General features: G+C 53.1%; 6 protein-coding genes across 16 annotated transcripts; 5 read left to right on the top strand and 1 right to left on the bottom strand.

Moving 5' to 3' along the window:
* Positions 1-743: 743 nt before the first annotated feature.
* Positions 744-62,972, bottom strand: RBM6 (RNA binding motif protein 6). 4 transcript variants are annotated; one of them, XM_062585574.1, is made up of 24 exons: positions 62,895-62,910; positions 56,963-57,092; positions 56,283-56,392; positions 53,099-54,428; positions 52,207-52,296; positions 51,097-51,166; positions 38,115-38,188; positions 18,501-18,575; positions 16,759-16,819; positions 15,560-15,628; positions 14,113-14,361; positions 12,767-12,927; positions 11,921-12,018; positions 11,382-11,424; positions 10,771-10,831; positions 9,707-9,798; positions 8,869-9,021; positions 8,134-8,223; positions 7,318-7,407; positions 6,413-6,682; positions 5,499-5,573; positions 4,788-4,885; positions 3,438-3,549; positions 744-1,049 (listed from the first exon to the last, which is right to left on the bottom strand). In XM_062585574.1, the coding sequence occupies exons 3-24, from the start codon at positions 56,324-56,326 to the stop codon at positions 924-926; spliced, it is 3,531 nt and encodes a 1,176-aa protein (XP_062441558.1). In that variant the 5' UTR covers positions 56,327-56,392; positions 56,963-57,092; positions 62,895-62,910; the 3' UTR covers positions 744-923. The 4 variants fall into 4 exon arrangements, with proteins under 4 accessions (XP_062441558.1, XP_062441554.1, XP_062441556.1 ...); XM_062585570.1 differs by having other exon boundaries at positions 14,113-14,364; positions 62,895-62,909; XM_062585572.1 differs by lacking the exon at positions 56,963-57,092 and having other exon boundaries at positions 14,113-14,364; positions 62,895-62,972.
* An 893-nt stretch (positions 62,973-63,865) lies between these two features.
* On the top strand, positions 63,866-70,211 carry MON1A (MON1 homolog A, secretory trafficking associated). Of its 7 annotated transcripts, none has more exons than XM_062585850.1 (7): positions 63,866-64,103; positions 64,692-65,770; positions 66,028-66,169; positions 66,510-66,977; positions 67,305-68,073; positions 68,224-68,371; positions 68,941-70,211. In XM_062585850.1, the coding sequence occupies exons 3-7, from the start codon at positions 66,043-66,045 to the stop codon at positions 69,079-69,081; spliced, it is 1,653 nt and encodes a 550-aa protein (XP_062441834.1). In that variant the 5' UTR covers positions 63,866-64,103; positions 64,692-65,770; positions 66,028-66,042; the 3' UTR covers positions 69,082-70,211. The 7 variants fall into 7 exon arrangements, with proteins under 7 accessions (XP_062441834.1, XP_062441835.1, XP_062441838.1 ...); XM_062585851.1 differs by having other exon boundaries at positions 64,692-64,931; XM_062585854.1 differs by having other exon boundaries at positions 64,692-64,860.
* A 1,888-nt stretch (positions 70,212-72,099) lies between these two features.
* MST1R (macrophage stimulating 1 receptor) lies at positions 72,100-82,572 on the top strand. Of its 2 annotated transcripts, XM_062585383.1 has the most exons (21): positions 72,100-72,405; positions 72,805-74,122; positions 75,868-76,056; positions 76,193-76,318; positions 76,409-76,579; positions 77,047-77,216; positions 77,419-77,593; positions 77,697-77,842; positions 77,951-78,112; positions 78,280-78,373; positions 78,501-78,728; positions 78,881-79,027; positions 79,113-79,269; positions 79,372-79,464; positions 79,574-79,783; positions 79,896-79,976; positions 80,079-80,260; positions 80,471-80,580; positions 80,721-80,886; positions 80,994-81,130; positions 81,239-82,572. In XM_062585383.1, exons 2-21 carry the CDS (start codon positions 72,896-72,898, stop codon positions 81,498-81,500), a joined length of 4,233 nt encoding a protein of 1,410 aa, XP_062441367.1. In that variant the 5' UTR covers positions 72,100-72,405; positions 72,805-72,895; the 3' UTR covers positions 81,501-82,572. The 2 variants fall into 2 exon arrangements, with proteins under 2 accessions (XP_062441367.1, XP_062441368.1); XM_062585384.1 differs by lacking the exons at positions 80,471-80,580; positions 80,721-80,886; positions 80,994-81,130; positions 81,239-82,572 and having other exon boundaries at positions 79,883-79,976; positions 80,079-80,173.
* A 5,142-nt stretch (positions 82,573-87,714) lies between these two features.
* LOC134145909 (actin-3-like) lies at positions 87,715-88,827 on the top strand. The gene has a single exon (XM_062585920.1). It carries the CDS (start codon positions 87,715-87,717, stop codon positions 88,825-88,827), a length of 1,113 nt encoding a protein of 370 aa, XP_062441904.1.
* A 2,412-nt stretch (positions 88,828-91,239) lies between these two features.
* On the top strand, positions 91,240-96,359 carry CAMKV (CaM kinase like vesicle associated). Its single transcript, XM_062585921.1, has 11 exons — positions 91,240-91,311; positions 93,052-93,160; positions 94,421-94,552; positions 94,637-94,711; positions 94,832-94,970; positions 95,074-95,194; positions 95,412-95,487; positions 95,586-95,722; positions 95,810-95,888; positions 95,957-96,044; positions 96,138-96,359. Exons 2-11 carry the CDS (start codon positions 93,066-93,068, stop codon positions 96,357-96,359), a joined length of 1,164 nt encoding a protein of 387 aa, XP_062441905.1. The 5' UTR covers positions 91,240-91,311; positions 93,052-93,065.
* Positions 96,360-97,745: 1,386 nt separating this feature from the next.
* TRAIP (TRAF interacting protein) lies at positions 97,746-118,903 on the top strand. The gene is made up of 16 exons (XM_062585647.1): positions 97,746-97,843; positions 99,707-99,764; positions 101,036-101,119; positions 105,174-105,213; positions 107,884-108,011; positions 110,628-110,722; positions 111,347-111,460; positions 112,453-112,540; positions 113,601-113,690; positions 113,914-114,002; positions 114,710-114,865; positions 115,066-115,114; positions 115,660-115,785; positions 116,294-116,344; positions 117,402-117,506; positions 117,811-118,903. The coding sequence occupies exons 1-16, from the start codon at positions 97,746-97,748 to the stop codon at positions 117,940-117,942; spliced, it is 1,503 nt and encodes a 500-aa protein (XP_062441631.1). The 3' UTR covers positions 117,943-118,903.
* The last annotated feature ends 359 nt before the right edge of the window (positions 118,904-119,262 follow it).

Below are 119,262 nucleotides of genomic sequence, written 5' to 3' on the forward strand. Positions count from 1 at the left end.
GCTCTGGGTCCAGAGGGTTCTCCTGAAATAAAACCCCGCAGCAGTCTGCCTGCCGCAGTACATCACGCTCACCTTCGCCGTTTGGCCCCGCACACTGCCCATGGCCTGGGCCAGCTGCGGCTAGGAGCTGACGTGAGTGTGTCCTGCCCACTAAGGTGAGGGATGCTCAGGCAGCTGCCCACTGACTGCTGCAGACAGCGCTGCCCCATGCCGATGCTCGGCCTCCCTCGGGAGCCGCGGGAACCCAAGGACAAGAGCCAGAGAAGCCGGGGCAGGCAGGGCCCAGGCTGTGGCATGGCCAGCTCTGGGCTGGCAGATGAGGGCAAGCCTAGCCAAGGAGGTCTGAGAAGGACATGTGGCCAAATGCTGGGAGCTGCCGGCGAGGCGAAGCAGCTGCCACAAAGCTGGCATCTAACGACACATTTTGGGAAAACATCGTTATCGTGGAGAGTAGCACAGAGCGTGGAGAGCACATCCTAAACGACAGGCCTCAGGCAGAGGCGGCCGGCAGTGCCTGAAGTGGCAGGGAACTTGCTGCAGGACGGTGGCATTGCTGGCAGAGCCACCAAGTGACCCCTGAGTGCAGCTGGGACAGATCTGCTACGGCAGCAAAGGAAAAACCTGTCCCAGCCCCACGAGTCCCAGGGACCTCATCACCAGAGAGGAAAAGATGATGGGAATTTTCTGAAACAAAACACGCTTTTAAAACATGCTATTTCAGAGAAGAGATGGTGAAACATCACTGACAAATTTTCAGTTTTATTAAAAAAAAAATTCTAGCAGCAAAACCTTTAACAATTCAAAAAACAAAAAACAAACAAAAAAAAAACCCCCAAACAACCCCCCCCAAACCCCAAGAGAACATGACACAGAGAGAAAGAGACAGAGCTGGAGAGAGACAGGCTTAGGGTATTCCCCATCATTCACTCAAGTTCCTTATAGCGGGCGAACATGACCCTCCTGACCGCGTCGCGGTACGTTTCATTGGACTGCCTCTTGCCGGGCTTCCCTTGGGCTCCAAAGCCAGGTCCCTTCTTCCGATTTTCTGCCTGAAAGCAGACGCAGCTGGTATTAGTGATTTCTCCTCCTTGCCTGCTGCCCACAAAGCAAAGGCTTCCCCTTGGCAGCTCCAGGATGGATTCAGCTGACTACTCCCTCGCGGAAGGGGTGAGGGTAGCACGCTCCGTTCCCCCAAAAGCTGCTCGGGAGAAACTACCGGAGCTTTGCAAGCAACAAAGCCACAAGCAGCAAATGCCAGGAGAGAACTGAACCACGGGGACTGGCTCGGGGGAGCAATGTCAGCGCACAGCGGCGCAGGAGCAGGCAGCCAAAACATGCCAAAGCAGCCGACGAGCGGCGGCCACGTGTGCGTGAGGACTGGAGAGAGAAGGAAAGCGTCAGCAAGAGCGCCAGGCTCCTGGGGAGCTGCTCTGCAGTTAGCTTGCGTTTGCCCAAGCTCAGCTGTTTTCTCCCTAATGGAGAACTCCTAATGGAGTTCTCATGGGCTCTCGTGGCTCATTCTGAATTCTGGTTGTTTTTTAAACGACTGGCTTGTGCAGCCAGTGTCTAAATTATTCAGCTATACCTGTCCAGAGTGAGCCCAGGAGAGCAGGTCCAAGGCTGAAAGTTTTATTTCCTTTTAAGCATGACATAGCTGGATACAAGAGATGTGACCAATTAGGCAGAGAGATCAAAGTTACCTAGGGCTGAACTGGACGCATGGCTTTGCCCAGCACGGCTTGGGAAGCGGGCAGAAAGCACCCCTCTAGGGCTCTTCTGGGAGGTCTTTATAGGAATTGTGCCAGGGTTGTGTCTTGCGATCAGCTCCCCCATCCAGGGCAGGGAGCCTGATTATAGGTCAGACCTCCCAGAGCGCCTCGCTGGCGCTGGCTGCTTGACAAAGCCCATGTTACGGCTGCAGAAAACTCAGTGAGGACTGAACAGCAGCTGGGGCCAGTTCTTGCTATCTGAACTGAAGAGGGAATCTTGCATTTTTTGGTGTGTGGGCTCAAACAAACATGTCGCAAAGCCTCAAATATTTGCCTTCAATGATATACTTGATTGCAAACTTAATGTTGCAATACGAGCAGTGCTGGCACATTGCCCCGTCCTTTGGAGAAGTGCTAACAGCACAGCGTGAAGCAGTCGGGCAACTAACCCACCAGAGCGAGCGATCACAGCCACCAGGGGCTGGTGCTGCCCACGTGCCCCTGGCCTCCAGGGCAAGGGGCAGAGCAGTTCCCTCCAGGCCTGGACATCCTGGGCTGCTCACTCAATGCATTTCTGCAGAACGATGGCCTAAGCAGCCATTAGTGCCTCGCACACCTCGCTGCCCCTCTACAGCGCTGCGGTAACTGTCTGCATGGTACACAGTGAAGGAGATCAGGAACTAATCCACTGGAAAAGATCCTGTCTTACTTGCCTGACCAACCATAGCACCACGCAGCTGCCCAGATGCTTTCCCTGCCACTGCTGAAGTGGCGCTCAGACCTGAGCTCAAACTGTGCCTTCAGCGCTGCCTGTGCGGGCTGCAGAGCGAGGCAAATGGAGCTGGAAACAACCCACAAAAAACCAACCCTTTCTTTTGCCCTTGATCAGCTCCTCATAACCATCACACAACTACTGCTGCAGTGTGCCCGGGTGGCAGGCACAAACAGCGGTGAACGTGAACAACCTGGTAGTGGAGTCACCAACACGGGCAGAAGATTTCTAGTTATTTCAAACTGCAGGTTGCAGTCTTAAGATTGATCAAAAACACTGTCAACAGATAAACTGTCCCAGGTAAATTCCCTCTAGTAAATTAAGGCTCATGTGAGCATCAGAGAGGGCAGAACTGGCAGGTGCATAAAAGGCCACTGCCCCAAAAGGCAGGATCTGCTCAACCCTGCCTGTCCCTGAAGCTCTTTGGTGATAAGGGATCGCTCCTCATCCGATGAGGATGTACCCTGGTCCCCTTCTCAAAGTCCAGTGTCCAGAACTGCAGCTGGGGTCTCACAAACACCAAGCAGAGCACAAAAACAACAGCAGGTGCCCTGTGGGCTTCGGCTACGCTCATGTCTCCCGGGAGGTGGTTCACCTTTTCTCCCCAGCCAGACATTGCTGCAGAGCATCGAGCTAGCGACCTGTTCAAACACCTGCCCTTCTCCTGCCCAGTGCTGGTAATATTGTACAGGTATTAATCAGATGCTTACACCCTCCCTACTCACCATCACCGTTTCCAGCCCTCCCGATCCATTCACAAGCTAACCCTTCCTTACTGACATGCCTGCAGCCCCTCCTAGATTTAACCAGTGCACTCAGACCAGACTTAGTCCATCAAGTGGGTGCTGATTCTTGCAGATTGACTCTTGCTCCGGTTGAGAATTCTCTCCAGCTGCCTGGGGAGACATCACCAGTTGACAGATGGTGATTTGTTTTGAAGAAAAGAGAAGATTTACCTCCATTGGTGATGTTGTGCCCTGCTGGTTGTGGCCCAGCCCCTTCTTCCACCCTGGGGACTGCAACATTCGGTTTCCTTTGTTGTTACTATCAATCCTCGGGTCATAGTCACTGCAAAAGAGACAGTATCAATTATGCAGCTTTGTGGTGCTTCAGACACGTCAGGGATTTTTAACACTACTAATGGCATCTCCATTGACATCCCAACCTCTCCTGAGAGGTACCCAGATTGCTTAAGAAGCATGCTGCCAACAAATTCACCACAGTGCACTCTGCATGCAGGGCTCAGACACCTCTGACGACATAACTCCTTGCCCAACCTAAGTGGAGAAAAAAAAACAGGGCACAGGAAATGAGCTCAGGCTCCAAAATATTTATGGTATGAGAAGACCAGGAACATTTTGTGCAAATGCTTTGTATTTCTTAATCTGAGTTTTAGCAACAGCAAGGAAGTGAAGTCCAATCTCTGCTGTTCTGTTAGATCTTTTGTTTCTTCCAGTGCTGCAAGAGCTGTGGTCACTGAGCAAAACTGATGCAGTGTTGACCACGGCATACTTTTTCCCTCCTGGTCATTATTAATCCAAGACCCTTTACCAGAACCCAGTTTTGAAAACAGTCCAGCATAACAATAGCTTCTCACACTCAGCAAAGTGCACTACAGCACTTCCTGGTAACACTGCATGCAAACTGCTTCAGGTTATCCACAGCTCTTCCACAGAAAGAGAGGGAAGACAAGATACAGATTTCTGAATGGCGAGACATGAAGGAAAGGTTTCCTTCCTGAGGTAGTTGATCAGAAGCAAACAGGCACATAACCAGTTTTGCCTTCAGCAGCAGCTCAGCCCGCTGGAACACGTGCGCTCACAGCAGGCGGGCCTTTCGAGAGAGCTCTGCACAGCACGTGCTTTCCTCCTCCTCCCGCTCTGACTGAGATGGAAATGGCTCCTAGTGTTTTCTGAGTCAGTGGAACAGACAAAACACAGCTCTGCTCTTTCTCCTGATGGCTTCATGCCTAGGCAGGAGGACAGCAAATGCCTTAAGGATGAGGTGGCTGCAAACAGACCACACTCTGCTTCCTGCACCTAGCCAGACACCCTCACAACTCCCACCCCATCCACCCAGCACCTGACAGCTTGTCTCTCCTCTCCACCCCTAGCCTTCTCAGGGATGTCCTACTTCACGACAGGCTCGCACTTTGGGGACCTCTATGTGCAAGAGTCACAGCCTGCCAGGCTGCTATCCTTGCAGATCTTCCCCACCAGCTAGTTCCTGGCCTTGGCATATCAGCTGCTCACATGCCATCCTGCCATCAGCAGCCTCAGAAAGATCTAACCAACAGCAGTCATTACCTCTCTGAGTCTCGATCATATCTGAATCGTTTCCTCTCCGGTGAATCCATCTGCTGGTATTTCTCTCTCCGGTCGTTTCCCTTGTCTTTGTATCTTCCCTTCACATCAGAAGGAACAAAGTCAGTACAGAAGCTATGAAGAATTCAACACTCCACAGGAGACTGCTCCGCAGCAAGGTCTCATCTCAGTCACTAATCCTCAGGTGAACAGAAATGTGCCCTGGAGACCCACAAACCCTGCATGTTTGCAGAACCCACAGTCCATTTATCCTGAGGGCATCTGTCAGGCTGACCTGGACCTGTGGTTGAAGCCTTCCAGCTATAGAGCTAGGAGCAGCTCTACTAGCTTCTGAACAAGGGGCAGCTACAACTCTCCCCACTCCTGGCTGGGCAGCAGCAGCCCACACCCTGCATCAGTCTTGGATGGAAATCTGGGACCCACTTAGAATGCCCAACATTGCTTTGCTGGGCAACAGAACCACACTCAGACCCTTTTGGGAGAACCTGCTCTTAGAAGTCACAGCATTATCTACAGGTCCAAATGCAGGGTGTGGCCTGCAGCTCAACGTAAAACCCTTTGGGGGACATTTGATGCCCCGGCTGCAACCTGATATCTCTCGGAACAATTGTACGTGTGGTTGGTCTGTCTGGGACCAATGCTCCCCTAGCGCAGGGCCACAAGCAGGAGTCTGCCCAGCACCACAAAACCTACCTCACGCTCTCTTTTCTCCAAATATGCCAGTTCCTGCTCAGACCGTTTGATCTTCATATGTATCTCCAGGTTTTGCTGGAAGGAAGAAAGCAGAAGCCAGTGTCATCAGATAAGAGCTGTTAGGGTCATTTGTTGTGCCCACAAGGAGCACAGATAAAAACAGTATCCTGCACTATGCCAGATGCAAAGGCTTCTCATGCAGCCCCAAATGCCTGCTGCTCCACAGTGGCCAGGAACCTTTTTTCTCCCACAGCAGAGCAGGCTACCCAGCAGGAAGAGCTCAAAGGTAGCACAGAATGTAGGGAGGCAAATGCTAAGTACGTTCTCACTACTATCTCTCACTACTATCACATTTGAGCCTGCAAACACCTCACTCTCCTCAAGCCTGAGCCATCTCAGTACCGCTCGAAAAGTCACAGCCTGATGTTACAAGCGTATTTCCACAGAGTACCATTGGCAATCACATGGCAGCAGCAAGCAGCTCAGGCGATGCCTAGGGAACCTGCTCGTAGCCCCACGCAAGATGGGCTGGATCCCTGCTCCTTAGCTTAGGTCCCCTTCCCACAGCTCCAGCATGCTCAGGTGGGGCTACTGCTCACCTGCATGGTATGATATGCTCCACTGTGTCACAGAGCTTCCTGCAAGCCTACAGACTATGAAGCTGTTAACATACATTCCTCTTGAGCGTGTCTACCAGGGTGGTGTTACTTGTGCCCACTGGTCAGAAGTCTGCTCCAATTTAGTTAGTAACAGTGCTGGTTATAAGCCTGTGATGGGAGGCTTTGAACACAGCTTTGATAGGAACTTCGCTTGCTCGTGTCCAGCTCTGCACCCTTCCCACCCAGCTGCTTCCTTTCTCCCCGCAGAGCACAAAGCTGCACACACACAGCCCCTGAGCCACCAGCTCCCCGTACCTTGTGTAGGTTGGAGAGCTGCTGGTGCTTGATGAGCACTTCCTTGTTGGGAAACTGCCTCCTGCACAGCAAGCAGGCCAGCTTGTTCCAGTCGGTCAGCTTGTCGTCACTGGCCTTGGCCTTCCTTGGCTGTTCCTCGCGCTGTGCTGATGGGTGGGGAGGTGGCATCCACTGCGCCTGTGACTGTTCCTCTTCTTCCTCCTCCTCTTCATTGTCACTATCTCCTCCATACTCTCCCAAAAGTCCTATCAGAGGGTTCACTGCCTTCGGCTGAGGGAGAGGCAGAACAGCATGACAATTTACAGCATCAAGCCTACTCTGCCCTGTTTGACTCTGCTTCCCCAACCTATCTCCCCACCTCTTCTGTCTCTGTTCCAGCCCAAGAGCTAGAGAGCAGCATCCCAGCAGCATGGGCAGGGATGGAAAGAAACTGGCTGATGGGCATTCAAACATTACAGGGTAGAAGCTCTTCTGTTCTCAACACAGGCCACGCTTAGGTGTGTAGAGGATTGGGAAAACCTGGCACCAAAGTACAAGGTGCTGACAAAAGAAGCAGCTATTTAGCACAGAGTGGCTGTCAGTCACTTCTTCCAGCAATAAGGGTCGGTGAGGTGTGGCCTTGCTCGGTCCAGAGGCAGGCTGGCAGAGCATTCTGCGCAACAGTTGCTCAAATGAGGAGACCTTGCTCAGATGCTAGTCTCAAATTTTCCCTGTGTTAGAACTCCATAAAAAAGCTCAGCATTATAAAGCAAACCATCTCTGCTGTTCTCTCTCCAGTGCTCCCTTCTCTGGCAGGAGAAGCTGGCATGTCTGCCACCCAAGTCACAGCCAGGCTTTGGAGAGTCCCCCTAGTCATCTACCCAGGCTAAATCAAGGGAAAAAAACAGTTCCAGGGAGTGTCTTACCGGGGCTGCACTCTCATCCTTTTTCACAGAGGGAGGTAATGGCTTTTTAAAGACATCTTCTGCAGAGAATTTCTCCTCTCCAGACTCATTCTGAAACAGTCAAAATAGGGTGTTAAGATTGCCACAGACTGTTCCTAGTCCGTGCACAGAGTTATGCGCCCATTTAACCGGCTTCCAAGCAGAAAGGAGGTGGTGTTTTTGGTGAGAGAATTTTCCATTCTGGGGTGGCCGAGTCTCTCTCCCTTGGGGTGACGCCCTTGTTTTCAGAGAGGGCTGAAGCAGATCTCAGTGCGGTCCCAGCCTGCTTCACTCCCGTCTTGTGCTGGGAGCCCCAGCTGTGCCACAGACCAGTGGGGGAGCTGGGGCAGGGATAGGTCACATTTATAGACTTCCACTTGCACAAAGGACACGGAAAGCACCCAGACACAGACTGCATTCCAGGCTACCCCCATAGCCTGTCACGTGTTGGAGCAGAGAAACCTGCTGCTGCTGCAAGAGTCACAATCCTGTTTCCCATTGAGGGATGGGCCACAGGACAAGTACTAAAGGCAAGGAGGAGAAAGGATAACAACAGGGCCACTGTCAACACAGCTCTGTGGGGTTTTCAAGGTGTTCATTCTTCTGAATACAGAGACTATAATGACCCAGAACCACAACAGGACAAGCCTGTGATACTCACTTGTATGTTGAGTAGCACAAATAAACGCTGTGGTAAAGTTTCATATCTACCTGCTGTGCAGAGTACTACGCTGGTAATGCTCTAGTTTAACTATTCATGCTTGAGCAGGGCAAAACAAATGCTATGCACCACCTTACCAGGCTTGCACTCTCATCCTTCTTCACAGACGGAGGTAATGGCTTTTTGAAGACATCTTCTGCAAAGAACCTCTCCTCTCCAGGCTCGTTCTGGATAAAAAAAAACCAAAAAGACCCCCAAACCACCAATAGGCATTAGGCCATCAGCAGCACAGGGGTCAGAGTACATGCAGCACCAGGGAAGCCACTTCTGAGCAGCCATGGAAACCAGGCAGGCAGAAACGCGAGGCGGGGGGAAAATTATCCACATTATATCTCAGTTCACCTTCGCAGTCCAGCCACACTGCCTGCCTCACCTTCCAGTTTGTGATGTCTGGTGGGAGCAGAAACTGTGGTTCGGGCAGGGCTGAATCTCTGTTATTATCTGACCTGGTATGTTCAAACATCTCTGCTATTTTTGCTGGCTCTGTTACAACAGCTGGGTGTTTTAAGCAGTGTGAGTGTGTCTCCGGTTACAAGTATGTTTCTGAATCCTCTACCGCAAGGAAAGGGATGAGAAGCCCTGACTTCATGTCACAAGAGAGAAAAATTTCAGGATCTTGCTCCCATCTGACCGGAGAACAAACCGTGTTCCTGGCCTGCTGGTGATTACATGTATTCCATCACTTTCTCTCACTGTTCCTTCCTTTTTGAATCCTCTGTAAACTTCCCTGCCTCTTTTTTTCCTAATCTTATTTCTTACCTCAGCCTCCTGGCCTCAGATCTCTAACCATGGTGACTGTAGAAGGGATTTACCTTCGCAGAAGTGTTTTTCCCTTTCTCCTTTCTGTCCCTGTTGTCCCTGCTGTGTGGCTCCTTTCTTTCATTCGTCCTTTCTTGGCTCCCATGCCGCCGCCTTCTGCTCTCTGTAGGTGATGAGCAAGCTTCTCGGTCTATTGTGACTTCTCTCTGAAAGCAGCATTTGGAACAGACTTAGCCAAAACCCTGCCAACCTTCTCAATATATGACTGAGTCCTTATTAGGCTGGAGAGACCAGCACAGTAAGAAGGGACTGTACAGCAGAGCCTCAGACAGCAGAGAGCCAAGGCTTTAAGACTTTGCTGAGGCAGAAGACTGTCTACTCTAGCCAGGTCAGCGGAGCAGTGCCCTGCTCTCCCAATCTCAGCAGCAGCATGGACGGTCTCATGGAAACAAAATGACAGTCCCAGGGAACCTTTGCAGGTGGCTCCTTTTTGGTATCCCTGTAACTATCATTGTCTGGGCTGGGGGAGCAAAGAAACTCTAGATGAAAACAGAGTTCTGCTGCCCATCTTTTAGCAGACACAGTGTTAAGTCTCATATCTCCAATAAAATCTAGCGAGGATGCTCTGCCTGCAAGTCTGTTTAACAAAGAGGAGTCTAAAAGCCCTCCAAAGGTAGGGCTGCATGGGCCAAGGTAAATGGTTCAAGACACATCTAATTGGTTCCTAGCCTTGCCTCCCATCAAGTGGGATCCCTTCTATACAGTCAGAGGAAGAGCCACCTCTATGCTGTCCCATCCCAGCTCTTCTCAGACTCTAGCTGCAAAAGCTATTCTCAGAAAGGTACTTTGAAGAAACGTGCTATGTGCAAAGCTTCCTTCCTGTGCACTTACCTGAGTCCTGGGGTCATAGTACGTCCCAGCTATGGGATCATAGTAATTCCCAGTTTCAGGATCATAAATGTATGTGGACACATCTGATGGAGCTGAATGGAGAGGTAAGAGTTAACATCAGCATTTCTCAAAGAGAGAACTTGCCTCTTACAAAGACAAAAGCATCAGCAAATACTGCACTGGTGAAAGATCAGGAGAGGGACAGAACAAATTCTCTCTCCTGGCAAGGGAGGCATGAGTATCTTCACACCACTCTACCTACATCTTTCATCCTTTAGCTAGTAAGAAGGGAGATGGGTTCTCACAATCCTTCTGTTTTAGAACTCTGGAAGAACTTCCCCATCAGAATACACTAACAGTGTTTGTGCTGAGATCACCAGATGACAACACCTGACTGGACAAAGATATGCTGAAATGCAGTAATTTCCCAAAGAATGGGGGGATGAGTTTCAGCTCTGCTTCCACCTACCCTCGTGACAAGGAAGATCTGTGCTCTTACAAACAAGATCTCCTTGCTTAAGCAATGACTCTCCCCTGCTCCCCTCTGCCCCGTAAGTGCACAAAAGCCCCTGACAAGAAAGGAGAGCCAACTGCTTCTACGGGAACAGCTGAAATCCAGGGCTATGCCTACGGTAGACCCCCCATAATATGAGGAATGTTTCTCATTTCCAAGCTCTTATTAAACTCTGTTCAGCAGCACTGCATATACACTCGTAAAATAATCAGCAGAGTTTTTCAGCTACAGGCACTGCTGCATAGAGTGTATTTTCTTCCATCTCATCTGGTAATTGCCAGGCTGATTTTGTCCCATCAGTTTGACACAACAAGGAAAGCAAGTAGCAATTTTCCTTTATCTGCTTGTAGCTTTTGCACAGTAAGAGGAGAAACACATTACTGAATAGGAAAATATGACTAAACAAAATTGGCAAAGGAACTCAGAAGTGGGTGTAGCAAGTAAACCTACTTTTAGCCTTTAAAAATATTTTCTGGATGATTTCTACATGTCAGTGCCCTTTTAAGGAAGAAAAGGCTCCATGGTAGGAGTGAGGCAGGACTTAGCTTACACTGTGCTCTGGTGCGTCTCTGTGATTCGCCGCCCCTCCTGTCCCTCATGCCCCTTCTGCCCTGGAATAAGTGAACAACACAAACAGATCAGAGACTTTGACAAACATCAGATTGTTTCTCTTTCCTCCCACAGGCTCACAGTTCAGGAAAACAATCATTTAACTACTCTAAATAGAGATCAAGCAGACATGGCTTTTCATCTAACAGAATGACCAGCAGTGATGCAAGGCACAAGACCAGCTTCACAGAAGCTTTACATCAGGTGCTCAGGGTAATCCAGATCAAAATCTCCAGCTCATCCTGTACAGAAAGAGCCCTGCAGCCCAGTAGCACTAGCAGTATGGAAGTGTAAGTCACTCTGTAAGGGTGCAGCGTACAATAATCCAGCCCAGCAGCATCTGCACTCTGCATTGCACTTCTGTGCACATTATAATCCCAGCATTATTGGCACAGTGGCAGTGAAAAGCACACTTCAAGGTTAGGTGAACATTCCACCTTCAGCATGTTAACATTTCAGCAGTCCAAAGGCAGAAGCGAAACAAAGTCAGGCCTATTCCCCCTGGTGCTCCCTCCCCTCTCTGCTAGCTGCTGGGAAGCTGTGCAGACCTACCGGGCCGTAGTAGGAATTGTCACCATGCTCCCCATAGTCATTCCTGTGGAGATAAAGGCTGTAGATTAATGCCTGTCTGACCTCACATTAACCTCAGTGTATTCAAAACGATCAGCTGGACCACAAAGACAGGAAGAGCATCTTCTATGGTCACGTGTTGGATTGTGCACACCCCAGGACACAGAAAGGCTGTGTAGATCACTGTTGCCATAAAAATCATGCCAACTGAATCAGCAAAGGCAATTCTCTCCAACTGCTTTCTAAAAAGCCAAACCCATTAACCTCCTGAGAATGGGATTTGATGGCTGGATAACAAGAGGAGGCCACCTGATAAAATGATTCATCCCATACTGCTCAGTCACTGAAGTTTCTGCTCTGATTCCTTCAAATTCACCTCTCCAAACTATTTTTAAGTTTGCAGAAACTTCTGTTGTAGAAGCTTCTATGCTAATCCATGTGCCAACCTTTAGGCATTCAGGCTGACAATGCAATTCCAGTCTTACAACAAGGGGCAGCTCTACTGCCTTATTTGTCCGCACCTTCTCCTCCCTGTAGCAAGATTCACTTCCACGGTACGTCCATCAATGCAGATTGGGGGATCCAGATTCTGCAATATCTTTAGCAACCTCAGTGCCTCCTGTGAAAGAAGAGAATTTCGCATTCATGACAAGGAAACATCAGACAGATGGGATTTGGGAAATGGCTTAAGGGAGGCATTTATGCCTAAGAGCAGCACCTGGATGACTATGCTAAAACATGAACTACAATGTGTTTGTCTAAGCATTAGAGGAAGGTATTTAGGATGTCACAAAAAGGATATACGCATTGGCAGGTTCTCTGCTTGTCCTGTGCCCATCTTCTTGACAGTTAAGAACCACGTTCTCCTAGGGCCTTGACCATGCAGCACAGTGGTTGCTGCTGCCCCAAAGACTTTTGGTCAATACTCTCTGGATCAATGTTAAACACAGATATGGAGTCTGTGTATCACCCTGACCAAGGAGAAAAATGTGAACCTTCCAGTGTGGCACTGCCTGTTAGTTAAGATTTGCCCCTTTATCAAAGAGAGAGCTTTAAATTTGAGGACCCTGCAAACAAAGAAAAAAAATCTATGCAAAAGATGCTTAAGTTTGAGGAGGTCTACAATAAGACGTACCAAGGCAAGAAACTCATTCAGCATCACAGCTGTAATGACGGACTTAATCTTTGGCTCCTGACACGAGAGCGCAAAGAGATACTCCCTACGCCTAGCCAGGCAAGCAGGAGAGCCACAGCTTCAGGACAGCTAGCTCACAAAAACAGCTATTTCCTACATTCCTAAGATTCCTCTTCTTCTACTGGCTATAGCTGCCAAGAGAGGACAAGTGTGAAGGCAGAAAGCTACTTACAGCATGTGACTCCAGCTCTATGAAGCCATAGGTCTGCCCCATCCGGCCAGCCTTGTTCTTCATGATGCGCACACTGGATGTGGAAAGATGCACATATGGGGCCAGGAGCCCCACAATCACTTCCGGGGGGGTGAATCGAGTAATACGCTTCAGTATAATTGCTGAGAAGCAGAAAGAGAAAGGTGGTGGGGAGACTAAAAGTATTAAACAAAGATCAATTCCAACATGGGTTTATTGTGACAGCAGAGGTAAAACTAAAACCACGCGCGCCAACAGCACGACGTCTTGCAGCAAAATGCTGCACAAACCTTACTCCCTGGGTGCAGGGTCTAATCTGCCTGTCTCCTTTCAGTGCGGTGCTGCCTCCCCACTTCTGGCACCAAACGTAAACACCGTCGCTGCTGAATTACGTAGAAGGAGCCCCTGTGCAAGGGCCAAGGCTGCGTCATCCACAGACCCCAGTGGCAGCAAAGCACAGCTCTCCTCCCAGCATCCTACAGCGGCAATGAATGCCGGGAGCTAGGATATGCCACAGCGCAGGGCAGTGTCAAGGGAGCCTGCATCACAGCACTGCCGCCTACGAAAACCTCTCGACAAAGGGAGCAGCGATAGTTCAAGGGCTGAGTGATGGGAAGCAAAGGTTTCTATCTCCACTCCACTCTGCAGCTGCTCAGACTTCACTGGAGAGCCAAGGGCTCTCTGGGACACTTCACACCCCAACAGAGGCCTGCAGTGCAGCAAGATCATGTGGGACCCACCCCTTCTCCCTTCTCCCTCTGGGATAAAGTGACCCCACTTGAGTAAGACTTGCTAACCACACACAAGAGCTCTGCTCTGGTCCAGGATGGTTCCCCTGCAAAGGGGAAGGGGGAGTGATATGGCTGAGTGTCTGCACCGACATGGACTGAAAGAGAAAGAGTAGGCTGGGGAGCAGGCCCTGAGCGGCTGGCCCCTTTGGAGTCTGAAAGCCAGCACTTCTTTTCTCTCCTGTCTGCAAGGTGTTCAGACTACCCTCTCCAATTGCTGACCTTCCCTTTCCAGAAAACAGAGCAGAAAGGACGCCCCTCCTCCAAGGAGTTCAGCCCAGGGCAACCTCTGCCCAAAGAGATCCTTGCTTCTGTGCTAAGCTAACTGTACCATCCAGGAGACAGCTTGCCCTGATTTCGTTTTCCTAAAGACAACCTGCCAACACCTTTGCAACTGGAGGGCCTGTCATCACCCAATGCCATGGATTTTTACCATATGGAAACAACATCCAGAAGTTTCAGTGAAATGCTACCCTTTCTGCTGATGGCCTCATGCAACACAATCATCAGGAGCCCAAATTTGGCCCCTCTGCCACTCACTTCTGCTTCCTCCACTGTCCTGTGGTGTGGTTTCCTCTGCTTCTCTCTGGGAAGGCAGTTCCTGGTGCCGGTCTGTGTCCCTTCTTTTCTCTTGTGAGGGTCGCCGCTCTCTCCCTTCATCTCTCTTCCTTGGCTCCTGTTCTTGAGGCTGGCACTCCTGCTGTGGAGCAGGAGCTGATGGCTGGAGAGACTGCTTTGGAGATCCTGGTTGTCCTGATAACTCTTGCTCAGGTTTTTCAAGTTTTGTCTCTGCTATTAGAGAAGAGATAGGGACTGGCTCCATATTCAGTGTTTCAGCAAATGTCTTCTTCCACTGTCTTCTGGCCACTGGAGCAAATGGCCTTAAAAAGGACTATTTAACCTATTATGCCTTTTGCATACCCCACATCTTAAGACCTGATCGACAGAAAGTGTGGAAAGGCAGATACACAGCTCATCCTTCCACAGCCTTGTTTCACGTTGAGGTCCTTTACCTGACCTCTCCTGTCAGAGCCAAGAGGCTTTTCTGCGTCCTTTAGGTATTGGTTTTTGCCTGACCAAACATGAATCAAAGATGAATTTAGATTTTGCCCATCCAGGTCCACGACAACCCACTTTGCAGAGATATTGTTACTATGCCTGATGTATTTTTAAACACTCATAGCTGAGCAGTATCACAGACTAGTATTTGTCACATTATCTCTAGGTTAAAAGAAAACTAGGTACAGATAGCTATGATTACTAAGTGAAATGTGGCATATTTCAGTCACTGATTTTACCAGGTACCTACTCACCACAGACGACGCAGACACTACATGGAAACCCTCCCTCGCTACAAGCTAGCTATGCAATATAGAGAAAAATCAAAGCCCTTTAAGGTTTTGTACTTGCGGGCCTCTGAAATATCTGGCCTCACTTCAAGAAAGATCCTTGCCTAAGTTTCTAAAGCTGTTAGAAAGGGAAGCCTAAGCTGTGGGGCTGCAAAAGTCAGATGTCACCAGCCTTTAACTGCTGAGAGCCTTGAGATCTCTTCCCACTAAGAGGAAGAAATGAGAGCTCAAGACTTGGTATAGTGAAACTGCACCATTTAAATTCCCTCACAGAGCAACTTCCAGCTCTTACTCTGTTTGGGCAGTGGGAAGCAAGAGACACAGTAGAATGTGCATTCATTTAGCAGATAAATGTTGAGACAGCTGCACACAGACCTGCTTGGTTGTCAGTACAGCTCATGTCAGATAGTCCTGTACTAATTTGTCTCAAGCTTGGAGCCTGCAGACTTTTGGCTATGCTCCATGAGTAGCAGCTCATGTAAAATTTGCATATGAAACCAGTCTGCATGTGCAGCTGTGAGAACTGCTCATGCAAATTACATGTTTTCATCAATACTCATAAAACCATGGTCCTTAAACAACTTCAATCCCAAAGAACATAAGCACAACCCCAGAGTTAGAGAGAGCAGTTCTCTTACTGAATTCTTGCTCAGTTGGTGTATCTTCTCCCTCAGAACCACCTCTGGACTCTGGGCCTGCTCTGCTGCCTGTAAGAGAGGCATATTAAATCCATTTCAAGACCATCAGTCACACAGCAGGCAAAAACTCATGCAGATCTGCGGTAATGACAGCACACACCTAGAGACTTCACTTATTTTACCTAACAAGGGACAGACATACAGGGGTTATCTTATCACAAGCATTCTCACAATTAAAAAAAACAAAACCAAAAAAAACAAAACAAGCAAAACCCCACCCAGGTCAGTAAGGGGAATGTAACACAATCAGTCTTCACAGCATCTTAAAGGCTCTGTTTAATTTGCTCCTCAGCAGTTTTGATTACAATCTGCAGTGGTGTTGACCAAGCAAGGCAGTTATATGAACTCTGCCTCCCTAATGCTGCTGGAGGAGCCATAGTGAAAGGAAAGCACAATATCCACAGGAACAGTGCTTCAGTAAATGGAGCTCTGCACCAGCAGGTATTTTAACGACCTTCTGTCTAGGGCATGTGGCAATAAAATATCAGAAATCAGCTTGAAAAAAAGCAGCAGAGTCCAAGCTTATACAGCACCTGCTTTATCCGCTCATCCAAAAGAAAGTAGTTCCTGAAGAGAGTGTGTTTTGGCACTAGCTCCACCCCAGCCTAAAAGAGCAGAGGTGCTGCTGGGGTTGGGAGAAGCTCCTGCACGAGGCCCAACACTGTTGCACGCAACAGCCTTCCAGTCACCAAAGTGAGTTTAGCAGTTCAAGTCCGGAATTCACCTCTTATCTGGGGAGCCTCAAATCAGTAACATTAAAAACATGCAGCTGCCAAGAGAGATGGGTTGGAGGGAAGACATCTCACTCATGGCCAACAGACCCAGCTCACAGTCCTGGAGGAGACACAACCTCTAACACCATGTGTGAGGAATGATGCCAAAACAACAGGAAGGAAAGGTAAGGTATCTCTCCACCAAGACTCACAAGAGCAGAGAGAGCCTGGCAGCAGCACATCCACATGCAACAACTTTACAACAGACAGGGAAAAGGGTCTACATGAAGCAAGATTAATAACGCCCCTATATAGCTGCTCAACTAATCCACCACAAGCACAGAGAAACCAGAAGACAGAAACTTACTTGTTAGGGCAAATGAAGCTTTTAATGCATAAAATGCAAGGGGGGCCAGATATACTCACCATCTCTTGGGAGCTTGCAATAGGAGCAGGAAGATCTGTAGCCCACAGTACACACCTTACACTGCAATGGAAGATGGACAGCATGAGGCAGTCGCATTTTGAAGGTGGTGGGAGCAACATACTCCAGAGGGTCAAACACTGCAATGCTTTTGAATAGCAAGTTATAGCCATGGAAAAGTTACGGAGACAGTCTGAGATAGGGGACAGGCAATGTCAGCAGGAAGGAAGCAAAACCTAGGCTGAAATGCAAGGAAAAAGCTCACATGGCTCACAGCTGGGACTGGCTTGGGAACAGAAGGATTTTCACACAGCTTCTGAGCACAGATTTGTTCACACCACTGAGGCATTTCACTAGTAACCCAGACAGAACCTTTCCCCTCCCACAGGATGCTGGCTAAAAAAGCTCCACGTTGGACATCATACTGCCAACTACCATATTGCTTTGTAGAATCCTGTTACTTTTGTTTTTTCATGTCTCAGCTGACTCCTGAAGTAGTGACACAGTCGTTTGAGCTATAAGGCACTTCTACATGCTGATGCAATTCTCTGCACAGGGACAGTCAACAAACATGCACCTGCCAACTGAGAGGTGAAGCTGAATGGGCTGGAAAAGTCATCCCAGAAATACCATGAAAAGAGTCAAGCGCTGCACCATCACCGTTCTCTCTGAATATGGCATCCCTAACTCCCTGCTCAAGCTCTTCATAAATGCATTGATTCATATTAGTTTTTCTTCTGAGGCCCTGCAAAAGCTCTGAGGCATAAAATAGCTCTTTAAGGTCATGCTTGTGCCCAGAAACTGTAGGGATATATATTCCAGATACTTCTTGTTGCACTGAGAGCTACTGTGAAACCGCTGCATGGTTCTGTCTCTACCGGATCCCTGGAGCACTGCAAGCACAGACAAGGACAGTAGCAGTCCCTAACAGTGGCTTTGCTGGTGATTGGAGTGTGTCCTGTTAGTCTCAACGAGGGTCTTGGTACACTAATGTGATCCAGCGGACAAGGCAGGAATATAAGAGCCCCTTCCCACCCTGCTGCAACCACTTGGCTTGCAGTCAGTGGAAATGGGGGTAACAACCCCAGCTCTTCACTCTAGCACTTCAGCACCAAGCTACTGCAGGTGAAATCATCTGTTCTGGAAGACTCATAGGAAGAGCATGGGAGAGCACTCGTGACCGACTGTGCCACTTGAGCAATCGTGCCTCTCTAGAAAGGGGCAAGTCCCAGCCTATATTAACTGCTGCCTGGATGCCGCACTTATTGCATTTATATCTAGATCACAAGCTCCTGTGTGATGACAGAGGGGAGATTTGCACTATTACAGCGGTAAAAGCCCTAGTTATCTGGGCAGCAGAAACACTCACGGTTACACAGGCAAACTACAGCAAAACTAGCTCATTTTTGGTTGGCAGGATCAGTACCTCATTTTGGCTTTTAAGGAGAATGGATCCACATACACATCCCCAGTCTCACATGTTAAAAGGGAGCTGCTGCATAGGAAGGAAATTGCTCTGTGTACAGGCACTTGCTACTTGTAACAAAGAAACAGGCACTCATAGGCAGTAACGAAGAAAGCTAAGGGAAACACAGAAGCTTAGAAGATGCAAGAGCTTCAGGACAGGTTTTACCCTTAAGGCTCTTCAGCCACTAAGAAAAATGTCTAATGCTCTTCTCTGCTACTACTGCCCAAAAAGCCAGCAGAGGAAACAGAACACAGCTTTCTTTGACCATGTACTTACACGTTTGCAGCGCCAAAACTCTGGGCATGGAGTGTACTCAAGGGTCACTTCTTTGCCGCCAATCGAAAGGGTTCCCTGTTGAGACAACGAGATAAATGACGCATGTGCCCAGCACAATGAGACGACTCAAAGGCAAAGAAAAGGGTTAAAACTCTGATTTCTAAAGGCCTTGTTTCACAAGTGAAACAGAGAAGGGGAAGAAGTCACCTGGCTCAGTTGGCTGGAGCTTTGTCATGGAAGTGTCAGGGAAAATGCCTGTGCCCTGCTCTAGCACTGAGCTACAAAGCTGCATATTCGCTCCAAAGCAACTGGGCAAAAGAGGCTTTGCCACTTCCCAGGAAGAGCATGGATGGAGTAACCTAAGCACAAGATGGACACTGCTTTAACTTGCTTTTGTCCACATGCTGGAAACGGGCAGCTTGACAGCCTCCTTCACACTAGCTACCATCAGACTGGGATCAAGGCAGCTACTTGAGGAGGAATACAAGGGAAAATACCATCAAAATGAGAGAAATGTGGTACTTGGGTTAGTCTTCATGTTATTCATGAGACCCTGACTTTCCTGCAAGAAAATATGCCAGCACACAGCAAGGTCACTGGCTGTGAAAGGGGTGAGCCATGAAGTTCCCAGTGGTGCTCATCAGATGCAGACATGGCCTGTGCCCAGGCACACAGGACACAGGCCGAGCAGCAAACACACAGAGCAGACGTGGCTCCTGATGGAGCTCAGCTCTCAAACACCTGACACGTAGCATGTTTGACGCTGAACCTGCTCCAAGCCAGGGAAGGCACTCGGCACAGCCAATGTTTGCCTGCACGCAGGTGCTACAGGGAGTCTGAGAGGAAATTTCAGATGCTGATGTTTTAGTTTTGAAAAAGGGCCACAGCCCCTAAAGAGAGAAGCTCTCTAACAACGCTATGATTCAGTTCCAGTATGTGCCAGTGCACAGACAGGAGCACTTCTATACTCCTCTCCAGTTGGCACATGGAAGGGGGATGTGCCCAGCACATCCCATGCACAGCCAATACATCTCTCCACAAACAAGTCTTTGCTCACAGTCAGCCATACCCATCTCATGGCAGCTGGCCTGGACGCAGCTCCATGAGAGGCTCCCTACTGATTCCCAGGAGCTGATTATTCTCAGTCATGTAGGATCTTTCAAGGCTGGGGATCATCTCAAGCTTCTCTGTACATTATACCTGCTGCTCTTGTATGAGCTACTATTGGGGAGAAAAAATAAAAGACCAGCCAAGCCATGTTGTCTGCCTTTACCACAAGCATCACAAGACAATAATGAGACTTAGACCCACTTCTCCCAGGTTCCAAGGGAGCAGTCACTCTTCTGGCCCATTTCTCAATGGTGCAGAGCGGTGTCAGGGAGTTGCAAATAGCTTCCTCAGTACTCTGACCCAGGAATCTAGTCACTCAAGGGTCCACAGAGCAAACCACGAATGTAAGAAAACAAGTTCCCAGAGTTAATATTCAAAACTTATGATAGAGCCATGCATTTATTGTTGTGGTGAATGTGACCGAGATGCTACGAAACAAGGAAGGAAGGAGGGAAGAGTTTACAGGAAGGCATCACTCAGCAATGGCACAACAATAATCCTTTAGCCCCTATGAAAAAACACAGCAGAGAAAGTTGCAGACCACAGAAAGAGGTGCCCACCTGGCACTGCCCACTCCCTAGAGCAGGGTTTCATCACCTCCCCTCCTCTGTAGCCTGATTTTTATGGACCAAGGCCATACTGTTCCCCCTAGGCCTATATACATTTAACACATAAAAGGTTTCCTTTCTGCTATCCAGCTGTTTAAACCCTGCTTTCCAGCCTGGATTTGCCTTTCCCTTCTACAAAGCTGAGCTACTGCTAGACCTGGCTGAGAGCTGCCCAGAGCACAGTTGTGTCTGCAACCCCAGACACAAGCAACCTACTCAGGAGCTACTCACAGCATAAAGTATTGGGTTTTTTTTAACACGTCTAGGCAAAGGTTTGTACCTGGGGCTTTAAGGCACACGAGCAAACGCTAAGTGAGAAAGACAGGGAAGTGGGAATCAAGGCTCTCCCACCGGGATTGTGTCAGCCCCTTCAAGATGGACGTGCTCCCTCTCCCAGGCAGGGCACCCGTCACATCACACACTCAAAGACAGGCAGCGGCAGGAGAGAGATGGCTAGAAATGCCAGCGCCAGCCGCAGAAGATTGACCACGCACAGGCAGGGAGAGAAGGCAGGGTGCACATCCTTGCAAGCAGAGCTGCGCCTGCTCTCTGCGAGCCTGGGCAAGTCCTTGGAAACCTCAGCCAGCCATCGGCAAGAGAGCCAGAGTCCATCTGACGAGCTTCGGGAACAAGCACAAGACATTTGAGGACCCTTCTGCTGTTAGGACAAGTGCATCACATAGCTTCGTTCTTCCACCAGCTGTTGAGGACAACTTGCCAAAAAGCTCTTATTTTTCTCTTTACAGAAGTTTATTTTTTTTAAGTGTATGTGGTGCTGGTCCCTGCTGTAAATTCAGTTCTCAGAGACTGCAAAAGGTGTCACTTGCATAATTACTAATTTCCTTAACACCCTGCTGATTGCCTGCTCATTTTTTCAAGCTCTGATTTCCTGTTAATAAAGTCATTTTCAAGGTTGCAATCATCATTTAATCACACCAAAATGTGTCTTTCATTTAGGACATGCATTGTCACGATCCAGCATCTCAAATGACTTTAAATCCCTCATTCCCCCATTTTGTTACGAGATTCTAGCCCGGATATTTTCAAAACCTTTATTTCCTCTAAACCTTGTCACTGCTTATTCTTATTTAGTCATATCTTGTTCCTTTTCCCCACAAAATGTTTTGGATTAAACTCATTAACTTTCTGTTCACCAGTTCCAACTGAGCAGATCTTTGTGAAGCTACAAAGAGTATCAGAATGTTTCAAGAACAGCGCTGGCAAAAATAAATAAATAAAGCAAGCCAAGGATATGCCACATCACGATGTTACCCAGATAGCAATGAGCTCTTCTCTATTCACTTGTTTTATCACGGACCTCTAAGCAACTCACCTGTGTTGTACTTGTTAATTCTTCTTCTGTAGGATTTTCAACATGCTGTACTTATGAGCAACTCAGCCTTTTCTTTTTAAATCACTTTGCTAAAGAAATATCTCTCTAGTCCTCCCAGTAAGGAGCTTCTCCTTCAAAATTAACAGTAAGCATGCAGTTGACTCAGTAGGGAAGGGTTTAAAAGGCACTACAGCTCTGCAGTACTAGAACACAGAGCTCCTCAGCGATGGAAACGCCAAGCTTTTGAAGGGTACCAGCAGCTTTTGCTTTTGGCTCTGAATTTTCAGATTAATCAAAACAGAGCATCAACACTTTTACTGCTGGAAATCAATGTTTTATGTTATTGTTAGTTGTCTTTCAAATACAATTATACATCTTTTATCACTTAGAGGTATGCTGAAGATACAATACTGGCTTTCACTCTAGGCGATATAATGGAAAATAAAAGTCATTTCAACCAAAGTTCCTAAAAAAAATGTGTATCACTTGGAATAAAAACTGCCAATAACCTACTATGTAAATATTACTGACAGTAGTTGCCAATCAACTGAGCAATCCCATCACAGGGCTGTTCAAGAGCCATGCCATGAAACTGCAAAGCCTGTTTGGGGAAAGCACATGCAACAATGTCTTGGTGCCCCTCAGTGAACAGGGATCCATTAGTGAGAGAGATCCCTCGAAACACAAGAGCCAGTTGGAAATGAAAAGAAGTTACTTCAACAGAGGGAAAAGAAAAAGGGAACATGCCTTAGCCATGATCACCGCAGATGATGAAATTTGGAGACAGCTTATCATCTGGTCATGCAGCTTCAGAAACGGGACATCAGTTTTACTACAGCAGCTTCTTCGTCATTAAAGGCAGTTAGATAAAAGCATTAAATGAGTATCAGTATTATCTAAATGGTAAAGATAATCCTAACTGTAAGACAAAAACAGACCATAGTCCTAGCAAATGTAATGACCACTCAGGAGACTTGATTCTAAATCATCTCTCATTTAACCTTTTTGCAGTCATATGACTATAGCAATGAAAAAAGCTTGCCTCCTGCTCCGGATAGAGCATAGCTAACTCAAATGAGCAGGGGAAATGGTGTGTGTTACTAAGTGCTGCAAATAAATGAGCAAAGATCACTGACTTGGAAGGCTTTGGATACCTTCTTCCCACACTGGAAGAGACCATGACTCCTACAGACGCAATGAGGCTACTGACAGGACCATGAGGTAGACTTTACAGCAGATCAGGCACGACTAATAGTCTTAGCAATTACCCCTTCAACTGCTCATCTCCCAGCTAGCATTTATGTTTGCCATGCTGATATTTTTTCATGCTTGTCAACCTCGTAACAACGATAGTTGGGGTCTGAGAAACAAGAGAACTCACCAACGTAGAGTCTCCACGCTCTCAAAGACTGAGGTTACAGAAAGATACAAATCACCTATGTCAAAGTCTTCCCAAACTCTTTCTCTGAAGAAATTACAGAGCTTCCAAGTGCGGCCTGAAGAACTTGGAAATGTCGAGAGCTTTTGGATTACAGCACAGTCCCTCAAATCAAACCTGTCTTGCTTTAACCAAATTTGTCCACTTAAAATTTTTTTAAAATCTCACTTTGGAGCCTGTTAACCATGAGCTGACTTCTATCCAAGTATTCTTGGATAGAATACTCCATGGGTCATGCTGCAACAGCTACCAAAGGGGCTGTCAAACCACATGGAAATGCAGATGCAGCAAACACTGCTACTGTGGTTGGCTGTGGAAGAAGGCAGATGAGCTCCAGTTCGTCCACTAGGATGGTAACTGCCCGTTACAGTCCCTCATCCCAAGAAGGGCCACAAGTACCTAACTCAATGCACAGACAACTCTCATTCCCAGCTTCATGGACCACATGCCAGGAGCTGTATTGGTCATTCCTAGGAACCAAATCCAAATTTCAGCTGTGGAGCTCCCAGATTGATGAGTGAATAAGCCCAAGTTTTCCTCCCTGGCTATAAGCAATGAGCAGCAATCACGAGAATGCAGGAAGCAATATCCCCACATTCCTCTAAGAAGATGCGTGCAGCACAAGTGAGCTGTATTCAGACCTCAAGTTGTTGGCTCACACGCAAAACTGAACACCGTTCTGGTGATTATTCCTTTATACTGTTCACACACTTGAATTAAACGGAAAATATCTGTTCCACAAACTGAAAGGCTCTAGCATCCATCTTGCTAAGTAATGACCAAGGTAGAGGACTGACACATTTCCAGTGTTAAAAATGAACTGAAAATATCATTTGCAAACAGAAAATTGCATACAAAGATTACAAAAGAACACATACAGGCAGCACAGCAAAGCAACCAAATTAAAATACCAGAATTAACCTCACTTATATGATGTTAATTCAGCCTTCTGATGTGTATTTATTATAATTAGGATGGTTTGCCACTAATCATTATAAAACAATCATTTTTAAAATGATTAAAATTGATTAACAGCTTCTTTTCTGTCGCCTTGGGGAGCCTAGATAGTATCCTTAGAGGCAGAGGAGAAGGAAAGCTGGCTGAGAGTGTGGAGGGAGCCTATAGTCACAGCAGCACTTCCTAGAACAGCAAGCTCCTACCAGCCTCAGGATATTTTCCAATCCTGGCCTGGGACAGGGAGACAAGTGGCTGGATCAGGCTGACAGCTGAAGTTGCGCTATCTATTTACAGTTGCACATCAGACCGCTTTCAGATTTTTCTCCTCCTCGGTTAGGAGTATGGATTACAAAAACAAATTTAACAACCACAACCACAGCACAATCTAAATTACATAGTCTCACCCCGTTTTATTGGTCTGGTTGCTGTCTCAGTACAAAAGATGTAGGGAATCTGGCAAGACTGCTGGAAGCTGGCAAGAGCAGCACAGTGCTCTCTCCCTTAAGGTATTCAACTGTACACAAAAACAATCAGACAGGATCAAACAGCAAAGGCCCCTCTACCCTGCACATCTCCAGCTGCTAGTGAAACTCATGAGGCAATAGCTTCTGCAGATAGGGTTAGAGGCCAGCAGCAAGACACCAGGCAAGGTAAGAGACCAGCTGGATGGCTTTCAAAAAAGAGAACATTTCAGCCACAGAAACTGGCTTTTCACCCTGGTTTTTCCATATGCTGAAGTTTTTATCTCCAGGCTTCTTGGCAGCTGCTGTACAAGAGACCCAACTCTACAGAGCAACAGGCAATGCATCCGCTCACCTTTGACAAAAAGCAGCTGAGAACAGCTGTGAACTCACAAACCACAATCCATCTGTAACTGAACATTTAGAAAAACAGAGCATGACAGGGAGAGCTGAAGAAATAAATGAGAACAATCCAGCCTGATGATATTACAATTGATCTGGTGTTTCCTCCAGGAACAGTATCTATAAGCAAATTCCTACAGGACAGAAAAAGGAGCAGGGATGCAGTGGTACTTTCCTCAAAGGCTCTCAGCCTCCCTCTCCTGCTCCCTAACCATTTGCCGCTCAGCAACTTCTTTTTATTGGCCTGACCTATTGGTGTCCAATACTCTACTGCAGAGCAGTTGACAGCTAAGACTGATGATTCAAGATATGCTGAGGAAGAGGATGGTCTGCAAAGTCGTGAATCTCTGGGGAACGGTTACATCGCCAAGTGGATGCAAGCGACCTCGCTATGTATTATTACAGGTCTCAGGGTCTATCAAGACCAGCGCTGGAATGAATCTTGCATAGACACTGCATTAGTGGTCACCTAGAAAGGTGGACGTTTGCCTCCTGTGTGTCAAATATGCTACGGAGCTGACAAGCACACAGCATTACTTCAAAGCATTCAGCAGCGAAGCATTAGTTTCAAAAGTGATCCAAAAACCAATCAGCACAGGCTGCTCAGAGCAAAAAAGGTCTTTAAAGTCAGACAAGGCCTGAGACTAAGACCCCAATGATGTCTTAGCAATGCTAAGTTAACAGGTCTCAGCTTCAGGCACAGCACTGATGGGCACATCAAACAAAATTGGCACTAACACAGAGCTGAGGCATTAGGAGAAGAGTGCTAAGATGTAGGAGCTAAATATAGCAAATCAAGATGCTATGTAAGGATTATATTATCCCAGACAGGATCAAGCCCCTTTCACACAAAACTTATTACCCACTTACATTGGGACCATCTCTATGACACACAACTTTCCACTTCTACTTGCTCCCAGATGGCCTTCCTTGGGCCTCCCTTTCTTCCTGGTTTTCCAGGTCATTTGTCCTTTAACGGAAGTCACCAGTCTCCTCCAGCATCCTTTAAGTATGTTCCTATTTCCACAGGCATCATATCTACCCTGCCGAGACATCTATTTTCTTCCTTCAATTTATCCTTTGATAAATTCCCTGGATACCACTCATACTCTGAGTCAGTATCTTGCTACATCTCATCGCCCCCCAATTGACACCTTTTTTTGCAAATACACACACAAGCTCCCTCCCAGACTATGCCAGCTCTCTACATTTTATTGCTCTGCTTTTGAACTCCAATTCACTTTAAAGTTAGGAAACTCAAAGTGCTTATGTGTTAAATGTAGCATGTGCTCCGCTTATCAGCGTACAGAGTCCTGCGCAGAGAACACCACCAAAACAGTCAGCACAGGCAAACTCCCACTTACAGCTTCAAGACAGACAACAGCTCTGTGCTGCTGCTTGAGGAAGCGAACAACGTGCAAGTGCCTGGGACTTTACAGGCCATAGGGTCAGCTTTGGGCAGAACGTGATATGAATGTTTTGGTGACTCTGAAAGTTTTTGATCCCGTTAAAGCACAGCAGACCCTTCAGCTACCATTCACCTACCATGGGGACATCAGGAGTTAAAGGCTCTAAAGGGGGCAAGTCTTATGCGTTGGTGTTACTGACTGGGCTCCTGTTCCACAGCTTTAAGAAGTACACCCAGGTGGTTAAGGACTTGTTACAGGGTGAGCTAAGAATGCCGTGCAAGTCAAAAACCTGTGCCAGTGCCTAAAATACTGTAAATCAGGTTGTATGCTCTATTTGAAGAGCATGCTTAAAGTTTCCAAACTGTTGCTCTAGTGCCTGACATATTTCTCAGTATTTATATAGCCACCTTCTTGTTCAAAGGTCATCTCATCCCGTACTGCAGTTAAACAATGTAAGAATTAAACACATTAGCACAATGCAATTGCATGCACCAATCCACTCCAAGCCCTTCTTGCGTGCTTCCCCCAGGGGGACTCTACAATTAGCAAGGGCTATAGGAAACTGTAGGGACAAGGAGGAAAGACCCAGCTCCCTACTTGGATAAAGATCAATCCCATGGGAAAGCTATGCTGGAAAAAAGTCTTCATGGAGCAAATTTATTCCTAGATCATTCAGTGTATTTGATTTAAAGATTCCACACCAAAATCAAAACATGCCTTTTTAACCAAGACATTTAACCAGATTACACATCAGTTCCAACATAGCTTGACCTGCGTGGTGAGCAAAGCGCAGGATGTACTGCAGAGCAGTAAATGTTTGTTAAGAATACACAGAGTGTAAACTGGCAACAGAACAGTTCAAAGGCTCCTCTCCCCCAGACATGCCTCAAAACTCCCTTCTAAGTTCATTTAATTATGCACTCAGAGCTATCAGGGGCAGCGTCTTCTCTGCAGTCAGTGCTCAGGCAAGCTCCCTGCAGGACATCCTTCCTGCAGGAAGGAAGAGACACAAAACCCTGGTCAGGAAGCAGCAACTCTTGTAGATGAGAAATTTTGCCCTTAGAAATGTCATTTCTTTACCTCCCAGTTAATAGCAAAAGAGGGTGCCTGCTGCTCATTCCAAAAGAATAAGAGAAAGACCGGAGTCAGCTGCTCGGGGAAAAACACCGGCAGTGCAATGCTACCTCTGCTTTCTGAATGATAACCACTGTAACCGTGAGGTAGTCGGTCCAAAAGCTAAGCACAGATCCTTACAGTCATGCTTGGACAGAACTGTAAAGCAACTGGCACATCTTCAGGTTGGCAGCTGAACAGATTTCTACACCTGAACAGAGAATACTCTTCAGGACTCTCTTCTCAGGAGCTGATCCAGCGAACTCCCGCTGCTTTAAACTTTTTGGCCACTATTTGTACAAGACATCTGGCAGCGTGAGAACAGAGTTATTTGAACTCTTTGGAAGGAAGGGAGTTTCTACTTTCAGCTTGGCTCAGGTGCAGTATACACTGGTGCACTCCACGTACAGCTTAGCTCAATCCTTCGCCCGAAGGCAACAAGATCAGTGTGCATGAAATCAGTTTCTGTGGTAACCTTGACACCAAGGAAGGAAAGGAACATGCTCCCCATTGTGTCAGAAGTGCCCCAGCTTGGCTGGACCTCGTGGATTGGGTAGGGGAAAACAGCGTGCACAGACATCCTCTTAAATTGTCACATAAACAGCACAGTAGCTGGTGGCATGGTTATTACCACTTGAATCTCTTTCAGGACTCCATCACCTAGGGATGCCTACCATGAAGGGCTGTATGTTAAACATTTTGGAATTCATTTCTTATATTTAATGACTGACCCAGGACACACTGGAAGCAAGAAAATCAGAAAGTTAAATTAGTACAATGGACAGAGAAGTAGGCAGCAGTACAGGTTGAATATTCATCTCACACGGACTAAGCACAGAAGAACACATCGCTGCGGGAAAATAAAGCCCCAGCCCTGCTCTCTAGTGATACCAAAGCTGAGAAGAGCCAGGCAGGCCTTCATCTAGGACTATAAACACTAAAATGCTTAATTAATGTACAGCTTAACACAGTCTTAGTGAGATCTCACAACCTGATTTTCCATGCAAGAAAACAGATATTAGGTTCTGAGGACTTAAAATCACTTCCTCATTTAACTCTGCTCCTGAGATCCTTGATGGAAAAGTACAGGAAAAGTTTGCCTGGGTTTTTACTGCCATCCTGGCTCAAATTAGGTATATGAAGCCCATTTGAACGTTGCTAATTTTCTGCTAAGATATCTACTCTATGTCACAAAAACTAAGATTTCCCTTGTTGCTTTTGAGAACAGGAGAGAAATATTTTGCTCTTCTTGTTCTAAAAAGATGCTTTCAGAGATCTCATGCTCTCAACTTACATCCTATGTTTACAGCTTTACAACCCTGAACTTCATTAAAAGTATAATTCACTACATGACATTTGATTTTCAATCACTGTCCTTTGGGGAATCTACTTTTAGAAGCTGTTCGCTCATCCTGCAGAAAACATGACTGACTAAACTTACAGATGGTGTGAAGTGGTAAGAGATGCAGGAGGACATTTGGATGTAACATCTGGTAGCTGTCAACGCACACATGCAGTGCAAAGCAGTGCAGCAAAACAATCCTTAAGGCAAAATGCTACTTTCCATCAGACATTTCATTGCTATAGGTCAATCCCACAGTTTCAGCGTTTTCCCCACTTGTCGTTTTCTGGGAGCATTCATAGCTAAAGATGGAGCAAACTAGTCACACAGTGGTACTGAGGTCCTCCAGATATCCAGTTGCTGTACTATTCACACACTGGGTTAAAGAGGCCACCAGATACGATGCAAAAAGAAATTTTCCCACTCTCAAATAATAAAGGAGGACTGGAAGTATAAGCCTTTCCTCTGACGGGCTGAGGACAGTCCTCTCACAGCACGCTCTGCATCCTTTCACCTGACACGTTCTCTCATCTGGCGCAGAAAGAATATTGGCATTGCTCTTGACCACCTCTGAGCTCTTCCTGCAGCATACAGTGGCGTTTTGTGACTTTCTGTAGGTACTACAGCTTCAGTAAGAGCCTTGAAGACATCTCATGGCTTGCAGGCGAATGAGGTGGACAACGCTGTGTGCCTTTCTACGCTAAGACCTGTTTTCTTGTGCCCTGTGACTGGTGGATAACAGACACCATAGTCCATTCAGGCATTTCAGCCCCTGTTTTTCCACTTTACTCGTATTTCATTACTAGTCAAAAACCTTATCCCCAAGATAGTTACAGTCAAACTTATGTGGAAGCAGAAATTCTCAAATCAAAGTTGCTGACTGTCCACTGTTTCCCAGAGTTTTGATCTTGCATCTTCAAACTATGGAACATCTGTACTTAGCCTTTTACTTAAGATTCTCATCATCTCAGCAGAAGTGGGAAAATTCAAGGTATTCTTTTTGAATGTACACCAATTCAAAAAAACCCAGTTTCCTTGATTTATATTATAAGAGTCCATCACAAACTCAACTGGGAAAAAACAGACCAAACCCACATTCTTAAGAGCTTTCCACCTCATGCTGTCTATCCCATAGATAGATCCCACAGTTCTGCAGAAAAGCAGCCTGACCATTTCTCTTCTAGGAAGAGAAAACAGTGCTTCTGCCTTCCTTGATCCAAGGGAACATGCACATTTTGACTTTTTTTTTCAGCCTCTAGACTCCACCTCTTCTTTTCCTGTTCCAAGCAATCCAACATCAACAGCTCATGCATCAAGGAATGAAACCACCACGACAGCATAAAAGCGTCAATAAACAGTTCTGATGCTGAAGCTAACAAAAAAAACCTCATCAAGTGAAAAATGCAGCAACATTTTGGTGTGCTCACAAATCTGCAAAATGACTCAGATGGACAAAACTTGCCTCTTAATGGTATAATTGGGCTTAAGAGCCCTGCAATACGTCTGGCATCTGGCATTGCCCCTGACATTGCTGGGAGCTGGCTGAGAAGGATTGCCATCTCTTTCGTGGTGACAGGTCTTGGGCAAACTAGTACAGCAAAACTGTGATAGAAAATCTTGCTCTGGAAATGAAAGCTATCCTGTGTTACGCGATTATGCGTGCAAGCTGAACCTATACACAGATGCTTCCCTCCCACTGCCTCTGTATTTCCTTTAAGTAATTTCAGTCATATCACCACCATCCACCTTCAAGAGTGCAAAGGGAATTTCTGACAGTGTAACTTTGTTACACTGCAGCTTTGTTAATCTTCAGCTTACTTAACGGATGACTTCAATAGCATCAAAACAAATTATTGATGTGAGTCCTACTAATTTTCAAACAGGAGCTTGATCAAGGGATTTTACTTCCTCTTCTGAAATCATCATCTGCCTACATACACAAGCTATCAGTCTGTTCCAAGCCACTATTAGTACCACTCCTGAGCTACCATATACCTCTGAAGCATTGTTTACCACTACAGTGATAAACACCTTCCAAAGGGTTACATAACATTGTATTTGGATTTTCTACAGAGCTTCCTATAAAGTCAAACACACACAAATGTAAACATGATAAACCTCATATAACCCGGGAGGAGGGACAGCCCACACTCTTGGATAAACTTTGCCCTTTGTTTAAGGTGAATCTGCATTTATACATAGTATCTGTGACTACGTTTTCCGTCCTGACACCAGGATATTCCATTAACAAATGAGGAGGAGAAGACCCGAGGGTTACACAGAGTGAGCATCTGCACCTTGCACACGCAGCCAAGGAGTATACCATTTGAGCTCAAGGCAAAGTATCACCTACAAACTAAGTCAACAGAACAGCATGCCAAACACATCTCATCCAGGAAAGAGCTTCATGTGCTGGCAATGACTGAATTAAGGCTGCTTCTTAGGTTTTTCTCTGCCAGTGAATGCTCTAGGATATAATTTTAGCCCTGTAAAACTGGAGAGAGCAGGCTTAACTGCTGTGTATACGGCATTTCACATTCACAAGCCAAAGCTTTCATGTATCATTTTTACAACAACCATGCCACGTTCAGCCAAAGGCGTAGCTGCACAACACTGGTTCCTCACTTTGAGCCACCAGTGTAAGGACTATCCATGCCAGCCCCCTTTAAAGGCTACACAGCACCAGGTGGCACCCAAGGGGAGTGAATGAAGCACTGCAAGTACTTGTAAATCACATCATAAATCAGCCAGTGGGGAAGCCTGGACACTTATCTTGGCAACCACTTATGAATGAAGTTATTTAAACAAAACTTCAGGTAATCACATTATTCCTTAGCACATGCCAACTCAAGCTCCTGGCACTTTAAATAAAACACCTATCTCAATAGAGAAATCACTTGATCAATGAGACATTTGAGATCTACGAGGAAAGAAGGGATAGTTCAGAGTGACACCACTGCACATATCTGTTAATGTCAACCAGCAAGAAAACTGCAAGCAACCAGAAGACAACTGTCCAAAGACAGAGGGAGAGCGCAATTTCATTTTGGAGAGGGTAGGGAAAGATATTTTACCTGGAATAACCTATTTATAGAGCAGTCCAAGTGAACTTCAGCACCTGGAACAGGCAATTCTGCAACAGTCAGCAATGCCTGAGTCCAGAGATGTCCACTGCTGTGTCACGTGTCTCTGCCAGAAACCAGAGATACTAAGGAAGCCCTGCTTATGCATCTGCTACATGATCCAAATAGTTCTCCCGGAAGCTGTTCACTGGGAGAATCCCATTATGGAGCAGGAGTTTAGCAGTGGCAGCAGCAAAGCATACAATCCTCGTCACACTGCTAAGGTGAGGCCGGAACGAAGAAGAGGAGGGAAGTCAAGGCAGATGGCAAGCTGGCATCAAAAGAGTAAAGCTAGCAGATGCAGCTTCACAACTCTTCTGGTTAAAAGCACACTTATTTTAAAATAAGTTGGTTAGCAAGGTTTGCTTCCTGAGGCAGGGCAGAACAGAGCTGCCAAGAAGGTGTCTGTAGTATTGTCTGAGGAAGGGCAAAAAAACCCAAGCTGACGAGCAGCTATCACTGGCTGAAGGATGGGTCTGAAGTCCTTGGCAGAAGATCTCATAAGACCTCCTGTGCCAAAGGGAGAAAGACTCAGAGGGACTCAGAGCATTCAAGAGATCTTGAACTGCTGAAACGACGGGGAAAAAAACTCAAGAGAAGTATTGTCAGTACAGTTAATTAACCAGAATTTTCTGGTAGTTACATTTTACAATGTCAGAATCCCTTCTCTGCACAAAGAAGATCTCTGAGACGCACAAAGATTAGGTCAGCCCTTCTGATCACAGATGTAGGCAGTGCTTTTATACACAGCACTACTGCAGGATATACACATGTAAAACCCACACATGCGACCTGCCACAGGTCAACACGGGCGGATCCGACTGCTTATTCACAGGCAAGCTTTCAACCCGCATTAGGTGCCTCTGCAGACTTCCTTACCGACCTCAGTGGCTTACAACCCAAATTAAATGACTACAACGCCATGGTTAGCAAGACACAACAAGTGGGAACGAACAAACAACTGACTCAGTGTGTCAGCCTCATCGACGTAAGACCAGGGCAAGCTCATGACAAGGTCAAACAGTGAATCAGACACGAGAGAGCAAATCTGCTGTGCTGCTTGGAAACCCACTCATCTAATTACAAGGCAGCCTAGAACAGGGAACTTTCCACAAGTCACCAAGCCATGAAAGAATTATTCCTTAACATGCACGTTTGCTAAATGATTAAGATGTTGATAGAGAAAGACAGCCTAGGTATAAAGGCCTCCTTCCTCTCTCTGTGGACACTCTGAGCAGAAGGCTCTAAGAAGTTACTCTAGAAATCCACACAGTTAAAAGCAGGAGAGGCTTAACAGCAGAAAAAGAAGATGCACTCTAATGATACAACCTGTGAAAAATCCACACACCTAGTAGATACAAGAAAAACAGAAGACAACATGTCAGCTGACAATCCCAGGAGAAAATATTAAAAGCAAGGCCATCTCAAGCACTCCTAGACCACCAGGCAAATGGATTTCAGTGTAGTTGTAGATAGGCTCACTCATACTCACTACATCCAAGCACAGGTTAACGTTAATATAGGACAGAGCGACTTGTCAAGTAAATGATGGCTGCCAGGTAGCTAGTGGAAATACACTCGAAGTGGGTGTTATCTTCCACTACTCAGGGCATTTTGCAGATTCTAGACAAAAATCCCAGACCTCACAACTCAATATATCCTCCTCCTCCTCCCCCCCCCCCCCCCCCCCGCAATGATTTTATGTTTGGGCATGTATTTTCTCTCACAAATTGCAATCTGCTTCTTGCACCTAGCACAGGAGTAGGCCTCAAGAAATATTCACATGCTATTAGAGCTGAGGAATTCTCAGGGTACCATAAGCTTCTTCAGTATTTACCTGGGAATCCACATAAAGTTGTGGCTGGTTACTGCAAATATCTCCAGCACAGGCTTTGTCTGGTTATTAGAGCCTTTTGCAGAATTTAACACCAGCTACAGTAAAAGACCTGTGAAGTCTGATCTGTCCTAGAAGTTATGCTCACTTAATATGCAGAAAAGCACTGCAGGGAGTAAAAAGCAGGGAGTAAGGGTATCACTGCACTCAGCAAGCAAAACTGGAACCAGTTACACACACTGGTGCATCTGCATCCTGGTCATGCGGCCAAGGAATATCTCAAACAGACAAGTTTGAGCTCAGGGCAAAATACCATCTACAAACTAAGTCAAAGGAGCAGTATGTCAAACACCATCTTGTCCAGGAAAGAGCTTCATGTAGTGACAACTACTGAAACAAGGCTGTTTCTTAGGCTTAGCTCTGCCAGTGAGTGCTCTAGGATACAACTTCAGCCCTATAGAAGGGGCAGACTGCAGGCTTATCTGCTGTGTATGCTGCATTTTACACTCGCAAGCAAGAGCTTTCATGTACCGTCATTTTTACAACAGTCGTGCAGTGTCCGGCCAAAGGTCCAGCTGCACAACAGTGCAGAATTGTTCTTCAACACATGTAGGTCTCTGGGCAGGAGGTACAAGAGCAGGTCTTGGGATGATTGCTCCAGCACATGCCTGCAGACCTCCTGCCTAGCTTAGAAAGCACGTATTTTTAGAAATTTATGCATTTCACCTCCTGCCTAAGAAGCAGGAGGGAAGGAGCAGGAAGTTGTTAATTACTAGAAACGAAAGCTAGGAAATATTTATGCTACCAGTACTGCTAAGTTTGAAGTCTGAGAAAATATTGAAGACACTACTGTACTATCTGTCAAAACTAATTTGCTCCCAGTCTTCAAAACAATTCTTTTGCTTCTATGTGCATCCCAAGCAGCTCCACCTCAGTGGAGACAGTAAAAGAACCACATAGCAGAGACTCCCTCAATTTCTCCTCCTTCACCAGCCTTTACCACACATGACAGTAACTAAAGGGTACTTAATTTCCCACCTGACTTTCTTGTACCCAAGAATGAGCTTTTTGTGTGTGCTGCTCTTACAGATGGAGCAGGAGGAGAAAAGAGAATTCAGGTACTCAAATGGACCCCACTGCATACCGAGAACAAAAGCCACAGGGTGTATTCCCAAAGCTGTCGCCCAAGAAGCCAACTATTGCACTGGGGGCTGTGCCAAGTGAATGCCAAGGAAACATGGAAATAAACCACATAACATACTACAACCTTTGAAAACAAGAATAAAGAGAAAGATTATTTAGGACAACCCTTATAACTTAGCAGAGAGAAATCCCATTTTCCACTCAAAATACTTTTGCCTCCCCAAAGGAAAAGCAGATCATGACAAAAAAAAAACTCTCATAAAAGTCAAATGACAGTCAACTTCAGCCAAAAGACCAACAGGACCATCACAACCATCAAGCTGAAACAAGTAGCTGCACTTGGGTCCTGCAAAACAACTCAACAGCCAGTCTTCCCTACCTGCAAAGGGCCAGCCCAAAGACAGGACAGCCGGCTCTTTGCTCGGTAAAACCTGCAGGGTAACACCTCTGTCCTAACAGTAATGACAATCCACTGCGTTTCGTATACGTTAGATCGGACCTTTGAGCTGTAATAAATTGCCACCGTAACAGTCAACAAGGGAAGGCAATTAATAAGGGGATTATTTTAGTTACTTTCACTGAAGCTGTGCATGCAGGTAGAAGGAAACTCCCTTACAAAGTTAGGCCATCATAGAAGATTGACGTTTTTCTTTAACATATTGTATTTAATAGAAAGACCCCTCAAATCTCAGCAGTCACATACACATGCTAGACTTACTGAACGGAGAGAGTTGGACCTGGTAAATCTGCAGTCAGCAAATTTGGAAATGATCTTAAGCGAATGCTGGTCTGTGCTGAATAAAAGAAAAGGACTTTACAATATACGAATTATACAATATAGGGATGTAACCAACTGTTCTCTAGGTTGGGGCAGTTAAATAGGCATTGAACAGCATTAAAATGCTCTTTCTGTAAAAGGTGCTCATTCCCAGCCTGCAGAAAACTGAGGAAGAGGCAGGCTAGCTAGCGAGGTGCTAAGATGTCACCGTGAGTTGACACTGCTTTGCTATTTATACTCTCATAAGCAATGGGTCTTGACAAGGATAGGTGATAACCTGAAAATAACTGAATTACAAGAGGATCTAAGTCTTAGTTAACATAAGTGTTTTTTTCCCCCAAAATCTGGATTAATTCTCAGTCTAAGGAGCCAATCTTGTATAACTCCACCCCAAAAGGATTGAAATGGGATATCTATTGTCTAAGGAGACCTGAATTGCATCACTCTTTCCAAATATCTCAATTTGTGTTTTACTGAGAACTGAAAGTTAGCCTCTGTCCTTGCAGTGGATCAGATACAAAACTTACCTATTTGTTTTCTTAAATTAAAAGTCTATTTTTTCAAATTCAATCCAGGGCAATGTATCAAAGTGCACCTGTATGAGGCAATCTAGACACTACAAGTCTTCTGACCGACTTCAGCTAGCTTGGACCACCCCGCGTCAAGAAGCACACATTACTTGCTTCACTAGCAACGAACTCCTGTAGCACTACTAGAACGTGGTCAAGACTGGCATGTGCAGACATTGGAGACGATCCCCTCCGAACACTCCCTCTTCCAGGTCTCCTCTGCGTGTATCACATGCACAGTCATGTAGGGCAGAAAGGAAAATTGGAAGATTTGTTATCCCAGCTGTTTATAGCATGTCCAGTTAGGCAGAGTGCACACTTTGGACCATTATCTGAATTTGGAGAGAGGTTCTGGCAGCAGCTTAAACAAATGCTGAGAAGGAGAAAGGCTACATAACCATCCAATCTGAAGGCAACTGTAACTGCTGGGAGGCACCAACACAAATGACACTTGAATGCCAACCAGAACTTCCTCACATGCATGTGCGTACAGTGATTTACCAGGCTCCTTTAAGCACTCTGTTCGGTTTAGGGCCAGGTGCTTATAGGCACTTTGCTGTAGCAATGGACCTAATCTGACCTGACTTGGGTAAAACACCTGCCCAAGTATCATGGGATGCTCTACATAGGAGAAGGGGCAGGTGTTAACAACAGGAAGAGGAGGAACTCCCGAATTCCCAGGTATTTGGGAACGGCTTTTGCAAAGGGAGACACTATTTCACGCAAGCAGAACTGGGAAAAGTATATGTAAAGGTTTTTGATTAAAAGGAGGGTCATATAATCACAAATTTTTCAGTAACGAGATAATAAGTTGGGAGTTGTAGCACTGAAGGGAAACCAAAAGTTGTCATTGATGGCAAAAATCATAGGCAGTTCTGGATCTTTCCCTCACTATGCCCCTCTCCTCTACTGCTGGGAATGTGCCAGGCTCTTTCCTAGCAACAGAATTATTTGTGTAAAACATTTTGATAGGCTATAGTATCTCTGTAACTGAAAAAGAGGCAAATGCAAGTGCTTAGTGAGACCTCCAAAACCTCAGCTGTAAAGACTCATTAACTGTAAGTTTTTTGGACATGCCCAGCTCTAAACCTGACTCATGACTCTCCTCTGCTGATAGTGAGATGTGGAATTTCAGGTAAAAATTGCTTTAGAGAATTGAAATGAATTCTTACTTAAGAAAATCAGGAGGAAGAAGGCAGGCATTAAGATCAACCATTAAGTGGCTTTTCATGAGTGATGCATCCCTGCAGTTCCAAGGGAAGGGGAAGGTGGTGCGAGATAGCAATCCATACCTTCTCTGACAAATTTTATGCATCAGGTTCTTTTATGGTGGCAACAGCTCTATCATCAAGCAACAAGTCAGAGCAAGACTCCCCTTGAGCACTTATCCACATGGGATTTAAGCCACCTTGCAATTTGAAGGGCTGGAAACCTTCAGATTCACCAGGTGCAACTGCACATTGGGTCGACCTTTTGTATGCAACTCCAGCTTGTCAAACGACAAGACGGATATATGGGGAGATGCCCAACTAAAAGTCTCTCCCACACACCATGCACATGGAAAGATGGGGTGTACAAGTCATACCGGACCCAGAGCTGCATAGCAGAGGCTTCACCTACAGTCACATGTGTATGTGTGTGTGCACGCACAAGCAGGAGAGGCTAGCAGAGTTCTTCCAACTAGATTTCTCCTATGAGTACAAACTCATCAGGACCAAAGCCTGTATTAGGAGTGCATCAGCTACCAGCCTCTGGATCAGCGTGCTGACATACACTAGGGAGGAAAGCGGACCATTCAGTGCCCAGTAACTCTTTCACACTGGCAATTCTAAGCCTTTTACAAGTTTCTGGAAACAATATTTAAACCGCAGTGTTGTGTTATTATACAAGAACACATCTTCCTTTGAACGGTTCAAAAAAGACTCATTGGCTTTCCACCACCCCACCAAAAAGAAAATAAATCTTCTAGCAGCATTGACCGAAGTGTAAAGCAACCTGGTTGGCTTCCATGCATCCGATGGCCTCTTCCAAGAGTGAAAATTCCACGCAGACATAGCCATAGTCGTAACCTGGGAACAGCATTTAAATACAGACGGGAGTCGTGTTAGTGCCTTGTCATAAAGAAAGCCACATTCAAATATTCAATTCCCTTTCCCTCCAATGACAAACCCTCTAACCACCACCCTTCTACTCCGGAACGAAAAGGAGAGAATCAAGGACTATTTGGATGATGGTTAGCTGTGCAGTTATCATGAATTTTAAACATTCCAACTTCCCATTACGCAACTCAATGACAGGCACACCCTTCCTTAGCATAAGAAATAATCTTTTTTTTTAAAAAAAAAAACATAGTGATTCTCCATGCTAGTTTCACACTTTTATACTATTTCGGAGGCAGTGTTCTCCAAAGCAAATGATGTTAAGTCATTCAAAAAGACATTGTTGTGAAGATATTTTACACAGAAGCCAGCATTTTAACTTGTGCAATGTTTCAGAAAGAAACAACAGGATTCCTTAGCTTTTGCTACTTTCTCTTCCACACCTCCTTACTTTTGAATTCCAAGTCTCTCATATTAAGAAAAAGTGCAGGGAAGCAGGAATGACAAGTCCAGCTATTTCATTTGGGAATTTCGTTCCAATAGATGCTACAGTAAATTTAATAAAGGGTGATGTGCATGTGCAGGGTAGGGTTAAGTTTAGATGCACAGAATTAGAGAGTCTTTACTTCTCTCACTCCTCAGAAAGCTCTCATCTCAGTTCGTAGCAGAAGGAAGCCACTGATTCAATTTTGTATTCCAGTTACCTGTGCTGAAATGATTATGTCCCACAGTAAAGTGCAGGGTGAATATTATCAGAAATTAAGATCAACCTAAAAGTCATCCTTGATGGTAAAAATAGCTCCAAGAACTACAGCTCCGAGAAACAACCTGGAGCAGCAACCTCACCCTTCACAAGCCAGGGCCACCTCACTCCAGAACAGTGCTTTCCAGATGATCGTGGGCTCACACACTTCAGCTTGGGCAAACAGCGAGAGGAGAGCTTTAGTTCCCTCTTCCTCTCCTCTTTTGGCCATTTAGGAGGAGTGACAGAAAAGTCGGTTTGCATTTGGATTGTACTGTTTTAGGCACCTAGCTGTCCTGGTGAAGAGCTCATCTCCCCCCTCCTAAAGATGCACATCTTGACAGGGGTATATCCAAACCAGCTAGGTATCTTTTTCTTATTGTTCCAACCCATCACCTTCCAGGGGAAGCAAATTACACAAACACTCTTTCAGATACAGCATTGCAGTCTCCTGGAAATTGTCCATGGTGCCTTCCAAGCCTAGTCCAAAGTGCATTTGCTGCATTCACCAATTTTTCCTGCTTTATTTCTTCACCATCTTTTGTACCTTGCCACATCAGAGACGAACCCCATACAAAACTATTTCATTGTCAAACTCTATTGAGTATTTTTATTCTGGGAGCTCTTTGCACACTGTTCTAACACAAACCCGATTCTGCACATTTGCTCTCCCAATTTAAATCTAGCTCCTCCTTTACATCACAGAAGAATTTATTTCCCCCTTCCATACATTATCTTTGTCAATACGATTATATTAGAGAAGAATCTATCTATCTGTGGGCTTTTCAACTCAGTGAAGGATGCAGGCCAGCAGCACACCATCCACGATGGACTGTAACTAAACTCGTGACATTTTCACACAAAGTGGACGCCAGGAACTAGCGGTATAGTTTCAGATGGCAGAAGAGACAGACACATATTAACCCAGCCCTTCTCACAGCATCCATTCCGCTCTGGGCTTCCAGCCACACTAAAATCATCCTTGAAAATTAAGCAGTCCTTTCTTTTGCAGCAGAGAGCTGCTCTACAGGAGCAGTACTGCCCCTTGCTGGGAGACTACTTTGCATTCTGGGCAGACACCGCTACTACTTTACTGCACAGTATGCAGGATCACCTGGTACATTTTAAAATCGCAATCAAACCCAAAGCTCGAGAGTCGCTCCTCTGCCTCTGGTTTAGGAAAAGGCTGCACGAGAGGCATTTGTCAGCCCGTAAGACTCCTCACGGAGAGATTTCTGAAAGGTGTTGTAATCAGCAAGGTGGGATCAAAACACTGTCATATTTATATATGCATGTGAAGTGCGGGCTCTTATGACAGAGCAAGACTGCCATAGTTTTTACACTACTCACTTCAGCTGGCGAGGCAGTTTACACTCAACTCCTGGTGAAGGGAATGAGGTTTTTAGATATGGATTCAATCCAGCAAGGTACAAGATTCAGCGCTGCACTCTCAGGTGCATGTCAGACGCATGTGCTAGCGATCAGCTCAAAATCTGAGACCCTTGGAGGAATGTATGCTGCAGGATTGTTGCAAGTATTAAAAGGAGACAGTTAATGCAAAGAGATCCACATACTTCTCCTCGTGCACTCTCTCATCTCAGCCCTCCCCAACTCAGTCCATCCTGTAAGCATAGCTGCAGGAACACATACAGTGAGAACCAAAACAGAAACTGCAGCCCATATCCTGTCAAAGGGCAGCTTTAGGACAGATGTTCAGCTCTTGTGGTCAGGACGCACAGGAACTGCAACTCACTACGCAGTCTGGACCAGGAAAGTGATGCAAGAAGAGAGCAGCCTGGAGTCCAGCACCCAGAACACCTTGTGAAGATGTGCAGGGAGTTGAAACCAACCCTCTTCCTTTCCCCACCTCCAGATCCAGCCTTTTACATAGACCTGACAAACCTCAATATTTGAAAACTGAAAACTAACATTAGCCTTCGAGAATATGGAGCCCCTGCTCTGCTCTGCTGCCACAAGCTCCACAGCAGCATCCTTCTGGAGAGCTCAGGATCAAGTCATTCTTTCTGGCTCTTTCATGTTCTAGACCATGCTAGAAAACCCACTGAAACGGAGACCTGTGGAACACCAGGGTTCCTGCAAAACACCTTAAAAAGCCAGGTTTGCAGATTTCCCCCCCCACACACACTGTTTGCAATAATCACATTACGTAGAGGACAACACCTTGAAATAAAACCAAGTGACTTGAGATCGCTTCTTAAGGGGGGACAGCTACATAGGCTCCTGCCATCAACTGTCATGCTTCTTTTTCCTGCATCCGTTTTAGGGCTGGAGTAGCTCTTTGTAAGAGCAGCTGCTGAGTTTGGATAATTTTATTTCTGAAACCTTCAAGCAGTTTGCCTTAACATACTAGCCTGTGAGAATGTAGCAATTCGGTTGCTGCCACAACAAGTAGGGCCATAGTATTGTTCAGGTTATAGTACTAAAACAAGTGATCAACACAGCAAAGTAGAATCATTGCTTAAGATTACAGCATGGTTTTCTGCCTCGGTTTGGCCTATATGCATGTGTAAAGTGTCATGAGAAGATCACATCATAAAAACCTGGTATCTTCTTAACTTGATCTTTCTTCCACTGACTGGTATGATATCAGTGTTTCAGAATCCACAGAAAAGTGGAATGGAGTCAGACACGTTCCTTGTTTTGGTAGAAGTATCTTAACAAGATTTTCTATCAAAAAAATAAGTCAGTTTACTTACAGCCCATATCATAAAAACATCATAGTTTTTATGATTTCCCCTCCTCCTCAAACTCTGAACATGCTAGAGTATTAGCTATGCTGTCCAAATGAACTTTGCAGAGGGCGTACCAACAGTCCTCAAGCACTTGAGCTCATCCAGTTTTTCATCCTAGCATAGCCATAAAACAGGCTTGTTCTCACCTAACCCCATGTTTCAGGCCAGCTGCATAAAAGGACATTTCTACCTCATTTGACTGCTTCCTCACAGTTCTGCAAGTCTACAATCTCACAGACACTACGTAAGGGCTGAAAGGAGAACACTCAAGGAGACTAATGCACACAAAATCCAGAGAATTTTACACATTCCTTGAAGTGCTTCTACGTATACGTGATGGGTTTTACAGGTGATCCCAAAGCCTGCCCCGTTGTTTTCTGTACTGAAAATAGTCACACAATCAGTTGACGCTTAGTAGTAAAGACATATATAGAGCTCCAGGAAGCCACTCTGCAAATATCAGAATGAAAAATGTTTTGCCTCTGAAACAGATGTATTTTAGTGAAGTAAATTTTGATAACCAGTGTTAGGTCCTTGTTAGCACACTATGGTTTGGCTAAAAAACCTGGAAGTCTGACTGAACATTACCGTTCTTTGGTTTCTGAAAAAAAGATGGACTTGGGATTTAAAGAAAGATTTATTTCTATACACACACAGTTTCTGAGGAACAACAGACGCACGGTAATGTATTACTTCATGATAGCCTGTTATTTCAAAGATCTAGTTAAAGGAAAACTAAGATGTTTTTATGATATGCGCTGTACATAGTGTGAAGGCCTCAAAAAAAAAAAAAAGACACCTCTGGAGCTTTTACAGGCCTGATGAAAAGATCAGGTAACAACAGTGGCCTTAACCTATGCCCAACCAAAGATACAAGGCATGATGGCAACATGACAGAGGCACCCAATTCAAGAGAGGAGATCCAGCTCTTTGCTTCTAAGAATGAGCATGCACATTACTATCCTCCCTGCAAACAAGTCCAACATGAAATGTCACCTGCCTTCTCCAACATGACTGCTACAAAACTCTTCTCTCTTGTGCTGCAATACAATCAGATTCTCTTTCCTATAGTTTGTAAGGTAAGAAGATGGCCTCCTGTTAAAGCAACTTAGTTTAACAGATCATCTAAAAAGATTAAACACTATACTAAACTGAACAGCTGGGCCAGCTGTGAGCGTACTGGAGTTCCCTGCTCTGCCATGATGTTGGCCAGCATCTGCTATCCAGATGCCTGAGGGGAACAGAAGAATCTCTCAACCATTCTGACAGCAGTCTACTTGCTTTCTCCTGTAAGATGAGACAGAATTGCTACGGAAGGAAAGCATTTGTGCTTTCTGACACGTCTAGGACTCAGAAGGATAGCACAGTAAAGCAGAGCTAAGGCTAACCTGCTGCAGTAAGAATATTGTTGGTGCTTGTTCGCTCCAGAGACAGCATGGCAGAGCAGAACGCAGCCAGGAAATCCCTCTACAGCCTTTCATCCACTTTGGAGAGGAAAGCTCTATTGCTTCAAGAGAAACTACAGCATCAAGTACAGAGTGAATATGAGGTAATTCCACATTTCTGGAAAGGATCTGCAGTCATACACATTGACCTTTGCACAGCTGGAGTGGCAGAGACAGGGTTCTGTATACTCTTCCTTCAGGGTCTGTTACTGCTTGGTTGATAAGAAGAGCTACCTCATTTAGGGGAGATTTTTACAACATATTCATGACCCCATGTACATGATCTTTCATTTCCTCCAAGGAAAGATGCAGAATTAGGCCACCCGCCCAGGAAACCTGTGAAGTTATTGATAGTAAATAATGAATATCTCATTATAGGAGGAGGAAAACATTATCAGTGCACAGGTCAACGACATATTCAGCAGTCCTTGTACAACAGCATAGCCTCACACAGAGCATCAGAGATGGTCCTAGATCTGTACAGGATATGGGATCTGCTTCTCAGTACTGAGTGATGAATATAGACAGGAAAAACTTCCGGCAAACCCCTTACCCCACTTGCCCATGAACCTGCCTTTCTTCAACAGGGCAGAACTCTCCTTTGCTCCCTGATTTGCAGCATGCAAAACCTTTCCAGAATGAGAAACTTATGTTCAAGCTACATCGGACAATTCTGATACAACGGTTTCCTAAAGGGACACCTAGAGCAGAGCAGATCAGAACCTGCACGGCCTAAAGAGATGGGCCATGGCAGAGTACAGCATGACAGACTGCTCTAGCTGCAGCCCTTGATTTTCCTCTGAGTTGGAGAAAGTCAACAGAGACTCGCCTCCAGAACGACTCCCTCTCTCAAGAGGGCAGCCTCCTTGCCGGGTAGCTAGTCACAGTCTTGAAGGTCACTCATCCTCTGAAGTGCCACTTAAAACCCAATGAACAAAATGGGCACTGATGGAACACAGGCTTAGAGGTCCAAAGATACCCTGGAACATGTTATGCCTGTGCTTAGTCTAATAAATCAGCTGCCTAAAGTGCAGAAAAATCCAACCTAAGCCTGAGGATATCAAAAGAAGGAAGCACTGCTTGACTCACTTTTTTTTTTTTTTTTTTAACCCACTGGCCAGCCTCTCTGCTAAAATATTGCCTGTTCCTTCAGAAATGCCATTCTCTGCTAGAAGGAAGATTTCGTTCACTGTCCTCCCCTGATTCATCCCTCTCGCTCTACTTGTTCTTGAAAGGGCAGAAAGTATCTGCAGCTTTCCTAAAGCGAGACAAGTACTTCTCTATGGCCTGACAGGAAAAGCCACAGCTGAGCAAGGTTACTGCTGTTCCCCATCCTACACACTACACTCTGTATTCCCAGGAGGTCTGCATGTTAGAGCTGGCCAGGAGATGATTGTAAAAATTGCTTTAATTGCTCTTTTTCCTGTTGAAAACACTGGAAAAATGCAGATTTCTCTGAATCTCTACACCATTGGGGGCATGCCCAACATGCTTTCAAGAAGCCAGGAGCTCCTGAACACACACAGTAGTGTCTGTATCTGTGCATATGCAGTAGGTCCTGCCCATGCGGCAAGGATGGGCAACAGTGTAGTGCCTTCCACAGCGAGTAGAGAAAATAAAGCTGTCCCCACAGCTGAAAAACTTGGAGGGCACTCCTACAGCACCACAGGAAACAGCAGCAATCAGCCTACACTAACACAAGCTCAGAAGCCAAAATTGAGAGTTCTCTTAATACCAGCTGGTGGATTCCGAGTTTCCGTAAGTCTCTTTTTGACAGAACTCCTTGCTGCACAAATGTCTTGGTCTTTAGAGCTACTAAAGCTGAACAGAGCTGGATTAGAAAAGTTTGCTGTTGAATACTAAAGAGCATAATCTACAACAAACTACAAAAAGGAAAACGTACACACTCAATCATGACAATGCTACACAAGAGAATGGCACTGAAAACAAAAAATAAGAAAAGTAGCTTATATCCTGTTCGAATGCTCCAATCCATCTTGCTTCCTCTATCCAGGAAGACAGCGCAGAAAGGATCCGCTTGAGACACCCTCAAGAGCGGACACTCCACATGCACAACCTCCGAACTACAAGAACTACAAAGGCCAGTGCAGTCAGAGCTCGGGAGGTGACAACCCTTCCTGGCCATGAAGGGCTGTAGTTTGTGAACTACAAAGGAAGAGGAGGAAAACTCGCAACACTAAGACTGTACACAGACATTTATTAATTTTTATTTATTAAAGACAAAGTATTACATGTATTTGTAAAGAACCTCTGGCATCCAAGGAAGGCTGGGGCCACTGAAAAACTCTGTAAGAGGACTGGAAGCTGCATACATGGGAAGAAGTTGCAGACAGGAACCTGGTTTTGAAATACTGCTAATGTGCATATGATCTCCAGAATGAAAACATGATCTGTCATTTAGTACAAATGACTCAGAAAAGCAATTAACCCAAGAATGCTGGTAAGCTGTGAAAAGTCCTCAAGTTTTGTGCTCGAGATTTAAAAAGGGTGAGCATAGTTTGTAAAAACAGTCATGCAGAAAAGGACTGTGCATGTTAAAAAGGTTGTGAGCATGTTTTATGGATGAATGTCTGTTGCCTTTTCTTTCAAACAGGCCTTATAATCCTGAACCAAGGCTGATCAGTATAGCAAACACTAACTTAAAAGACTCTTACTTTCCATTTCCTAAGCCACCATATCACAGGTGAGAGAAGATGTGCAATAATGCCTTTTGCTTGCAAGAGGCAATACACCAAAGCCCTAAAACCAAGAAAGACTAGCCAAAAGCCTACTGCCTACACACCAGCAAAAACTGGCAAGGATTGGTGTCAATGACCACGGACTCACTCCAGCTAGAGTGTTTTTTTCAGTCCTGGACAGGCTATTTGGGTACAAACAAGATTCACTTGCAAATTGGCACTGCATGTATTTCCCCAGTTCCTGAAAGATGAACCCCTTGAGGCTGAAGAACTCTGTTGAGAAGTGGTTGATCTGGTCATGCTTCAACACAGGAACTCCACACATGCTACAGCATCTGGTGAGCTCCTGGATGATCGTCTGAGCTCTCCTCAAATGCCTCAGATCTGTGTGCCCATGCTCCCAGCTGAAGCAGCAGAGCAGGCCGCGCAATCTTTGCTGTGCCAGAATGCAGTATTAGAAGGTTGTCCTTCCTGTGGTCCTTTAGCATCAGCCTTGCTCAGCAAGGCAAGCTGTTTTCTGTATAATTAGCACAGCAGGCAAGATGCACCTCTGTATCACAGAGCACATCAGAGACATCCCACAGCAAGGGATGCAAGTCCCTGTGGGATCTATTCCTAACCAAATTCTGCAGGGTTGGTGCCAAGACCTCTTTGCGAGGCAACCATGAATTCAACTCCCAGAAAGGTTTGCCTAACGGTACCACATCTCCCCTGAACACAAACAAAACATTTCTGTTTAGTATGGTTCTGCTCCACATCTCTGGAAACATCTCCTCTCCAAGCAAGGCAGTTTAGCTCTACAACCCTACCTAAGGCTGGATGTTTCAGCACGGCAGCACTCTCAAGCTGGAGACAGGCAGCACAAGGCGGTATGTATTTCACCAGCACTTCCAGCCTCTAAGAGCATCACATTTGTGGATGCTTTGCTCCCCAGGGCCCAGTGTTATGTGGGCACTGGCAGCACAGGTATGTCCTGGCAGTGCTGGGGTCACCTCCAGCCTTCAAGGCTATCCAGAGCTTGAAAACCAGAGAGTTCCAGAGAACTATTTCAATTCTCTCCCTCCTGAACCCCACGCTACTTAGTTCTTTCTCACATTCCTATCCAGGATTCAGAAGTTTCAGAAGAGTCAGAACAGGCATTAACAAATCCAAATCTCCCAGCTTCTGAACAACTGCACTAGCTTAGAAGGTATTTACAGGGATAGACCTCACTGCTCCCTCTAATTTCACCCTAGCTCACCTGGTCCTTCCAGGGCTGTTTCACAGAGCTCCTCTCTGGGCATGCTGCTCTCCATCTCAGCCAACATGTCCATTCTCCACTAGGCTCTCCTGATGCAGCAAAAAATGCTTTTGCTCCCCAGAGTACACTTGTAGAGTAAGCTGGAAAAACCTCATGAGGCTACCAGCAACTCTTCCTTAGGCTCAGATCCCCTAGATGTTTTTTTCCCAACGGCTAGTACCAACCCTAATATGAATCCTGGTTAGAAAACACACCATTCCCAGCCTGTCCCACTATAGTCTGCATCTAGAAGAACAATTTGAACAGAAGGCTCAGAGCACACTTCATACTTTTGTTTATCACTTAGCCACTATTGCAGCATCTCTTAAAGGACAACTCATAATAAGCTGCCCTTTAAAATAAAGATAGCTCATCACGCTCTCTTCTCCAGGGTATACACAGTCATCCAAAGTGTTCTGTGCACATCAGATACAAGATGATTCTATACGTCTTTGCTTATGTTTTACATTAGTTAGGAAAGCAGAAATAAAGCTTGATGGGAAACAGGAGACAAGCTTAAAAATATGATTAAGATCAAAACGTGGAGGCATGTTCATGTGAGATTCCTTGAAGGTCAGAAGATTTCAGTTTCAAGTTTGTGGTAGAGTCAGCACCATCACAAGTGCATAGACAGTAACATGAGAATGACAGAAGATGTGCCACGTGTAACCTGGTACTATGACACACTGAACTAACAGCTCCACAGCAGAAGGCTCACACCAGAAAGTCATGTGAAAGCCTTGACTCCACTGACTGAAGACTGAGTAACTTCAAATGGGATGGTGGGAGCTCACAAGCAGTTAGTGACAAACGCTTCTTGCAAAGCTGCGGACAAATCGAAGCAGCAGTGCATCTGCTGCTCTCTCTGGGTGAGGCATCAAGAGGCACCAGAAGGTATTACAGACTACAGCAGTTGATGGTCCTTGAGAAAAAACTGTATGTCTCACCACAGGACTTATTCTTTATAATGATTAATTGAACAGACATGACCAAATACACTTGCAAAGGCAAATGGGAAGATAAGCCAACAATCTAATACACTTACTTCTGCCAACACCTTCATATCACTTTGGCAGAAAGCCTCTTCCCTCCACAAATTTTTTTTGGTACCTTTAGTCTGAATGTGCAGGCATGAATTCAAAAATCTGAGAACTCACAGACATGTAGAAATGCTGTGTAGGGTAACATCATGAAATTTCGTTTTGGGTATTTTATATTTTGTGACCATCTGCAAATATCTGCCTTTTTGATTTAAATAGAAGGGACTATGCCAGTTCTCCGGGTCTCTCTCTTCACTTCTTTTTTAAAACTCCAGACAGTGTTTTAGTCTGCATGCCTCAGAGACCAAACAATCTAAAGAACAAACAGCTTGCATGCAAACCAAAACCACACCATGTTTACTAAGAAGAGTGATCCATACTCAGCACAACCTCCAGCACAAATATGCCTCCCTCGGTGCATAAACAGCATGCAGAAAGGCCTTCATACAAAAGTTGAGCTGCTTTTTCCAAAGATCAACTATGTATTTTCCCCAAAACAAAGAGTCCTGAGAAAGACCATACAGTGGAATCATGATGTTGAAGCTGCTGAGATAAGCTTTATGATAAGCGTTATCTTACTGTGAAACTGATCTCAATTATTTCAAGTTAATTGTATGTTGTTTTGGCTGTTTTCATTCTCCAACAGCTGCAGTCACTCTTCTCTCTAAAACACTCAACATGAAGTATATGCATAATCATGATTAACGTTATTTTTAACATTTCTGGATAGCACACAAAAATATACAACCCACTCAGACTCAACACGCACTCTTTTGAGTCAGGCTATCATTGCATCATTGAACTGATACAGTAATGCAGCTAGTGGGCCACATGTATCGAGACATTCGCAATCCAGAAGTTTGCTTTTAATTCATATACCTATCTACATACACACCCCCTTGTAATAGCAGTGTTCACCCATGGCTGGCCCTTGGTTTCAGATAGGCTTAACTATTCAGAAGTTAATAGGAATTCAGATTCATACGCTTCTCTTTAGGTTGGCTTAACATGAAAAGCTGGATTAAATTTGCTGAAGCTTTTAGTTACCCAATTTCAAAAAGAACTTTTCACACTTCAAGAAGCTTTTCTTGTCCTAGATGTATCCATCTTTCATAACAAGGATCAGAAACTCCCCAAAGCTGTTTCAATTTGCAGCTGCGTTAGCAGCCTCAGAACGTAATTAAAAACGAAGTCTTCAGAGTTTCTATGTAACCTAGAACAATGCTATGCTGTTTAATCTACTCGCATTGCCTGAACATGGTTAAAAAACAGCTTCAAATAGCTCATAAAACATGAGCTAATTTTAAGTTCACTCGTTCTCTCCCCATAAAATCCAGAAACAATAATAATAATAATAAAAAAAAAAACTCTGCTGCTGAGGAGACAGACCGAAAGAGAATACAGCCTTTATACTGACAACAGAAAACTTGGACTCTCATATTATGCATGACCATCAGTGGACACTTCGGCTTCCACATGCAACTTCAGACACCACATCCCGTTGTGAGCAGCCTTTGAAATGGGGAAGGAGTAGCCAACAACTCTGTGGAAAGGGCAGTAAGTCCTAATAACATATGCAAGAAGGAGATTTGTGAACAGATTCCAAGTCCAAGTTGATTTATTACTGAAAAGTGACGTATTTCAGAAAAAAAAAAACAGACAAGTCATCTCAGAATGGGCAAAAAACAAATATGTTGCAATTGTTGGGTTGCACTCAATTTTGTATGGATGACAACAGCTATGTTGTACTACACTTAGAGAAGAGGGAAGAAAGCAAGCAAGATAGATCGTACCCTTTAAGTCCCGTTTGTTGGGCCAAACGAGATTATGTAAAAACACAGGGTGTTCTTTGGTTCAAAGGTTCATGAGAAGGTTGTGAAATCTCCTTTAGCAGCTTCCAGAAACAAAAATATACTTGAGAAATACCCAATTGCCTCAGCTTCTCCCTTAAGCTACCGAAGACATCGAAAGCCTGCATCTGATGATCTGACACCAGGAATTCCAGCTGCTCCATCCACAAACCATTGTGGGGCAATAAGAAAAAAAGCACTGACCAAAGTAGAACCCCTGATATCCTAGGTTTATAAAAAGAAAACAATCCTGAGATTTTTCCCCTTCTTTTGGAAATCCACAAAATCCACTTTGGAGCAGGAGCTATTCGGTATGAGCGTAGCAGGAGAGGTAACTTCAGATGGTCCCTTCCTGTTTCCAGCCGCTTCCTACCAGCGTGACCCAAACCGATCCCCAAGACTCACCCCTCATTTCCTACCACCGCACACCTCTGTTATAATACGACTCCCACACAAAGCAGCCTTGTAAAATATTCCTCTCTTCAGACTCCTACACAGTGATCAGAAGTAGAGCGAACCTTCATTCTTTGAAAGGAGAAAGGGCAACCTGATCGGGTAATGGAAACTTATTTGTAAAACTTATTTTTATTTTTTATAACCTTAGGTATTAAAGCAGGATAGCAGTTTCACACTACTGAAGGACAAATGTTGTGCTATGAGAACACTATTTTTTGAGGATTTATTCCACAGTAATATCATTGCAGAAAGAAGACGGAAAACAATTCAAAAAGATCTGATTAAAAAAAAAAATATTGGGAATTAACTCATTGCGCCATGTCAATATTATTTCTATTCTCAATGGCTATCAGAACAGCCTTGCTGTTTTCTCTGCTGTTCCCAGGTCTAGCTAGAGGTACCAGCACAGGTGCTTTTCCTCTGACATATCAGTGACCACAGCCACCAGTTTTAAAGACGAGAGGATAAGCTATATAACTCAGTGGTCTTTCTCATTTGAAAATACCTGTAATTATAGCATCAAGGAGTTCAACCAAACTGGCTAAGTGAGTAACCAGTGAGAAAAAAGCCCTTTTGTAAACCTGAAGCTGGAAGCACTGGAAAAACGTTCTCACCTGAACTGTAATCTTTGAGTCGCAAGTCCTTCACGGGTGTCCCGTCAGGCCCACGGAAAGCATTGAGAATCTACAGGAAAACCAAAATCCTCTTCAGTCTCCAAAACAAAATGTTGGAAAGCAAGGCATTTGCAAATATTCATTACTCTTTCTCCTCCTTTCTCTGTTGTTTCTGGCTTAACTGTTTTGCCAACAAAATGTTCTCCTGACAAAGTTCTCGCAATACCCGAGAACTGATAATTGAATTTTCAAGAGTATCTTTGTTTTTTTAAAGATAAATGAGCACCATTTACACCAGAATTCAACTGTTCAGATGGTCGTCATGCTGATTTTAGTCCCTCACTTGTGATCTTTACTTAAGGTTAGAGAGGTCTTACTGCCTTTAAGAAAATGATGGAACAAAGGGTAACTGTTCTGAATCTCATCATCCTCTGACGTACAAAGTTTCTGCTATGAGCTCTCCAGTATTCAGATTTCAGTATTAAGCCTCAGAAGCTCTGACCATCGCAGCCAACCCTAGGAAAAATTGCTGCACATAGACGTTCTCATGTCTGAAATGGTCACAGAAAACAATCAGAACTGGGAGCTTTTGTAAAAGTAACTTCTTTCATTTTGTAGAGGAAAGCCTTTCTTTTTTTTTTTTTTTTTTTTTTTTTTAACTAAAATCAGTAGCAGCAGATGACATCTCCATCCTTATGAGAACTATTTAAGCAACTTAAAGTAACCAGTGAGGAACTAGTTCACTCGGACACCAAATGTCTTCACGTTTCAAAATATGTTACCAAAGTAATAACAATATTATCTACACTCTCAAGCAATCCTGAAAGTGAGGCATATTAAAAAGTCTCACAACTGAGGCTTTTGCTCACCAGCATCCCACATGTGACAGCAGAAAAACCCATCACTTCCAGACCCCCATAAAAGCAGAATAATCAGACAAAAATAACACTGCAATCACTTTTGAATTTGGATTTTCCTTGGGGAAAATGACAGACTATAGACAGATTACATGAACTGCACTCACCAGGATTGAAAACAATAGGTTTAGAAACACCTGACAGAGATTCTGATAACTCCACAAGAAATTTTAGACCAAAAAAACCCACTTACATCATCCTTTGTGGCAGTTTCAGGCACTCCTCCTAGCCGAATGAGTTTGCTTGGCTTCACGTACTTGGGGCAGGTCCGGTAATCTTGGTCCTTGAGTTCACAGAATCAAGATAGTTTTTACAAGTGAGACATGCTAGCTCAGAGGACAGTCAAATCATAACAAATAAAACAGGGCATAATTCAAAGGCAAGGGGCCATAACCAAAATGGCTCAAATCTTTAACACAGCATTGTTTAAGATTCAGAGAGCCTAGAAGGCTCTCAGAATATCTGTCTACAAGCTACACAGCTCCAAATAACCCATGAATGCCAAGAGACAGCCCTTGTCCTGGATCACAGAAATCACCCAAGATTTTAAAGCAAGGAAATTAAATGGCATCTCTGCTCTCCAGAGCTGGGAGATTCAAATTCAATACAGTTATTAACTCAGCAGTTATCAGCTTCAGTTTTTGAAGTTAAATAATATAGGAAAATAAAGCACACATGAGAACAGCGATACTGTTTTGTATAGGTCCATCTAACCTAGTATCCTGTCTCCAGAAGTGCCTACAAACAGATGCCCAGGAAAAAAGAAGAACAGAGCAAGTTCTTCTGTTTAATACTTCCTCCAAAAGACTTTCCCTTTGTCCAGCCATTTTAAACCTGAGGATGTCTTAAACCAAATGTGTTTAGCAATTCTCAGTTGCTAAATTGCACTCTCGAGAAAAGAGTACTTCTGAGATGGAAGGAGGGCACACTAAAACGACCTTGAGCATTAGGATGACCTCAGAGAAGGACAGTGAATTAGGATAGAACTCAAGAGATGAAATATGGATAGAAGACTCCTTCCCAGCTCCTTCCATTCTTTTTCCAATACGTGTTTAACAGAAATACTGACTGAAAAAGCCACCTACCTGAAGGCTCTTATAGAGCCTAGAATCTTTGCTGGGTTTTCCTTCTGAGAAGGACTTGCCATGTTCATAATCAAACATCTGATGCCCTGGCAGCCGGTGATCCACATCGCGATACTCAATGTTTCGGTAGTCCGTATCTTGCCTTCCAAGGAAATCCAGGCCACCTTCACCCTTTAACCCAAGATCAGAATCGGATCTTTGCTGCTCCCCCCCAGAAAGTTGCTGCTGCTTGTTAGCAAAGGTCTGAGGCTGCTCTTCTTGGTCCTGAAGATTAGGACGAGGCCCACGGCTATTTTGGAAATTGTGTGAAGCGTCGTCTTCAAGACCCAGTCCAAGGGATTCCTCTTCTCTGGCTGGTGTTTCTGAATGTTGAAATTCTCCTTTTTGGCTACCAAAGGGAGTTCTATCTAGACCAAGCGCAGGGTCCTCTCTCTTGCTGGTGCTTAAACCAGAGCCCTCTCTTTCTGCTAAAGGTGCAGTAGATTGGCTGCGCCTAAAATCTACAAGGTTTTGATCCACAGGAGGCATTTCCCTCTCTGAAAAGTCCATGGGAGGAGCCACATCTCTGCTCCTAAAATCCTGATCGGACCGGGATCTGTTCCTATTTCTGAAGTCTGATGATGGTGCATTTCTGTTTCTGAAGTCCAAATCAGAGGAACCCACACCCCTAAAGTCCAAGTCAGGTACATCCCTATTTCTGAAGTCTGAATAAGAGTGCTCCCTGCCCCTGTAGTCTAACTCAGGCACATCTCTTGCCCTATAATCTGAATGAGAACCATCTCGACCTCTGAAGTCCAGATCAAAAGACCCTCTTCCCCTGAAGTCTGATGGAGGTTCATCTCTGCCCCTGTAATCCGCATTATGTGCTTCCCTATCCCTGTAGTTCATACGGAATGCCTCTCTATTCCTATAGTCCACTGAAGGAACGTCCCCACTCCTGAAGTCCATAGGTGGCCCTTCTCTTTCCCGGAAGTCTCCAGAGTACATATCCCTGCCCCTGAACTCAGAAGATGGTGGCTCCCTACCTCTGAAATCCAACTGTGAATCATCTCTGTTCTGAAAGTCAGGTGGGTAATCTCTGCTCCTGAAATCATGGTGCCCCTCCCCACCTCTGAAGTCACTACGTGGTCCATCTCTAGCTCCAAAGCTGAAAGAAGGTTCCTCTCTGCTGGCAAACTGAGGATTGAGGAGGCCTGCGAGTGCCTGGATATCAAAAGGAAGTGATTCTCTGCCAGAGAAGTTGCCAGAGTGTCTTTCTTGAGCAAGACTATCAAGGGAAGGAGGATATTCCCTGTTCCACCCGGGAGCAAACCTTTCTTCTTGGCTCCCACTGTAGAAATAAAGACAGTATTATTCATAACGTGCTTAGAGTCTGCAATCTACACAGCAGCACATTCTTCTCTAAACTTTTATAGAGTTGTGTAACAGTCTAAGATCCGCAGAAGATATTGATGTTTGGCAGTTTAAGATGAGGCAGCATACGACAGATGTGAGAAAGTAAACTTGGGTGCTCCCATTTCAGCACAATTTCCAGAAGCACTCAACAGGGAATACCTGCAATATTAATGGGTTAATGATGGTAGCAATCCACATAGTCCTGCACTGCACACAGCTCTGCAGCTGTTCAAGGTTCCACCAACTGGTGTATTTGTTTATTATCATCACCAGCACAAGCCTGTAAGGAACCACTTCAGTTTAAGTTCTCTGGGCAGTATCACAAACGGCCAACTTATCACATCATCATGAGGCACACAAAAGCAAAGGTTACCAAACATACTCTATTAACATATGACACAGATTTATTTATATTTCCTTGCACTGGAGTCTAAACCTTCAAAACGCCGAGAGGTATCACTTCAGACTTTGAAGATGCCTCACAGGAACATGCCAACAATCAAAGTTCAAAATTACTCGTGCCTCCAGACTGGCTGCCCTGCGCTGAGTTTACACTGCTACAGGTACGAGTTCTCGTAATCTCTGCACAGTGAAACTCAAGAGGAGGTTTCCTCTTACGATAGTTTTTCAAAACCCAGTGAATTGTTTTTGAGATGGAGCTACCTGACTTTGCAGCTAAGTGCAACATATTTATATATAAAAAAATAGAATAAAATATCAACACCTTTTAAAATAACACTAAACCCAACCATAGCCAGTAAACATTTCCTTCACAACTACAGCAAGTCAAGTTCTTCTTTGAGTTTCACTACACAAACCGCTCACCAGTGAAATGCAAGGTGACATTTGCACAGCTAATTGAATTGTCCACATATTTATTGACCTGAATGCCCCACCACAGAAAAAAAGTGAACCTGGTTCAAAGTTAGGATTCCCCACCCAACAGAGTAAAGAGTGATGCTATTAAAATCCATTTAAACATCAGCAGAACAGCATTACTGGTATCACCACAAATGGTGATCACTCTTCCATAAATATTGTTGAGACAATTTCTAGAGGATATTGTTTTTCCTAGCATAAATGTCATCAGCTTTCTTGACACATTACAGTTGGACAATAACTTGAAACATTCTTATTTCAGAATCCTTTGGACAAATGTAGGCCATGAGAAAGTCCCTCTATCCCGTTGTTATTCAATTAACTGAGCTGGGCACGTGAGCAAAGGATGAAAGAAATTATGCACAATAGAAAAAAAACCAGTTCTTGATGCCCCATTTTTTTTATGCCCAGAGTCCTATCACAAACACAAGACCTATTAACCACCAGAGAAATATATACTAAGGAAAATGTTGCACTGTGCAGGTTGCTTGGATATAAATCTTTAAAACAGTTTCAGTGACACTCAAAAATGTCTTTTGAAGGAGCATAGCCAAGAATACCAGGATATAATGGTCTCTCTGTCCTCATGGAATAGTCTCAATCAAGGCAATCACCATGGTTAGAGAATCAGCATCACAGTATTGGGCATTTTGTCTTAATGGCACATAAGTCCAAAAGCCAAGGCAACACCTTAGCTTGTAACAGCTAAACTAAGTATCCCTAAAAAAGGTAGAGTGTAGAAAGAAGAGAAATACTAAAAGTAGCTGTCTACAAAAAGACAAAACCACCCCACCACAATCGAATAGTCTGTCTAGAGGAAAATGTGCAGATAGATATATTAAAAGAAAGTTCCTGTTGCTTATTGTGTTTAAGAATGTTACTGAAACAAACTCTACAGTCAAATGCTTACCGAAATGACCCCATTCTGTTGGCTTGCCGATGATCACCCCACATTTTTCTTCTGTCTGGTAGGCTTCCAGAAATGGGTAATTCACTCTGTGAACACCAAGACAGCAAAACCTGTTGAATAAATGCCATGAGAGTGAGCCACAAGCCAAGAAAAACACATCATGTAAGAAAAACACTGATAGTTAGAAAAATGGGAGTGAGAGCCATCCAAGATCCACAAACACACACCACCACACTCAGGCATGAACATGTAGAAATGCAACAGTTAAATTTGTTCCAATTTGCAAGCTTCAGATGACTTCTGAAATCAAACTGTCAGTATCGGTGGGCAAACAATTTGATATTTGCTTTTGATTAACATAAAGCTTTCCAACATACTGTGCTGTCTAACAGTATTAGAAGCTAGAAATGTGAGAACACCACAACCTATCAATGACGAGGACCGTCACTGAACAACAGTTGGCAATTAATGTTTAATCCAAACTATTTTTGCCAAATGCTCTTTGCTGTTTAAGGAAGCTATCACCACTATTAGTCTACTACGCTTACTTTGCCCTCAAAGAGTATCTAAATAACAGTATGCTTTGCCAATAAATCATTAGTGACTATTCTCCACCACTGCCCTACTCAAGCTGAGTGTCACTGCTAACACGTACGTCAGAGATCTAAAATTTCACCCACCTCCTCTTCCCAATGGAGAAAGTGAGGATTTCCTGGCTACTGCCAAAGCCAGGACTTAAATGGGTAGTACTTCTGTCTTCACCAGAAAAAGGCTGCAGCATTGCACAGAGCAAAATGATGTAGCTAGCAACTGATCATAGAATCACAGAATCAGTAAGGTTGGAAGGGACCTCTGGAGATCATCTAGTCCAACCTCCCTGCTCAGCAGGGTCACCTAGAGCATGGTAGACAGGGTTGCATTCAGGCAGGCTTTGAATGTCTCCAGAGGAGGAGACTCCACAACCTCTCTGGGCAACCTCTTCCAGTGGCTCTGTCACTCTCACAGTGGAGAAATTCCCCCTCACGTTCAGGCGGAACTTCCTGTGGTTCAGTTTCTGCCCATTGCCTCTTGTCCTGTCACACGGGACAACTGAAAAGAGTTTGTCCCCGTCCCCTTGACACCCTCCCTTCAGGTACTTATTCACATTGATAAGATCCCCCCTCAGTCTTCTCTTCCTCAGGCTAAAGAGGCCCAGCTCTCGCAGCCTTTCCTCACAGGGCAGATGCTCCAGCCCTCTGATCGTCTTCGTAGCCCTACGCTGGACTCTCTCCAGTAGCTCCATGTCTCTCTTGGACTGGGGAGCCCAGAACTGGACACAGTACTCGAGATGAGGCCTCCCCAGGGCTGAGTAGAGGGGCAGGATCACCTCCTTCGACCTGCTGGCAACACTCTTCCTAATGAACCCCAGGAGACCATTGGCCTTCCTGGCCACAAGGGCACATGGCTGGCTCATGGTCAACTTGTCATCCACCAGCACTCCCAGGTCCTTCTCTGCAGAGCTGCTCTCCAGCAGGTCAGACCCCAGCTTTTACTGCTACCTAGGGTTATTTCTTCCTAGGTGCAGGACTCTGCACTTGCCCTTGTTGAACCTCAGAAGGTTCCTCTCCACCCAGCTCTCCAGCCTGGCCAGGTCTCTCCGAATGGCAGAACAGCCCTCAGTGGCTGATGATATGGAGCCACTCCTCCCAGCTCGGTATCATCAGCAAACTTGCTGAGGAGGCACTCTGTCCCCTCATCCAGGTCATTGATGAAGAAGTTGAACAGGATAGGACCCAGTCCTGAGCCCTGGGGGACGCCACTAGCCACAGGCCTCCAGCTGGACTCCACGCCACTGACGACGACACTGAGCTCTGCCTTTAAGCCAGTTCTCAATCCACCTCACTGTCCACTCGTCTAACTCACACCTCCTGAGCTTATTTAGGAGGATGTTATGGGAGACAGTGTCAGAAGCCTTGGTAATCTCAAACAGGATTCATCTCCCACACCAGTCCATCTGATAATTACATCCACACGACTGTGGCACTATTCAGGCAGAACGACTGTGGATTTATCTCAATAGCAGTGATGTAGGAAAATGCTATTCTCCACTCTTAAGAGAGATTAGCGATAACATCAGAAGTCACAGCCAACTTCTGAATCAGCCAGGACTAAGCCTGAAACACATGAATCCCAAAACACCATGCCTCTCCTCCTTTCGCTACTGTCTACCACACCTACAGTTACTACAGATGGCATTACCTACATTTTCAGGAAATTCCCACTCTCACTCATGAATACAGACCTAGAGGTATGACATCCACAGAAAACACAGCCAGCAGGCTCACAGGTGACCACCACCTCCAGAAAAATTTATAGCTTACTACTATATGGATGTTTTTGAGCTCTATATTTAACAGTCCAGTTATCTTCATCTTGCCTAGATGGGCAACGCGACATCTTGTTTCAGAAGCAAAGACCGAATGCCCTCAGAGCTGTAGCAGCAGCACGCTATATGTAGCACCAGCTTAGATGCAGACACTTTCTACAAACAAGCAAGCAGCTCAAGCAACTTGGGAGTACAACCGCCATTCTACCAGACCAAGGTTAAGAGATCTGAGGCTAGCATACAAAACATCCAAAAGCAGAATTAAACTAATTTCAGTGATTATGTGGAACAGAATACACTAAGGTCTCTTATCACCAGACCTGGCTGGAGCAGATAGTCTCAAAAAATGCACACAACATTCTGCTTTTTTGATTACCAGAGGTCATCACTTCCATCTTGTGGCAGTTTGAAAGAGCAGGTTATAACAGAAGTTATAGATACCAGTCTCAGCAGTCACCTGTGCCAAGAAGCTAAAGGAACTGCCCTGTGAGCACAGAGTACATGCTTCTATCAGGGTCCATTACCAGCAAGCTAACACTCACGTGGGAGGCAGGGGATTGCAGGGCCTGACTCACACCAGTGGCTGACAAAGCCAATCTATTTAACTGTTGCAAGTCAATTCCTTTTAACTCCATTTCCTAAAGAAGCAGGTTCATACGACTGTACGAACAGCCGTTGAAGTACAAGACCATGAGAAACTCGCAAGTCCCTGCGAGTATTATAAGGCTCTTGATGATGTGACCCAGCAGGCTGCTTTCCTAACCCAGCTGTCCACAAGACCAGCTCTGCTTGTACATCGCTCTGGCTGTAACAGCCGCTGTCGAAGAGCGGGCCTTTCCCTGTGCTCCCAGGCCGTTCTTACAGCTCTGGGATGTTGAGGCACCAACACCCTTAACTCATTTTCCTAACATGCAGATCAAGTCCCATCCGCAGTTTCCATAAAATGGAGCTATAACAACAAACATCTCCATATCTCCAGGGATTTTCTCCACAAGCCCTGTACTTTTTTTTTCTTTCATAGGCGTGAACCTAAGAGAACTGAAACTGTACCTTCTGCTGAGAGGACAGACAAGTGGAAATGGTTATGGCAGTCATCAGCCAGTCCTTTTATCTCTGATCGTTAGCAGGCTGCAGACATCTGCAGACCTGGTGTTCTGCGTTCTTCCCTTCGGGATTTCCTCCCCCACTCCAGTTTTCACTCAGTCAACAAGCTTCTATCAAAAAAAAAAATAATCCTTGCCAACTGTGAATTGATAGGATGTAATATTTAAATTATCAAATGGGGGAGGGTGGAATACTAAACTGATGTCAGACCTGGCGTAGACCAACTGAACCATGCAGCAACATCCACCAAGTATGAGGTCATGGTTCAATAATACGTGCAGGAATACTGCCTCAAACAGCCTCCGCTCAGCCTCGTACCATTCGCTGCCTCCAGTCTGCCCTTGGCAACATGCAATACGTTAGCTTTGCCAATATATGTTTTTCTGTGCCTCCATCATGGATAACTGTCCAAAAAGAGCTGCATTTAACCCAGTCATTTCAGCGATACGGTTTACTGTACAGCCCACAAAACAAGGTGACAGCAAACTGCAGCACAGGGACAGAAACTTCATAGAGTGGCTTCTACCAAAGCCAAGATCTCCGGAAGGTATACCCTCAGACAACTGCTCTAAAAGATGCAAGTTGTGTCACTGTTTTCAGTTAGGTTCCTGAGGGTTCCTAATCCTGCGATGAGACACCATCAGGATCTACCCTTCTGCTACAGTCAGGTAATTGACTGCTTAGCACCCATTTCCCTGCTTGCAATAATCTCTGGGCTTCCAGCACTGTCTACAAAAGTGATTTGACTGGATCCCAGCGCAGAGCTGGCAGAAGGAAACCAAGAAGCAGAACCACAATCTGCTGGTGACCCCAAACCTCCCAGTAGGTAACACACACCAGTGCACAGGAATCCATGGGCTGGAGACAGCAAGCAGCCTTTACATTCCACGGCACAGATCAGTGTTAGGAGACGGGTCAGTAGGAACTAGGCTCTTTGCAGAAGACACACCAACAGAGCCTGGGGATGGGGCCAGGCCACCAGGAAAGCACAGCAAAAATCCACGCTCAAGAGCTACAAGTTATTACTTAACTAGTTTTGCCACACAAGTCACAACCATGCAGCTGGAGGAGATGGCAACAAAGGCCATTTCAGAGTGGCACAACAGCACAGGCACAGAATCCACAGCAAGGTCCAGTTACTCTCAGAGCCCTAATTAATAATTCTTTTATGATAATAGTTAGCTGTTATGATTACACTGAGGGCTAATACACACACTAAAAGTAATCGGTATATTTTCCTCCTCCTCTCCCAACTGGCTCAATTTCCTTGTGACAAAGCCTTGGCTCCAGCAAAGACACAGAAGAGGCAACCCAATGGAGTGTTCTCGCTCACGTGCAAGAACTTCCTTACGACAGTGCCCTCCATCCTGCCCAGCACACCACCGAGCAGCCCAACGACTGCTACCGCAGCTCGGAGGAAGTTCCTGGTTCTGTTTTCCGCACTGCACTTCCCAAGCCCTGTCTCAGCAGACTCCGCTCTCCTGGATTTCTTACTGAAATTCACATCACAGTACGATAAAGTAATTGCACTGAACATCACAATCATCTAATTTAGCTAGATGAAGATGTTGTCTGTCTTAGGGAATAATTTAAAACTTCTGCCAAGGGGTTGAGTGAGGAATGCCACCACACAGTTCTCAAGCACCTATACATTGACCTCCGCTCATTCAACCAACATTTTCCATGTTGTCTTCCAAATTTTGGGGAAGAGAGGGGGAACTGATGATGGCTTAGGCAAGCTGAAATTGCAAAGAGATGCTATTTTACTTTGAGACAAGCGCTCTGATAGTCACAGCTTCTCTCCAAACAGATTTTGCCAAGGCTGCCAAATTTGGCATTTATGAACCAGGAAGAAATTAAACATATAAGCATACACAAGACTGCTCAAAGAACAGAGCAGTGGAATAACTTTCTGTACTCAGTAAAGTTTATGTAAAACTAAAGAAAGGAAAAGCATCTGGGATATTCAAGCACTATAAGAGCTAAAAACCAAAATGTTTTCCCAAGCTACAGAAATAATAAGTAGCCAAAAAAGGTCATTATTTCCAACTTTGAAGTTGAAGACCCGTAATCCAGAACTGCAGAAATATCAAAATCACATCACTGAAGTTTGAAAGCGAAGGGAGAATCACTTCAGCTCTTCCAGGTATCAGGCTGGAAGTTTTCACTTAAAAATGGATGTATGTGTTTCTAATGCAGGTTTTTTTATGTACAATAGAACTAAAAAGCAATCTGAAGGCTCCCACACCCCATTACTCTCCTGACCTTGTTTGTCCCAAAGGGCTTTATGAGCGTGTTCCCGCCTAGAAAACGTTTCGAGATGCTTTTATGCCAGCAATGCCCTGCTAGAATAAGAAAGCGGATTCCACTTTCAGCTGCGTTTCCAAAACTAATATGGTATATTAGCAACAACATCAAACTCCTGTGGTGTCAATTTAAAAAAAAATAAATTAAAAAATAAATAAATAAAAAGGTAAGATATGAGACCTCATTGTTACTGCTCCCAGCAGTTTGCTACCACTGCACTGAAAACAAGAAACCAGCCCTCAGCAGGCCCCCACAGGAGCCAGGCCGCGTTCTGCCTACACCTCGGCCTCTACCCACAGTCCAAAATCCCTCTTACCCCATTACCTGCCCTAACTACTAGTTGAGTCATCCACGACCAGAGACGAGACCGGATCGCCTTCCTGCGCATCCCAGCACGGACCCGACCCACTTCTTGTCCGCCCGCTTTACAACTGCGAGTGCTCTCAGCTATTCTGCACCGACGCACGCACGACATGGCGACAAGAGCTCTACTTTTGACCGGGACCGCGCCTAATTTTAACCGCCGCAGGTCTCTAAAATATCACGGGGGTGGAGGCGGGGTGGGGGTCAGGGTTGTCCCTCCCCCCCGCCCCGCGTAGCGCCAGGCCCGCGGCCAGCCGCGCCGCCAGGCCGGGACCCCGGCCCGGGAGCCGCTCGCTCGCCCGCTCGCCGCCAGCCCAGGCAGGCCCCGGCCTGGCCGCGGCCGCCTCGCCTCGCCTCGCCCCGCCGCGCCCGGGAAGGCCCCAGGGCCGCCCCCGCCCGGCTCCCTGGCGCCGCGGGGCCCGCTGCTCCCTCGCCCGCGGGCCGCCGCTCCTCCGCGCCGGCGGCCCCCTCACCTCGGCGCCGCCGCTCCCGCCGCCCCAGGCCCAGCGCTCCGCTGAGGAGGGAACCGGAACTTCCGCGACGGAGCCTCCCCCTCCCCCCCGCAACACACGCCCGCGCTCGGGCCCTCCGCCGCGCGCGGCACCCTGGGAGATGGAGTCGCCTGCCGCCCGCCCGCCCGCGCTACTACCACTCCCGGCATGCCCCGCGCCGCCGCGGCCTGGCGGACTCCATTGCCCAGCGTGCCTTGCGAGGCGGGCCGGCGGCCGCCGTGCTCCCCGGGGCACGCTGGGAGATGTAGTCGCGGCCGGGGCGCGGAGGGGTGGGGGAGGGTCTGCGGCGGGGGGGGGGCGGCGGCGGCGGCGGGGAAACTGAGGCACGGGGCGGCCCCGGGCCCGGGCGCCCCGGCGGCCCCTCGCTGCCTGCGGCGGTGCCGTGCCTCCTGGGCCGCCCCGTGCCTCAGTTTCCCCGCCGCCGCCACCCACACCGCCCCCGCCGCCGCTCACGGCATGGGCGCTCACCCGTTCCCCCCAGCCGCTCACTGGGCCCTGCTGGCGCCCTGCTCCAGGGCCGCTCTGCGCCCCCAGCGCTGGCCCCGGGCTTCTGGCGCGGGAGAGGTCACGGGAGGGAAAGCGCCGTGCCCGGGAGAGCCGCTCGGCCCCACTCGCGGCGGCCGCTTCCCCGGGGCCGTCGCCTTGCCCGACCCTCCGGCGACGTCCCCCCTCGTCCCGGAGCTAGGCCGAGGGACAGGCCGCCGTCCGCCGGCCTCCGCGGGGCTCGCACCCCTGCCCTGGGCGGTGAGGGGGGGCCTCTGCGGCCGGGCGGCCACGCAGAGCCCCGGAGGGGCCGGCGGGGCGTTCGGGAGCGGGCCGGGGGCCCGGGAGCCCCGCAGCCCCTCGCGCGGTGGTCGGGCGAGCGCCTGTGCCTTGACTACAGTCCCCAGGATTCAGCGGGGTTGGCGGGGTTGGAGTCCGACCTTGGGGAGGAGAAGCAGCTGTAGGGCTCCTTCCCGGCTGGAGCCGCCGGAGCGGAGCAACCGGGCTGCCGGCGATGCCCGCGACCCCGGAGCGAGCAGGGGCGGGCAGGGAGCCGGCCGACCGGGGCACGCATCCCTGCCGCTCCGCCTGAGCCGTGCCCGGGCGGCTGCCAGGCTGTCCCTGCCCGGGCTGTGCCCTCCGGGCCGCTCGCCTGGGCCTCCGGCGCCAACGGGAAGAGCCACGAAGGTTGGTCCCTTCGCGTTGTCCTTAGCCTCCGCCTCTCTCTGCTTTCCCCAGTGCTTCCGCCACCATGCCGGAGGCCGGAGCCCTCCCCCAGGTCCCGGCACCGGAGCTGGCAAGGAGCCGCGATCGGGGCGGCAGCACCGGCAGCCCCCGCTCCCGGGGTCGTACGGGATCCTGGTGGGAAGCTGGCGCTTTCCTAGTGCCCGCCCGTGCTCCCAGCACGGCACGGGCATGGTGGGGGCTGGGCAAAGGCGCCAGAGGAGCTGCGGAGAGTTACGCTGCCCCAAGTCTCCAACCTGCCTGCCTGCGGTCACCTGTGGGGCTGGGGGCCTGCCCTGGCTCTCCCAAGGGGGGGGAGCTGCAGGTGGAGGGGGGGCCCTGTGCTCCAGCCCACTGCCCTGCTCCCTCCAGCGCTGCAGCCTTGTGCAGAGCGACAGCGCCAAGCGCCAGCGCTGCTGCCTTGCGGGCAGAAGGGACCACGTCCCTGCGCCCCCCCAGGCTGGGGCAGATCCCTTTGCAGACCCTGGGGCAGATCCCTTTGCTGCCAGCACTCTAGGCAGGAGAGACTTCCCTCGATGCTGTTTTCCGCAGGACAAGAGCTGCAGAAACCCTGGCAGCCCCGGACTCCGGGGGGCTCCACGGAGAGACCCTTGCCCCCCACGCCACCTCCTCCTGGCTGCAGCCCGGGACCTGAGCCAGCCCAGAGGTGCTGGCCCGGGGTTTGGATGAAACCCTCCGGAGCGAAATCCCGCATGGGAACGTGCGTGGACGTGGCATGCCGGTAGCAGCCGGCTGCCGGGGCTCTGGGGAAGGGACACCAGGCCCGTCACGGTTGGTTGTTCCCCGGCAGTAACGGCCCTGCAATCAGAGCTGTAAATCATTACAGGGAATTACAGCGCTCGTACGACCGCGAGCAGGATCAGTCGGTGCAGAGCCGCAGGGAAGGGAAGGGCCGGGCGAGGGCAGGGCTGTAATCCCCAGCCTGGCACGGGTCAGGGCGCTCAGAGACGTCGTAGGCTTTTGGGCCATGGCCAGGGCCGGGGGCCAGAGCGTCCCGGCTTGGAGCCAGCCCGGGGCTCCGTCCCAGCGCAGGGGACGACGGCCTCCTCCGCATGGTACCACGTTCCTGCTGGCACGGGCGGCCGATCGCGGAGGCCGGGGAAACTCCGGCAGGAGCACCAGGGCAGCGCGGGGCCAGCCTGGGTCCCGCTTTTGCTGGCGTGACGTGAGTTGCTGACCGGTTGCAGGCGCGTTTTGGCCACTGGTGGAGAGGCAGGCGCAGGCTGGAGGCCCGGCCGGGGCTCTGCCCCCACCGGGCTTCCCGCCGGCCGGGCCAGGGTGAGACGGCGCGGAGGGGGCTCGAGGACGGGGGCTGCGCTTGGCACGGGTTCAGGCAGGCCGGCGCTGTGGCCACGATGCTTCAGAAGCGGCTGGAGCCGCAAGAAAAGTGTCCCTGGCCGGGCCTGGCGGGTTGCGTCCCAGCTGCCTAATCCGAAGCGGGCTGCAGAAATCCGCCCTTTGCAAACATGAGGCCTCCGGGCTCCGCGTGCGGCTGGGGCCGGCTCCATTTTCCTGCTCCGCCAGGACACTACGGAAGCAGGCAGAGGAAGGACGAGCAGCCCCGGGAGACCTTCTCTCCGGGGGCAATTTGGACCAAGGTTGGATGAAAGGTGCCGGGACTCTGGAAGGGGCAGAGCTGCGCGGCGCGTTCCCGGGGCCGGTGCCACGGGAGGGAGGAAATCCTGCTGGATTAGAGCAGCTTTCCCGACATCTCACCAGGAGCTTTGTGCTGCCTGCTGAGCCAGCAGGATCGGGCTGCGGCTGCCGCCGCGGCCGGGCCCCTGGCGGAGAGGAGCGTTTCGGGGGCCCCTTTTTGCAGGTACCAAAACGGAGGCGGCAGCAGGCTGACGGTGTGGGTCGCACGCAGGTGCTGCCCCGAGGAATGGCTGCAGATGTCCACAAGAAGAAAGGCTGGGAAGTGCCCAACGGATCGCTGGCGCCGGGAGATGGGCAGCACGCCGAGCGGGCCGAGAGTCCTACGCCGGGGCTGGCGCAGGGCACGGAGCCGGGTAAGGGGCAACCCGCTGAGCCAGGGGCTGCGTCGGGCCACGCGGCGTGGGCACTGCGGCTGGCTGTCTTCGTTAGGGGTTAATGAGAAAAAAGCATCCCCCTCGTTATAAGCAGACAGGGCCATCCGGGCCTCCTTGCCGGCAGGACGTGCACCCTTGGGTGCCCTGGGATGGCTGGGGCTGGCGGGCAGCACTGGGGGCTCCTGGGTGGCCGTAGTGGGCCAGGGGGCAGGAGGGAAGGTGCCTCCCGGCGTCCGTCTGCCCCTTTGCACCCTCTGGCCGGCCACCGCGTCGGCGGAGGAGGCAGGCGGCCGGACGCTGCACTGCCCGTTGTTGGCAGGGGCGGGCCAGGAGGGAGCCATGTTTGTGCACACCCGCTCCTACGAGGACCTGACAAGTCCCGAGGACGGCGGAGCGGCGGCCCGGAGCCCGGAGGAGAGGCCGGGTGAGCCAGCCGAGCCCACCAGCATGGAGCAGATCAGCAAGGACTTCAGCGAGCTGAGCACCCAGCTCACAGGCATGGCCCTCGACCTGGAAGAGGAGATGCGGCAGAACAAGGAGGGGAAGCTGGAGCCGTCCCCGCAGGCCCCCCGCCGCGACTCGGTGCTCTCGGGCAAGGAGGAGGAGGACGTCACCTTGGACGCCTGGCGCATGCACCGGAAGCACGTGTTCGTGCTGAGCGAGGCGGGCAAGCCCGTGTATTCCCGCTACGGGTCCGAGGAGGCCCTCTCCAGCACCATGGGGGTCATGATGGCCCTGGTGTCCTTCCTGGAGGCCGAGAAAAATGCTATCCGGTCCATCCATGCAGGTACCACGCTGGGGGGCAGCTGGGGGCGAGCGGGACCAGTTGCCGTTGCAGCCTGCCCCAGTGTGGCGTGGGGGGGCCCTGTCTGGATCAGCTAGGGGCTCATCCAGCAGGGCCGATGCGGTGTCCTTGGCAAGGCTCAGTGGGCAGCATGGAGGGCTTGGCCTGTGCTGCTAAGGGTCATCGCTCCCCCGCGTTAGGGGCACCTGGGGCAGAGAGGTGGCCGGGGGGAGGCATCGCTGGACGCCCGGCTGGGCTGCAGCCTGGCTCCCGGTTGCAGCAGTGGGCTTACAGGTCTCTCCCCACCTCCCTGGGGACCTCCCTCCCAAGCAGATGGCTACAAGGTGGTCTTCGTGCGGAGGAGCCCGCTGGTGCTGGTGGCGGTGGCACGGACTCGGCAGTCAGAGCAGGAGATCGCCCACGAGCTGCTCTACATCTACTACCAGATCCTGAGCCTGCTCACCTGGACCCAGCTGAACCACATCTTCCAGCAGAAGCAGAACTACGACCTGCGCAGGTTGCTTGCCGGCTCTGAGCGCATCACTGACAACCTCCTTGACCTCATGGCCCATGATCCCAGCTTCCTCATGGGCGCTGTGCGCTGCCTGCCCCTGGCTGCCAGTGTCAGGGATGCTGTGAGCACCAGCCTCCAGCAAGCCAAGGCCAAGAGCCTCGTGTTCTCCATCCTCCTGTCAGGGAACCAGCTAGTGTCTCTTGTCAGGAAGAAGGACCAGTTTCTCCACCCCATCGACCTGCATCTCCTCTTCAACCTCATCAGCTCTTCCTCCTCCTTCCGGGAGGGCGAAGCCTGGACTCCCATCTGCCTCCCCAAGTTCAACTCCAGTGGTTTCTTCCATGCTCACATCTCCTACCTGGAGCAGGAAATGGACCTGTGCCTCCTGCTGGTCTCCACTGACCGCGAGGACTTCTTCACCGTCTCCGACTGCAAGCGGCGCTTCCAGGAGCGCCTGCGGCGGCGGGGGGTACACCATGCCCTGCAGGAGGCCCTGCGTACCCCTTTCTACAGTGTTGCCCAGGTGGGCATTCCTGACCTCCGGCACTTCATCTACAAGTCCAAGAGCTCTGGGCTCTTCACCAGGTGAGGCCTCTGGGACAGTGCTGGGCCATGAGCTGGCCAAGGAAGGCCACCATGCTCGGGCCAAGGCTTCGGGCCATGGTGTGAACCTCCTCCACAAGTGCCCTTCTCCGGGGAGCTTGGGGGGGTTAATGGGGCACTGTGTTCCTGCAGCCCCGAGATTGAGGCACCCTATGTGCGGGAGGAGGAGAAGGAAAGGCTCCTGGGGCTCTACCAGTACCTCCACAGCCGGGCTCACAACTCTTCGCGCCCCCTGAAGAACATCTACTTCACGGGCCCTCGCGAAAACCTCCTGGCTTGGGTAAGGACCTGTGCTGGTGGTCCTAGTGGGTGGCTGAGCCTGGGCTTCCTGCAGAAGCAGACACGTATAGGTTTTGGGTGATGCCATCCTCTCTGGTCCTGCATGGCAGAGCAAGAGGACGCTGACAGGACACAACGCCAGCACCGTGGTCCCTAGGGTGGTCTCAAGTCTATTTCTGGTCCTTTGAAGGTCAACCTGGAGAGAGGGTCAGGTCCCCATGTATGCCCTGTGCCAGGGAGTGCTGGAGTGAGGGGCATGGCTAGCTGTGGCACCAAAGGCCATGCCATCCCCTGTTGTGAACTCCCCAGTGTTGCAGAGAAAATCTGCTCTGAGGGCCAACCCTGTTGCCCCAGGGGGTGGGGGACAGAGCAACTCATGGGCTTGGTACTCCCTGCTTTTGAGCAAAGCGGGTGGCCATCCGCTGAGGGTGCCCCATTGACACCCCACGTGTCTGCCCTGGAGCCCCTGTGCCCATGCCTGGTAGCCTGTAGGTGGAAATGGGCACTGGCCAGGCCCACATAGGGTGCTGACATGTGCTGTGGGCCCATGTGCCCTGCTTCTTCACCCAGGTAACCAGCGCTTTTGAGCTCTACATATGCTACAGTCCCCTGGGGACCAAGGCTGGTGCCATCAGTGCTGTCAACAAGCTCATGAAGTGGATCCGCAAGGAGGAAGACCGGCTCTTCATCCTGACACCCCAGACGTACTGACGGGCATCGCCCACACGTGGTGCCAGCTGGGGGGACCCCTGCTGGGCTGGGGCACCCATCCCTCGAGGCACCCCGGACCATGCCCAATCCTCCTCGTGAGCAAGGGGGAGAGGGCATGGAGCGACCCTGGGAGAGCCACCCGTGGGACCGTGAAACCTGGGTGTTAGAGATGGGGTGCAAAGCTGCCTGGGGAAGGGGTGAGCAGGGCTTTTGCTCATCTTCAGGCAATGCCAGGGGGGCTCCAGGGGGGCTGCCCTTCCTCTGCTGCCTCAGGGTTGGTGCCTCGCTGTGGGCATCCTGGAGCGGGGCTGCAGGTGCCCCCTTTGCTGCTAGAAGAGAGCTGAGCCCCCCAGGTCCCACAGCCTGTGCCTGGCACCCTCCACGCACTGCTGTCCTGCAGGGTGCAGCTGTGCCGAGGGCCCCCTGGGCAGATGTGGCAGATGTGCTGGGGGGCCCCTGTACTGCTGTGCTCGCAGCGGACAGGTGACAGTGCCTAGCTGGGGACAAGGCTGTCCCTGGCCCTGGTCTCCTCGATGCCAGGCAGCCCTGACCGTCCTGGAGCCCTGAACCTGGCAGGCTGGCCTGGAGCCACGGCTACGAGAAGGGCCCGAGTCGTGCCCCTCAGAAGTGAAGGACCCGTGGCCTGGGCGCCGTCTGCCACACTCACGTTGTCCTTGGGGATGGCAGGTCAGCTCGAGCGCAGCCCCCTAGAGACCCCGCTGGCACGGGGCCGTGGCGCTGCATGGCCCAAGATGGTCTTCACCTCCATGCGGGAGCCCAAACCCAGTCCCTCCAGCCAGCTGCGCTGGGCATGTGCGGCCAGGCTTGCTGCCCGAGGACCGAAGCCACCTCTGCCCCGGCCAGCCGGGGCCACGGGCCCATGAACCCCATGGCATGCCGGGCACGGCTCCGAGGGGCAGGGACCGGCCTCCCTGCTGGGGAAGCCCCCTGTTCTGGGGCTGTCTGCTGAGCACTGGGGCGGAGGTTCGGGGAGGAGGGCGACCACAGAGATGCCGAGGGAGCTGGGAAGGACCAGGCAGGGCTAGCGCAGGAACTTTGGCTCCTGTATTTATGCTCCTGCCAGACTGTAATTGCTTGTTTTTGCTCATAAACATTATCTGGACCCAGAATCAATTCTCGTCCATCCATATGGAGCAGCCCTGCCGAGAGGCCCTTTGGGTGTCAGGCAGCATCTCCCACCCCGGGCCCTCCTCCCATCCCCACACCCTGGGGCAGCGTGGCCATCCCCTGTCCCTGAGAAGGAGAATGTAGGAGCCCACCAGAGTCACCCGCCGTGGTGGCCCTCCATGCCCTGCACCCTGCTGGCACCCCCTTCACCGCAGGGTCACTTGGCACGGGGTCCAGCCCTCCACTGGGACAGCCTTTGGGTGGAAGCCAGCAACGTGTCAGAGGACTTCACAAACCAACCCCAGGGAGCTGCTCGGGGCAGGCAGCCAACCGAAGGGCAAGAAAAGCCACTGGAGGGCAAAGCTGAGGAGCAACACAAGGAAAACGGACACTCAGCTGGCAGGGGAGAGCTCCAGCCAGAGGGTGGGAGCAACAAAAGGCTCCAGACAGGTGGGATGGGGCCAGCTAATGTTGCAACGAGGGGGAGACGGAGGAAGGAGCTGTTGGGTAAGGCGTGCGGCCAGCGGAACTGCGAGGCCTTGCACAACGCGGGGCGGGAGGCTTGGCCAGGCTGTGGCTGGCCAGGTGACGAGGGTAGGATGGTAGCGAAGGGGAGCCCGTTTTCAACAGGTTTCACCCCTCTATCAGAGCACCAAGGCGAAGTGCAGACCTACCTGGCCTCATCACAGTGTGGCCCTCGGGGACCAGGTGGCGTAAGAGCAGCAGGGACATGCAGCAGGAGCAACCTCGATTCTTCCACCTCCTCCTCCAGCCAGCAAGCCCTTCACCAGGGTGAAAAAATACATGAAGCCACAGCAATAAACTCCATGGCTCTGCTCGCAAAGCTGCGGCAGCCCTGAGGTCCAACCCCGAAGACGCAGCTGGTGCACCCCGCCACCCGGCGCCGCAGCCCAGAGTAGCCTCACCCTCGACATGCCGGCTGGAAACCCGCAAGCTCCCAGGGCCTTGCAGGGAAGGTCTCACCGCGAGCTGAGGATCAGCTCCGGGAAGCACCAAACCAAACCTTTCCAGGCCTGGAAGGAGGACACGTCCGGGGCCAAGAGCCCGTGGCTGGCGTGTGCTGTTGCACGCGGATGCGGGTAACGCTGCTGTGCTGCAATCCCCCCCCTGCGGAAGGCCAACCCGCCTGCCTGGAAATGAGTCGCAAGCGTGGTGCCAGCTCAGGCAGCTTCAGGGAAGCGGTGATTTCATGTGGCCGGCGGGTGTCGACAGGCCCTGCTGCCGGCGTCGGCGTGCCGCGGGGCCGGGGCGCTGCGGCAGAGCGGCCCATAGGGTGCGGGCGCACCCGAGCCCCTGTGCCGGTGCCGCCGGGCTGCGGGGAGCCCGACAGCGGCTCAGGGGGACCCGTCGACGCCGGCGGCGGGCTGCGGGGTGCAGCGCGGCGGCGGGGCCTCGACGCCCCGGCCCTGCAGGTGCTCGGTCCCCTGCAGGTGCTCAGTCCCCTGCAGGCGCTCGGTCCCCGTGTCTCGCCTACGCGCACCCAGGTCCCTCCAGGGCGCCGTGCCAGTCCGGGGCACCTTGCGTCCCTGCATCCCTCCCGGGTGCTGAGCACCCTCGGTGCCTCCTGGGCTGCCCGGGCGCCGCGTCCCCTCGGCGGCCGCCCCCTCCCCGCGGGGCACCCGTGTCCCTCGGCCGCGGCGCGGGGAGCGGCGGGGGCGCGCCCGGCCCTCGGGCAGCCCCGCGCCGCCGCGGCCGCCCCCGCTCCGCTCTGCTCCGCCCCGGAACGGCCCGGCCCGGCCCGGCCCGGCCCTGGCCGCGGCCCCGCTCCCGCCCCTCCCCGGAACGGCCCGGCCCGGCCTGGAGCGGAGCGGGGCGGCTCCACCGCTGCGCAGCGCTCAGGTGAGCGCCCGCCGCTTCTCCAGCTGCCTCGGCTCGGAACGGCTCGGCTCGGGACCGCCCGGCTCGCCTCGGAACCGCCCGGCTCGGTTCTGCTCGGGACAACCCAGCTTGGCTTAGAACGGCTCGGCTCGCCTCGGCACCGCCCATCTTGTTTTGGCTCAGGACAACCCGGCTCGGCTCGGCTCGGCTCGGCTCGGCTTGGGACCGCCTGGCTCACCTCGGGACCGCCCGGCTCAATTCGACTCGGGACTACCCAGCTCGGCTCAGAACGGCTCGGTTCGGCTCAGGACTGCCCAGCTCGGCTCGGGAGCTCTCGGCACGGCACAGCTCGTTACGGTGCGTCCTGGGGCGGTCCGGCCGGCTGGGAGAGGGAAGCAGACGGGGGCCCCGAGAGCCGCGGGGCAGCGAGGCTGGGGGCCGCCGGGGATCGTCGCCCGGCTGCGGTGCCCGCCGTGCTGGCGAGGCTCCCTGGCGAGCCGGCAGCGGTCCCCGTGCCCATCCCCGCGAGGCCCGCAGGTCCCTGTCCCTAAGGGGGCAGCAGGCAGCACCGCTCCCCCCCGGCCCCCGCGCAGGCCCCGGCAGTTTAGCTTCTCCTGCCAGTGCAGCTCGCGGCAGCGTTTGGGGAGATGTTTGGTGTGGCTGACGGCCCCCGCGGCCCCCGGCACGTGCCCACCAGGGCTGCCGGGCGCACCCGCAGCGTGGGCAGAGCATCAGCTTTCTCTGTTGTTTCGTCAGGTACGATGGTGACCTGGCCGCCGGGCACGCCGGAGCCGCTCGGCGCTGAGCGCCGGCGATAACCCCGGGCTGGCCGGAGGTGGTCTGGATCATGGGACTGTCACCAGGCACGTGCCTCTTCCTGGCGCTCGCCATGGCCCCACTGCCCGCCGGCGCCTGGCAGTGCCCCCGCATCCCCTACAGCTCCACCAGGAACTTCTCCGTCACCTACCCACTGCCGGGCCTTGACGCCGGCAGCCCCGTGCAGAACGTCGCCGTCTTCGCCGACTCCGCCGGCGCGGCCGCCGTCTTTGTAGCCATCCGGAACAGGATCCTGGTGGCGAGCGCCGAGCTGCGGATCCACTCCGTCCTCGTCACCGGCCCCGTGGGCAGCGCCCGCTGCGAGATCTGCAGCCTGTGCCCGGCCGTGGGTGACGCCGCTGGCCCACTGGACACCGACAACGTCATCCTGCTCCTGGACCCGCTCGAGCCATGGCTCTACAGCTGCGGCACGTCGCGGCGCGGGCTGTGCTACCAGCATGAGCTGGTGGTGCGTGACGGGGAGGTGGCCATTGGGGCCACGCGGTGCCTGTACTCCGCGGCGGGCAACGGCCCCGCCGCCTGCCCGGACTGCGTGGCCAGTCCCCTGGGGACCAGTGCCACCGTGGTGGCCGACCACTACGCCTCTTTCTTCTACCTGGCCTCCACCGTCAACAGCAGCATCGCGGCGCGCTACAGCCCCCGGTCGGTGTCCATCCGCCGGCTGAAGGGCACCTTGGACGGCTTTTGGGAGAGCTACCACTGGCTGACGGTGTTGCCGCCGTACCGGGACAGCTACGCCATCCACTACGTGCACTCCTTCAGCGACGGGGACTACGTGTACTTCCTGACGGTGCAGCGGGAGAGCCCCGGCTCCGCGAGCTACCACACGCGGCTGGCCCGCCTGAGCACCCAGGAGCACGACCTGCGCCGCTACCGCGAGCTCGTCCTCGACTGCCGCTACGAGTCGAAGCGGCGGCGGCGGCGTGGTGCCGCCGGGCCGGCGGCCGAGCGCGACGTGGCCTACAACGTGCTGCAGGCGGCTCACGCCGCCCGGCCCGGCTCCCGGCTGGCCCGCGACCTCAGCATCAACGCCACGGAGCTGGTGCTCTTCGGGGCCTTCGCGGAGAGCCGGCCGGAGAGCCGGGCGCCGCGGGAGGACTCGGCGGTGTGCGCCTTCCCCCTCCGCCTCCTCAACCGGGCCATCGAGGACGGCATGGACAAGTGCTGCGGGATCAGCGGGCGGCCGCTGCTGCGGGGGCTCAGCTTTTACCAGCCCGTCGAGTACTGCCCGCACAACGTGAGTCCCTCCGGCCCGCCCGGCTTGCGGCGGCCGCCCTCGCGCCGTGCGTCCCCCGTGGCCGCACGTCCCGGCCGCCGCGAGCCGGCGGAGGCGGACGGTGCCGCGGCCCCGGGGGCGGTGGGGTGGCGGCGACGGGTTGAGGGGGGGAAGGAAACGCGGCGGAAGCGCCGACGAGCCGTGAGTCAACGCCGCGAACGCGCCCGGCTCCTTCGTCGCAGGAGACGTGGCGCTTTGCCCGCTCCGCGGAGCGGCCTGTTATCGCCGCGATCTCGGCGCGCTCGGGCGCTGTTTGCTCTGCGCCGGGGAAGGGCAGAAACGCCGGCGCGCCTACGCCTCACCGATAAGCCGCCGCGCGGCCTTCGCCTGGCCCCGGAGTCCAAAAGTCCCCCGGCGCTGCCCGCCTCCGCGGCTGCTTTGATGACGCCGGGGTTGCCCGGGGTTGTCCTCGGGACACCGATCGACCGGGCGCTTTGCGAGCGGGGCTGGGTGCTGGCCGTTTGCAGGTGCTGGGCCGAGGTCCCCGACCGAGCCGTCCCATGCCCCCACCCCGGCCGCCCTCCCTCGCGCCCTTCCCTTGCCCCCGCGTGAGGACCCGGCTCCCAGGAGAGACGCCTCTCCGGGCGCAGGCGACACGAGGCCTTTCGCTCCCGGCCGGGAGCGGACCGGCTCGCCCGCCGTGCCTCCGGGACCCTCCGTCCCTCGTAGGCGGGGGGCCGGCCCCCCGCTGCAGCCCCAGGCCTGTCTCGGCCCGCGCGGGTGCCGCCGGGCTGGGCCGGGCCGGGCTGGGCGACGCGCCGGGGCTGAGCCGTTCCCACCTCTCCCTTCTCGGAGCCGGAGCGCAGCCAAGCCCTGTGCGCCCGGGGAAGGCTCCCGGCACCGGGGGTTGCCCCAACTTGCCGGCCTGCACTGGCAAAAAAATCCCCAAACAACTCCCCCCGCAAAAAAAAAAAAAAAAAAAAAAAAAAAAAAAAAAAAAAAACACGGGAAAGCGGCAGGGAGCAGTGCGAGGCGCAGCCAAATCTCCTCCTTTTCCCGGCAGCGCCGGGGCAGAGGCTGCACTGCGCTGCCGCTCTGAGTCACGGCCGGCTGCCGGGCTGCTGCTGGCAGGGATCCCCCAAGGGGCTCCCAAGACCCCTGAGCGCTGGGGAAGGGGGGTCTGGCAGTGGGTCAAGCCATCTGCTCTGCTCCCGGCGCCTCGCTGAGCCCCTGCAGATGGGGGAGGCTCCTCTGGCCCGGCCCCCGGGGCCGTGTCGCCTGCCTGGGCAGAAGGCACGGCAGCCCCCGCGCCGGCTCCATCACCTGGGGAAGTCGGTCCTGTTAGTCGTGTCTCGGTGCAGGACCCACCAGCGGACGCTGGGCTGGCCTGGAAGGAGGTGGGAGCTAGAGATGGGGCGCTGGCAAAGACCCACCGACGCTTTGGCTCCCTCCTGAATCGCCCACTGCTTGTTGAGCCCTGCAGGGAGCCGGGTGTCAAGCGAACGAGCGCCTGCCTCAGCCCCCCCTGCCCCGGGGAGGAACCGGCCCCGAGGTGGTGCTCAGGCAGTCCTCGCTGTCCCCCTCGGCAGCTCGGGTGGCTTTGCCGGGCGGCCTCCAAACGGCTCGCTCACAGCCACGTTGGCTTGGGCCTCGCTTGCGGGCGTTCGCACGCGCCGCCCACGCGGGCATCGGGCACCTCGCAGGAGCTCCGGGGCTTCGGCCGGCGCGCGGGGCCAGCTTCGAGGCACCTCTGCGCTCGGCCGCAGGTGAACCTCTCGGCGCCCGTGGTGAACACCAGCTGCTGGGACCAGCCCACCCTCGTCCCCGCGACGTCCCACAAGGTGGACCTCTTCAATGGGCACCTGGCAGGCGTCCTTCTCACCTCCATCTTTGTCACGGCCCTCGGGGATGTCACTGTGGCCCACCTGGGCACGGCAAACGGGCGCATCTTCCAGGTAGCCACTCCTGCGCGCTGCTGGTGCCTAGCTGGCCATGCTGCCTGGGTGATGGGCCCACGTTGACCTGAGCCCAGGACCCCGTTGGTGTCCGGCCCAGCTTGGTGCTCAGTGCCGTGCTCTGTCCCCTCCACAGATGGTGCTCCAGCGGTCCAGCTCCTACGTGGTCACCTTGGCCAACTTCTCCCTAGGCGAGCCGTGGCCGGTGCAGCGCGCCGTGGGGCTGCAGGGGCACTCGCTGCTCTTCGCCAGTGGCAGCAAGGTGAGAGCGGCCACCGGGCGCCAGGCTCTTTCCCGGGCACTGCTCCTTGGTGGCACAGGCTCCTGTTCTGCTCCGCTCTCTGTGCCCCAGGTGTGGCGCGTGAACGTCACCGGCCCAGGCTGCCGCCACTTCTCCACGTGCCAGCGCTGCCTGCAGGCCGAGCGGTTCATGGGCTGCGGCTGGTGCGGGGATGCGTGCGCACGCCGTGAGGAGTGCGAGGGCCGCTGGATCCAGGACAGCTGCCCGCCGGTCCTCACTGACGTAGGTCTGCGCCGACCCCCCGGCGGTAGGGAATCCAGCCCACTGGGTCATGCTCCCCGCTCTCGAGGGTCCCAGAGCGGTGATGGGGAGGGACCCCGGGGTGTGTGGTTGAGTGGGACCAGCACCGCATCTGTGGCTTTGCTCTGTCCAGAGACCTCCCTCCTGGGGACGTGTCCTTGTGCCTTCTGGAGGAAGGAGCTTGACCCCAGGTCCAGCCTGGCCCGTGGCCTCTTTCTTGCTCTGCTGAGAAGGGAAGGATTTGGCTCCATTGCAGCCTGCTCCCATCAGTGCTGGGAAGAGTTTGGCTCCATCATCTTCGCAGCTGCCCTTTAAGCAACTGTAGCTGCGATTAGATCCCCCTTGGCTGGACCGAGCTCCCTCTGCTTCTCCTCGGAGGCCGTGGCCCCAGTTTTGCTGCTGGCAGGCAGCCTGGGGCGCCTGATGCCGCGTGTCCTTCTCTCCCACAGTTCCACCCCAGGAGTGCCCCGCTGGGCGGCCGGACCCGGCTCACGCTCTGTGGCATGACTTTCCGCTCCCGCCTGGACCCGGACGCTCCCATGGGCCCCACCGGCACCTACCGGGTGACGGTGGGGCAGCGGGTGTGCACCAGGCTGCCGGACGAGAGCGGGAGCTACAGGTGGGCCGCGGCCGTGACGTGCTTGGGCGGCGTGGGAGCGGGAAAGGAGCCGGGACTGTGGTCCCTGTGCCCCCGTCTCCCGCGTTGGGAGGGCGTACGGGGACAGGGCGGCAGCAGGCGCCCCGGTGGGCAGCCTGGAGAAGGAGGCGCGGGTGGCTCTGCGGGAAGCCCAGCCCGCGCTGACCCGACCCCCTGCCTGCAGGTTGCTGCCCACGTCGCGCCGCAAGGACTTTGTGGATGTGCTGGTGTGCACGCTGGAGCCGGGCAGCGCGCAGGCGGCGGGGCCGGCCCGCGTGGTGCTCAGCGTCGAGGAGCCCGCGCGGTCCGCGCCCTTCCGCGTCGGCGGCTCCTCCGCCCTCGGCGGCTTCGTCTTCGTGGTACGGCCCTGCGCCGCCGGCAGCGGGGAGGCGCGGGCTTCGCGGGGCTGTCGCCCGCCCGCCCGCCCGCCGCCGCCGCCGCACCGGCCGCCTCTCTGCCCAGGTACCCAACGTGAGCTCCGTGCACCCCCCGTTCGGCCCCCTCAGCGGCGGCACCGAGATTGCTGTTGGCGGCAGCAACCTCGCAGCGGGGAGCAGTTGGCGGGTGACGCTCAACGGCTCCGAGTGCCCCTTGGCCGGGCAGCCCAGGTATGCCTGGGCATCCCCGTCCTGGCCGGCAGGCAGCGGGAGGAAGGGGCCTGGGGACCCCCGTGCCGGGGCTGCTCTGCCCCCCAACCACCGCTGCGCTGTCCCCAGCCAGGGAGACGGGGAGATTCGGTGCATCGCTCCCGCTGCCGGCGGCCTCGGCATGGCCTCCGTGGCCCTGTGGATAGACGGGGAGCAGTTCCCGGCCCCGGAGCCCTTCCAGTACCGTCCTGACCCCCATGTCTTTGGCATCACCCCCAACTGCAGCTACGAGTGAGTGCGTGGGCGTCCTTCCCCAGGGACTCCCCCAGTTCCCCACGGCTCAGGGGCTGGGCAGGAGGCTGCGGCTGACGCCTGGGTGAGCTGCCCAGTGGCACGGGCTCGGCTCCGGCCCCTGGCACTGCGCGCGCGCCGGGGCCCTGACCGCTGCCCTCCTGCAGGGGCTCCACGGTCACCCTCATCGGGACCCACCTGGACTCCGTGTATCAAGCCAAGATCCGCTTTGAAGCCGGCGGTGTAAAGACCGAAACCCAGGTAAGTGGTGAGGCAGCGTGATGCACAGGGGGACAAGAGGCCGTCCTGTGCCACCCTCTGCCCACTCTGGCCGTGGCTCCAGGCAGCCCTGGACACTCCAGTGGTGGCAGCACCCTCTTGCCCACAGGCGTGCCAGGGCCCGCGAGCGCCCAACCAGCTGGTGTGCCAGAGCCCAGCCTTCCCCTTCGAGAACAAGGTGGATACAGCCCCTGGGAACCTGAGTGTGCTGCTGGACGGCGCCACTGGCCGCTGGCTCTTCCGCCTCCGCTACTACCCCCGGCCTGAGATCTTCCCTTTTGAGCACGAGGACAGGCGGTACCACCTCAAACCTGGTGATGATGAGATTGAGATCCATGTATGTGGAAGAGCAGGGCGTGGGTGGGCATGGGCAGCCAGTGCTGGGACCGTCTAAGAGCCGGTGGCAGGGATGAGAGAAGAGGATGGGGCCAAGCAGAGCTGCTGGCCCCTGTCTGGGGACCTCTTGATAAGGGGAGTCTATCCGGACAGCAATTTGGGCTGGACGCCCTGGCCACCTGCATGAACATCACCATGATGGTGGGGGGTCAGGACTGCCACCCTAACGTGCTGAAAAATGAGGTGACCTGCCGGCTGCCCAGGGAGATGCGCCTGCCTCCGGATGGGGCTCCTGTGCAGGTAGGTGCTGAGCAGACACGATGTCCTCCCTACCTGGCTCCCCCGTGGTGGCCCTGTGGCCTGCTGAGCCCCCTGCTCGTTCCAGATCTGCGTCAACGATGCCTGCAAGGACCTGGGCTTGGTGCTTGCTACCTCCTCGCTGGACCTGGTGGCCAGCGTTGCCCTGGGCACTGGCATTGCTTTCTTGGCTTTTGGTGTCTTGGTGTTCGGGCTGCTGAAATGGAAATGGAGGAAGAAGAGGGGTGAGTGCCTGCTGGCCCTGCTGGCCCCTGGTGCTGGTCCCCCCGCTCCGGGGTGCTGGCAGGGTGCAAGCAGCCCATTGGGCCCTGTGCACATGCCCACAGGGACGGAGAACCTGGAGCTGCTGGTGAATCCGGGCAGGACAGATCCTCCCACCACTATCCAGCGCCCTGGTGTTGACTACAGGGAGGCGCTGGGTAAGCGGGCCGCGGTGGGTTGCAGGGAGGGCAGACGGGCTGGGCCAGCCTGGTGCAGCTGGCCCTGGGCAGCCCTGGCTCTGACGGGTGCCTCTACCTGCCCCGGCAGTGGTGCCCGCAGCCGCCAGTCCCAGCCGAGCTGGCCCCCGTGCGCGGTTTGCCAGCGCCGGCGCCACAGGTAGCGGTTCCCCCGTGCCCCTGCTCAGGGCCACGTCCTGCTGCCTCGAGGACCTGCAGCCAGAGCTGCTGGAGGAGGTGAAGGACATCCTCATCCCTGAGGAACGGCTCGTCACTCATCGGCACCAGGTCATCGGCAAAGGTGAGTCCCCCTGCACCCCAGGGTGCACCAGGCAGTTTGGCACAGCCAGGCTGTTGCCTGGCACCCCCTTTTCACAGGATATCTGTTGACCCACCTCAGGTGTCTCCCACAGGGCACTTTGGCAGTGTGTACCACGGCACGTACACGGACCCGCTGCTTGGGGCGGTTCACTGCGCTGTCAAGTCCCTGAATCGTGAGTAGTGCCTCTCCCTGGCTCCTCCAGTTCCTCCTGGGCTGCCCGCCTGAAAGGCAACGGGCCCAGAACATGGTGCCCCATAGCTTCGCACCTTCTCAGGCATCACGGACGTAGATGAGGTAGAGGAGTTCCTGCGCGAGGGCATCCTCATGAAGAGCTTCCATCACCCTCAAGTTCTGTCACTCATTGGGGTCTGCCTGCCCCGCCATGGGCTGCCCCTCGTCGTGCTGCCCTACATGCGCCATGGTGACCTGCGGCACTTCATCCGCGCCGAGGAACGGGTAAGGCTCCCAAGGGTGCTGTTGCCTCTTGCCCATGCCCACCCCACTGGCAGCAGATGCCACTGGCAGAGTGTGGCCCAGGGCTGAGGGGGAGCTAGAACACCCTGAGGTGGGTGGCAGGGCGTAGGCTGGGTGCAGGTGACATGGGGACAGCAAGCGTGCCAGGAGCTCGCCCCACTAACTGCCCCTGCCTCCTCCCCATCCTGGCAGAGTCCCACGGTGAAGGACCTCATCGGCTTCGGGCTGCAGGTTGCTCTGGGCATGGAGTACCTGGCCCAGAAGAAGTTCGTGCACAGGGACCTGGCTGCCAGGAATTGCATGTGAGTGTGGCTGGAGCTCAGCAGACTCCCCAACTTGTGGGTTCACCTCATCTCAGGCATGCGAGCCTGCCCCACAGGGCCTCGTCTTGCACCCATCCCAGCCATCTTGCATCCTCCCTGAGCCAAGTTCTGCTCCATAGGCTGGATGAGACGTTCACGGTGAAGGTGGCCGACTTTGGGCTGGCGCGGGATGTGTTCGACAAGGAGTACTACAGCATCCGTCGGCACCGCCACGCCAAGCTGCCTGTCAAGTGGATGGCCCTGGAAAGCCTGCAAACTCAGAAGTTCACAACCAAGTCGGATGTGGTAGGCATGGCCACTGCTTCCTACTGCTGCTGGGGCCTGGGCATGGCTGTGCCAGCAGGGCTCAGATCCCCCAGCACACAGCCTGCGCCTCACTCTCTGCTTCCCAGTGGTCCTTCGGGGTGCTCATGTGGGAGCTGCTGACGCGGGGGGCATCACCATACCCTGAGGTGGACCCTTACGACATCACCCGCTACCTGCTGCGAGGGAGACGTCTACCACAGCCCGAGTACTGCCCTGACTCGCTGTGAGTGGTGCCAGCTAGGCATCCCAGGGAGGGTGGTTTGGGGACCCCGGTGTCCAGACATGGGGCTGGTGAGGGGTGCCTGCTGGCGCTGACGGGGATGTTGGGCAGGTATGCGGTGATGCTGAGCTGCTGGGCCCCCGGTCCTGAGGAGAGACCGACCTTCTCCATCCTGGTGGGTGAGCTGGAGCGCATCCTGGCCTCCCTCGAGGGTGAGCGCTACGTCAACCTGGCTGTTACCTACGTTAACCTCGAGCATGGCCCTCCCTTCCCACCAATGGCTTGTGCCCAGAGCCAGCTGGCTGCCAGTGGGGATGAGGATGATGACGAAGAGGAGGAGGAGGAGGAAGAAGATGACATGGCTGTGTGCTAAGGGGAGTGCTCCGTGCTGTGGGGGCTCCTGCCATTGTGTGATGGACACCAGCACACAGCTAGTGTTGTGGGGCACACTCCTGATGGGATGGAGGCTGGGACACAGCTGGGTGCTGTGGGGCACTCTTCCAGTGGGATGGACACCGGTACACAGGTGGTGTTGTGGACAACACTCCTGATGGGATGGAGGCTGGGACACAGCTGGGTGCTGTGGGGCACTCTCCCAAAAGAATGGATCCTGGGACACAGCTGGGTGCTGTGAGGTGCTCTCCTGATGGGATGGAGGCTGGGACACAGCTGGGTGCTGTGGGGCACTCTCCCAGTGGGATGGACACTGGTACACAGGTGATGTTGTGGACAACAATCCTGATGGGATGGATGCTGGGACACAGCTGGGTGCTGTGGGGCACTCTCCCAAAAGAATGGATCCTGGGACACAGCTGGGTGCTGTGGGGTGCTCTCCTGATGCGATGGATGCTGGGACACAGCTCAGTGCTGTGGGGCACTCTCCCAAAAGAATGGATCCTGGGACACAGCTGGGTGCTGTGAGGTGCTCTCCTGATGGGATGGAGGCTGGGACACAGCTGGGTGCTGTGGGGCACTCTCCCAGTGGGATGGACACCGGTACACAGGTGGTGTTGTGGACAACACTCCTGATGGGATGGAGGCTGGGACACAGCTGGGTGCTGTGGGGCATCGATCTGATGGGACGGAGGCCAGGACACAGCTGGGTGCTGTGGGGCGCTCTCCCCAGGGCTCACACTAGCACCCTGCTGGACGCTGTGGCACCCCTGGGCTTAGTCCCACGCCGGCCAGGTGCTGTGGGGCTCAGCCCCACGTTGCCTGGGTGCCATGGGGCTCACGGGCTTGGCCCTATGCTGGCACGCCAGCTGGGCTGTGGCACAGCAGCGCCTGCTGCAAGCTCTGAGGGTGCGTCTGCGGGTGCCGGGAAAACCGTGGGGCTCGGCAGTGTGTGACCCGTCCAGGTGGACCCATCCTGTGCAGCTCAATAAGATGTCTGCGGGTTTGCAGGACAGCTGTACATATTCAGCATTTACTCTCGGAATCGCTCATAAAACCCTAATTATATTTTTTTCCCAGGCTGCGGGCAGTGTTTCTGGCTCTGATAGTAGTCAGAGCCCCCTTTTCTCATGTCACGGCTGCTCCCTGGCTCCGGGCCCCCCTCGCCCCCTGTCTCACCTCCTGTAGGGGCAGCCACTTTCATGGGGGGCTTCCCCCTGGCATGGGGCTGGCAGGGAAGGGTGCTGGGGTGACAGCGGCAGGCGCCCGCACCGTTCCCATGCCAGCCACGGGAGGGCACTTGCAGACCGCCACTGGCACAGCCGCCCCCAGGCCCAGCCCCCCCCCCCCCACCCCGGGGCCTGGCCCCGGCGCCCGCTGTGCCCCATGCCAGGTGGCTCCATGCTCCCAGCACGACCCAGGTGTCCTGTACACCAAGTGAAAACAATTTCCCCGAAAAGTTCCCCCCAGCCCCCTCCTTGCTCCCGAGCCCCTGGGCTGGCTCGTGAGACCATGCCGCGTGGGCGATCCCAGACCGCGGTCGGAGCCGAGTCGCCTGGGCTGCCGCAGCCACGCGTGCCGTGGGGTTTGGCTGCCTACCTGGGCAGGTTCAGAGCCGCTGCGGCGAGCTCGCGTCTCGTCGGATAATAACCTTTAAAACAGCTTAATCTGCAGCTAAATATAGCCCTGGCGGCTCCCTGCTAACTGGGGGATCTGCTCAAGGCAGTTACGCCGTGTGATGGCTCCCAGTACCGATTTGCAACCTGTGTGTTTTCTGCAATTTGGCAGCTCACCCCCTGCACCCATAGACCGGGCCCCATGGTCTAGGGTTCCTGCACCTGCCATGGGATGGGGCACAGAGCCCCACTCCCCCCAACTCTGCTCCCCTGGGACAGGATTTGGGAAGCCTGAAGTCTGGTTGTCCAGTTAGAATGGATCAAGTGGTGCAGCACGGTGTGGGGCAGGACCTTGGTCCTGGGTATGGGTCCCCCTGGGATCATGGTGCCCCTGGGATCGTGGTGTCCAAGGCATGGGATTGTGGTGAGCATGGAGTCAGAGTGCTCCTGGGATCAGGGAATGGGATCGTGGTGCCCATGGAATTGCGGTGCCCCTGAGATCGCGGTGCCCAAGGCATGGGATCAAAGTGCCCAGGGCATGGGATTGCGATGCCCATAGGGCTGCAGTGCCCTGGGCATGGGATCATGGAGCCCATGGGGTCATGGTGCCCAAGGCATGGGATCACAGTGTTCATGGGATCATGATGACCATGGAGTCTGGTGCTCCTGGGATCAGGGTATGGGATCATGGTGTCCATGCAGGTCATGGTGCCCACGGGCTCATCATCTCCCTGGGATCATGATGCCAATGGGATTGTGGTGCCCATGGGGCTGCAATGCCCATGAGATCATGGTACCCAGGGCATGGGACTGTGGTGCCCATGGGGTTGTGGTGCCCAGGACATGGGATCATGGTGCCAACAGGATCACAGTGCCCATGGTGTTGCGACGTCCAGGACATGGAATTGTGGTTTTCAGGGGATCACGGTTCCCAGAGAATGGGATCCCCCTATGGGATCATAGTGCCCATAAGACCACCGTGCCCAGGACCTCCTGCACCCCCGAGTGTGAGCTGCTTAGTTCGCTTTGCATCCCCTTCCCAGTTTGCCCAGTCCTGGTCAGGGTTCCTTTCCCAGGCCTCCTACTCCAGAGCTGGCCGAAAGCAGCCCCCTTCCCAGCTGCGCCCTTTGGGGCTCTCCCCTGAGGCCACCCGCGGGGTTCAGCCTTCCTCCCCGCGGGAGGAGGACGTGGCGGGGAAGCCCCCCGGGGGCAGAGCGGCTGGCTGAGAGACCGGGCGATTCCTCATGCCGCCGAAGGCACCTCGGCGGCTCCTTCTGCTGAGGACCGCGCAAGAGGGGCGCCTCTGCCACGAGCTCTCCCGCCGGCGAGGTCTGGAGACCCCGGGACACCTTCCCAGCCGGGGCTCCGGCCGCGGCGGAGGCGGAGAGGCGGAAGGTGGAAAATCCCCGGCGGCCCGCAGCCGCTCCTCGCTTTCGACAAAACCTTTGCAGCTCATTAAGCGGCGCCGGAGCCCGGAGGCCTGTCAGCTCCCATCAGGGAAGCTGCCCGTCTCCGCCGGGCGCTTCGCACCTGCACGGCTCCCAGCCGGTATTTTTAGGCCCGGCTCCTCGGAGCGGCGGCCTCCGCCTCTTGCCCCTCCGAGGGGGGCGCCGGGCGCGACTCCGGAGGCCATCGGAGGGTATCGGGCCTCCCCCCCCCCCTCCGCCCGCCAAGATCCCGCTCCGAGGCTGAGACAGGCCACCCCGGAGCGGGAGCGGGCCGCTCCGGCACCGCTCCCGGAGTTGCTGTGGCAACTGGAAGGGGCCTCGGCTACGAAGCCGCCGCCGGTAGGAAGCGCTGCATCCGAAATGGGGCGGGAAGGAGGGAGCCCGGAGCCGCGGGAAAGGGAGCCAGCGGGCGCCAGCGGGCGCCAGCGGCGAGGTTCAACGCCGGCGGGGCGCGGAGCCCCGGGGCCGGGGGCGGCAGCGCGGGCCGCGCGCCGCCTGCCCCCGCTTTTCCCTCCGCTACGTCCCGCCGGGGAGCCGAATCGGAGACGGGCAAAATCGTGCCAAATCAGCGCTTGAGCCGAGAGCCGGGCTCTGGCGTCAAACAGCCCCGCAAGAGAGAGGAGGAGAAAACAGTCCAAGAGGAGCTGTTTTTAGCCTCTGCTCAAACGCTCGGGAACAGGCGTGAAGCGAGGCCTCCCGTCTGGAGCAGCAGGCGCGGCGGCGGCGGCGGCGGCGCGGGGCCATTTTTAGCAACGAGCAAGTTTTGCTAATGATGCCTGCGAGAGGCGCGGCGGCGAGGCGCGCTGTGCTGCGCCGGGCCCGCTCGGCTCCCGCAGCGTGCGGCCGGGCGGCGGGCCCCGGGGAGCCGGCTGCCCCCCGCCCCGGCGCTGCGCCGGGAGGGCCGGCATGGGGCACTCGCCTGGGTACCAGGTACCCCTACCTGGGGGCCGCTGCCACTGCCCCGGCTCCCCCTGCACCCACACGTGGCTTTGCTAGCCCACCGGGAGCTCTGCTCCTCCCAGAAGGAGCTCTGCTGGTCCACAGGGAGCTCTGCTGGCCCGGAAGGCGCTTTGCCGGCTCCTTGAGAACTTTCCTGGCCCATGGGAAGCTTTGCTGACCCATAGGAAGCATTGATGGCCCATGGGGAGCTCTACTGGCCCACAAGGAGCTCTGATGGCTCAGAATGAGCTTAGCTGGCCCACAGGAAGCTCTGCTGGCCCATGGGAGGTGTTGTTGGCCCACGGGGAGCTCTGCAGACCCAGAGGGAGATTTGCTGACTCCTTGGGAGCTCTCCTGGCTCATGGGAAGCTTTGCTGACCCATGCGGAGCTCTGCTGGCCCAGAAGGAGCTTTGCTCACCCATGGGGAGCTTTGGCAGCCCACAGGGAGCTTTGCTGGCCCAGCAGGAGCTTTGCTGGCCTGCAGGAGCCTTGGCTGATTTGCAGGAGCTCTGCTGGCCCACAGGGAGCTTTGATAGATGATGGAGAGCTTTTATTTACCCCAAAGGCTTCCAGCCCATAAAGTATATCTTTTTCTCCTTTTTCTGCACCAAAGACAGCATCTGTCACTGGCCGGAAATATTCTTGTCTTGGTGCCTGGTAAGAAGCTGCACGAACCACATCCAATTACCAATCAATTCCCTGACAGAGATAAATATTTTCCCTCCCAGTGAAGATCCCTGTTATACACGCACTTGAAACTCTTCTCCTGGCACTGTGGCAGCAGCCTCTATCTGTACTCAGGGCTTACATCTAGGTACAGCTGGCTGCAAGAGTCTCTCAGAAGATGCTAATATCCCTTAAGTGTCTGGGGACTGCCAAAGGTTTCTATCTTCAAGTGGAAGCGGGAATTAAACCCTGCTGATCTGTGACTCCACACACTGCTCTGATCCGAAATGGGCTCCGCGTCTGGAGTTGGTGGAGCAGCTGGTCCTCGCCGAGGTCTCTCAGCCTCACGCATCCTTTCCCTCCCACGTTGTTTCGAACGCCTCTAACGTCTCCTGAGTGCGTCTCCTCTATGAAGCACCCGGAGAGCTGAGGACGTGATGGCTGCACTCGAGTTGGCACGCACCATACAGGCCAGCTGCAGCGAGCCCGGATGACCTGCGCCTGTGAAGCCACTTTTGCCTCTGACAGAAATTTACCCCAAAAGGCAGACCCTCTCCAGGGTCTGACTGCCCTGGGGAATGGGGACAACCTCGTGAAGTTCAACAAAGGAAAGGCAAGGTCCTGCTCGTAGGCAGGAATAACCCCAGGCACCAGCACAGGCTGGGGACTGATCTGCTGGAAAGCAGCTCTGCAGAGAAGGACCTGGGAGTAGTGGTGACAACAGCTGACCATAAGCCAGCAATGTGGCCAAGAAGGCCAATGGTGTCCTGGAGTGTATTAGGAGGAACATTGCCAGCAGGTCAAGCGAGGTGTTCCTCCCTCACCATTCAGCCCTAATGAGGCCACATCTGGAGAACTGTGTACAGTTCTGGGGTCTCCAGTACAAGAGAGACATGGAGCTACTGGAGAGAGTCCAGCACAGGGCTACGAAGATGATCAGAGGGCTGGAGCACCTGCTCTGTGAGGAAAGGCTGCGAGAGCTGGGCCTGTTTAGCCTGGGGAAGAGAAGTCTGAGAGGGGACGTCATCAGTGTGTATAAATATCTGAGGGTGTAATGAGGATGGGGCAGAGTCTTTACAGCGGTGTTCAGTGACAGAACAAGAGGCAACGGGCACAAACTGAAACACAGGAAGGTCCATCTGAATACGAGGAGAAACTTCTTCACTGTGAGAGTGACAGAGCACTTGAACAGGTTGATCAGAGAGGTTGTGGAGTCTCCATCCCTGGAGATATTCAAAAGCCATCTGGACAGGGTCCTGTCTAACATGCTCTAGGTGGCCCTGCTTGAGCAGAGGGGTTGGACTAGATGATCTCCAGAGGTCCTCAGCTGTTCTGTCTGAATATGAGGACAGAAGGGCCTGAGTTCTTGTGTGCCCTGATTCTCTGCATGATGTCATGGCTCTCTGGCTGTGACGCTGGAGGCGGCCGTGGCAACTCAGCCTTCCGTCGGGGGCTCTGGCACAGGAATCAGAGCCAGCGGCTTCGCTTTTCATCTGGGAGGAGAGAGAAAGAGGGTTTGGTGCCATGAGCCAACCGGAGGAGGAGAGGAGCCCAGGGCCTGGCAGCCCCGAGCTGGCTGGTGATGACCCTGAGGAGCGGTACAAGTCCTTCTGCGCCGTCGTGATTGACACGGGCACCAGCCACACCAGGAGCGGGCTGGCAGGGGACGAGAAGCCGCGGTCAGTGGTGCCCAGCCGGGTGGAGGGGCCCAGGCAGCAGGATGACCCTGGCCTCGGTGACGGTGGCTCCATCCTCACCCATGGTGTGGTCACCGACTGGGACGGCCTGGAGACGTTGTGGCACCGCGTCTTCTATCGTGAGTTGGCTGTGTGTCCGGAGGAGCTGGCCGTGCTGGTGACGGACGCCCCCCTGTCCCCCGCCGCCAACCGGGAGAAGGTGGCCGAGCTTCTCTTCGAGAGCTTCGGGGTGCCGGCGATGCTGGTGCTGCCCCGCTCGCTGCTGGCGGCCTACTCCTACGGGCGCACCAGCGGGCTGGTGGTGGGCTCGGGCGCCGGCACGTCCTACGTGGCGCCCATCCTGGACGGCTACGCCCTGCCGCACGCCACCTTCCGGCTGGACGTGGCCGGGGACGCCCTGACGGCCTACCTAGGGGAGCTGCGGGGCGCCCGCGGGCCCCCGCTCCCGCCCGACCTGCTGCGCCAGCTCAAGGAGCACTGCTGCTGCTGCCAGCTGCCCGGGGCGCCCGCGCCAGCCCCCGCCGTGGACTTCACCCTCCCGGACAAGCGGGTGGTGTCGGTGGGCAGCGAGCGCTTCCGCTGCCCCGAAGCCCTCTTCGCCCCCGCCGCCGTGGGGCTGCCGGCGGAGCCCGGCCTCGCCGCGCAGGCCGCCCGCAGCCTGCGCCGCTGCGGCGCCCGCCGGCGCGGCCGGCTCCTGGCCGACGTGCTGCTGGCCGGTGGCACCACGCTGCTGAGCGGCTTCGCCGAGCGGCTGGGCGCCGAGCTGCGGGACGCCGCGGGGGCGGCGGCGGCGGGCCCGGCGGCGGGTCCCCGGCGCCGTTTCGCCGCCTGGCTGGGCGGCTCCATCGCCGCCTCCCTCGACGCCTTCCAGAGCGCCTGGATCGCCCAGCGGGCCTACGGCGAGAGCGGCGCCGCCGTGGTGCACCGGCACTGCTTCTGAGCGCCGCCGCCGCCGGGCGAATAAAGGTGCCCCCGCGCCGCCGCCGCCACCCCGCTGCCTGCTCCGGGCCGGCACCCGGCTCTTCCCCTCGGCCCCCGTTCCCCGCGAGCCCCAAAGGCGAGCGGATGCCGTTTATTTGGCCCCATCGCCATGCCAACCTGTGCCGGGGGGGCGGGGAGGGGGTGACTGCCGAGCAGCCTGGCGGTTGCCATGGCGATTTCAAACACACACACACACACACACGCGCGCGCGCGCGCGCACACACATGCGACGGGAGTCAGGGCCGCGCTGCCCCCCTTCCCGCCCCTGCACCCTGCGGGGTAGAGCAGGGCGCAGCTGGGTGGCCCCTGTCGCCCTCCCCCAGCCCGGGCAGCGGTGGGGGGGGGGGCCGGTGCACCTGCCTGTGGGCTCGCCACGGGGCCACGGGGCGGGTGGTGGGTGCATGGGGCAGCAAGTGCACAGGGTGGTGGGCACACACAGGGTGGCAAGAAACAAGGCAGTAGGTGCACGGCATGGGGCGTGCACAGGGTGGTGGTGCACAGGGCAGTGGGTGCATGGGGCAGCGGGTGCATGGGGCGGCGAGTGCACAGGGCAGTGGGTGCATGGAGTGGTGGGTACACCGGGTGCTGAGTCCACAGGGTAGGGGTGCGCAGGAAGCAGTGGGGCAGGATAGTGGGTGCATGAGGTGGTGGGTGCACAGGGTAGTGGGTGCCCCAGGGCAGTGGAGTGGGACAATGTGTGCACAGGTTGGTGGATGCATGGGACTAGGGGTCCATGGGGTGGTGGTGCACAGGCCAACGGGTGCACAAGGCAGTGGGTGCATGGGGCAGTGGGTGTACAGGGCAGTGGGTGCACGGGGCAGTGGGACAGGACAGTGGGTGGTGGGTGCACAGGCCAACGGGTGCACAAGGCAGTGGGTGCACGGGGCAGTGGGTGCACGGGGCAGTGGGACAGGACAGTGGGTGGTGGGTGCACAGAGCAGTGGGTGCACGGGGCAGTGGGTGTACAGGGCAGTGGGTGCACGGGGAGCAGTGGGACAGGACAGTGGGTGGTGGGTGCACTGGGCAGTGGGTGCACAGGCCAACAGATGCACAAGGCAGTGGGTGCACAGGGTGGTGGGTGCACTGGGCAGTGGGTGCACAGGGCAGTGGGTGCACGGGGTGATGGGTGCACAGGGCAGTGGGTGCATGGGGTGGTGGGTGCACAGGGAGCAGTGGGACAAGACAGTGGGTGCACAGGGTGGTGGGTGCACGGAGCAGTGGGTACACGGGGAGCAGCGGGACAGGACAGCGGGTGCACGGGGTGGTGGGTGCACGGGGCGGTAGGTGCATGGGGAGCAGCGGGACAGGACAGCGGGTGCACGGGGTGGTGGGTGCACGGGGCGGTGGGTGCACAGGGAGCAGTGGGACAGGACAATGGTTGCATGGGGTGGTGGGTGCACGGGGAGCAGTGGGAGAGGACAGCGGGTGCACGGGGTGGTGGGCACCTGCTGATTAATCAGGAGTTAAACTCGGGGTTCCCGGCTGCCACGAAGATTAACAACCGCGGCGCTCGCTGCTTCCAGGCTCTGTGATTAAACTCTCGACCAGGAGCTCAAACGACAGCGCCCTGCTAATTGCCCAAACGACAGCGCCCTGCTAATTGCCCCGCGTTCGCTCGCCGTTAACTACGTGGAGCCGGCGGTGGGGGAGCCCGGGGCGCCGGCGGTGCCCTGAGCCCTTCGAAGCGCCGCGGGAGCGGGCCCGCGTCCGGCGCGCCTCGGCGAAGCGCGGCCTGCGCCGCCCGCGGAGCGAGGCGCCGTGGGGGGGGTTTTCTTTCGTTATATTCATTTTTTCTCCCCCGACGCTGCCTGGCCGCCTGTTGTTAATTCTGGGAAATATTTAGTTCCTTTTTTTTTTTAAAAAAATAATGATAATGAGGAAGCCCACGCGAGTGGCGTGGAAAGGCGCGGCGGCGCTCTGCCCCCGAGAGCGGCACAAACGACGCTCCCTGCATAGAGCGGCCCAAAGCGGTGGCACGGGACGGCAGCGCCGTCCCGCGTGGGCTGCGGGGCGCCCCACGGGTGCGCTGCTGCCCCGCGGGCTCCCCAGGCATCGCCCCTGCGGGCGGGCGCCCGTGGGTGCTCGGCCCCGCAGCCCTCCCCGCGGTGGGGGAGGTCGCGCGTGCCCGCGCCACGTGCGCGCCGCTCGGCGGGGTGCCCGCGCGTGGGGCGTGGGGAGGGGCGGAAGGGGGGGGGGGGGAGCGGCCCCGCCGGGTGGGCGGGGCGGAAAGTTTGGCGGTGACGTCACGGCGGAGGCCCCGCCCACCCCCGAGGGGGCGGGGCCGCGCGCTCCCGCCCTCGCAACTTGCCGCGCCGGGCGCTTCGCTCCGGCACCGGCTCCGGCAGCGGCTCCGGCTCCGGCAGCGGCAGCGGCGCCGGCACCGCGCGGCGCTCAGCGGCCGCCCCGGGGCTCGGCCCCCCTTTGCGGTGCGAGAGGCGTTCAGGTGAGCGCGGGCCGGGAGAAGCGCCCCGCGGCGCTGGCCGTGCCCCCCCCCTCGCCCTCCGGCCGGGCCACGCGTGTCGGGCCGCGCCGCGCCGCTCCACGTGTGCCCGGCCGCGGCGGGGACGGGACGGGACGGGGCTGCGTGGGGGTCCCGGCGCGCCGGCTCCGCTCCTGCGCTGCCCCGACGTGCCCGGCCACCTGCCGTCGGCGCTCGCTCGCTCTCCTCTGCGACCGCCCACGCGTGTCCGCGTCCACGGCGCTGCCCCTCGCTGGCCACCTCCTCCTGTCCACCGACGGGGCGCTGAGCTCTGTCCTCATGCCCCGCTGCCCGCTCCCGGAGCGGGTTGCCGGTGGCGTGGAGGCTGCGCCGGGTCCTCGCCGTGCCCTGCGCGCTCTGTCCGCCGCTGAGCGCCCCCGAAGCGGGAGCAGCCTGGCACGCCGCCTCCGCCTCGCTCCCCTGGAAGGGAGCCCCGCAGCCAGCGCGCTTCGCCGCTGCGGCGCGCGAGCCGAGCTTGCCGCTGCTGGAGAGTTTTGTTTTTTTTTTTTTTTTGGGGATTTTTATTTTTTTTTTGCCTGCGTTCTGCAGCCGGCTCCGCACCCAGCGCGTCACCGCCAGCAAAGGTGGGCCGGGCTGGCACCCCGAGGCTGACTCCGCAGGGCGCTGTTGCCCCCCTGGGCACCCAGCTGCACTGAGGGTGGTCTGTCCCGCACCCTTAACCCTCCTTGAGCCTGGCCTGAAATACCCCTCCGGGGGCCGATTGCACCCTGCCGCTCGTGCGGCCTCTTCTCACCTACCCTGTTTGCTGCCTGCGCTAGAAATATTTCAGTCCAGCTTGAGCCCGACTGCGTTTTCCGCCTCGCTCCGGCGCGTCCTTCCCTGGGGGAGGTGGGATGCTGCCCCGAGAGCCGCCGGGGCGGCCGCGGGTGGAAGCGGCGCCGTGGGAAGCCCAGGATGCCAGGCAGCCGTCGGCACCCCGGGAGAAGGGGCCATCCATGCCCTGCCGCCCGCTTCGCCCCTGCTGCCTTGCGCCCGCTGTTGCTTCTGCTCTTAAATTGGGTGTTTTGGGGGGTGGGGGGTGTCCCTCCCGCTGAGCCCGGGTGCGGGGCGAGCGGCTCCGCCTCTCCTCCGAGGAGAGGCCGAAGGTGCCTCCTTATTCCTGGCCGCCTCGCCGGGAGCAGGCGGCAGGGCGCCCTGCCGCCTCCACGGGCCCCGAGCGGCCGAGGCGAGGAGAAGCCCGAGCTGGCGCCCCGGGAGCAGACGGAGCGGGGACCGGGGTGCATGCGCGCGTGGGGCAGGCCCGTCGGGGTGCCGGCCCTGCCCCCTCGGCGCGGATGTGCCCGTCTTCTGCTTTTCCAGCTCCCATCGCCATAGCAACAGGCTCGGCGGCGCTTTGGGTACCCGGAGCAGCCGGTTCCCGCATCCCGCGCTCCTCCATCCTTCCCGCCGGCTCCTGCCCCCCCCCCCCGACTTTGCCAGTCCCGTGGCGGGGTGGGGGAGGAGGCTCAAACGCCGCTTCCAAAACCGCTGGGCAGGTGGAAGCACCGGGAACTGGGGGATGAAGGGGTGGGGTGGGGGGGAGGTGAGGGACACGAACGGGACGGCGCGCGTGCAGCCCGCCCGGCGTCACTTCGGCGCATCGAGCCCGGCCGGCGGGATGCCGCGGCGATGGGCTGGGCGAAACGCGCTGCGTCGGGTTTTACGCTCCCCGGGCCGCTCACCCCGGCCGCTCCGCTCTTTCAGCACCGGGCCCTGCGATGCCGTTTGGCTGTGTGACGCTGGGAGACAAGAAAGATTATAACCAGCCGTCCGAGGTGACCGACAGATATGACTTGGGCCAGGTCATCAAAACGTGAGTCTGCCCAGCTCGTGGCACCCCGGGCAGCCCGGCGCGGCCGAGCGGCGCGAGGCCTCGCAAATCGTTGCGTTTTGGGCTGCCGTAGCGATTTTTTTCCCCCGCGGGGACCCCCGCGCCAGGCACTGCGGCCGCTTTGACGAGCGCCTGGCCCGTTATTAGTCCCTATTCCCGGGCAGCGCAGGCAGTTATTTGCTGCCTGCTCCGCAGACGGAATTGCTAATTGCGGCTAGGTTTTTCCTCCGCCACCGATCACTGCAGCCCGACGGCTCCAATTAACCCTCCCTCCTCTTCCCCGCCGAAATATCTGCTGGGATTGCAGCAATTTCGCAAAATCACGGCTCCCCCAAAGCAACTCGGGAGAGCAGGACGTCTCTGCTCCGGTAAACGCAAGCCGAAGGGAAGCGTACGCGTAATATTTTTACGTAGCCGTGCGAGGAAGCGGAGCGCTGCTGCTCGGGCCGAAGTTTTATCGGTGCAGCGAGGGGCCGCTTGCGAAGCGCTCGGCGAAATGAAGCCGTCGGAGGCAGCTACCGACGGAGACCGATTCGACCCCCGAACGCCCGCCAGGAATTTCTGCCGTCGGCCGCCGAAGCGCCGAGGCCGGCTCGCTGTGGGGAGGGGGCTCTGCGCGGCCGGGAGCGATGCTCACCGCCGGCCCCGGGGCTTCGAACGCGATTAATACTAGAATAGAACCGTCTTTTCGTCATCCTCCAGCACCGGGCGCCTCTCGTTTTATTTCTTCCCAAATGCAGCGCTCAAATTTAATTTGGGGCCGTGCTGCTTTTTCTGCCTCGGTGCCAGCGGTTTCCCAGGCTGCATCCAGCCCCGTGCCCAGGGGAGAGCTCGGGTCGCTTTTATTCCTGGCGCTCCGGAAAACCTCCGCGCCCTGCAGCTGGGATGGGGCGTTTGGCTTATCTAATTTCCTCGTTTCCTATTAATTCGGTTGCTCGCTCCGGATTTCTTCTTGCCGCCTTTGCGTCTCTGCTGCGCCCGGAGAGGGTTTTAGCCGTGGCTGTTCACCCGGGTAGTAAGTGCCGCTCGGAGAGCGTCCCCTTTCCGCACGCTCCCGCCTGGGTTTGCCTCCCAGCCGGCTTCTCTCGTTCCCCCGTGCTCGACGGCACCCGGCCGCGACGTCCGCTCTTCTTCTCGGCGTGAGGGTTCGACGCGCCTGGCGGTGCCGGAGCAGCCCCTCGTCCCGCCGGCACGCGCCTCCCAGCGCGGGCGCGATGGGCTCAGCGGGCTCCCTGTTCGCAGGGAGGAGTTTTGCGAAATCTTCCGGGCCAAGGAGAAGACGACGGGCAAGCTCTACACGTGCAAGAAGTTCCTGAAGCGGGACGGGCGGAAGGTGCGGAAGGCGGCCAAGAACGAGATCATCATTTTGAAAATGTGAGTTGGGGGCACCGGGGCGGGGTGGGGGGACGGGACCGGGGACGAGCGCCCGCCGACGCTGCGATCTCTGCGGCACCCTAGGGTGAAGCACCCCAACATCCTGCAGCTGGTGGATGTGTACATCACCCGCAAAGAGTATTTCATCTTCCTGGAGCTGTAAGTGGGGGCGACGGGGGGGCCGGGCGATGCGAGGCGTGTCCTCTCCCCGCGCCAGCGGCCGTCCCGGAGCCCTGGCGGCTCCGAGGGCTCCCGGCAGCCTGCCCTCCGTGTCGGCAGGGCCACGGGCCGGGAGGTCTTCGACTGGATCCTCGACCAGGGCTACTACTCCGAGAGGGACACCAGCAACGTCATCCGGCAGGTGCTGGAGGCCGTCGCCTACCTGCACTCGCTCAAGATCGTGCACAGGAACCTCAAGGTCGGTCGGTCGGCCGCGCTGGAGCGCCTCGTGCCTGCGAGCCGGCTCCGGCCGGGGAGGCCGGCACCCGCGGGCCCGCGCTCACCCCTCGCTGTGCCGGCAGCTGGAGAACCTCGTGTATTATAACCGCCTGAAGAACTCCAAGATCGTCATCAGCGACTTCCACCTGGCCAAGCTGGAGAACGGCCTCATCAAGGAGCCCTGCGGCACGCCGGAGTACCTGGGTGAGGGCGAGCCGGGGCGGCCCGCCGGCTCCTCGGCGCTCCCCGCGGCGCGGCGGCGGCCCATCCCGGCCGGGGCTGGGGCGGGGGGCTCGTCCCGTGGGAGCTCCTCCGCACGGAGCCGGCGGAGCGGGTGGGGGGTGCCGCGGCGAGGCGGGGCGCGGGCGGCGGAGCGCCTGCGCGGGTCCCCCCCCGCGCCACCCTCCCGTGCCCTTCGCAGCTCCCGAGGTGGTGGGACGCCAGCGGTACGGGCGGCCGGTGGACTGCTGGGCCATCGGCGTCATCATGTACATCCTGTGAGTGGCAGCGGGGGGCGGCGGCGGCGGGGGGCGGCGGCGCGGGGGGCCCCCCGCTGAGCCTGTGCCCCCCCACCACCACCACCACCCCCACGCAGCCTCTCGGGGAACCCCCCCTTCTACGAGGAGGCGGACGAGGACGACTACGAGAACCACGACAAGAACCTCTTCCGCAAAATCCTCGCCGGCGACTACGAGTTCGACCCGCCCTACTGGGACGACATCTCGCAGGCGGGTGAGCCCCTCGCGCGCCGCGCCGCACCCCCCTGCACCCCGTAGCCCGCTCCGGGCCCGCCACCGAGCCCTCCCCGTGCCCCCGCAGCCAAGGAGCTGGTGACGCGTCTGATGGAGGTGGAGCAGGACCAGAGGATCACGGCGGAGGAGGCCATCTCCCACGAGTGGTGAGGGCCGGGCCGGGCCGGGCGGCGGTGGGGGGCGAGGGCGGCTCCTCACCGCTCCGCTCGGCCAGGATTTCCGGCAACGCCGCCTCCGACAAGAACATCAAGGACGGCGTCTGCGCCCAAATCGAGAAGAACTTCGCCAGGGCCAAGTGGAAGGTGGATGGGCGGGCGGGCGAGCACCGGCGGCGGCGGCAGCGGCCCCCCCGGCGCGACCGCCAGCGCTGGCCCCTCCGCCTCTCGCTCCCGCAGAAAGCTGTGCGCGTGACCACGCTCATGAAGCGCCTGCGGGCGCCAGAGCAGCCGCCGGCCGCCACCGCTCCCGCCGCCGCCGCCACCGCCGCCACCACGGACGCTGCGGACACGCCGCCCGCCGCCGCTGCCGCCGCCGCGCAGCCCCCGCCCGCCGCCGCCGCCGCCACCACGTGCAATGGGGCCGGGGCCGCCGAGGCCCGCAGCGAAGAGACCGGCTGAGCGCCGCGCCGCCGCCGCCGCGCCCCCGCCCCGCCAGGCCCGCGTGTACATAGCCCCCGGCATGGTCCCTCGCGCCCACCGCCTTGGCCCCCTTTTCTACTCCCCCCCCCCGCCCCGGCTGTGGCAGAGCCCCCTGCATGGTGCCCGCCCTGCCCCGCTGCTCTCCCTCGCCCGCTCTCTCAGTCTGTCCCTCGCTTGCCAGCCCCGCGGCCCCCCACCCCGCTCGCTGCGGGCTCTTAGCCCCCCCCGCCCCGAGGCTGCGCGCAGGGCATGTGGGGGGGGGCGGTGGGATCGGGGGGACCCGAGTGGCTGTGGGGGCCCCCTGCTCGGGCAGAGCATGTTGCATCCCCGGCTTCTTTCTGGGGGCGGGGGGAGCGGGCGATGCGCGGGGCAGCCGCGGCTCGGGGGCAGCGCTCAGGCCTGCGGGGGGGTTTGCGGCCTCCCCTCCTCCCCCGTCCCCGCGGGGCTCGAGCTGCCTCTCCGTGCTCCCGCTGTGTGCCCCCCACCACCCCGGCCCCGCTCCCCTCTCTCTTGCAGCTGCATGTTTGCGGGGCTGAGTTTGGCTGAGGCCGGCCCCGCAGCCGCCGGCCCCCCCCTCCCACCGCGCGACTGCCGCGCTGTATCTCTGGCAAATAAAGACCCCACCGAGGACAAACTGAGAAAGCACCAGCGACGCCTGCCCTGTCTCTTTGTGGGGCTGGCCGTGCTGCTGGGCAGGGGCTCAGCGGAGCGACCACGGGGAAGCCCGCGAGGCTTTCCAGAGAAGCCCGAAGCCGGCCCGCCGCCTTGCAGCGCCTCCTCCCCGCGGCCAAACCGCGACGCTGCCCACCATTAGGCTCCAGGGCACACGGCGCCGCCAGCATCCCGTAGGAGCTCCGCCCCTCCCCGCTGTGGCCACGCCCCCTCCCGCCGTGGCCACGCCTCCCCCGGGCGGTGCTGAGGGGCCCGCCCCCGCCGCAGGAGGTCACTTCCGGGCCGGGCCGGAAGTGGCGCCCGCGCGGGCGGGTTTGAACTGCGCGGCGCCGTGCGGCCGCCGCCATCGCCCCCTCGGGCGGCGCCCCGGGCCGCCTCCATCTCCCGCCTCATCCCTCGGTACCGGCAGCCTCCCCTGGGCTCCCTCCCCCGGTACCGGCGCCCCAGCTCCCCCCAAGTCTCTCGGTACGGGGACCCCTCCCCCCCCGGCTTCCTCCCCACAGGCTCGCTCGGGTGCTGCTCCTCCCCCCCCCCCGCCCCCGGCACCGAGCCCGCTCCTTGGCGCCCCTCTGCTTTGCTGGGTGCTCGTCCCCCTTCCTGTCTCCTCCGGTAGCGGCTCGGGCCCGGCCCGCTCCCCGGCGCTCCCTGCTTCCCCGCCCTGGGGTGCCGCCGGCCCCGCGCGCCGCTCCCGCCATGCCCATCCGGGCCCACTGCACCATCTGCTCCGACTTCTTTGACAACCAGCGGGACGTGGCAGCCGTGCCCTGCGGTCACACCTTCCACCAGGCCTGGTGAGCGCTGCGGGCAGGGCTGGAGGGGCGACGGGGGGGGGGGGGGCGGGATGCGCCACGCCGTCGGCCTGCCGTCGTCCCGCTGGACGGCTCCGCTGGAGCGCGGTCCTGCGCTTGGTACCGTCCCCAGCGCCGCCCAGGGCTGCGGGGAGCTCGTCTGCATCCTCGCCAGCAGGGCAACCCCGTCGCTGTCAGCTTCAGGAGCCAGGAGGCAGGCCTCTCCCTTCCCCTCAGGCTGGATGAGTTGGTCTGGAATGAAATCCTGGCCCTCGGACTCTGTGTGGGGGGGATAAGGGCTGTGGACGGGCAAGTTGAAGATCCCTGTTACAAAAGTGTTTTCTGAGGCTGTTGAAATGGGAGAAGGGTGTCTCCCTTTGTCGGGATGCCTAGCCAGCCCTCCCTGTCAGCCCAGCCATTCCGAGGGGTGGCTCCTTAGCGGCTCGAGGAAGCTGCCCACAGTGGAGCGCTTGCAGCGATGCAGCTCTGTCCCTGCAAGCCCAAGGGAGCCAGCTCCCTCGTTCCTTCTGGGGTGTTGTGCCCCTCCTGGGTAAGGTGGTAGCTGGATTTCTACCGCCTGTGTGCTAGCTCGGGTAATGCGTACAGCCTTCCCTCCTAGCAGCCCCTCCTGCATGTTTCAGAGAAGATCCTGCTCTTCTAATCAGGCTTTTCTCTCCAAGTTGCTTTCCTACGCTTAAGGAGGCTTCGGAGTTTTACCATGATTCTGGTATCTTCTGTGACCTCCTTTTCCCACAGCTCTGTTCTCGAGAGCGCTCTCTGTCTCCAATAGAAGCGGAGGCTCCGACTCCTTTGGAAGCCATAGTGTCAACCCTTTAGCTTTGCTGCAGGGATTTACTAGAGTAAACGAAGCTGCAGAGTCTCGGACTCGGCTGTGTTGTCACTCCTCTGCCTGTGGTCTCCCTTCTCCAAAAGGGACGGTGCCAGCAGATTGCTCCTACACAGTATGTTTATCTGTGCGCTCTCTGGAAGGAGCAGTGTTAGATTACGAGCGAAGCCTCCCAGGCAATTTCATGCTTTTGCTGGAACTGTTTTGCAAGTGTGTTTGTGTTGGAAGGAAATGGTTCCTCTGCGGAAATAAATTCTGTACGATGAGGCAGTGTGCATTTGCCTTTCTGCCCGGTTAACTAACTCGGAGAGGGACCGTCGCTTGCAGATGTGATGGTCACTTCTTAACCGAAGGCACAGCTATGGCTCATCCTTGCCTACAAATCAACAGAGGAAGGACAGCGAGCAGCCAAGCTTAATCTACCAGATCCCAATTGTTATCCTGCTCCAAAAATAAACCCTTCTGAGTGTGATGTGAAGGCTTGGTTGTGAAATGCATTAGTAGCTCTCCTGGGGAGCCCCAAAGGCTTGTATTCATCTTATCTGAGAAGAGACTGGCGCAGTCTCCCTCGCTCTGATGCATGGTGGCAACGTGCATGTTTGATGCCAGGTGGCATCCTTTGGAGTTGGCTGAACTGGGAACCTCTCATCTCTAATATCCTGATATAGCAGCTCTTGTATTGCTCTGTGTGTGTCAACCCATCCGCTCCTGTGAAGCTACTGTTGTTCAAGGACGTTCTTCCTGGGAGATCTGAGCTGTGTAAAGACTCTGCCCTGGTAAAGAGAGCCGCTTGTGTGCTAAATTCAGCTGGAAATCGTCTCCAAGATGAAGGTGGTGTGTGCATGCTGGAATATGTAGTTCCTATAAGCTGCACCTCTGGACTAAATGCTTAGATTTCTGTTTCTAGCTTACAAAAAGGAGATGCAGCTTTCTGTCTCTTGCTGAGCTGCTGGGTGGCCCTTGGGAGCAGTGCTCCTGGACTGTGAGGATTCACCATCTGTTTTCTTTTCTTTCCTTAGTCTCATTCAGTGGTTCGATACAGCGCCAAGCCGGACTTGTCCTCAGTGCAGAATCCAGGTAAAGCTGTCACCTATGTATTCCTCTGTATGTCTGCGACACGATGCTCTGCAAATGGCACTGAAAAGCTGTGGGCAAGGATCATGGTGATGCGAGGAAAGGTTCGATGGCATGAAGCAGAGGGAACTTTGGTGCTTTTGGCCCTCAGTTGAAAATATCTCCCCAAAGGCTTAGGGGCTGCACTCCCATCGATGACCCTTCTGACCAGAGGGAGTGGCTTCCAAGATTGCCCTGCTGTTGTCCGTATTGTAGCTGCTCTGTAAAGAACTTCTGGGATCTTGTGGCTTTTATTTGGGTAAATTGTCAGCATAATGAAAGCAAGTGCTGAAAGGAATTAATCAGGACCTCAGACTCGCAGTTCTGGGTTACTCTTCTTGATACCATTAGGTAAGTAGCCTATTCTACTGCACAATTCTCGTAGCTAAGTCCTTGCTTTGGAGCGCTTGGCTCCTAGTCAAGGAAAGCAAAGGTTGGGAGAGAAGAATGCACCTTGCTTTTGAGATAGGAAACTAAGACTTGGGGGTCCAGTGGCTTAACCAGGAACTAAACTTCTTTAGAGTCCATTTCTCAACCTCGATGTTACTCATAGGTCTCGGCTTGTAGTGGCTGCAGGAGATGTTGGCTTATGCTATGGTGTAGGTTTTCAGCCAGTGGTGGTTTGGGCTTATTCTGCGTTCATGTTTCTTCCTTCCTCTCAAGGTCTTGGCCCTTGTTCCTTCCCTGACTTGTTGATTCCCTGTGTTCTTCACTGCCTCTTACATCTCTGGGTTACCATGGAGTTATCGCGAAATAACATCTTATGTAGCAGTAACTATGCAATTAGCTGGTGTCATGACTGTATATAATACTTAAAACACAAAGCTGTAACTGCATGGGGGAGGTGTGGAGAGCTATCAAATTCAATTACAGCACCTTCTGCCTGCAGAAAGCAGCACGTACTTCTGTCTTTGGATTTGGCATCGTGTTAGCTCAGCGTCAGCTGCTTGGGCCTTCGCTGCCAGAGAACAGACTGCACTTGGTTCAGAAGTGCCTGAGTCTTTCTGTTGCAGTTCAGGAGCTTGGCTGGAGTCATGCTCCCAAGGCTGGGCAGGGGTGTGCTGCCACGCTGATGAGCCAAAGTGGAGTATTGTCAGTAATGATATCTGGGTGAGCTGACTTGCCTTTTGTGGCCTTGTGGCAACACTGTACCTCCTTCCTCTGCAGTTGTTTTCCGTATCAGCCGTGTTTCTGTATCTGTGCCCCTAAACCTCTTTCATGTCTCCTGTGTTTAGGTCAGCAAAAGACACATCATCAATAAGCTGTTCTTTGATGTTGCCTTGGAGGAGCAGACAGCACTGGATGCAGAGAGCTTACAGGTACCTTGACTGGGTGATTCTGCTGCGTGACGCGTCATGCGAGTGGCTTGGGAGCATGGCCTAGCTCGCTAGTCCGTCGCCAGCAGCTGCTTCCTGAGCTGGTGCTCGCTGGGCCGTGCTCACGTTTCAGACGTGAAGCACATCTGTCTCCCATCTGTCTCTGCTTTCTCTCTTGGTCTTCACCCAGTCTGACCTCTGTTCTAAGGAAGTCTCCATGTGATGGTTTAGAGTTATCCCTGATTTGATCTCAGGTGGAAACTTAAGGAGCCTCTTCAGCGTTATTGCTCTTTCCTCTGGTTCTCACCTTGCCTGGAAGTCTCTTGAAGCAGCATCAAATAAGTACCCAACTGCTTCTGTTCCCTTGGGTCCTGAAGTTCCTACCTGTGGTTTGGGGGTGGGGGTAGGGGTAGGGGGGACAGAGAAGGGAGAGAGGGCATGAGGCTACAGAGCTTTCCTGAAAGGCAGAAGCCAATGAACTGCTGCAGTCCATTGGCTGTGGGATTGTCAGAGGAAGCACCTGTGTACTTACTTCTGTGCAGGTAAGATAACTTGCAAATAGTAGTAAGAAAGCAGGGCAGGATGATAATAAGGTCTAGGTTTCCCAAGAGGAATTACTGAATGGACTGCCTGAACCTGTGCTCGCCAGAAAAGGGGACTGTGCTGACACAGGATCCCCGTGGGGATCCTGGCTGCAGGTGGGGTGCTGGGTAACATTCTACAAGTGCCACCCTTGGGTGTAAGGCTCTGCTGGGGAGAGCTGGGGATGAAAAGGGATTAATGCAGCGTGGTTGCTCTATATTCTCCTCATGAGTTCATATGGATGGAGTATGGCTCCTTGTGTGCTGGAATTAACTGTTCCAAAAAAAAAAAAAAAAGAAAAAAAAGTTGACCTTGGTATAACGGGATGCTTGTACCCTCTTGTGTTTAGAATCAGCATGTGCAGCAATTACCATAATTAGCATTGTCATGGCAACTGCTATATGTGTATCGTATGTTTTTAAAATAAAGCGAGCCAGACTGTGATGTCAGTAGCAAACTGTCATCCTCAAAGACAATTAACAAAGAAAATGAAGGCCAAAGCGCGCGCGTGTGTAGAGGAAATGGAGAAAGCCTCTCTGGGTGCTTGTGGAAGCTGTATGCCTGAGACACAAAGCATCGGCTTAGAGGAGATAAACGTTGCCTTTAGCGCATATTCAGATCTCTTCCCACAATAGGAGAGTGACTCAGAAATGGGTTGACTGGAGAAATTTCCCTAGGAAAGTTTTCCGTTCCCCCTTCCCCCCTCCCCCCAACGCCTCCGGATGTAAGATGGGTTCCCTCAGTCTTGCCCTCTATTCAGGCTGTGCTGGCAGACTGCTCCCTTGCTCGTGGGTAAGATGTAGGGTCATCCCTACCTAGTGTGTTTGAGCTGCTGGAGGGTTTGTTTTGTTGTCATCAGAACAACACCTAGCCCTAAGCATGCACCTTTCTAATTAGGAAACTGAGGTCACTGTTTAATGGGAAAAAAAACCCAAATATTTTCCTTGTAGATTAGTTTGTAATGGTACTTACTGTCACATGGCCTGCTTTGGGTCACTGCCGGGCAAAAGCCGGTCTGGGACCAGTTCAATCTTGCGTGCTGCTTTGTTCTTAGAGGACATGGAGCATCTAAAGAACATGAATGACCATTGTGGTGAGATTGAAATGCCATCTACACTAGTGTTCTCCCAGTGATGGGGTATCTGCTTCTGGCCTGGGAAAGAGTTCAGCCAAGAAAGCACATAGTGGGCCTGACCCAGATTCTTGAATGCAAGGAAAGGAAGTGGTGATTTCCACTGCCTTGGCCACAGCATGGTACTTAGCTCTGCAAGCACTGGAGCTGCATCTGTGCAGCCTGTAGATGTCCCCAGATGAATGTTTGGCCTCCTGTCTTGAAAAGGTTGGGCTGGGGGAAGGGAGCGTGCTTTGACATGCCGGAAAGCTGAGGGTGTGGTGGCCTGCTTGTCACCAGTGTTGTGCATGCAATTACAAGTGGTTCGAAGAACTACGTGCTCATCCGAAACATCATCTTGTTGATGCAGAATTATTTAAGTTATCTTTCAGATAGTAATTTTCGTTCCACTTCTGCTCTGAAATGTTTTGGATCAAAGGAGTGCTGGCACTACTCTGCTTCCCACTCCCAGGCATCAGTTTTAACGAAAACATTTAAGGTATCTCGGCTCCCCGGAGTAGCTGCAGGCCACAGATTGAGTGCTGTTTTGACATCTCTCTCCGGGGGAGTGTTTCTTGGTGCTGAGCCTGCGTTTGACCTGTACTGCTCTTAAACACGGTCTTCACCAGTCAGAATAATCTCCATGTGGCTGTTCCAAGAGCAGGAGAGGAGTTGGTTTCAGGGTCTAACACCGCAGTGAGACTTACCTGGAATCTGATGCTTCCAGTCACTTGTGACCTATGGAGCTGAGAGCCTTTCTCGCAAAAGCGATGAGGAGACTTTGGCTTGTGCAGCCTGCCAAAAAGGAGGTAGGATTCCTGCTGATAATTTTACTGGAGAGGGTAGGAACCTGGGAGGACAGCTGTCTGTGCTCAGGATATACTCATCTGATCTTGCAAAAACATTGTCTTGTAATTCAGGCTGGCAGAGAGCTTCTATCCATCAGAGCAGTGAAACTGGAAGCAGCCTTTAGTAGCAGTGGTGGAGGATGAGGGATTTCAGCTTAAGTTGATGAATGAAGTAATGTTACATAGCTGCTTGCAGTAGCCCAGGATTTCTTTCCTATCCTGCTAATTTGCACATCTTGTGAGCTCACTAATCGTTCCTCAATAGGACTCTGAGGAAGCTACTTCAGAATATTTCCTGCAGCAGAGTTAATTCCACCATCAGCCCTCTAACTGTTGTTGCCCCTGGGGGCAAAGCCAAGTCAGCTCTGCTAAGCTTTCCATTTAGTCCCTTCTGCTGTATGGGAGCTTTAGATCCTATATTCTGCTTCCTGCAGAATTGTCACTAGCAAGTGTTCTGGTTCTGTCAGATCTGCGGTCACTGGTACTGCTATTCTCAGATTGGATTTGCATGTAGCATTCCAGGTTGCACAGACTTGTGCGCTCTGCTTCAGCATTTGTTGGCATTTTATTGTGGTTTTATTCCACTGCAGTTCCTGGCTGACTTGCTTTGTGCTTTCCTCTGCAGCTCTCTGTAACGCAGCTTTTCAAGTCATCTTCCGCATTTTTTTCATCATTTTTCGTGTGTTTTTCTCCAGAGATGGAGAGACTTAATTTTTTTGATCCTCTTCCTGACTTCTCTATGTTTCCTTTGGCTCTTTGCCAGTGTTCACAAGTCATATAATTTTGGTATCTGTAATTTAAACTGCGTGGTATTTGCTCCCTCTTTCTGATCCTTAATGAACACGTTAGAAACATCTGATCTTCCCCAGACTCATGTGGTGTTCATGATATGTTATGCTTCCTCAGTTTGGTACGGATTCATTTATCAGTGATCTGTTTATGGCCGTTCAAGCTAGCTGTCAGGTCGTATCAGCATCCAGAATTGCAGTGATTTAGTGTCCGACGGAAAGCGAGTTAGTGCCTTTTGATCGTGGGCTTTGTTACCTTTTCAGATGTTTGAACCTGCCCTCGTTTCCCCCACCTACACCCAATTTAAATGCACCACAGCAACTAAATCAGTTGCTCTTAACCCTCAATCCAGTTAGTCTGGCAACGTCCCTGCCTTATTGCCTTGTTTAGGTAAAACGTTATAAAAATTCTTCCTGCCTGATTTCCTGTGTTTCCTTGAGAGCCTTCCAAAATTATGCAGCTAAAACAAGATGACTGACAGCGTGAGAAATGCAAGGTTGACAAGGCTAAGATGAGACTGGGATCTTCTCGGTTCCCCTTGAAGAGTGCCAGTTGGAGGTGCTCTTTGCGTTCCTGTGATAGTGCTTGTTTGTAGCTTGGTGTTTGCTGTTACTGCGTTCTGTTCTTAGCACCTGGTCAGCGCAAGTGCGCTGCCGTGACTTTCAAGAGACAGTGAAAGCTTCTCTGCAGGATGTTTCCTAATCGGGCTCTCTGTGTTGCCTTTCAGAATGAACTGGACAAGACAAAGGCTCAGCTTTCCCTAAAAGGTGAGTGCTAGCTGCTTGCAGGGGATTGACAGCCCGCGATCAGCGGGGTCTGGGCTCTGTTGTGCTAGGTGCTTTGTCCAGACCTGAAAGACCTGTATGCAGAGCCTCCCTCTCTCTGAAATATGAGGGCACGGTGCTAGCCAGGAACGGCTTTGCTGGTGCAGCTTCTTGCAGAGCTTTTTCTGACAAGAGCTCTCCTCCTAAAGCTGTACGACAGCCTGCATGGCAGACCCAGGGTTCAGAGCCTGGCCCAGCTGTCCAGTAACTGGAGTGCTCTCCGCAAGCACATCCTAATCACGAGCTGTGTAAGTGCAGCACAGCTATTGCTGGAGCAGGCTTGCTGAAAGCAGAACCTGTGGTCTGCTCACCGGGAAACACAGCTGCAGATGGCAACTGCTCATTACTTCTAATGGATGAGGGGGTAAATCTGGAGCCCAAGCAGGGGTGGGAAGGCTTTGGGCTTGCCTGACTGTTGCAGTGCCGCGTGCGTCGCTCCAAGAGCAGACGGGGTTCAGTGTGTGCACTTCCATTTTTCTCATCTTGAATTTTAGAGGATGGTTGAGGGAGGCAGGAAAAGCAAAAGCCCTAGAGACTTGTCGATGGGTTTTAAGCATCGTCTGTAGGCAGCCTGTCATCAGAACATGAGTCATGAGCAGCGAAAGGAAAATGTCAGTCTGAGTGACAGAAATCCAAAGACATGCACTAGCAGAAGGAAAAAAAAAACCTTTAAAGGATGCTGGGGGCTCACCCACGCCCCAAGAGTCGTCTCTCCTCTGCCTTCCCTGCAAGCACGAGACAGACATGAATAGCCAGTGGATTGAGGATTCAGTCCTTAGCATAAGAGCAGAATTGGACAGTCTGCACGTCTCTATTCTAAGGGCTGTTCTCTTGCCAGCTTGACTGAGTTTAGGGACTTGGTAGAGAGCCAGATCTTCTGGAGAAGGTGGCTAGGATTCTTGCTAGGATTTTATCCAAGAAAAACTGCCTGAAGGCCTGCTCATCTTCTCAGCTCCTGGTGAGTAGAGGTTGGATTTCACATTCCCTGTCCCATTCTCTCTCTCTCTTTTTTGGTAGTGGAAGCAAGAAGCTCCTTCCCACCTCCTGCCTCCTTTGTTATGGGCACTCTGCTCTCTGGTGGTTCTTGTGTATAAATTCTTCACTTAAAGATATTTCCTGCTCTGTAGAGTAGCTGTGTAATTGCCAGTCTCTGATCAGCTTGAAACTGGCTCTAGATGCACGGAGCTCCGTGCAGACTTAGCAGGCACTGTGGGAGGTGCTTTGAATGAGCTGAAAACTCCCTCCTGCAGCATGGGGCGATTTGACTCCTTCTGTCCACCTCTGGGCAGTTGAGAACTGGAGGAGGGGGAAGCCCTAACTCTTCTGGTGGGTGTTGGGCCCCTGTATACCCAGGGGAGCATCTCCAGGCTGTACTGCCTCAGGTGAGGAAGGGCTGTTCAGACCTTTACAAAGAAACCTTTGTTTCCACTTTCTCCAGCCACTTGTGTGCATTTGCTAGTATATGTTCCTCCTTTTCTTCTCCAGTCCTACCTGGCTGTTCTGTCTCATGCAGCAGTGAAGCTGCACTGCTGTTTAGGCTTCTCTGGGACATGGTGCATGGTTTGAAACTGGATTGCTTGCAAGGAGAAATAGCTTCTGGAGAGGTGCTGAGCTGCTGTCCAGTATTGTTAGAGACTGAAGCCATAGAGGATTTCTAGCGAAGGCAGAAGGTGCTAAGCTGAAGACTTTCCTCTGCTCTCAGCACTCTTAGAGCGAGAGATTGCTGCATTCTGCCATTGCACGATGGATTTCAGCTCGCCAGTGATGCTGGGTGTACTCTGTTTGGGACTATCACCTCCTGATACCGGTTGTTGCTTTGTCAGCTGTTCTTCCCATCTCGCCAAACAAACTGAATCTGGCATTGTTTTCCCACCCTTCTCTTTGGTGGTCCAATGCACGTGCCTTGTTCCCGGATTCCCTGTGTTTGGGGGAGAAAGGGGTAACTGGAACAACAGGACTTGAGCTTTGTGGCCTGCAAAAAGTGGGAACTCTCATGAATCTGCTTTAGCTGTCGTGTGTCCTTTGGAGTTGCCGGCACGCAGCGGAGATCTGCGTTACTGCCTCGTGCCTTCCGCCACGTGCGCGGTGGGGAGGGAAGCGGCAGCAGCGTAACGATGCAGCAGCGTGGTCGCTGTGCGTGTAGGCACAGCGTCACCGTACACAGCTGCTCCGGCGGCCTGCCGAAGCGCTTACCGCCGTGTAAGGCTCCGTGCGGAGAGAACAGGCTCAGCTCTGTAGCTGCGAGGGCTCAGTTTAACGTGAGGAAGAAAAACAGCTCTCCCTCTGCAGGCTTTGAGAGCATGCGAGGGTTAAGATGCACCAGCTTAATGCTAGCAGGGCTGGCACAGCAAAGCTATTAAAGGGAACTTGCTATCTTTGCTGGAGAAAATCTTGAAGCCTGCTGGCATTGAGAGAAACAGCTCAGACCCTGTTGCTGACAGCACTTAGGGAAATGGCTTTCTACAGGAATGGCCAACCCCTAGCAACCTGGAGCCTGCTGTGACGAGCGGTGCGTGTTTGTCATAGTGCTCTTGTTCGCTGGGCTGCTGAAGTTTGGGTTTTTGGGTTGCTGGGCCGTGACTCCTTTATTTTTTATTTTTTCCCCCTCCACAGAGAAAGAGAAGCGGGAATGCCAAGCTGTTGTGGATGGGCTGAGGGACACTCTGGATGTGCGCAACGCCACAATAGAATCGCTCCAGAAGGTGCTGGGAGAGACGGAGATGCTGTGTTCCTCTCTGAAGGTACCTCTCCCATCCCCAGGAGGACTCTGACTCTATCCATTGCTCAGTTAATGTTAGTTCTGTTAAGGTTCTCCACAGGCCCTGCTGATGCAGACACCAGATGACTCAGTGCTGGTGGGAGCTTGGGTCTGGTGCCCTGAGACTTCAGTCACCTTGATCTCTGAATGCCAGGAAGGCAGCGGAGCTGCAGTTGGGTTTTCATTTTAGTTTTGTTAATCCAAAGCAAGTGGTGTCACTGGTCCCTGAAGGTAGGGAGTGTTCTTCATGTCCGAGGTGATTCAGAGGCATAAAAACCAGGCGCGTGGCTTGTTCACGAGTGGCTGTGCGCTCAAGGCAGCGGTGGGGGAGAGATGCCAACCCAACCAGGGGGAAGCTGGCTGGCTGAGCCTCGCTAGTGAAGCGTCGGTGCTGTTCATAAAGGTACCAGCGTGAACCGAGTGTGGGAATCAGCCCCAGTGCTCCATTGCAGAAACGCTGGCTCCCTGCGGTAGAATGTTCTTCTGAAATGGGTTTAGGCCGAGCGGGATTCAAGGAAAATTAGCTTCATGGTTTGATTGGAGGGGAAATCAAATGGAAATATATGGAGGGGAAGCTTCAGCTGAGTGGGATTTGATCCAGCTGACTCCCCTGTCTCTATTCTGTTGCCAGGGCTTTCCCTTGGTTAGGTTGGTAATGTGTGATGTCCAGGGATCAAATATTCCTGTAGTGTTTCAGTGTGCAGCGACTCTGTGTGTAGTCACGTATGGTGCATAAACAGCAAGAGTGCTGAGGGAAGGATGGGTAAGTGCAAGATCCACTTTGTTGGGATGCGACTTTGCCTTGGCAGGGGGCTGGGCCCCCTTCACTGTGTGATGAAGATGAGGCTGGCTGTCACAAGCAGACTTTGGCCAGGTGGGATTGCGGGCTGTGGACTGAAAAGGAGAGTAGAGGTGAACTGTATTTTCCAAGATCTCTTCCCTTTAGAAGAGGGATCTCTTCCTTGACCTGCAAGGCCCCATGGCCAACAGAAGAGCTTGAGGATAGATCATATGGATCTGTGCCGTCTCGTCCAAAATGACTGGGCTGCTCTTGAGAGGAACCAGTCCAGTAGGTCTGCCTGACGTTAGCAATGTGATGCTGTCTCGGGGCAGAAGGGGACATACAGTGAGAGAAATGTTGCACAGGTCTTGCCATGGAATAGCACCAGCTTTTTTTCGCCTGACCATGGGATTGTATTCAAGCTGCTTGGCTGTAAAGGCAGTCTGAGTCTGGGTCATGCATGAGATGCTTTTGGCGTTCCAGGTGTACTAGTGGCAGGATACTCTGTGTTTACTAGTGCTTCCTACTCCTGTAAAAACAACTGTGAAAGTAGAAGCTGGTGCTTGCTGCTCAGTTCAAGGACACTCTGCTCAGCTTTCCTGCCTGGCCTCCTAGAAGGAGGCACTGTGGTTGCCTTGCCTGTTACAAAACCCTCTGTGTATGCTCAAGTTCTTTTACTAAAAGCTGGGCGGCACAGAAGCATGTTCACAAGCTGCAAGCCATTCCTGTTTTTTGCTAGCACTGCTGTTGCTGCTGAACCTCTGGTGTGCAAGATAGCTGCTGCGTTTCAGGTAGAGTGGTGTCCCTAGCCCCATGCCAGCCTGGCACAAAACACTGCTTGCGGGTCTGACATGTGGAGAGCTCTGGCTAGGAACAGGCAAAGGTAGGCTCTGCTGAAGCAAGAGTAACGTTTGAGCCAGGAACGCTGTCCCTCTGCAAAGTCCCAGTAGTTTCACACCCCTCTGGTTTCTCTTGCAGGAAGCAGGTAAAATCCTTTACCTTCTATATGAAAGGGAGCTTAATATCAGACCTTGAGAGGCTTTAGTCTTTGGCCAGTCTTGTCTGGAGTCAGCATTGTGTTAAAACCAGGCCCAGAACCTTTTGAAGCTTGTGTGCTAGGTGGCTGGGTACGCACACCCCTAGACAACACAGCTATGTTAGAAGGGTGCTAATTCAGGCCAGGTTTCTCATGCTCTCTGCCAGATTGCAGATTTATGTTTTTTCGGTTCAGCTGAGGTTCACTCTTGATGCTGCCTGTTACCAGAGAGCCTAGAAAAGCGATGCCTGTAATAGATCTGGAGCTTCTCCAGAGGAGGGTGCGGAGAGCACCCAGGTGGGTGTCCTCTTTGGCTGAGATCTCCTGGAAGAGACCAGTGCAGCATTTCTATATATGCTGTCGGCAGTTAATGACTAGGAGAACTAGGAGGCTAAAGCAAAAGACTGAGCCATAGAAGGAGGAGAATGCGGTAGCAAGACTTACTTGCCTTGGACTACCTTGCTTTTGGAAAACAAATCCTCACTGAGGGCAGAGTAAGGCACAACCCCAGAAATGCTCCCAGCAGAAAGGAGGATCCAACACAGTTTCAGTGCTAGACTCAGCTTGTGATTAGCACTGAGACCCTGCTGTGCTTGCAAGGAGCAGAGCTAGGGGTGCAGCAGGGAGGGAGCTCAATTCTCTAATCCTGGGCTGCTGAGGTGGTGATAGCATTGAGAGCCAATGTATGCTCCCAGCTGCCCGCAGTGCGCATAAGCCAGGATGTTTCTCTTAACAATCCCTGGAGCCTTTCTAATGGTCTGTGTGCGCTTGCTTCTCTGCAGAAACAGATGAAATTCCTGGAACAGCAGCAGGAGGATAACAGAAGTTCAAAGGAGGAGGCCCGCCGTCTGCGAAACAAACTGAGAACCATGGAGCGGTGAGATCCCAGGCTTTCCCTGGGTTTTTGCAGGCTGGGCTGCATGCCTCTCCCTCCCTCGGAGAGGGAGCGAGAGGTCCTGCTGTGTCTGCTGCATCATCCAGCTCCATGTGCTGAGATTGCTGGGTCTTTTTATGCGGTGAGACTGGAAACTGCTGCATTAGCAGGTCTGCCCCTGCTGGTCCTGCCTGTCCGTGCTTTAGCCATTGCTTCCTTTCCAGATAGCTATTCTCCCTAAAGAGCAGTGAGACGTAGTACTGCTTGCAGGCTGGCTCAATCTCTAGTACTCCGAGCACAGCCCTGTGCAATGTGTGTTACCAGAGAGGACACTGAGGCAGAGCTTGAATCCCAGCCAGGTACACAGTCAGCTACAGGGATGTAGGTCCCAAGCACAGTGTGCGTGTATGGCTGCCTCATTCCTGTTCAGTCCATCTAGCTTTGCTCTTCCCTAGCGAAAAGCTCCGCTTGTTGTGGGGCGGTTGCATCCTCTCCCCTACCTCATTCAGCCTGCTTGCAGCAGGAGTTTTGGCTGCGCAAGCTCATGGGAGGAATCAAGACTCCAGTCCCTTTCCCAGTCTGTTTGTGACTCATGAGTGTGTGTGTGTGGGGGGGTATCTTTTGCAGGATTGAACTGTTGCTTCAGAGCCAGCGCCCCGAAGTGGAGGAGATGATCCGAGAGATGGGAGTTGGGCAGGCGGCAGTGGAACAGCTTGCAATCTACTGTGTCTCACTGAAAAAGTAGGTGCTACAGGCTTGGCAAAGCTAGCTTGTGCCATCCTGAATGTGCACAGAGAGAATTCCCTCTGCAGAATGTGCATGGAGAGAACTCCCTTTGAGTACTGACAGGCCCGTGTGCTCTGTGAGGTTCTTTCTGCCTGTTTGGGCCTTCACTGGGCTTTGACTGACAAGTCCTGGGGACCTAGACTGGAGCTTGCTACACTGAACTGTTCCCATCGTCACTGTAGTGACACATATGTCACCATGGGAACGGTCTCCAGACTTGTCAGTGCACCTAGGAGGTGATTATTATTCCCTCAGTTCTCTTCTGCCCGTGCCTGGGGGGAAAAATGAGTGGATGAGGGGCTCGGAGTTGTGCCCTGTGCTGCATCACGCTGTGCAGCTGTGGCCTGAAGTGCTCTGTGAGCCCTCTGATCACTGGAAGCTGAATCTGCCATGCTGCCATCCTCTACCTGGAAATCTGTCTGGTCCTGCTGGGTAAAACCACAGCTTCTTTGGAACGGTTCTGATGGCAGCTGAATAATTGCAGCTTTGATACAAAGCTGTAATGAGGCGAGTGTCCCTGTGGTGTAATAGGGGAATGAGCGTGCATGGCCGATAGTATGAAGTCTCTGAAAAGTCACTTAAAGCTAAGTCCTCTATTTGCTGTCAGTGTGGAGGCTACTCTGTCTGTCCTTCTCGTCTTCCGTTGCCAACGGAAGACATCTTTGGATTTGACTTCCATTTTGCTGTTGAGCTCTGTTCATGTCGCTTTCACGTCTTGGGGGTGATATTCTTTGAAAATTAATTTTTTTCCCCCAGTGTAGTGATATATTTGACACACTACTGGTCAGTGATTCACTCAGCTCTCTTCCTTGAAGAGCTTTGTGTGTTCTGGGTTTTATCCAGTGGCTTTGCAGTTGCAGAGCTTCAAAACAAGGGTCTTGGGTTGTCTCTGAGAAATACTAACCCAATCCTCTTGCAAATAGAGTATGACACTCGTATCTCTTCAGGGAATATGAAAACTTGAAGGAGGCTCGGAAGATATCTAGTGAGATGACGGAGAAGCTGAAGAAGGAAGTGTTTTCTGTCAGTAGCAAGGTAAAAGGAGAGAGTGAGAGTCACGAGGTGGCACTGGTCTGAAGATCCCAGTCCATAGCTGTTACCAAACACTGCAGCGAGTAAGGGACCCTTCTGTCACTGAGCACTACTCAAGTGGAGGTGTCACACTAGGGTTCCTGGGTCAGACTGTGATACTTAGTGAGTGAGCAGCTCCTGGGCTGTTGTCACGAGCAGAGTCTCTGGGGACCCTGGCAGGGCAGCACGTGCAGAGCCAGCCTGAGTTCGGCAGGGAGCTTGGACTTGAACACAGCACTCTTCTTTCTGAAGCACAGGTAGCTCTGATATCCCCTGGGGCATGCCTAAGTCCAAGCTCATGAAGTGGGACTCTGGGTGGATTTGCCTTGTTTTTGTTACCCAGCCATAGCTGCTGCAGTGCCCCCAAAAGCAATGGAGAAGGAAGGAGGAGATCTTCAGATTGCCCTGCAGCTCCCCAAGCGAGTTAACCCTATAAATGAGGTGCTGCTGCAGGAACTGGCCTGTTTCTGGTTGTACCGTTGCCAAATTGCAGTCAGTAGCTTGGGGCCAACAGGAACTGACTGTCTGGCTGACAGAGAACTGACTGTACCATCACCTTGTGGGCTGGCGCAGTCTCCTGACCTCGCTTGAAGTCCCTGATGTGGTACCAGTCCAGCTCAAACCTGTGACTTGTGTTGTGCTTCCCTGCTGGATCGGGCTTGTCTGTGCACAACCGTGGTCCAGCCCGTGGTTTGTAGTTTCTTTGCCCTGACACGTCCAAAGTCCTGCTGGAGTTCAGGATGCAGCCACCCAGCTCGCCATTAGGCATATAGTATTTCCCAAGCATTTACGAAGGCTTGTGTTAGGCAAGCAGCCCTGGAGATCCCTCTGCAGGCAGCTTGAGGAAATGGCTGGCCACAGACTGCTTGGGGATAGATTGGTCAGGGATTGTGCCACAGGAAAACTGAGCCCTGAAAGAGGGGAAGTGTGTGCTGCAGAGTGTACCGTTCTTGGGGATCAGTGGTTTCCCTTACCTATGTGTTGTAACCAGCCCTCTGCTCCTGGGGGGGTGCTTATTCTGCAGCTGCAGAAAACGGTCTCAGAGTTGGAAAAGACAAAGGAGGAGCTAAAAAGCACCCAGAAGGATCTGAAGAATGCAGATAAGGAGATCTTGGTGAGAACATCATTCCTCAGTCTGCAGTAACTGGCAGCTGGCCATGGCCTGCAGCTGCAAGCCAGGAGCCACACTGTCGTTTGCTCAACTTACCTAGCCCACCTTCCCCCATCTCCTTTTATCTGACCCACCTCTGAGCTCTGCCTGATGCTGCGCTACGGAAGACACAAAAGCATCTGCTACAAAATCTTTTCTTACTCTCTGCTTTCCCTCCTCCCTCCAGAGTTTGAAGAAGAAGATAGAAATCCTGCAGGATACTTTGAAAGTGCCATCTGTAACCAGAGAGACCCTGAGCAGACTAGTCTTTGAAAGGTTAGTGAAGCGCACACTCAGGTACAGACAGGTCCAAAGTAAGAGTTGGCAGTTTAACTAGGTAGTGACTGGGAAGGTAGAGATGCGCTAGTCTGGCAGGCGTCACGGCAGCATAGCCATCTTGCTGCTGGTACTCTGTTTCTCCTGTTGCTGACAAGGTGGTGTTTGGTTTACCTGGAAGAAGCGGGCATTTTGGAGGGTTTGGGTCAGGAGGGGACGGAAGAAAGGGCTAAGTTTGACGCACTCTGTTCTTGCTGCCACGTGCTGCCAGGAATCAGCTGCTGTTCTGGTTGCCTCACACTCGTGCCTCAGACTTGGCCTTCCAGTGAACGTGCCCTGGAGGCAGAGAAACCCGGCCTGATGGAAGCGTGGCCTGAAAAACACCATCCTCTGCATTTTATCAGGCCTTTCCTTTCTGGGAGCCTGCACTATCACCTCCATTCAGCAAACTGGATTGTGCATACGGAGCAGCAGGGTCCCTGGTGCTGTTGCTGCACATGCTGTTCAGCAGTGAACGCTAGTTTGGGGCATTGACTATAAGCTCTTGGGTTTGGATTGTACTTCTGGGGACCTGTATAGCAGGATGGGATCTGATCTCACTCCCGCTGCCCACTTGTAACTTAGTGTAGCTTGTTCCTCTGTCTTCCTCTGCGGCCGGGTGGCAGCCAGTGGCCTCCTGACAACTGGTGCTTTGTATGTTTTCGCAGCCCCACTCCTGTAGAACTGCGGCACCCAAAGCTCCATCGCCCAGCCCACAGCGATGAGATCAATCTAGATGCCACTTTTGATGTGGATACCCCTGAGCATCAGCCTTGCAGATCTCTTTCCAGCCCTGCAAAAAGACAGAAGCTGGATAAAAAGCTGTGAGTTCTCTCTTCCCTTTCTGTTTCTAAATGAGATCAAAGCCTCTGTTCCTCAGAAGCTGCTGTGTGAGATCGGACAGCTCTCCAGCTGCCTGATACCGCGCTGCAAGTTTCATCGTTATTTACTTGGCTTTGTCTGTCCTTGGCAGCTCTGCTTGGACAATAAATCTCTGCTGATTTGCTCCCTGGGTCTCTTACAGGCCTCCTGTGGTAAATCTGTCGAAGAAAGTTCTGAAGGAAACGGTGGAGGTAAAAGGTCTAATTTTGTTTTCTGTATCACCTCTTCAATTCTGCTGTTAATAGGCTTGAGAAACAGACCGACTTGCCCACATAGAAGGTGCTGCGACCATAGATTGGCCCATCTGTAGAACCACAGTACATGCTCCAAAGTGCTTTGCTTGATTGTCTCCTGGAAACATTTTATTGCTGTGTCAGAGAGGCCTTCTGGAAATGGTCAGAAGGAGGATGGGGACCAGTGTGCTTCTTGCAGATTATGCAGTCTCAGATGTGCTTGGCAAATGTACGACACGGGTCTGAGCTCATGGGTCATGGGGTCTCCCAAGGGGGCTGGTCTCTCAGGCTTGCTGGGCGCACAGACGTCCTCCCAGGCGCTGCTCTTCCTAGCAGTGAGCCCCAGTGGGAGGTTTGAAGCCTCAATTCTCTTTCTTGAACTGTGGTGTGGGAGTTAACTGTTACCCTAAGTAGCTATCTGCATCATTAATGCTGCCTGTACATGAAATAAAGTCACCAGATCATGCTGGTCATGAGGCTTTCCTCTTTATTTTGTGGGACAGAACTTGGCAGATGACTTGGAGGATGAGGCTCTTAAAGGACTCCTGCCAGCATTCATCAGGAACTCTGTTCTCTCGAAGAAGCCATCCTCGGGTAGCTTGCTGGGTCCCCCCAAGCACGTGGGCACTGTGAGTATGACTGTCTAGTTGGTGAGCTTGTCAAGGGCTGGCACTGCACACCCCTGTCCTGAAGTGACCCTAATGGAAGAAGTGAATGAGGCTTTTATCTTGCCAAATACAGCATGCGGAAGATAAAATCTTGGGGCGTGACCTGGCTGCTTCCCACTCTTGCAGAGCTCCAGGGATGACAGATGCTCATTCCCTACCTGGCAGCAGATTAAATGGCCCTCTGTATCCTATTCCTCAGCATCCCTGGAGCTTTGGGTATTTTCCTTGTATGCCTCAGTCCCAGGCACAAAATCCTAAGCTTTGCTGCTGCCTGGAAGGCTCAGCTTGCTTCAGAAGGTGCCCAAGATACCCAAACTCTACTCATACCTTTGAGTATGTGGGGTTTTTTTTGTAACCCCTTCCCAGACCTGTGGTCTGTTAGGCTCCCCAGCTTCCCATTAACCAACACAGCGAGAGATGGCCAAGGCTCTGCCGTGCTGCTCCCAACGCTTTTATTTCCCTCTTCTAGGTGAGGGTGGGATACGACGGCTTGGGAGGCAGGACGAAGTTCATACAGCCTGTATCCTTCCATACAGCCTGCACAGTAATAGCATCTCTGGGGAGATCTCTGCTCTACTGCTGTCGTTTCCTCCCAGCTGTTTGTTGAATGGGGCTGGGCTTTCCAAACTGGAGTTGGGACCCTTGAAGAGCTGTTGAATTTTTGCTGCGGTTCTGCTGCATTCACTCTGGGAGTGAGTGTGACAGTATTTGATGTGTTTGAGCCTGCTCTTGAACCCAACGAGAGTGCTATCGGTGAACATTTGTTCAGAGGAGCGCATCAACTAGAAATCAGTATGTTTTGCTGGGGCCACCTATGCCCTTGGCGGGGTCTGTGGAGCAGCAGCTTAGTGCAGCCTCTCCGTGGCTGCGTGCCTGGCGGGCAGCACAGCCTGTGGCTTCATTCCTGCCGAATAGTGCTGCTCTGCTGTGCCTCTCCTGCTGAGCAACCATGCAGCAGGTGAGGAGCGGCTGAAGTCACCCGGAGGAGGGGAGCCAGCCCGGACTCCCTCTCCCCAGGATAGGAGCTGTGTCCCTGTAGGTTGCCCCTCATCCTGGCTTCCCCAGCAGTTCCTGGGGACTGGCTTGCTGTCAGAGGTGTACGCACTGAACTTCTACTGCTCTGGCACTGTTCTAGGTCCTGGTGCTGTTTTGAGGTGGTTTTGCCCTTTGTAGAGAGCCAGGAGGCTAAAACAAAGCATGTGATCAACCATAAGCCATGACCACCTTGGGAAGCCGTAGGCTCCTATAGCCCCATCGTCACTGCGGCAGCCTGGAGGTCTTCCGCTCGCTGTAGGATGCTTGAACCAGGCTTCTGGGCTAAATGTGCCCAGTTAGTCCCATGGGATGCCACAGGTCTGGCTGCTGTGACTTTCCCAGCATTGTGTGCTTGCTCTGACACCCAGGGTAAATCTTGAAATACAAAGCTCTGCTACTGTGGGTAGGGAGCAAAGCCCAGGCCCTGTTTGTCCTTCTGGGAGCTGCTCTTTCTCTCAGTGGGAGCATATTGCTAGGCCCCAGATTGCTTCTCTGTTTTCCCTGGGCCTTGGTCTTACTTTCCCTGACAGTTTTACCTTCAGACAAACCTAACAGAAATTCGTCCGATAGCAGTGAGAAGCAAGAGGAAGAATGTCTCCAGGCCAGCATCTGCTGCTCCTTCAGCACCTTCCTCCAGCAGCAGCCAAGTCAAACTGGACAACTTCCTGCAATGAAATGCTATGTCCTTCTGGGGAGCGGTCAGCACTTGCCCAGAGCCTGGGTGCAAAGCTATGTGCAGCCACCGCCACGCAGTGGGACATAGCAAAGCCTCGATGCTGCGTCATGGGCAAGACAAGCTGCTCTGGAGAGAATCCTGGCATTGTAGCAAGCCAACAGGAGACCAGGCCTCTGGTTAGTGTTTGGACTGGTTTACCTCTCTCTTACTCGAGTATGTTTCTTCTCCCTTTGCCACAAAACAAAAAAAAATTTCTCATCGTTTGGCCTGCACAGAGCTCTGTAGTTGCTGCTGCTATTGGGCTCTCTGACTTAAGGCTTAAGTGTGCTCCTCAATGCAGCCGCAAGCTAAAGATGCGGGGAAGAGTATCTGAAGTGTCCACCTGGAGCCCCCTTGGCAGCATTTAGGAGCAAGAGCTGAGAGAAGAGACCTGGACCAGGTCTATGCCTGGTGCAAATAATTCCCGCAGGAAGAAGTGTGGTTCTTGATTTCCAAGATGAGTTTCCCCTCCTAAATGAGTACAGAGTTCAGACAAACAGTTTACTCCTTTCCCTCCATCAGCCTTGGCACCTTCAGAGGAGGCCAGGGACTGCTTCGAGAGGAGGTGGGGATTCCTGTCCCCTTCTAAATGTGTGGTTTCAGCCAGGGGAGCAGCATGCACAAGGAAAAGCAGGCCCTGGTCTGCACTGCTGCAGAGTGGCGATACGTTCGTTATCAAATTAATCTCCCTCCCTCTGTTGCAGGCCTGGGTTGGGGAGAACTGCGGAGAAGCACAGGACAAGATGATGGGGATATTCTGCCCTGTCCTGGTTTTGGACATGGAAGTCCACTGTGCTTTTCCAGACTTGTGACTTTGTCCACCAAACGACCAGCTTGGGGAGGGGAGTGTGTTGGGGGTGATCCCTCTGCCCAACTTGGGAATGGGGAGGCTGCTGTACTACCGTGACCTCTGTTCTTGGCAGATGTTGGTGTGGAACATTTTTGTATGATTTTCTAATTTTAAGTGAAACTACAGAGGCTTTCTTCTTTTGAAATCGGCCTGCCTAGTGATTTGAGAGTTAGAAAAATTACAGCCTGAAGTGCTGGAGCTCGGCTCCCTTCAGGGAGAGTGGGGGACTGACGGGTCTGCAATCCATCTGGTGTTCCCTAGCTGGAGACAGAGACAGGAGCTCCCCAGTCCCCTCTTGCCCTGTGGCTGTAGCAGATGTAGTAGAGCCATTCGGGCTGGACACGGACATGACTTCAACAGAGAATCCCATACCCTACAAATCTGTGATGTTTCCGATTTCCAGCTGCCGCAGGCTGGAAGCCTCAATACCTGTGTTGGCTAAAAGCATGTCTTTAAGGAATAAAATATACTACTTTGCACACTTGTTAACAGAATTGGCTTCTAAGCAGTTTGCCCCTGTTGCAGCTCAGGCTTGAGGGCCTGACTTGGCTCCTGAGAGTGGTGGTGCTGGAGGTGCCTGATCCCTTCTGAAGCCTTTGGTGCTGGCTCTGGCCTGGTGATTTCAGTCCCCCTTCTGCAGAGAGGGGCTGTGGCGGGGTGAAGCTCAGCATCAAGCTGTGTTGGAAGTGATGCCGCTCCCCAGGACAGCGAGTGAGGTGACTGCCTGCAGAGTGCGTGTTGCTACTTGCCTGCGTTGTTTGGGGCTGACAGCTATTTCAGTAGTGTAGTGTTTGTGCCCCACGCACAGAACGACACGGAACAGCTGAAGAGGCTGGAA

The sequence above is a fragment of the Rhea pennata genome, chromosome 12 (genome assembly GCF_028389875.1).
Source record: "Rhea pennata isolate bPtePen1 chromosome 12, bPtePen1.pri, whole genome shotgun sequence".
Classification (NCBI taxonomy): Eukaryota; Metazoa; Chordata; class Aves; order Rheiformes; family Rheidae; genus Rhea; species Rhea pennata.

Coding starts and splice junctions, on each gene's coding strand:
- RBM6 (XM_062585572.1), bottom strand. CDS start 56,326: ATGTGGGGTGATCATCGGCAAGCCAACAGAATGGGGTCATTTCG. Junction 12,019..12,766: donor TAGAGCTGGAGTCACATGCT/GTAAGTAGCTTT, acceptor CTTCTTTCACAG/GAGGCACTGAGGTTGCTAAA. Junction 3,550..4,787: donor TATGATCGAGACTCAGAGAG/GTAATGACTGCT, acceptor TCTCTTTTGCAG/TGACTATGACCCGAGGATTG.
- CAMKV (XM_062585921.1), top strand. CDS start 93,066: ATGCCGTTTGGCTGTGTGACGCTGGGAGACAAGAAAGATTATAACCAG. Junction 94,553..94,636: donor GAGATCATCATTTTGAAAAT/GTGAGTTGGGGG, acceptor GCGGCACCCTAG/GGTGAAGCACCCCAACATCC. Junction 96,045..96,137: donor TCGCCAGGGCCAAGTGGAAG/GTGGATGGGCGG, acceptor TCGCTCCCGCAG/AAAGCTGTGCGCGTGACCAC.
- MON1A (XM_062585847.1), top strand. CDS start 65,764: ATGAAAGGTGCCGGGACTCTGGAAGGGGCAGAGCTGCGCGGCGCGTTC. Junction 66,978..67,304: donor TATCCGGTCCATCCATGCAG/GTACCACGCTGG, acceptor CTCCCTCCCAAG/CAGATGGCTACAAGGTGGTC. Junction 68,074..68,223: donor AGCTCTGGGCTCTTCACCAG/GTGAGGCCTCTG, acceptor GTGTTCCTGCAG/CCCCGAGATTGAGGCACCCT.
- LOC134145909 (XM_062585920.1), top strand. CDS start 87,715: ATGAGCCAACCGGAGGAGGAGAGGAGCCCAGGGCCTGGCAGCCCCGAG.
- MST1R (XM_062585383.1), top strand. CDS start 72,896: ATGGGACTGTCACCAGGCACGTGCCTCTTCCTGGCGCTCGCCATGGCC. Junction 78,374..78,500: donor GTGTAAAGACCGAAACCCAG/GTAAGTGGTGAG, acceptor TCTTGCCCACAG/GCGTGCCAGGGCCCGCGAGC. Junction 80,887..80,993: donor TCACAACCAAGTCGGATGTG/GTAGGCATGGCC, acceptor TCTGCTTCCCAG/TGGTCCTTCGGGGTGCTCAT.
- TRAIP (XM_062585647.1), top strand. CDS start 97,746: ATGCCCATCCGGGCCCACTGCACCATCTGCTCCGACTTCTTTGACAAC. Junction 114,003..114,709: donor AGCAGACTAGTCTTTGAAAG/GTTAGTGAAGCG, acceptor ATGTTTTCGCAG/CCCCACTCCTGTAGAACTGC. Junction 115,115..115,659: donor TTCTGAAGGAAACGGTGGAG/GTAAAAGGTCTA, acceptor TTTGTGGGACAG/AACTTGGCAGATGACTTGGA.